Source organism: Cheilinus undulatus, linkage group 6 (assembly GCF_018320785.1).
Source record: "Cheilinus undulatus linkage group 6, ASM1832078v1, whole genome shotgun sequence".
In the NCBI taxonomy this organism is placed as follows: Eukaryota; Metazoa; Chordata; class Actinopteri; order Labriformes; family Labridae; genus Cheilinus; species Cheilinus undulatus.
The window spans coordinates 3,353,918-3,498,096 of record NC_054870.1 but is presented as its reverse complement, the minus strand read 5'-3'; the positions used below and the strand labels follow the sequence as shown (position 1 = coordinate 3,498,096).

Below are 144,179 nucleotides of genomic sequence, written 5' to 3'. Positions count from 1 at the left end.
TGTTTTTTGTAATGATTTACAAAAATCTTTTTTTGTGTTTTTTGTATGTTTTTCTTTATCAAACGAGTGACATAAATAATATCCTTGATAACAAATATACAAAATGAGCAAAAATAATTGCATCTACATATTTTTAATAGTTCTGCTGCAGCTCATTCTAATATCAATGTAGATTGGCTTTAATTCAACAGTCATACCCCCAGCCACGATCAGCTGATACCAAATTGCCTCCCAGCTCCCACAGCCAATCACAGCTCTTTCTCTCAACACAGTGGTCCATTTAAATATGACATACTTCTTACAAATCCCTGCTTACATCAGTCCTGATGCACCATGCTGCTACTGCTGGCAAAACTTTACCTCCTCCACCCCAGCCGCCTCCTATATAGCTTAAAGCTTGTTGCTCCCTCCAGTGTTAATTTCGTTGACTAAAACTATTTGTCAACAGCCTTTTTTCATGACAAAAACTAGACTAAAACTAACAAAAATAGATCTGTGATGACTAAAACTGACAAAAAGTAAGTTTAGTTTCCATCAAGATGACTAAAACTAGACTAAAATGTAATGTAGTTTTCGTCTGACTTTCAAAATCCATGATATTCTCCACTGTGGATAAATCTTAAAAAAGAATGCATCTGTAGCTATTCTGCCTCTCAGCTGTAGAAAGCAGGGACCCCAGACGTGACATTGTTAAAAAAATAATAATAATAATTAAATTGTGGCCACAATTTAGCTATAACATGCGGACGAAATACTAATTCATTGCCACAAAATACCAATTTGTGGCCACGATGTAAGAATAATGTGTGCACAAAATACTAATTAATAATATTAATATCACTCCTGGACAGCTGGGTATGAAAAATTGGGCGCACCTTCTCTAAGTCAGGAGCAGCAGAGGAGCTAAAGCTATACGATGGACAGAGATAGTTTGATTTAATTTTATTTTAGGCATTCATTCCCAGCCTAAAATAAAATTCAATCATACTTTCCTTGTTCATCGTGTAGCTTCAGCCCCTCAATTGCCTCTACCTTAGACCTTAGAGCAGTGGTTCTCAACCTTCAGGTCAGGGCCCCATTTGGGGTCGTGAGCCACTAAGAGGGGGTCACCAGATGCCTTAAAAAAACTAAGAATATTTTTAAAAACTACTCTGTTGCCCCTTTACACCAATTTTACCAAATTTTAGTACATTTTCATCACTTTTTAACACAAATTTTGTCAATTTTAGTGCATTTTTGCCACTTAAGATCTATTTGTCAATTTTATACCTTTTCCACCACATTGTTCTGCCTGTTTTTGTCACTTCTAAACCATTCTGCATATTGTTGCCTCATTATTGCCCTACTAACCACTTTTTGCACCCCTGTTTGCCCATGTTAACCACAGTTATCCCATTTTTGCCAGTTTATATCAATTTTTCATCCTAGTCCACCCACTTTTTGCCAATTTAATCCAGTTTTGGTTATTTTTTGCCATTTTCATCTAATTTTTGCCACTTTTAACCCATTTATGTTATTTAAAAATCCAATTTCAACACCTTTCCCACCTTTTTCCACCATTATTAACTAATTTAAGCAAATTTCACCTACTTTAAATATTTTTTTTAACAAAATGTATATTCATTTTAAGCAGGCTACCACACAAATAAACAGAAAGAGATATTTTTTCTTTGATAAGAGTGGTTATTATTTATGTCAAATATAAAATGTGATTTTCAGAGCTTAACTTCACACTGGCCCATGATTTTGCTGACCTCCATGGGCCCCCGGTTTGGCAGGGTCCCAGGAACCTACCCTCTTATCCTTTCCCAATGGGTGGCCTCAGGGGTCCTGGGTCTCTAGCACCTATATTTTAGGGGTCGCGGGCGGAAAAGGTTGAGAACCACTGCCTTAGAGAAGGTGCACTCGATTTGCTTACCCAGCTGTCCAGGAATGATATCAATATTATTAATTAGTATTTCCTGCGCACATTATACCTACTTCGTGGCCACAAATTAGTATTTCGTGCACCTGTTATACTTATGTCGTGGCCATAAATTTGTATTCTGTGGCCATGAATTAGTATTTCATGCGCACATTATAACTATATTGTGGACACAATTTAAATATATAAAATGAGGAACCCAAAAATAATTGCACATTAAATCGCAATTAGATTATGTTTGCAAATCGTTCAGCGCTACTTCCCTGTATAATAAAAGAGGGATTTCCCTACTTAAACATCTATAATCTGATGTTAAAACAGGGATTGTCTATAATCTGGCAGCCTATTATTAATGACTTAATTGTTGTGCATGGGTTATTATTACTACTAAAATGTAGTAGCAGCTGAGTCTAGGTAAAACTAGACTGCTGCTGTTAAACTTTATGTTCTTAGAATAAAAATGATAATCACAGCCATGGCTTATGACTTGGCCTACATTATACATGCTGCTGTTACTCCTTCCTCTCATCATCCTGCTGCTTCTGGTCACCTTGTATGGCTTCTGAGCAACAGTTTCAACCCGCGACTCCTACAGGAACCAAGGGAGCACTGAAGAGTCCACATGAATTGGAACTGGACTGTGCTTTCGTAAACATGGAGGGGATTCCTAACCGACTGTGAACAATTTGTGTTAACCTCTTTATCCACCGTCTCTGTCCGGAGGCGGCTGTCCTGACAGATGACAACGGTTTAGAGACTACAGCCTAATGTAGCTGAGGGTCTGGTCTGAATCAGAGAATCATCATACTCTACCAGTGTGCGTGCGTGTGTGGATCTTGAGGTTCTCAGAGCGAGCGAACATCTTGCCGCAGTTGGGAAATGCGCATGAAAAAGGCTTCTCCCCGGTGTGCACGCGAATGTGGTTGATTAGTTTGTATTTGGCTTTGAATGCCTTCCCGCCGCGCATACACTCATCCCACATGCAGACATGACTGAGGGTCTCGATCCCCGTCGCTACATGCTCGGTGGTGACGTGGTCCACCAGCTCGTGCATTGAGCTGAAAGTTTGGTCGCAGACGGATGTCGATGTCCGCCCAAGCCTCTGTCTCGAAGTTCGGTCAATCCATTTACATACTAGCTCTGTTTTCACGGTAGGGCCTTTTGTGAAATCCAGCAGGCCGTCCATCCCACCGCCCGGACCCATTTCAGCAGAGGCGGAGATACTGGGAGCTCTCTGCTGGGGTGGCGAGGCGATGCTGGAAGCTCCGGAGTTGTTGTTCCCCAACGGAGAGACGAGGCCATTGTGCCTAGCCACTACAGCCGTCCGCTTCATGCTCAGCACGGCGGGCTTCCCCGCTCCTGTTGCCAGCTAAGATCCTCTCTTCCACGGAAAATGAGTTAAATCCAACAGGCGAAGCGTACGCCGTTTCCGTGCTCCCTTCCTGTTTTATTTGGCGAGGGCAAGGCGCATGCGGCAGTGTCTTTACCCCCCGCTGCTCGGTGTTAGATCCCGAGAGCCTCCATGCTTTTATTTACCGTGCGACTGTGAATGGAGGTTAACAGAGTCGAAGGAATACAGCCGGCCGCGTCCCAACACTACGTAGCGGCGCCCCTGTCTCCTTGCCTCCTTGGTCCCTTTCCTCGTCCCGTTATTGTAAAACACATCCGTAAACGGACTCCTGATGAATGCTTATTAATGCTATCATGTTGAATGACCAGACTGAAAAAATAAATGCACATTATTATCATGTAAAAAAATAACACAAATAGAATTCATTAGAAACTAAGGACGATACGGAGCCCCAGACATGACATGGTCCAAAAAAAAGATTAAATTGTAGGCACAATATAGCAATAACATGCACATGAAATACTAATTCATGACCACAAAACACTAATTTGTAGCCAGGAAATACTAAATTGTGAGCCAAAAAGTACAAAATTATGGCCACAAATTACAAATTCATGGCTACGAAATACTAAATTGTGGCCACAAAGTACTAATTTGTGGCCAAGAAATACTATTTGTGGTCTCAAAATTCTAATTTATGGCCCAAAATACCATAATGTGGCCAAAACATACTAATTCATGGCCACAAAACACTAATTTGTAGCCGGGAAATACTCATTTGTGTCTAAACATACTGAATTGTGGCCACAAAATACGTATTCATGGCCACGAAATATTAAATCATGGACACAAAGTACTTATTCGTGGCCACCAAATACTATTTGTGGCCACAAAATACCAATTCATGGTGGCGAAATAAGCCGGCCTGGTTTGTTACCTGATTCAAACAGCCTATGTTTTGGAAAATATTGCAGACTCTGCCTGTCTGGTTAATAGTTGGTTTAGAGCAGAGCGGGTAGCATCTAACTGTTTACTAACAAGCTTGGATGGACAGCCCCTAAACTCCTTCTCCAACTCCTTAATTTTTCCCTCTAATTCTAATTGAGTTTTAAGGGCTTTTCTCTTTTGTGCTGATGTGTATGAAATAATAGCACCCCGAAGGTAAGCCTTTGCTGCTTCCCATAGTGTTGTAGGGCAAATTACAGGTGATTTATTCTCTGAGATAAACTGTTTCAATTCTTTACTAATGTATTCCACAAAGACAGGGCTACTTAAAAGAGAAGGGTTCAAACGCCAATATCTATGAGAAGGATCTTTATATGGAGGAGTGATAGTCACACTGATAGGGGCATGGTCAGATAGAGTCTGACTTCCTATGGTACAATCTTCAATTCTATTGAGGAACATTCTAGAGGAAAGGAAGAAATCTATTCTGGAGAAGGTCTGGTGAGGTTTAGAAAAGAAACTGTAATTGCACCCTGTTGGATTAAGAATCCTCCAAGCATCATGCAGGTCCAAATCAGAACAAAACTCAGCTAATCTGAAGCTTTTACGAGAAGGAGAAGGCCTTGATGGGGATTGGTCGACAGTAGGATCAGGGCTACAATTAAAGTCACCGCCAATTAAACAATTTGCAATTGAAAAACCGGATACATCTGCCAAAAGTTTAGGAAAAGAAAGCACTTTCGTAGATATTGGGGGCATATATACAACCCAATAAAATGTGCTCTCCATAGATATAGCCTGAAATAAGTTTGTAACGTCCTTCCTCGTCACTTATCGTCTTATCTAAAGTAAACGGAAGGCTGTGATGTATGAGAATAGCAACATCCCGACTGTTGGATTTGAAAGAGGAATAGAAAACCTGTCCCATCCAGCTCCTGCGTAACTTAGCATGCTCCTGGTCAGATAAGTGGGTCTCCTGCAGAAAGGCAATTTGGCATTTCTCTTTCTTTAAAAATGATAAAATCTTTTGACGCTTGATGACATGGTTCAAACCCTTAACGTTAAGCGAGATAATTTTGAGCTCACTCATATGATTATCCTCTTGGCAAAATAAAACTTCAAAAGTGAAATTGGCAGAGGGCAATAACAACCCTGGTTGCAAGCTGGATGAGGCATAGATTTATATGAGCGAGAGGACGATGCACCACACAAGAAAATTAATTTGATTAAAAAAAAGCAATAGAAAAAGGTAAATAAGCGGTTATCCTCAGAAAAGGAGCCTAATGATTGAAACCCACTGAGAACCATTCCCAGAACAAAGAACAAACAACAGTCCCACATAATGAATGTTTTTGGGTGAGTGACGCTAAGAAGTAACCTTCCACCACGCCAGGAGGGAGACCCAGATCCCATATCAACCTAAAAGATCCAAATCAACCTCTGTCACCCTCCCGTCAGCCCCCCAAACAAAATAACATTAAAACATACTAGTAAAAAAATCAGTTTTGCTCCCTTAGAGGGTAAGAAATATTAACCCTAAATTGAGATATAGTACCAGAGGTGTAGGTATTAGACAATATACCACTAAAAATCCAATCAAAGTGGTAATAATAATGAAAGAACACCAAAGATGGCTTTTTGTATTACTGAACAGAAATCAAACGAAACATTTTCAAGACATATAAATGCCCTTAATGACACATTCTAGTTAAAGAACATTAGTAAATTAAAAATAGCACTTGTGAAAGACACTGATCCTGATAGAAACGAAATGAATAAAGAAAAATAAGCATTCTTCTCTCCACATGGGATCATCAGTTGAATAAATCAAGGAGCTTATTAACATCATGGTATAGCAACAGTTTGTTGAAAGTAAGATTGCCTAGGCGCCTAAATTGGTTCATTTGTTTCTGTACATCCTTAACTTATGAAGACGAAAAGGAGATATAAAACAGTGGCGAGGGGGTTGTACCTTCTAGAGTTTTTCATTTGTCCCAGTCCTTCACAAACTCCCAGGCTGTACGTGGACACTTGAAGGTGTACTCCTGATTGTCATGAGTAAAGCACAGGCTGGCTGGGAAGCGCATCTGAAAGCGGACCCCACGCGCGATGAGCTGCTGGCAGACATCGTTGAACTCATGGCGGGTTTGTCGCACCTGGGCGGAGACGTCCTGGCGGATAAATATCTGGTGTCTGTTGTGTTGGATTTTGCCCTTTTCCTGCTGCCATGATCCTCTGCTTGTCTGAGAAGTTGTGCAGTTTGATTATCACTGGTCTTGAATATTTCTCTTTAAACGGGCCAAAAGACCGGTGTGCTCTGTCGATTTTAACTGTCCCATGTTTGGTTTGCAGCTCTAACAGGCTGGGAAAATACGACTCAAAGAATTTAACAGCTCGCTGTGAGAGAATGTTTACCTCTTTTTCAAGAGCGGCTATCTTGGTTGACAGCGAGGCAACGTTGTCCTCGGCATCTGAAATATGTGTTTCTGCTTCGGTTATGCACCTCGTATTATCTTCGATGCGGCTGTTCATCCCTTCCAGAGTCAGGTAGAGCTCAGTAAACTTCAGGTCCATCAGGGTGCTGATTTTCTGCGTTACGTCCTGTGCGAGGCGCGTAGCTATGTCCTCCTCCTTGCAGGTGGCAGCGTCGTGTTGGCTAGCTGTAGCCTCCATGCTAGTGGACTGGAGCTATCTCAGCTCTGAGTGAGTTCTGGTCAGAGTATCACGCTGATTCAGGGTTGACTCGGAAGCAGACATATTCACATGTGGATAGCCAGCATTAATAAGTCGAAGTTGGAGCAAAAGTTGGTTGAATAAGGTAAATTGTTCCAGGTGGCGACGGGAGATAGGCGAAAATGTGCCTCCTACGCTGACCCCCTTTTCTAAAGGTCTTGATATCACTGTAACTGAAATAATTGACTTTGCAATTTATGATCATTATTGCCTATTTTTAACCTTGCAAAGCAGATGGATACGCCAGTTTCCGTGTTTCTCACTGGCGAATCCGTCTTGCAAAGCTCCCATCTGAACCATTTGGGCCCGGTTAGAAAGTGACAGGACCAATCAGCGATGAGGGGCAGCACTCTCAGGCCACCACAGTACCCCCCTCTAAACGAACGCCTCCTGGCGTCTTGCCGGGCTTGTTTGGGTGCGCAGCATAGAAGTCCGTAATGAGGCTGTCATCCAAGTTGAGCTTCTGTGAGATCCAAGACCTCTCCTCAGGGCCATAACCTTTCTAGTCCACCAAGAAATGGAAACCTCATCCTCAGGATCGCACGTCCAAGATCTTGGAGACCGTGAAGGCAGGATTATCGTCGATGATCCAGGGGGGCAGAAGGGTGATGGCAGGAGGGCTCAGGTCGCTGGTTCTGACCGGCATCATAAGAGACACGTGTAAGGTGGGATGAATTTTCATGGAGTCCGAGAGCTTGAGTCTCACAGCAGAGGGATTAATAATTTTCGTGATTTCAAATGGACCAATGTAAAGAGGAGAAAGCTTATGTGACTCCGTTTTGAGGGGCAGGTCACATGACGACAACCACACCATCTGCCCCGGGCAGCAGTCCAGGGTTTTGAGAGCGATGAGCGTCTGCCAGCCTTTTTTTCTTTTCCGCCATAAAGGCCGCTCTGGCTGTTCTCCACACCTCCCTCATCCTCCACAACAGTTCTTGGACAGAGGGGACGGCCACAGAGTGCTCCTGCTCAGGGAACAATGGGGGTTGAAATCCGTAACAGCACATGAATGGGGACATACCCTTGGCTGAACAGGTGAGGGAGTTGTGAGCATATTCGACCCAGGGAAGATGCATGCTCCCTGTGACGGGATGATGGGCTGCCACACAGCGCAGCGCTGCCTCAAGGCTTTGATTGGCGCACTCCGTCTTGCTGTTTGTCTGTGGATGATACCCCGAGGAGAGGCTGACTGTTTCGCCCAGAGCCTTGCAGAACTCTTGCCAAACCCGAGAGGTAAAATGAGGTAAACTGTAACCCAGAAATCTTACAGAGGGGGTGTGGAAATCGCACTTTTCAGGTTTAACATATAGTCGATTTTCCAGGAGCCTTTGCAGGATGAGACGGACATGTTGCTTATGTTCCTCCATGGAACGGGAGAAGATGAGGATGTCGTCTAGATAAACAAACAAAAACCGGTTCAGCATGTTTCTGAGGACGTCGTTAATAAGGGCTTGGAAGACTGCGGGGGCCTTGGTGAGTCCAAATGGCATGATTAGATACTCAAAATGACCAAGGGGTGTGTTAAAGGCCATCTTCCACACATCCCCCTCCTTTATTCTTATGAGGTGGTAGGCGAAGGTCCAGTTTGGTTAATACCTGGGCCGAGCAGAGGGGTTCAAATGATGGGTCAATGAGAAGGAGAGAGTACTTGATTTTGATGTTTATATCATTCAGGCCTCTGAAATCAATGCAGGGTCTCAGGGAGGAGTCTTTCTTTTTGACGAAGAAGAATCCAGCACCAAGGGGGGAGGAAGAGGGACGAATGAGACCTGAAGCTAGAGAATCCTTGATATAAGATTATAGAGACGGCTACTGGGGAGAGGAGCACCAGGAAGAAGATCTATGGCGCAGTCATAGGGTCGATGAGGAGGGAGAGAGAGCGCTAGCTTTTTAATGAAGACAGGAGCGAGATCATGGTATTCAGGGGGCACAGTGGAGAGATCTGGAGGAGAAGGCGTGACCACAGGACGAAGAGAGAAGGAGTTGGCTGAGTGAAGGCAGTGGGAGTGACAGTGAATGCTCCAATTGGCTATGGAGGTGGTTTTCCAATTGATCTGTGGATTATGGAGTTGCAGCCAAGGGAGACCTAGCACTAAAGGCGAGAGAGGTGAAGGGATGACGTAGAGCTGGATGTCTTCTCTGTGATTACCAGAGATGATGAGAGTTAGGGGAGCAGTGCGCTGAGTAACTTGAGCTATTAACCTTCTAAAGAGGTGACGTCTTTGGGTGTAGGAAGAGGTTCCAGTGGCAGGTGGAGCTGTTTGACTAGCTCATCTTGAATAAAGTTATCATCAGCACCAGAGTCTATGAGTACCTTAAGGGGTAGGGAGTCCTTCTCCCAGAGAATACAGGCAGGAACTGAGATCCGTGAAGGAGGACTGGGGGATGAAGAGGTCTGGCTCACCAGTGTGCCCTCTATTTCTATAGAGAAATCTGTGACTGACTGGGAACCTCGAGAGAGGAAGAAAAGGCATTTGGCGGCTGCCTGACCCTGAAGGGGATGATCAAAAACTCTGCACAACTCGTTAGAAAACTCAGAAAAAGAAGCTAAGACTGGGGATCCCTGCTCCCACACAGCTGTCACCCATTTAGCTGCCTTACCCCCCTCAATAAATTAATAACGTAAGCTATCTTAGCTCTGTCTAAGGGATAACTAGAGGGTTGCTGGTCAAAAACTAGAGAACAATGTAACAAAAAACCACTGGCATTACCTATCTCCCTGAGAATGGTTTCGGTGGGGGGCGAAGGGTTCCCGGTGAGGGTGGGGGGTTGTGAGGGAGTTGATGGTGCAGACTGAGGTGCAGTGCTCAGGTGGGAATCTTCACCAGTTGCGCTGTTGGACGGGTTGAGGGGATAGAGCTTCTCTGAGATGTTGGAGACCTGAGTGCTGAGTGTTTGGAGAGTTTCCTTTATTCTTTGTAACATTCCTTCATGTTGTACTAACCTGATTCCTTGACGATTGATGGCTGTTTTGATGGGATCCGGATCCGCTGGGTCCATGTTGGCCAGAGAATTCTGTAGTGTGGTGGTGTGTAGGACCCAAAAGGCAGAACCAGACTTGACCAAGTTTTAACAGATTTATTTGTTGACAAAATCTTATCCACAGTGAGGGGAGGGAATCCAGTGAGGGGGGAATAGTGAAGGCTTCAGAGTGAGGGTGCTGAGGCTGGCTGTGGTGAGGCAAATGAGAGAGGCACTGGAAGAGAAGAACAAAAGGCAGGGTTAGAAGTGAGGTCACAAAACACTGGAGACAATGTTCACAAGAAATTTCACTAGAGTTTAGAGAGCCGAGGACCAGTGTTACCACAAGGAGTAGCTGGCAATTCTCTGGCCCTGAGGAGAGTCTCTGCAGGCTTCTTCAAGGGAGCTTGATTATACATCAGTGTGTGTCCAATCATCCTCAGCACCACGGGGGGAGGGGAGACGCCTCAGAGAAAACACAGTGAAGTTAGCCAGTCACATCAAACAGGAACCGGAAATGCCAAAATAAAACAAGAATCAAAGAAACCACCACACTTCATGTGTTGCCATTTTATTATCTATAGAGTAATTGACTTGTAAAGTGACTGGAGTGTCTTTGCCATTTCATCCTTTAGTGTGACAGAAACACAGGACTTTGACTTTCATTCATTACTTAATGATCTTAGAGGCATATGTTCTGTTTTATATATATATATATATATATGTATATATCAATGAGCCTTTCTTTTGTCTTAGAATCATCCTGCAGAGGTTTGTAGTCAACGCTGACCTTCACACTACTTCATAGAGATTAGGTGATAACGAGGAGACAGGGTGGGGGTACCTCTTCCAGGCTTTTACCATGGCCTTCTGGGTCTCAGGTGATCAATATAAAGCTACCTGACAGGAGCAGGGGACACAGTCAGAGAGTCACACAGGAGCAACACAGTGAACAACGTACACTCAGCTGCTGTCAGAGCTTCATTCATTCATTCATTCACTCAGCTGCAGACATGTGGAAGGACAACAGCAACGGTAAGACTTCTTTGACAAAATAAACAGAGAAAAGTTAAAAGAGCAAACTTTTTCATTCGATTTCTGCAAAAGTTTTGAAAGTATATTGCATGAAGCTGACACAAAGGTGGGCTTACAGGTATGTATTTTAGAACCAAGTTTGGTGTTGCAAAGAATGTATAAGAAAATCAGACATGACAGCTTTAAGGAAACTTTTTGCATGAATTGTTTTTCCCATGATGCCACTTGAACTTTTTGGTTCTTATAAACTAAATTGTTTTACTGTGCATGTTACTTTAAATATTACTGATCCAGAACCACACAAGCTAAAATAGGAAGAGTATTTGAATGCGTTCACTGGTATCCAGATTCAACATGCTGCAACTTTGCAATTTGTAAGTATTTCATCTGCCATATTGGATATATAACATACCTTTTATTGAGTAATAGCAACAAGAAATTTATGAGAAAACTAGAAGAAAATAGTTAAAACTATTACAGACCATATGTGATGTCTAACCTGCCCCCTTCTCCTCTCCTCCAAAGATGTCTGACCCTCTGGCAGTGGCTCCTCTCACAGCACCAGCCGCAGGAAGAGAACCAGCTTCTCCTAAGACCATGTGGAGCTGCTGCAAGCTACCTTCCAGACCGACCCGTACCCAGGCATCAGCCTGCGGGAGAATCTGTCCCAGACCCCCGGGCTACCGGTGTCACGCATACAGGTATAGCAACAGTACCTGGAGACCAGAAATGATGATATAAATAAGTCTGAGTTGCACTTCAGATAAGTCTGGTAGAATAAATTAGACTTATGTATGCTTTACTATAGGGATGTGCGGGCTAAATGACTGAGGTCAGATTCCAAAAGAGTCAGCAGCAAAATTAGTAGTTGGTTGAACTAAATATAAAAATTTGTTATCAGTTCAGGCCTGTAATACTGGTCAAATGCTCTATGGAGTCTATGGCTCCAGTCAATGGCTATTGCATGCTGCATTAAAGCTCTGCTGCCTGGATGTAAACAAGCACAGTGAACAAATAGCACCAGCAACTTCTAGTAAGAACAGCATGGTTCGTCTGTATTTTGATCTAGAAAATAGAGATAGAGTTGTATGCAAGCACAGGCATGTAACAGTAACCCAAAAGGAAAACTCAAGTCCTGTAGTAATCTAATTTCATAACTGATGCTGTGATTCCATGACCATAAATAGAGCTCAGTTTTGAATTTTCTAAGGTTTTTCTTAACATTCATATTTGGAATTAGTTGCCCAGGAACATTCCTACTTATGTACTTGTATTTGCTGCTCTATGTGCTTTAATTGCCCCCCCGGGACAAATAAATAAATAAAATTTTTTGAATTAAACTGAATTGTGTGTTTGCGTTTTTTGTTTGAGTCTTTTCTCTGTGCATGCCTTATCATTAGAGGACTATGTGTTCAACCACATCCTGCACAGACCTGCAGGTTAACTATCAGTCTATCTCTTTATTTCTCTATCTGTAAAGATGACACAGGCTGTTTTTATCAGCTGACAGATAGACAGTAAGACAGGCTCTGACAGCTGAGCCCCTCTCTGTCTGATGGCTCACAAAATGATTAACAATGAAAAAAGGTGTTTATTTTCTATATCCTGATTTTTAACCTGAGCTCTCTTCTTCTCCTGTCGTCCAGGTGTGGTTTCAGAACAGAAGAGCTCACACTCTGAAGTGTAAAGGAGCAAAGAAAGCTCAGTGGCAGTCCGACAGCCCCGTCCACAACACTCTGTCTCCTCCTCATACTAGCAGGAGCCTTCCTCAGGGGCCTCCACCTGCCTACCCTGCCCAGGTGAAGGAAGAGATGGAGGAAGCCTGCTACTACAGACAGCATCCTCCAGCCTACACCGGCATGAAGGAACACGGCCACTACAGTTATGTGTATGGACTTCATCAGCCAACAACAATCTCACATTTAGATTACTATGAGCCTGTAACTACAAAGTTAGATCATCGTGACCCAGACACAAACTGCAATAACCACATGAAAGAACCATGTAGATATTTTAACGAAAATCAGTTCAATAATCTTATGAAGAACTACCAATCGAGCAATAGCCTATTTTCTACCTTCCACCTTAACACTTGGAGTCTCCGAAAAAACTACGACAATCTCTGTCATTTCCTTTCAACTCTCAACCACAATTTCTCCATTATTGCTCTCACAGAAACATGGTTATCCAGAGACATGACACCTCAATATGAACTTCCCCAGTACAAATCTGTGCATCTCACTAGAGATAACAAAGCAGGGGGTGGGGTGGTTATATATATCCGAAAGGACTATGATTTCATACAAAGAGCAGATTTAGCACTCCACTCAGAGGGTGCTAATATTGAATCAATCTTTCTTGAAGTCACTGCTGTCATGGTTACTTTGAAAGTTCATTTTATTTTTTGTGGACTTCCGGTTTCCGGTTTCCGGGAACCGGCCTCGTTGCTGGTAACTTGTCACTGCTTTCCCTGAGGTTCACCATCCCCCCACGGCGCTGCGGAGAGTACTCACACCTGCGGTTAATCACTCATCACGACTCACCTTCAAGAGACGCCTGGAAGCTCTCTGCAGTGCCAGAGTTTCGCTCTTTACTCCCTGTGGTAAAGCTCCAGCGCTCGGCTCAGTATTCTCGTAATTCTTTGATTAATTCCAGTACTTACCTGTGGCTTCGTTACTAACGTGTCTCTCCTCTTTTCCAGTGCCTCACTCACCGCTCACCAGCAGCTCGGCTCCAGCACTCTCACCCACGAAGATTTCCCCTCACTCTCCGGACACTTGGATTCCCCCCCTTTTTTCCTGTGCATAATAAACCTCTTAAAACTGCTCCCGACTCTGCATCTGGGTTCATCCACCACGCACACACACAACAGTAAACTCTGGCCAAACCATGGACCCAGCGGATTTGGACCCCATCAAGACAGCCATCATACAACAAGGACAGCGCCTAGGACAACACGAAGGCATGCTCACCGGAATCATGAAATCCCTGCAAGGCCTCAGCACCCAAGTCTCCACCCTTTCCGACCACCTGCAGTCACTCTCTCAGCCTCCCTGCGCACCTCCTGATCCCACCTCTGTGAGTAATGCCACCGCTAATCCCTCAGCATCTGCTTCTCCTTCCCCTCCTTCCTTGAAAGAGCCTTATGTACCTCAGCCTGAGTTTTTCGCTGGTGAGATTGGGTCAGCCAGTAGTTTTTTGTTAAGATGCTCTTTAGTTTTTGACCAGCAGCCTAGCAGCTATCCCTCAGATAGAGCCAAGATAGCTTATGTCATTAGTCTCCAGCATGGTAAGGCCTCACGCTGGGCCACTAGTTTATGGGAGAAGAAGTCCCCTTTGTTAGCCTCTTTTTCTATCTTTTCCGCTAAGTTAATTTGTGTTTTTGACCACCCCCTGCAGGGACAGGAAGCAGCCAAGAGATTATTTTCCCTTTCTCAGGGTTCCCAGTCAGCCGCAGAATTCTCTGTAGATTTTCGTATTTTAGCCTCTGAGAGTGGATGGGGGGAGACAGAGCTCAAAGGCATATTTTTGAGGAGTTTATCCGATGAACTTAAGGATGAATTAGCCTCTCGGGATGAGCCAGATTCACTAGAGTCCTTGATTTCTCTAACCATTAGGATAGACAACAGGTTGAGGGAGAGACAACGAGAGAAGCGACAGTCTAAACCCCATCAGGTGGCTCCCTCTGTTGCCCAAACCCCTTCACCCATCCCTATAACTCCCAAGGCTAATGTTTCTCCGCCCAGCTCCCCTCTCTCTGAACCCATGCAGTTAGGTAGAGCCAGACTCAGTCCCGGAGAACGCCAGAGAAGGATAAATCTTAGACTGTGCATTTACTGTGGTCAATCAGGTCATTTTCTAGCTTCCTGCCCTTCTACGCCAAAAGACCAGGCTCACTAGTGACAGAGGGCGCACTAGTGAGCCACACCTCTTCCACTCCTAGCTCTCCCCCTCATATCACTGTCCCCTCCTGCCTTCTCTGGGGGCGGAACTCGCTCCCTCTTCAGGTTCTCATAGACTCCGGCACAGATGACAACTTTATTCAAGACGAATTGGCTAATCAACTTCAAATTCCCCTCGAGCCTCTAGATTCTCCCAAAACTGTTACTGCCTTAGATGGCAGAGTTCTCACGAGAGTGACTCATCGTACCGCCCCCCTCACTCTCATAATCTCGGGTAATCACCGCGAGGATATTTCCTTTTTTGTTATCCCGTCTCCTCACTCTCCCATAGTTCTCGGTCTCCCCTGGTTACAGATGCACAATCCTCAAATTAACTGTAAGACGGCCTCCATCACTAATTGGAGCGTCCACTGTCATTCACATTGTCTCCGTTCAGCCAATCCGTTCTCTTCTTGCCCTAGAGTCGCCCCCTGTCAGCCTGACCTTACTGGTGTCCCAGCTGAATACCATGATTTGGCGCCCGTTTTCAGCAAGGAGCTGGCCATATCTCTCCCCCCGCATCGACCATATGATTGCTCTATAGACTTGCTCCCTGGCGCCCCCTTGCCCAGTAGTCGGCTCTACAATCTCTCACGCCCCGAGAAGGAAGCCATGGAGACGTATATTCAGGACTCCTTGGCTTGGTTGATTCGGCCCTCTTCCTCGCCGTTAGGAGCAGGTTTCTTCTTTGTTAAAAAGAAGGATGCCTCTCTTAGGCCCTGTATCGATTTTCGGGGTCTTAACAACATCACCGTTAAGAATAAATACTCTCTTCCTCTCATTGACCCCTCGTTCGAGCCCCAGTGCTCCGCGCAGATTTTCACTAAGCTTGACCTTCGCAATGCTTACCATCTCATCCGTATTAAAGAGGGAGATGAATGGAAGACGGCATTTAACACTCCTGTCGGACACTTCGAGTATTTGGTAATGCCCTTCGGTTTAACTAACGCTCCAGCCGTCTTCCAGGCGATTATTAACGATGTGCTCCGTGACATGCTCAACAGATTTGTGTTTGTTTATCTTGACGACATTCTTATTTTCTCCCGCACCCTGCTAGAGCATCAACAGCACGTCCGGTTAGTCTTGCAGAGACTTTTAGAAAACAAACTTTATGTGAAACCTGGGAAGTGCGAGTTCCACTCCCCCTCGGTCAACTTCTTAGGTTATGTTATTGCACAAGGCCAACTTCAGCCAGACCCTGCCAAGATCCAAGCGGTCATCGAGTGGCCCACTCCCTCCTCCCGCAAAGAGTTACAGAGGTTTTTAGGGTTCGCTAACTTCTATCGCAGGTTTATTAGGGACTACAGTAAGGTGGCAGCTCCCCTCACCCGTCTTACCTCAGTTAGCGCCCCCTTTAGGTGGAATCCGGAGGCTGAGGAGGCTTTCTCCAAACTTAAGACTCTTTTCACTTCAGCTCCTGTGCTCAAGCATCCCAACCCTTCTCTCCAGTTTGTCATGGAGGTGGACGCCTCCGACACGGGGGTGGGGGCTGTCCTCTCCCAAAAGAACCCAGAGACTCAGAGACTGCATCCCTGTGCCTTTTTCTCCCGTCGTTTGTCACCTGCAGAGAGGAACTATGATGTGGGTAACCGAGAGTTGCTGGCTGTTGTGTGGGCCCTGCAAGAGTGGAGGCACTGGCTGGAGGGCACCAGCCACCCCTTTTTAATTTGGACTGATCACAAGAATTTGGCTTACCTTAGATCGGCCCGGCGGTTGAACCCACGCCAGGCTCGCTGGGCTCTCTTCCTAAGCCGTTTTAACTTCACGTTGTCCTACAGACCAGGCTCCAGAAACCTCAAGCCAGATGCGCTCTCTCGGAGGGACTCCGGTTCTGGAGACCCAGAGGAACCTGATCTCATCATTCCACCTACCTGTGTTGTTGAAGCAGCTATCTGGGAGATCCAATCCATCGTCCGTCAGGCCCAGAACCAACAACCTGACCCTGGAACTGGACCTCCAGATCGCCTGTTCGTCCCAGATTCTGCAAGATTTGACACTTGGATTCCCCCCCTTTTTTCCTGTGCATAATAAACCTCTTAAAACTACTCCTGACTCCGCATCTGGGTTCATCCGCCACGCACACACACAACAACTGCATCAGCAAATACAAAAAAAATTATAGTCGGCTGCGTTTATCGTCCACCAGATATTTCCATTGATGAATTTAATGACATTATGGCAGATACCCTAGATAAAGTGAGTAGGGAAAATAAAATATGCTACTTACTTGGTGACTTCAACATTAATCTCCTTAACACTGAAACTAACTTACAAACACAAAACTTCCTTAATAACTTATATTCCAATTATTTTATTCCTATTATAAATAATCTCACTAGAGTAGCTGATAAATCTGCAACATTAATAGATAATATAATGACAAACTCAATTAACAAAGTAATCATCTCAGGTGTACTATATACAGACATATCAGATCATTTTCCAATATTTCAACTATCAGACATGGGCAGCCAAGCCACCAAGAAACAGGTTACACATATAACCTATCGAAAATATAATGATAAAAACATCAATATCTTAAAAAATATGTTGTTACATTAACGAAAATGTCTATTCCAAAACGGATGCAAACTTGGCATATCTAGAATTCACCCAGTCCTTGAAGTCCGTTTTCAACAAATGTTTCCCATTAACCTCGAAAAAACACACCAATAACAAGGTATCGTGCAACCCCTGGTTCACCTCGGGCTCCAAAAATCATCAAAGAAAAAGAATAAATTGTATAAAAAATATCCAACCAACCCGACATGTCTGAACAAATATAAAACCTACAAAAATAAATGTAATCACATTCTTAGAACAGCCAAAAAAAAAAAGTATTATTCAGACAAATTCAAAGAGGCATCTGGTCTGAGGTGGACTCTGGTCTCTGGTCTGAGGTGGACTCTGGTCTCTGGTCTGAGGTGGACTCTGGTCTCCGGTCTGAGGTGGTCTCTGGTCTGAGGTGGACTTTTAGGACGTGTGTGTTTCTGCTGCTCATACAGAGGTTTCATTTTTGTTCTTTCATAAATGTGTCAGAGAATTCATCCAGCAGTCAGAGTCAAACAAACGGAGGACAGCACAGGTAAAGTCTCTTGAACAGACTAACACATCTGACATGCTGACACAGATCTATGCATTTATTCATGAAACTCTTAATAGCTGTGCACGGTCATGGACTTCCTGTGCTGGGCGCAGATGACCTCATTGATGTACAGAAAGTTTGTCTTTTGCTCGATGCTTTCCTGCAGCTCCAGGTGGCAGCGAATCACGGCGCTGGGCTCATCCTCTGAGCGGGCCACGGCCTCATGGAGCCTATGGGTTCAGAGACAGAGAGACGCCACGTTAACCACTCGATCTTTGAGGTTAACAGTCAACAAAACAAATCAGGCTTTATTAGAAGAAGAGGGGAATATATCACTGAAGGTCAGCTGTTTCCAGTCAGTTAATCTGGACATCACTCAAACTGATGTTTCTGCTGGTATGACCACCTTTTCATGAGGATTTCTGACCTTTTGGCCTCTGCAGACACAGGACAGTCACAAACTTGGATAAGACAGAGATACGGGGTATTGATATGGGACAGGAGCCACCGTTCTCTAGGATAACGGTCTGTGAACACGGGGGTGTGGGTTAGAACCTCCAGACTACTGAAGCCCTGTCGCTCCTATTTTAATGTTTCAGTTCCCTCCTGCTGTTGAGGAATATTCTGGAGCTCTCTGTTAACCCTCGGTTAAAAACGCAGTAATGTCAAACTTTAATCATATTTCAAACAGATGTTTCCTCATCCTTTCACATTAAAGTCTGTGTTTTCTAAACTCACTTCTTAATGTTAGCAGAGCATCAGTTTAACCTTAACCACTAAATCAGCCAATCAGAGCATCAGTTTAACCTTAACCACTAAATCAGCCAATCAGAGCAGCAGTTTATCCTTAACCTCTAAATCAGCTCTTGACCTTTGCCAGCAGATCCTCCATCTGGATTTTGGCTGATCGGAGGGCCTGGATGTTCAGCTGGAAGTCCCTGGTTGTGGCTTGGAGCTGCATCTGCATGTCCGCCGCTGTTTAAACCAGAAGTGAGTCCACCAGGGCGCGGATGGTCAGTGACTTAGTCTTATGCTGCTCTGCACTGACCATGAGGACGTTGGAAATATCCTCCCACTGCTCCGAAGTCACCAACAAACTGACACAGATATTTATAAAACCAGAAAATCTGAGCTAAACACTTCAATAATTATGGATATTTTAAAATAGATTCTAAATCAAACTCTGGCTTGAGTTAGTTTGAAACCATCTTTATCATCATCTCTTTGTCTCTTTTCTGTCACTGAGGACAGGTTTAGGGAATCTGACTAATTTAAAAATGAACTTTAGATCCCTTTCACATTTCCTGTTATGGTTTACCCTGTCATGGTGGCTGGTGTGTTTTTGGCATCCTGAGGCTGATTGGAGGAATGGGTGGTGATTTCGACACAGGACTGATCGATGGTGTGAGCAAAGAGCTTCCCCTTCAGGTCCCGCTCCAGGTAGTACTGGGCTGAGTGGTTTAATCTGGAACAGGAAGTAGCATGTTTCTGAGAGCGATCCTCCTACAGGTGTGAAGGAGGTACAGGCAGAGAAACCTCGGACGGCTTTATTCCCGGATATGCTCAGTGATCTGCTCAGACACTCACTGAAGGACAGCCTCCACTCCTTCACTGATCTCTCTCTCCTTCATCAGCTCTCGGTCCAAGTTGTCAATACAATCGTCCAATGGGACGTGCTTCAACCTAAGACACAAAGAAAAAATATTAGCTGATCAGACATCTGATCAGGATCCTTCTGTTCTCCTGTCTGTGGTGGTCTTCTCGGCATGTCTAACTGGTAGGAGCCCTCAGGGCAGACCCAGAGCTGGAGGGATTCCTAATCCACCAGGTCTGGGAACAGCTGAGGATCCTCCAAAAGGAGCTGGTCATGTTGGTCTGAGTTTGGAGCTAGGGTTAGCCTGGTACTGTCTCTGGACTGTCATAGAACCAAAGGACTAATCATGTGACCCCTTAAAGAGACCCACAGAAGGATTTCAGCCCTTGTTTCCTGGTTCTTGGTGGATTTGGTGGGGACCTTGACCCTAGAATGTGCTGTATGGCGTGGAGCCTCACCTCTCCAGCAGACACAGGATGGTGATGCTGCGCATCTCTTTGCTGGCCTGCAGGGCTTTGGCCACTCTGCTCTGCAGCTCTTGGAGGTCTTGGATCCCCACCTGGATCTCCTCCAGTCTGAGCTCCAGATCCTTCTGGACAACCTGGATGTCTCTGAGCCGCTGGTCTGAGCAGAAGCAGAATTAAACAAGAGGTTAGTCATCGTTCTTTACCCTGTACTTCTCCAAACAGGCTGCTTCCCCACTTATCCAGCTTCTTGGTGTGGTCACTCTGCAGGAGTCGAGAGACTCGGTCCTTGTCCCGGATCATCTGGGAGCACTGAGTCCTGAACCGCTCGCTGTGGTTCCTCATGGTCTCCATGGTTCTCATGGTTCGTTCCTCTTCCTGATAGATGCTGCTGTGTTGGGCTGACATGGTTCCTGCAGGTCCTGCTTCTCTGACAGGTGGACAGAAAAACAGGGATCCTACCTTTCACAATAAAAGCACAACCTCTGGTGGAGGGGTCCTATCTTTCACAATAAAAGCACAATCTCTGATGGAAAGGGTCCTACCTTTCACAATAAAAGCACAATCTCTGGTGGAGGGGTCCTACCTTTCATAATAAAAGCACAATCTCTGTCAACTCTAACAGTGATGTAAATGGACAATGCAGTAGTTGGTCTAGATAGGTCTAAGTAGGTATCTAGGTATATCTAAACTGTTTTATTTACTGTTAGTTTAGCTGAAACTCTGACAGAGATCAGTTCTGGTGTTAGACCAGACTACTGACTCTTTCCTGAGATTACCTACACTGTAAAAAATGTCCGTAGAAAATACGGCAAAAGACTGTCAAATAGCAACAGTAAAAGACCGTAAAACAAATAAACATATATTACTGTATAAAATACACAGAATTGCTGTAAATCAAGCAACAGTATGAAACATAAATTTTTACAATTAAAGTACGTAATAATTACAAAATTGTACCGTTTAAACGAAAGAAGATTGTGAAAATAAAGGAAAAATACTGTAATCTTCAAGACGGGCAATTACTCTAAAAATTACAGTAGTATTTTGTTAAAATTACAGACTTTTCTCTCATGTACATTTAAATTCACAGTAAAAATCTGTGAAAAAAATTGCAATCACATACCGTAATTTTAGCAGGGACAAGAGGTTAAAAATACTGCATGATCAGGAAAGTTCTGTAGAAAATACAGTAAAAACCTGTCAACCTGCAAAACCTGTGAACAAGCACCAATTTGTTGTTATGTTCACATTTGTTTCTCAGTGCTACACCACATGATGCTGCCTTGTGAAATAAACGGACAGTTACAGTTAATATGAAAACCTTATTGAAACCAAGAATGGTACCAAAAATCATTTTGTTTGTTCTTAATTTGATGGATGAAAGTGGTCAATTATTTTAGTTTAACTGATTTATTGGAAAAGAATGATGTTAATTGCTCTCACAAAGAATGCCATTGCATTTGTAAAGCCATTCCACTTCCTTTAATGCATCTAACACAAAATACATTGATGTACTTTAATGTTTCAGTCAATCTTTCAGAACTGAAATTGGATGACACATATTACCGATAGGAAATATAACAAGGTAATTGGAAAGAACTATTTTATATATACATAAAGAGAGAGAGAGAGAGAGAGATACATACTGTATATATAATATGTATATAACACAGTTGAATATATAGTATATACATTATATAAATACAATAGTTATTTTTACTGGTTAAATAACTTAAACATGAATGCAAATAGAATGACAAGAAACCCTCCATAATCAGTTTTAAAAATGAATGGGAACTGTACATATAGTCTATCAAATTGATTTCTAAGGGAAAAAAAATTCTTAAAAAAAAAAACAATATGAAACCATGGTTTAGTTTCTGAAATTTTAATTTACTTCTCATACCTTATGTAATTTAATCTAAACTTCTCTTTACCTGTATGTGGGGTTATTTATGTCTAGAAAATACGTTTTGTTTCATGTGCCAGTGCTGTATTAACTATTGGAATCTGTTCAATAAAGTTGTATCAATATAAAAAATAAATATATAAAAATAATTTTGAAAAACTGTTTCCCATCGCCATTCAACCCTGTCTACACAGGAACGTTTTCTATTCTGTCTGTACTAGAACAGCGATTTGGGTGTTTAAAAATGGAACAATTTGGAAACGAGCTACAGAGTGAACAGTTTTCAGTCGCTCCTCCATGTACACAAACAGTGCTGCTTTCTCGAAATGCGTTTGCGCACTGTGGTTGCAGTCAATTGCCATGCGCGAATACGGTTTCGCGCAGGCGCGGGGAAAGATGGACCTTATACGCATGCGTGTGTGGTTCGTTGGAAAATCAAACCGCCAACGGCTGCCTGGTAAACTACAGCGTTTTCGTGTCTTCTGTGGTCTCGTGTGCGGAAATATTTCATAAAGTTGCTGTCTGCTCGCAGAACGGGCTGCAAACGCGAAGATGGAATACAAAGCAGGACATTGGCGTGTATTAATTCGACGTCACCCGGAGCATCAGCCTACGAGCTATTGGTAAGGTATGTAGACCTTCTTTTGTCGTAGTGTCAAATATTTCTTGAGTTCTTTTCATTCAGTAACACCACGTGTTTATAGGTAGAAGTTAAATGGGTCAGGAGGCATTTTGTTTCAATTCTAGACCAGCCAACATTGCTGTCTGATTTGTATTTTTTGCTGTCATTTTAGCGTGGAGAACGTTTAACACTTGCTTTGTTGGGGTCCATAAGTGAACCCCAAGCTCAGAGCTAACTCCGCCCACTTCAGAATTTTGAAAAATGCACAAAAAATGGGCGGTTGGATACTGGGAACACTGGGAAGAGGGAAAGAAAAAGGACGGAGTTTTCCAGATGAGGTGGGAGTGACCGTGAGGACCGTGATGTCCCCTAGCCAAAAAGTGAGAGTCCCACCGCAGCACTGATGCTTCAGAGCGACCTAAGGTGAAGGATTTTTCCTCTTCAGAGTCATATTCATATCTGTGTTCAGAGTCACATTCATATCTGTGTTCAGAGTCATATTCATATCTGTGTTCAGAGTCACATTCATATCTGTGTTCAGAGTCACATTCATATCTGTGTTCAGAGTCATATTCATATCTGTGTTCAGAGTCACATTCATATCTGTGTTCAGAGTCACATTCATATCTGTGTTCAGAGTCACATTCATATCTGTGTTCAGAGTCACATTCATATCTGTGTTCAGAGTCATATTCATATCTGTGTTCAGAGTCCCCTGAGGCAGGCTTTCCAGCTTATTCCTACCCCTCCATGGATATGGGCGCAACTTCCGCTCCGTTCTATCTAAATGGGACTTTGCATAGAAACCAGATGCTAAACGTGACTATTAAAGCAATTTTAATACCAAACTACATAAACTAAGACTGCTTCACCTCAGACGGGATAATATTATTATTATTTCTCTAGCCTCTACTGGAGAGTTCAAATTGATGACATTACTTTAGATAACCTACAAGGGCATATTTAGCTAACTTTAGTAGCTTTATATCGGTATAAAAAGATACATTTCTAGTTTGTGGAGTTGCTGAAATTCTCATTTTACAAACTAATCCCTCTTAAATATGGGAATTATATTTATAAAATTATCCATGACTCAAGTTGCCAGCTCTTCATTTTGGTAAATGTCAAGTTTTGTATTAAGAATTAATGATAAATTAATACTAAAAGAATCACATCCCTGATGCACTTAGACAGTGGACAGCATGTTGTGAGAGACATATTTAACTTTGTCATAATATTAGTACCATGAACATAGCAACAGGTACTGAGCATTACAGAAAATATGATTAAAACATTTCAGCTCATTGATTTAACAAAAATGAAGCAGTATTTATTACAGCAAATATTTATTTATTTCAGAACAACCACTGTTGACACTAAATCACTTTAGTAAGCCTTTGGAAAAATCATGTTTTTGCTATTATTGTTACTGTACTGGAAGTTCCACTTCCATTCATAGCTACAGTAGACCCCCAGGAATAATGTGGTATCCACCTTATTTACTTATCTACAGCTTATAATACAAACAATGTGAACATGTGATAACAAAAATATAAATATTTACAAATTCCAGAAGAATTCCTATTGAAACAACTGTGGTTCTTTGTTAGCATCCATAGTTAGTTGCTGTACTAGAATACATGTATTTAATGTAGCCTACTTCCGTTTTGGCACCGGAAGTTTCGCCCATATTCACATTTACAGTAGCGGCCCCAGGAATAAGGGGATAGTGTGGTGGTGGACTGTGGTGGTCCTGGGCACTACCTGTTGGCTCCAGCACCTCCTAAATGCACAATGGGGATATGTGCACGTCAGTGTCATGGCACTAAAGATTTAATAGCTCACTTGATTTTTGCAGGATGCCACAAAGCTCAAGATTCAGAGAGGACAGTTGGAGGGCTGCTCAGAGGACATAAAGGGCTTCTCTCCTGTTTCGACAAAAAAGAAGACAACCTCTTTTGCCTTGTTGAAACATTCTTGCCAGATGGGGTACCAGTGGAAAGCCTGCCCCATGTATTGTTTTTGTAGTAAGTGGATCTCAGAAACACTTTAAAGACTCATTTGGATGGTAATGGATGATTTGCTTGTAATTCTTTTCTACTTTTATCATCCTCCCAGGAGCCTCTTGCTAGGCTTCAAGGCAGCTCATGCTATGCATTGACCAGCATTGGGATCCACTCAGGAGTTCCTACAGAGGTAATAATTTTTCCTCTTTAGAGGTAGTTATATGGTATAGTGTAATGCTGGCAAAATGTTTTATTTCCTTCCAGCCGTGTGCATCATATGATACAATATCAGTTATTTTTATAACTGTGTTATCGTCACCTGTAACAACTGCTATCCTGAGGAAGACGGTTCAGAGCAATAAGAGCCAAAACTAACAGACTGAAAAACAGCACATATCCCAGAGCAGTTGCAATAATAAACTAGAAAAGCACTCAGAGAGCGCAGACCTCCGCCATTAGCCCTATCTCCCAATAGTGAAAAGTCCTTTAAAAATTCCTAGATCCAGACGATGATCTGGATCAGTCCCAAAATCAAATCAGTTCTTCCTTTTGCCATTTCTGACATTCCCTGGAAATTTCATCAGAATCTATCCATAACTTTTTGGGTTATGTTGCCAACAAACAAACTAACAAACCCTGCGATCACATGACCTCCTTGGCAGAGGTAATAATAATTGCACTGAATGGAACTGTGCAAAATTTCGTTGTACTTGTGTACAATGACAATAAAGATTCTGGTTCAGATTTTTAGGTTTGATGGTATCCAAATTTTCAAATTTAAAAAACAAAAAAGAAATAGATGTGCAGCATTTTTTTCTAAACCAAAACTGTTGTGAGCAGAAAAAGCGCAAGGGCAAGCAAGATGACTTACAGAGCTGTGGGATCAACACACACTCTAAGTGGAGAGGGTAGCACCAGTCACAGCTTAGTGTTGATTTTAGAAGAACATATAAACACAGCAACACCCGTCTGATAACTGCTTAACAGCTGGATCACTCTACATGTATGTCTGCATTTTGTGTCTGCTGTAGCTTCTGCCACAAAACACAAGGGATGTGACAAGACATTCAGCTCACGGGACAAGAAGAGATTGGGTCCCCTCCTTTTTTGAGTGAATTCAAAAATTGGATAGTACTTTGCAATCAGTGCATACATGAGTGTTCAAAACTTCTAAGTTGACATGATTTGGTGCTTTACCTTGTCTTTCTATTTTTCCTTACTCTTTTTTAAGGTCCTGTTTCTTCTGCTAGTGGTGACTAGGACTCCATTACTTTATACTGTCTCCGGTATTCCAATATTCTAAAAAGACGCCAGTTATCAAGGAAAATAATGGTAAGCCTTGCACAGCATTTGTACATACCTCAATAAATTCTTTAGATTAATCTTTCTTTAAGCAACATGAAGCCATTTTATGTTTATTTTATGTAGTTTACACCAAGCACTGCATTAATCTGGTCATGTAGAAATACCCAGAATACTGCCATGCCACTGCTTTGTCCAGCTTGTTCTCAGTGTTCTGATGATCACACCATATGGGGGCCAATACAGTTTTCTGTGTGAGTCATATGTTTTCATTATGATTGATTTAAAATTCAGCGCCCATCATCTTTGTTACAGCAAAATCCTTTTGTAGCATTTAGGGTAAGTGTACCCATTAGGCCCACCAAAATCTAAGTTCACGTATTTTTCATAGATACTAAGATGGTTTATAAACATGATCATTTGTTAGAATGAAGGATTAATCCCTCATTTGAAGGTATATTTATTTACTTATGCATATTTTAGAGAACAAATTAAAGAAATGTTATGAATAAAGTCAAAAGTCTGGCATGGGCTTAATTGGTACCTAAGTACCATTTAAGCCCACGTGTGTTCCAAATAAGCCCACAACCACGTTTATTGACAGAAATTAAAAAAATTATTACATTTTTCAAGTAGTAAACATATATTAATTCAGTAACATGTTATACATGTTAAACACAATTTATTTTTTGAACTTGGCTTTAATGTTTGGCTTGTAACAATGGACCACCACAAACATGACTAAGTAGGCCTAAACCTAATTTTCATTGGCTTCAGTATTTAACATTTCATTGAACATTTTATTTAATATTGACAAAATTTGATTCAATATTGACAAAATAAAAAAATGTGTTTGTTTTTAAAAGTATTAAATGACATTACAGTGAATCAACAATATCTTATTGAACTTGGATTTAATGTTTGGCTGTAACAATGATGATTTTAGGACAGTTGCTGTAATTCCTCTTTTTTGTTGGCATTTTTCACTATAAACAAATGATTATGCAAAATTAACTGACATAACAATTCTTCTGGTCAGTGTGTGATCTGTGATGTACTCATGTTAATGAAGTTAGTATAACAACATCCAACACAGGATTACAGCAAAAAGCTATCAAACCTCAAAATTTCATTTTTTTCTATTGAAACACATAAGATGGGCTTAAATGGAACACACTGGGCTTAAATGGTTCTACAGTGACTACCAGGAAATGAAGATAATATGTTCTCACCAAAATGAAACAAATGTTTAAAGAAATGCCTGTAGCCTAAATATGCTGCAGAACTTGCCATCACAGTTATTCCTCTTCTGCCAAACTTTCTGAATTATCAAGGAATTCTTGTTCAAAGTTTTATGTAAGATTTATGTAAAATGAATCAGAAAACACTTAGTTTGTGTACTTATCATTTTTAATCATTAAGCAGTGTATCTATCAGTAGGGCTACATGTATTGACTAGTGATTAGCTCGCTACGCTAGCTAGCATGACTCATCTTTTCACATAAAACTAAATAGTAAGAAATTACAAAAAACTACCTGTTTATACACAAAAAAACAAATCAATAATCTCTCAAATTACATAATATGAATGTACTTAACAAGTCAGTGGCTGAAAATGGTTGAAAAGAGGTTCTTTCTGAGGGGTCCCAAAACACCAAAGTTTTGAGGCGACTTTATCTGAGCCTCCTTGAGACTGCACAAATGTAGGCGGGCCTTTTTCAATATCTACAAATGTGATTGTGTCAAACAAAAACTGACATATAATTAAGAAATTGTGTGATTGGACAAAATAATGTATAGCATAAGACATGGCCTTCTTTTTTTTTTTTTTAAATTGACTTCAAAGTCGCAAGTGGGCTTAAATGGTGCCTGGGCTTAATGGGAAGGCTTACCCTAATACAATACAATAATAACTTTATTCATCCCCGAAGGGAAATTATATAGAAATTATATATAAAACTATATATTATATTTACATGTAAAAGCAAATTCTATATTTATTTGGGTGGTCTTACAAGTAAATATATAAATAAAGAGCATAGTTTGCAAATATTTATCTTGTGGTTCAACTACCTAAAATCACAATATAACCCTTATGAATGGTTCATACCAAGGTCTTTTGCTAACACTTGTGGTTTGGGCTATGGTGTGTAGCTTTAATCCAGTGTTAATTTACGACTAAAACTATGACTAAAAATGTTCATCGACAGCTTTGTTTTCCATGACAAAAACTAGACTAAGACTAACAAAAATAGATCTGTGATGACTAAAACTGACAAAAACTAAGTTTAGTTTTTGACTAGAATGTATTGTAGTTTTCGTCGGACATTCAAAATCCATGATATCTCTCCACTGTGGGTAATTCTGTCAAAAAACAATGCAGCTGTAGCTCTTCTGTCTCTCAGCTGTAGAAAGCAGGGACCCCAGGTTTGGCAGGGTGCAGAGAACATCCCACTATGACTTGGTACCAGATTTCAGTAAGACAATAAATGCTTGGACTAAAAGTAAAACCTAAAATGTGAGGACTTTTTATGGACTAAAACTAAATGGACAGAAATTACTAAAATGTGACTGAAACTAAAATTCATTTCACTTAAAGACTAAAACTAAGACTAAAATTAAAAATATCTGCCAAAATTAAAACTGCTTTAAATAATGACATCAATTCAAATTTATGTTTAGTTTTTACAGCAATAGCTATGTCACTTTTTTGTGTGGGTCCATATCTTCTTGGATATGTGAAGGAGGGGGGAGCTCAGTGGATACAAGCCTGGGCACCACAGCTCTAAACTATAAAGGAAAAGCAAATTGCAATTAATATGTCATAACTGTCTCATTATAATCAATAACGGAAAAAGTAATTGGCTGTTGTTAGGTGATTGCTGACTTAATAGCTGGCACTTGTGGGTACATTTGCGTTTCTTCACCATATTCTATTATAGAAGCGATCTGTATGTACTGTACACACTGTTTATTTTATTCTGTTGTGCTGATTGTAAGCATGGCTTATTAGAGCCTAGTTTTTTCAAATTTACATCTGTGTAGGCATTAAACTGAAGCACTGAATCACTCTAACTTTGTTTTGTATATGTACTTCCTGCAGAGAGGATGGAGCCAGTCCAAAGTAGAACACCTGATGAACTGTGCTCGAGTCTTCAAGAAGATGAAGTTTCTTGGCCATGTGAAGCTTCCCAAGTGGAAGGCCTTCTTCAGTCAAGACTGGACTCATTACTCTTGAATCATTTAGGGGCAAGTGACTTTGTTTCATCATCATGCATTACACCAAGGACTACCTGTCATACATATGGACACAAGCTTTTTTTTCCAAGATCTAAACTGCTTTGTGAGTTTACAGACAAGTTATCAGATGTGTTGAAAGGTTTTTTATAGCAAACATATAACTGCAGAGTTTCTTATTGTTTATCAGAGAGCTTGAATCTTTTGTTAAAAGTAGGAGTATTAGGGCACTACTACAAAAATCTAGCAAATTAACTGAAATTTCACATGTTTTGTACTGTATTTTTTACAGTAAATTTCTGGCAACCACAGCTGCTGGTAATTTACCGTAAAATTTAAAGTAAGGCAGTATTAAGCTACTACTGTAAAATCTGCAAACATCAGCTGTAATTTCTCATGTTTTGTACTGTATTTTTTACAGTAAATTTCTGGTAACCACAGCTGCCAGTAATTTACTGTAAAATTTAAAGTTGGGCAGTATTTTGCTACTACCGTAAAATCTGCAAACATCAGCTGTAATTTCTCATGTTTTGTACTGTATTTTTTACGGTAAATTTCTGGTAACCACAGCTGCCAGTAATTTACTGTAAAATTTAAGTAGTTATAATAAAATACCGTTTAACATTATACGGGTCTACTGTTTTTATTACTGAGATAGATTGTATTTAGGTTTACAGGATTTCTGGTGTTTTTACAGTAATTTACCGTAAACAGGTTTGTTTCATTATCGTTATTTTTACAGCCAATCCCTGTAGAAAATGTTGTAATAGAGCTGTAACTTCTACATCAAATTACAGTAAGTTGTACAGCAAATTACCGTAAATATGGTTACAGTATAACTGTTATTTTTACAGCAAATCCTTGTATAAACGGTTACAATATTGTATTTTTTTAACAGAAATTTACAGTTAAAAAAAAACAGGTTTGAACTGTAATATTTACAGTTGTAGAATGAAAACACCGTTTTTTCTCATACATTCTCACCGTAATTTTTACAGTAAATCTCTGGTAACCACAGCTGCCAGCGTTTTACCGTAAATTTAACGGAATTTTTTTTACAGTGTATAAACTATAACCTGATACGCCGGATGGATGTGTTTCACACATCCATCTGGGAAAGCTTCAATAGGAAATGCTTGAGAAAAGGCAGAGGATTTGAAAAAAACTCGGAGTGAGATTGGATGAACGTTCTGTCTGTCATATCTCTACGGGCCAATCAGAGCAACAAAACATGTAATGTAACCGCTATTGAGCTGCGCGTGCGCAGCTACAGAGAACGTGAAACATGGCGACTATAGACATGTAAGTACTCGACTTTTGTCCTTTTTGAAAAGAAAACAACTCACTGCTGTTCTTTGTTCTTCTTTAATGAAGAAATGTCGTCAAGTTCTGATAAAACTGGCGCTCTAGCAGCATCAATGCTAACCTCTTCAGGGCTCTCAAGTTTTGATCTCAGGTCAGAGTGAGATTTATGCTGGTTCTGAGAAGGCTGGGGTGGTATTTTCAGGTTATGGCAGCACCGGAGGTTAATTTAACAATTAACTGAATTTAACTAACTACATTTTTTTTAATGAAATTTAACAATTTAAATGTTTTGAATTATACTACTATATAGGGACAACATTGTCAAGGCTATGTAATGAATTTCATTGGCCTTTAGGACTCTTTTTAACTGTTTGAGTCAAGCGTAAGCCACATAGGTGTGTGTGATAGGGTTGCCACCTTATGTGCATAAAAATAAAGGACACCACGCACTCCTCAGGGCCACAGCCATCACGGGCCAGAGAATTGGGGTGCCTGTACCATGACTACTGTATTACTACTCTTTGAGTTTTGTCATGTAGGCCATTGTTTACATTAGAGTGTTTTTAAAATTACAGATTTCAATCAGGTAACTTTTGAGGGAATTACTGTACTTTTGTCAAATTACACAGCATCTGTTACTAAGTAAAATAATAAAAACAAAATTTTATGAAATGGTGGTCCAAACTTCCCATCACTTGACAGCTATTTGACCTCTGATGCCACCAGATAGTCAGTAGCACATTGTGGCTGACCTTGAAATTTGCAGTTACGCTGCAATTTAAATTTAAAGGTGTGCTATCAACCTGGTTGGAGACTCATATTCTATGGCTGTTTAAAAGACGTTTGTTTTTAAAGATAATATTTCACATTTTAACCCCACCCCTCCAATATCAAACGTAATTATGTATTATTCCTTTAAATATGCTGTAAATGAATTATTTTTAAATTTACTGGAGTAGATTTACAGACCAGTTATTTTACCTCTGCTTGAGTAAATTTGATTTAAATACACTGCACTTTTACCTTAGTATATTCGTTCAGTCTTTCCTCCCTTTAAACCAGAAATTAAAACAGCAAAGTGAGCACAGTTCAGCTAAAACATATTTGTCATCTGTCCCTTTTATATACTAAAAAAAAGATAATAATTACATTTTTAAAAATTTTGAATGTAGAGATCCATATCTATCCTTTGAATGTATTAAACTTTTACATTATTATGGAGAACACAGAGAAATATCTACTAACACTTTTAATCTGGCCGAGGATTATTAAGTTATATTTGACCATTTGATCCATCAGAAGTCAGCTTGGCTAAACTTGTATCACACCCTCTTAACATGGGGAAGACATGGGCCTCTCCTTTCTCACTCGAAAGGAGAGTGAAGGAAGAGAGTAAAAGGAGAGCGAATGAGAGTGGTGTTTTGTTTTCAGAAAATAGTGTTAGATAGTGGCATTTGTGCGTGTCTGTCATGTGCAATAACAATATGTTACTGAGAATGGTGAGAATGCATTTTTCCACCTTTATTTGCACTAATTGTGGCCTATGTATATAGTTATCTTTTGTACTGTGTTTTGCACACCCAGAGTCCTAGACTCAAAAAATGACTGGTGATTGTTCTAAACATGTATAGGTTCACATTTCAAATGTCAAATCAAAACTTCATAACAAAATTTCTTCTCATAAAAGCCATGAAAAACAAATCAGTTTTTGTGTTTTTCTTCTTTTAAACTGCTGACAATTCCATATAATGTGCAATAATCATTAACCAGATGTTGAAAAGTCAAGTTCAAGTACTCCTGGGAAAAAGGACTGAAGCTCTCAGACTTAGGGCATTTCCTGAGTTTTTTAATAACAAAATATTTCCAAATCACCATTTTTAGACTCAATGTGGTGTTTTATGTTGTTTAGTCATCTTATTTTGGTTAACTTCCGGTTTCCGGAAGCTGTGACTGGCTGCTAACTTTCTCTGCTCTTCCTGAGGCATCCACCCCGCCCCCCTGGTGCTGTGGAGAGTTCACACCTGCAGCGAATCACTCATTGAAGATCACTATTTAAGACCTGCTGCAGCTCTCTACAGCACCTGAGTCTCGCCAACCTTACCTTACGGTAAACGTCAGCTCCCGGCTCCTTCTCTCGAGATCCACCAGAGAAGTTTTCCAGTGCTCTTTTGATGACCATTTTGAGTAACCTCCAGTGCTTGTGTTTTTTGTACTCGTTGTTAACGTGCCTCTCCTTTCTCCTTCCAGTGCCTCCTGCCCTGATCACCGCAGCCAGCTCCAGCACACTCTCACTCTCCCTTGGACTCTTGAGATCCCCCCTACCTTCTCCACTTACCTGCACAATAAAATCTGTTAAAACTGCTCCATCGTCTCCGCATCCTGGGTCCAACCATTACACACACATAACACTCAATAGGTAAAGAGTTTGAAATACCTTTATAAAGGAATAAATTCTCCGACAGTCTCCTGTTCCTCTTCGGACCTCAAAGTCTCTGCCAGTTCCTCTACAGACCTCGTACTATATTCACTCAACTGATAAGCTAAGCTAACTCTGGTACAATGCATCAAATGAAAACATTTATGTTTTAATTGTAAATGGTCCCTTTACAAATAAACAAATAATTTAAACTAAAGTAAATGAAGCCAAAACAAACGGTTTCTATGCCAACAAACAACGAAGGCGGAAGTGCGGCGTTCTCTGCGGGCAATCGGAAAGAAAGTCTGCCGTTAAAATGAGCAATGTTGAGCATCTTGTGAAGCTATACTTCAGAATCGGTTTCACAAAAAAGGAAATACTTCATCTTTTGGCACGTCAGCATTAAATTATTATCAGAATCAGGACAACACTCAGTCCTAGATCTACAGCGCCGCAGTAGACTGTCTTTCTTGTAATATTTTTTTCTCGTAATATTATGACTTTTTCTCGTAATATTACAACTTTTTTTCTCGTAATATAACTACTTTATTCTTGTAATTTTACGATTTTTTTCTGGTAATATTATGACTTTTTTTTGTAATATTATGACTTTATTCCCGTAATGTAAAAAAAAAAACATGTTTATTCTTTATTTTTTTCTCTGTGTGGCCCTAATACTCTGTCGTAGTTATATGGCTTGGGTCTTTGGCGTGAGTCTTTACCTTGAGTCTTAGTCCCGCCCACCAGAGACTCATGGAGAGACTGAGGAATGACATGGAAGACTGAAGCCATAAGACCGACGGTCCATGGGACGTCCTGCCCTCGCAGCGTCGCGTGAAACAACGTCAGTTTATGATGACGGCGCCTGCTGAGCATCAATCAGCTGTCAGGAGGCAGAAACAGCTGCGTCTGCATAATTTGTACTGTCTTATTCTAAACAAATATCCACAATGACAGTGTTTGGTCTCAGTGTGGGATCAGAAGACACCTGCATGAAGAGAAACCTGCAGTAAACATCAGAAGTTTTAAAGGCCCAATAACTGATGGGCTGGGATTTTAAAGAAGTGTTGAAATAAGCATTTATAGTGAAAGTTTGAGAATATACTTAATAAAATCCATAATAAAGAGTGAATCAGTATGGAGTTTAATATGCGATTTGTTTTCTGATCCACCCTCGAACATAAAACATGTTAAAAGCTCATAAAATCAAAAGATTCAGATATAGGGGAGACCGGGTATGGTTGTAACACTTTTTGCTTCAGCAACTTTAACTCACTGAATTTTTCTCAAACTTTAATACAAAGTACCCACGTTTGTTTACTACAAATGGCACCAATTCAAATCCCTGCAAGAATATCACAGACCCCATGAGGTGATGTCAAATACATGGTGATCCTTTGTTACAACCTCCCCCACTACCGGGGTAGGTCGTAACACATGCTGGGGTAAGTTGTAACAATCAGACAAAAAAAGCAAAAACAGAGGCCACACCAGGGCCGGTTCTGGGCAAAGGCGATATAGGCATTCGCCTAGGGCGCCACGCTGAGTGGGATGCCATTATGAGCCCAAAACATTTTGAATAGTTCCACTAATGTAACAGATCATCAATTCCTGCACTCCTGTAACCTCTGCGCCCCTCGTTCATGAAACCGTCCAGCCCAAATAAACTGGTTTATAGCCTGGTTTAAAAAACCTAACGTGTCTCATTAGCTAGTGTCTTATTGTACTCTCACTGTACGGGGGGTGATTTTTTTTTGTACCACGATCGTTTGGATTATATTTAGGATAAACCTCATTTTAAGCTGAATGGCGCGTCTCATTTGATTGACAGATAGCTCGACAGGCAGAGGCGACGTTTCTGTCAACCAGAATGCTAGCTAGCTGACAGGAAGTCACACTTAGTGGGCAGGCCGTTAGTTTGATCCAAAGTTCGGTTGAGACCGCGATTTCAATATGGAAGCCCCTGCAGACTGGCTTCAAGAGCCATTAGAGTCCACATATTGTAAGCAGACAACTGACGTCACACGGGGTTTGTCCAATTCTTTCTACAGTCTAGGGTCCAACACCCTCCGTGCCCATTCCTCCTGATTAATGATTCAGTGCAGTGATTTGCAGTATCTGCTTAGTGTCACATGGCAGATCGTGCCTTTGCGACTGATCTGACTGACTTGCCTTTCTTTGTGACCTCGTCAGATGCTTTTTTAAAAACATCTGCAGGCACACCTCTGTCAGTCTTTCTTTTCCACTGCCTGGGCGTTCTGTAACATTATTTAAATCAAAAATGTGTTCTTAGTTGTATGTAAGGGGATGGTTGTAACATCCCTGTCAGCCATTGTTTAGCTAGCTTCATGTTACAACCATACCCGGTCTCCCCTAAATCTTCCCTTTCCCACCAAACACCTGACATCATTTAGACGTTTTTTTCCTACATTCAGTCAGTCAAAGCCTTAATTTAGACAAAGATAGTTGCAGGAAATTGAGCCATTTTCTGTCCGTCTAATTTGGTCCAAATTTACCCCAATAATAGTCATTTAAAATACGACCATATTACAGCAACGTCTTTATAGAGACATCTTTTCAACCACCTTAATATAACATCTTTTAACCTTTCACTTTTCTATTAAATCTAGATGTTATTTAGACATAGTGGAGATGTTTTTTAACGTCTTTACAACTATTTTTTTGATATCAAAAAACATGCGGGCTCTTCCTACCAGCAAATGCTATATTACATAATTATTGATTATCTAATTATTCAGTGTGAAGGCTAATGATCAAACCTGACACTCACTGTCAGACTGATAGAAACTTTGTTGACCCCGCTGTGATTTAAACATGTTTCTTCCTGATAGACGGACTGCTTAACCTGACATGCCAGATAGGAAACGTCTGAGAAAAGGCAGAGGCTTTAAAAAATCCTCGGAGTATGATTGGGTAAGCGTTCTGTCTGTCAGATCTCTACGGGCCAATCAGAGCAACAAAGCACGTGATGTAGCTGCTATCAAGCTGCGCGTGTGCAGCTACTGAGGAATAATGCGAAACATGGTGACTATAGACATGTAAGTACTCGACTTTTGTCGTTTTTGAAAAGAAAACAACTCACTGCTGTTCTTTTTTCTTCTTTAAACGAAAAATGTTGTCAAGTTCTGATAAAACTGGCGCTTTAGCAGCATCCATGTTAATCTCATCCTCCATAACTGCACCAGCTCTTGCTGCTACTTGTTTACATCATGACTTTGCTAAAGTACTGCCCCTCGTAGCTGATTGGTCCTGTCACTTTCTAACCAGGCCCAAACGGTTCAGATGGGAGCTTTGCAAGATGGATTCGCCAGTGAGAAACAAGGAAACGGGCGTACTGCTGTCTGACTTTAAATCTCTTCATGATCTAATAAACAGAAAGAACTACTAAATAGACTACTATACCACCTAGCAAAAAATAGTTGTAAAGACTTTTTTTTCCATGTGTAACTCATTTTGTCACTTCTCACCCATTTTTGCTACTTTCTGACCATTTTTTCACCTTTCCTCCCTATTTTTTACCCCTTTCATGCATTTTTACTGCTTTTGACCATTTTTTGCCAACTTTAACTTATTTTATTGCTACTTCAAGCTGTTTTTTTTTTTTTTTTGCCAATTTTCACCTCTTAGATTGTGGCTCTTGCAAAGGTATTTTTCAACAATTTGGCTCTTCGGTTGAGCAGGGTTGAGTAACACTGTTATATACTATATCATGATATATATAATATTAATATATTACAATATATTCTGAGAAACCTTAAGAGTTTTATTTTGAAGGTTGTACTTGTGCTGCTTGACATGCTTCCTGTATTCAAGATGTTCTTCAGCTGATCGTTCGCAACGCTGAAGAAGACCCAGAGTCTTCCTCAGTTGTGCCCTCCTACAGAAAACTGCTTAAAAGAACATTTTTTGTGCTGACTTCTCAGTTTCAGTCTTTTTGTTTGGCGTGTGCTCCTTTTCACTTTCCTTTAGATCAGGGGTGTCAAACTCAAGGCCCCCGGGGCCAAATCCGGCCCGTGGTGCAGTTATACTCAGCCCACCAGATCATATGATATTTTTATTAGAACTGGCCCACCAGTATGAGGTCTGCAGATTTCCTCCAGTATAAAAATGTAAACTTAACCTTGATAATTTAAGATATCCTTGTTGAGTCATAAAAAGAGAAAAAGTAAACAGTAAAGATAATTTGATAAAGAGTCAGGGACGTGGGAAAGAAATTAGTCTATGTACTTTTAAATTTGCATCTCACGGTGATTACTAAAAGTTATGGTTTTGACTCTTTATTTCATATTTTAACCTTTAGATCTCATAACTTTGACTTTTTATCTCATATTTTTACCTTTTAGATTAATATTTTTAAATCCTATTTTGACCTTTTAAAATCATGATTTCTCATGTTTTGAACTTTTTCAACTCTAACTTTATCTTTTATCTAATTTTTTTTACCCTAAAAACTCATGATTTTTAATTTTTTCATATTTTGACATTTTAAACTCCTGATTTTGATGTTCTCCTCAAATTTTGACTGTTAAAATCTAATTTTGAATTTTATCTGTTTTTGACTTTTAAAATTCATGGTTTCAGTAATCTCTTATTTTTTGCCTTTTAAAAACATTATTTTGACTTTAAATGTGATTTTACCTCTTAAACTTCAAAGTTTGACCTTTTATCTCAGATTTTGAGTTTTTAACTATCATGTTCACCTTTTAATCACAAAATTATTCATCATCAGTGCTATTTTTTAACCCCATGATTCATTTGTGGTGGAAACAAGGTTGACATTTTATGGTTAAATATGGACCCTGTTAGGCCCTCAGGTTAGACCCAAATTCAGAATCCGGCCCCTGCTGTGATTGAGTTTGACACCCCTGCTTTAGATATTGGATCGCTAAAGTCTGGGGGCTTCCTACTGAGCATCTCTCCTGGTTAAATACAATTTAAGTTGACTTGACTGTAAAGTTAAGAAAGTGCACACAACACTGAAGATTTTAATGTAATAAAGAGACTGAAATAGGACATTAGTATACGATGAAGTTCAAGTACCTTTTATGAATCACTTTAACAATTTGAACATTTCAATGCCAGAATGGATGTAAAGCTAGACAGCTTAGAAACAAAAGATAAACAACTCACTTAGAAAATGACTGTTTATTAAAAAGGCACGGACAGAAGACTGGGAAAAATAGACTGAAAGGGAGTAGTTGAGACGTGCTTCCAGATTTATAATCTTGCTGTAAATAGCAATAAACATAAACATCACAAAAGCTTTTTTTCCCAAACTTTCAGAATAGGATAGTACAGGAATCATGAGGCAGTTTTTATACACACACACATTCTTATCAGTATAAATCATAGTACACTTAAGGACTACCAAGAGTACATCAGATGTGACATTTTCCATACTGTGACCTTAGATTGCATTCTTTTTTATTGTTTGTTGTGATATTATCACAAGGTGAAGCATCTAAGAATATAACATTTCCTCTGAAGGATATTTTAAAGTAATTATAAAACAAAATAAAGAACTGAAAAAAGGATTAAAATAAATTCTCTCTTGTCTGCAGTGTTGGATCCCAAATAAAGAAAAAGAACAAAATGTTAAATTCAGTCAAGAAAAGTAACCTGTCAGTTTGACATTCCTAGGACTGCAGGTTGATTTATTAATTTGGTAAATAATTCATCATTAAGCTTTGACTTTTTCCATTTATTATAATTAATGTCCAGAAGAAACTGACCTTTTTTCACACAAACATCAACTGGAAGTTACAAGCAAAGTGGTTCAGTTACCATGATGTCATATACATACAATGCAAATCAAGCTAAAGTGAATGCCACTAGTTTTACTCAGTGTTATCATTGCTGTTCCAAAGATACCGAGTGTAAAGGTTTAAGACATGCAGTTTCATTCTGCACACATTTTATAGCGTTATAACATCAGGCATGATTGTTTTGTTTCATGCCTGAGAGTAAATGCTGCCCCCTCCCCACTGGACAGCTGTCACATTTGAAATGAATTTCTGTCCCCGAGCACACATTTATATGTACACAGTCCAGTACAGCAGGTGGCGCTATGCACATAGTTGGTTTGCAAATCCACCAAGAATCCGCCCTGCAGGTAACGATGGGTGTTTCTGTTTTTTAGATCCTAAGAGCGACCCTCTTCCTGCTTCCACATCTAGTGCACAGCTCAGAGGATGGGATCGGCCTGTGCTGCACATGAGCAATGGTTTTTGAAGTTGACAGGAGATGTTTACATGCCTGATGAGTTCCCTGTACCTGGGCATGGTTGCAGTGACATTTCTTCCGTAGGTGTCCAAATTCACATGACTTGTGCCCAAGACCCAAGTAGGTACCTCTGTGTTCAAACTGATCAAAGGAACCAGACTAGTGGGATCTGGGCCCAGGTTCCAAGTGTAAAACCACCCAAAAGGACCCTTAAATTTTACTCTTCCAACAGAGGTGGAGGAGAGAGCTTCAGTTGGAAATTTTCAGTTCCCAGTTGGCCTGGGGTCAGGAGCCCCGTCTTCTCATTGCTTCGGCAGTAGGAGAGTTCTGAAAGGATGGACAACTGGGAAAAGAGAGAAAATAAAAAAAAAACAAGTCATTAAAAACATGTACAATGTTCTGAATCAGAGTTTTTGATTTAAAAACCAGTGCCCAGTATTCACAAACATTCTAAGAATCCCCGTAGAGCACTTCCAGTTTAGCTTAAAATATTAAGGAGTGAAATATTGCGAACCTTTATTTCTTGAAATGTTGATGATTATGGCTTACAGATAATGAAAACCCAAGATTCAGTGTCTCAGAAAATTAGAATATTACATAAAATTAATAAAAAAAGGATATTTTAAACAGAAATGTCAGGCTTCTAGAAAGTATGTTCATTTTCTATGCCTTCAATACTTGGTTGGGCCTCCTTTTGCATGAATTACTGCATCAATGCAGCGTGGCATGGAGGTGATCAGTCTGTGGCACTGCTCAGGTGTAATGGAAGCCCAGGTTGCTTTGATAGCGGCCTTCAGGTCATCTGCATCGTTGGGTCTGGTGTCTCTCATCTTTCATAGATTCTCTATGGGGTTCAGGGCAGAATCAAGCACAGTAACACCATGGTCATTGAACCAGCTTTTGGTACCTTCGGCAGTGTGGGTAGGTGCCAAGTCCTGCTGGAAAAATGAAATCAGCATCTCCATAAAGCTTGTCAGCAGAAGGAATCATGAAGGTCTCTAAAATGTCCTGGTAGATGGCTGCGTTGACTGTGGACTTCCGAAAACACAGTGGACCAACACCAGCAGATGCCATGGCAGCCCGAATCACCACTGACTATGGAAACTTTACACTGGACTACAAGCAACATGGATTCTGTGCCTCTCCACTCTTCCTCCAGACTCTGGGACCTTGATTTCCAAATGACATGCAAAATGTACTTTCATCTGAAAAGAGGACTCTGGACCCCTTACAGCAGTCCAGTTCTTTTTCTCCACAGCCCAGGTAAGACGCTTCTGATGTTGTCTCTGGTTCAGGAGTGGCTCGTCAAGAGGAATGCCACATTTGTAGTCCATGTCTGGGACTAACCTTGCAAAGCAGATGGAAACGCCTGTATCCTTGATATGTCTACAGTCACCATGGTTATTCCTCAGTAGCTGCGCACGTGCACCTTGGTCACGGCTACGTCACGTTTTGTTGCTCTGATTGGCCCGTTAAGACGTGACAGACAGAACGTTCATCCAATCATACTTCAAGTTTTTTTCAAATCCTCTGCCTAGATGGGTGTCGGGTTACTTGGATACAGCACTCTGTGAACAAGCAGCTTCTTTAGCAATGACCTTTTGTGTCTTACCCTCCTTTTGGAGGGTGTCAATGACTATCCTCTGGACATCTGTCAAGTCTGCAGGAGGGATGGTCCGATACCATTTTTTCCTTCACGATATGATTCTGGTACCAAGGTGATGGGTATCGGCCTATACCGTTCCGATACCAGTCTTAACTTCTGAAATGACTGTGCAGACTAGCAAATTATTTTAGACCTATATTTGACTCAACAAATAGAATCATAAAATTCAGCATCTCTGTGAGCCTAAAGTTGTTTTTCTGCTGATTATTGAGTTTTACTGCTAAATATTAAAATAATAATACAGGGGGCTGCAACATGTACTTACAGTTGTATAAATCATCAAGTGCATTGAAATCTATCACTCCTTTCTGCTATTTTGGGCAGCATCACGTGATCACGGAAAAGCCCTGCTATTGGCTGACAGACAATCACAGAAAGAAACAATATGAAGGTTAGCATTAGAGCTAGCAGTAATAAATGATCGTTATTCGATTAAAATGGATAAAAAGACGTTTAATATCGGGTTTACTGGTGTGGATTTAATCATTAAACTCCCCAAAAGTCACACGAGTTCCAGGCTCGCTGAAAATGCTGCCACAAAGATTCAAAGGCATCAATAGAGTCGATGGTAAAACACAACGGCTAGCTTCAAGAGGAAAACAAGTAAGGTGGAACGGTTTATTGTTCAAAAGTTGTTTAACTTTTGATAAACGGTGTCACTTCTTGTCTTGCACAACAGTGCAGGTCTGGAAGGCATTTCAACGATCACATTCAGAGGAAAACTGTCACACAGACAACAGTCTTTGAAGCTGCAGCGGCTCCTTTGGTTGTTCTTCGCTGCCGCTGCGCTAAAAATGGAAGCCTGTTCATACAGTGGCAGCGAAGAAGGATTGATTTCCGGTTTATAGCACTAACAGTTAGCATGGCTACACAACGCAAAATATAAAGTTAAACCAAATGGTATTGGATCGGTGCACAAACTTGTGTACTCTCTGATACCGATACCTGCATTTTAAACAGTATAAGACGTATTTCCAATACTGGTATCGGGATCGGAACAACCCCTGTCTGCAGTCTTCCCCATGATTGTGTAGCCATCTAGAGACCCATAAGTCAATCACTACAAGACTGTTCTTTAACTTCTATACAGGAAATTTCTCTCTTTTTGATGATAAGCCTGAATTATTGCTTGCTTATTGATCACAGAGAGAGGAAGGAGAGAGAGAGCAGTAAAAGAGTGGCGCTGTCAGTCTATAGTTTGAGTTAAACCAGCGCACACTGATTTGTTTCTGTAGTTCACATAGAGGCATCAGTATATGTTTCATAACCAGCACAAGTCTCCTTCAGAGTAACAACGCTTTGCTCCAGATGTGTTTACATACAGGACCCCTGCTTTCTAACAAATTTGGCATCCTTGATAATAAAAAAAGTTTCATTTTCTACATGAGGAATAAACTCTTTAAATGGAGAATAAAAAGAGATCATACCCTTGATGGTCCTCTGTATAAGCAGCGTAACCGATCCCAGGACTGTTCCTGCTGAAGGTTCAACACTGTGTCAACAAACACCTGGGGCACAAGACAAACAGGAAAAGATCATGTAAAGAAAAAGAAACGCAAATGTTGGGCTGATGTTGATGTACATAAAACTGCCCTAAAAAGCAAATTTACTGCACCTACTGCAGTTTGATTTGGTTCATGGTCAGCTATGCAGGTCTCATCATTTTCATTATCATAAACTGAATCTTATTTTGAATGAGTTGCAGTAAAGTTGAACAATCCTAAAAGTTTCTGGAGAAGAAGCCAGAAAGACTGAACACATTTAAGGGGAAATGTGGTTTCTGGGATCTGACAAAACCGTACCTTTTTCCTGTGAGCCGCTGCTTCTGCACCCTGATAGGCCGATGTAATACAAGTCTGAGACAGAGAGAGGGAGAGGCCTTTGTTAGCATTGTACACAACTGGATGATATTATATATGCTTATATAAACAGTGTTACACGGACAAATTCACACTAGCCAAAAAATAACTTTATATCACGTATAATGTAAAAGGCCCTTAACTGACATGTGCAACTTATTGTAAAGCTGAAAAACAACCTTTATAACTAAGGCTGCATACATGATTTAAACTTTATGCCAATTTCTGTTTTTTTCTTTTTACAATGTTCAGATTTTTTGTTTGATTGGTTTGAAAAGATCAGATTCTACTTCACTTCAGCTGTTTAAAACATTATAAAAAGGGTCAGAGTCACACAGAATTTAAAAAATCAGATTCAGGACTGCTCTGGCCTCTCTGTTATACTTCACTGGTTTCATATAGGGCTGGATGATTTTGAAAAATAATCTAATAGCGATTTTTTCCCTTCAATATTGCAATTGCAATTTGATATGTGATTTTTCCTTAACTTTCTTTTATTCCTAAACTAGGGCTGAACAATTCTTTAAAAATATCACATTCTGATGATTTTGACTCGTATTGCCTGTTTGATATGAATTGTTGCATCGAAGGGGTTTTGTCATTTTCATATTTCATAAGAAAAAAAAATAAAAAATAAAAAAAAAAATAGTCACTTGAACGATTGCATATGTCAGGCATAACAATGCTGCTGCTGCTTCAAAAAGTTTTAAACTTGTATTTTAACTCTAATTTCAGGTCAAAGAAAAATTGCATCCTTTGCGATTAGAAAACTGCAGCAGGTCATAACGCGATATAATCTAATTTTCCATTAATTGCCCAGCCCTAGTTTCGTAACTATGAAAAAAAAACAGTGTTTTAATAAAATCTCACCTAACCTTTATACATTAGAGTTATATATATATTTTAAACACTTTTTAAAAAGCAAATACTGTTCACCTGTGCCAGCGATGTACTGCGAAGTCGTTTAGGTTCAATTGCAGGCCCACTCCTTCCTCCTTGGCTGGAGGTACATTTGTAGCAGCTCCATCTATTTTGCAGCTCAGCCACTAAACCCCCATCAAAGTTTTTCTGCTGAAGGCACTGGAAGTGGTACAGGTGACCACAGCTGACAAGGCAAACATATAAAAATGTCAGAATCAGTATGTACTCTGTTATAGCAATACATCCATACATTACAATACATTTTTTTTAAATTAGAGATAAATATTGCCCACAGCCAAGTAAAAGTCAGGCAGTAAACTGTCTCTAACAGCGTCAGAACCAATAAAGGCATGCAGCTCCCTCCAGCAAGATCAATAGGAACCATGGAGCCACCGCACTACATGCAAATGTCTCATCACTCATGGTTGGTGTTTATTTTTAACTGTGTATTTATCTTGTAATTTTTCTTACAAACTCTGCTTATAATGTATGAACTATGACCATTTAAATAAAGGTTGCCAAAGAATTAACATTATGTATCGCGATTAACCTCTAGATTTCTGTAGTTAACTGTGGTTATTCTCCCCATTTTGGAATTCAAATATTTTACCACTATTTACACCACCTCTACCATTCTGGATCACAGGGGGCTGATACAGATCTAAGCTATCTAAGAGTGAAAACCAGGGAACAACCCGGACTGGTAGCCAGACAATCACAGGGGAAATATGGTACCAGTTAAAAGGTAAATGATTCAGATTTTGGACTTTAAAAAGTTTTCTCTGAAGAAGAAAAATTTCCGACGTTTCTCAAAAAAAGTGCCCGGAAGGAAGATCTGAATTTGTGTAGTCTGAGCCGGCCTTCAGACTAGACCAGTTTAGCCAGGTTTTGGCCTGACTGCAACGTCACAGCTAATCGACACACATCAGGCTGGTTTTGAGTGTTGGGAATGACCAATGGTCTTGTTGTACGGCATGATTAATGCGTCCAAGACGCCCTGTAACCATGACTCCACATGACCAGCCTGTCAGAATTTTTCTTACACCATCGGCTAGTTTGACACCCTGACCCAATGTCAACGCTGTAAATCCTAACACCTGCCAACAAGACAGCATTATCTTTGCATCTAAAATAAAATAATAATAATTAAGATATTAAGAAGCAGTGGTTTCTATTTTACATCACCATGGCAGTAGTGTGATAAAGCAGTGGCTCAACAAAACTCTGTTCAGAGGGCAAAAAAAAGCAAGTGATTAATCATGATGGAAAAATCAATGCCCCAATTATGCTGCTTCATTAAGTGCAATTAATGCTTTAATGCTGAGGGTCCTAATTTAAATATTTTACTGTTGTTCTGATGTGGTCTCTGTAATCTCTTTCTCACCTGATTTACAAATAGTTTGTTTTACCTTTGTTAAAATAATATTATCTAATGGAAAATGTGTTTGGATTACTCCTTTATTACCATTCTTTTATATGAACAGATAATTCAGCTAGATAGACAGGTATTTTGATTTTTTTACTCTTAAGGAAGCTTACATATAGTTCTCTTAAATTTATTTTTAGGGGGGTCATATTGGGAGTGACAGTTGCGTTTACTGCTAAAAAATTGCTGTAGAAAATAAACTATGTAGGCCGAATCGATGCACTGTGATGCCAAATAAAATCAAATCATTTTAATAACATTAAGAAAACACTAATCATGTCTGTGGAGACGTTCATGATATTTTTTTTTTTAATTCAGGTCAATATGATTAAAGCCCTTTGGAACCGTATCCATGGAAACAGACATTTTTATTTACACATTTACATACTCAATCAGAAGTGAGTGTATAAATCTGGAAAAAAACAGTCCTTACTTTTCTGTATTACACCATAAATACACTTCTGTTTTTAACACAATATAACCCTAACCGCATTACTGTAGTTAACGTTACAGCAAACCTGTCGCAATTATTTCAAAGACATTTAACACAGCTGCATCGTAGTGTATTCAGACTGTTAAACACACAGAGAGTCAATAAGTTGGATGGAAAAAGCCCGTGGACGACATATTTTCAATCAGAACAGGAGCTGTTTGCCCCTTAACTCCTAACATTTTACTTCCTCCATACCTGAATATAATGATCTTCTCTGCTGAGTCATGTCTTCTCTTATATTGCTGAAGGCAGATGTAGCAGTAATCCTGTCGAGGGTGGAGTCCTTTTGTGACTGAAGCATGCAGGTGAGCCAGGGACCAATGGAGGTCTTGGTTCAACAGACTGGTGGTTGTTTCAAGTAGAGTCTAAAAAACAGAGAAAAAAAAAAACCTCAGGATCTTTCAATATAATCTCGGTACTTTGCCCATAAGATACCGGCCCAATTCCATTCTGGGTGAAAAAAATTAGTCAGAATGAACGCAAGAAAATGGAAAAGATGAGCTCCATGTGGTTCAAAGATTTAAAGTCTAAAATATGAATTTTTACTAAGAGCCTGAATCCAATAATTATTAAGTTAAACATACAAACATAATATTGATGACTTTTTGGAGCAATGATTGGCATTGTAACATTATGAAATATTGTTTATTAAAATATTGTTTATTGAATATTTAAAGGGTATAAATGTTTAATAATCACCATAAACTGACACCACATACCTTATGTGTGTATTTCATCCATGTAAAATAATTGGGATGCAAACTTTCCAAACACTGTTAGTTAATTAGTGAATGTGTTCACAGGAACAGCTCCTGCTGTCCCAGAAAGATACTGGCTTTTGTGCCCAAAGCACATGCCATTATTTAAGAATGGAGAACTAATCCTACTTATGTTTTTTCAATTTTGAGAGGCACAAATCGAACACAACAACATCCAATCTTTGTTTCCATATAATCCCTATGCCCTGTCTGTTTCCTAATTTACAACCACTCAGTCACAGAGCTGGATTTCACCCACCAGAGGGCGTGGCTGCTCTGGAGATTGGGAAATGACATTGGATTATCCATCTGAAAAACGCACACGCACAGTTCTTTACCTGTTCGTAGTTGAAAGTGTCCATCATACTCAGAATGAGACCCTGGATTTCAGCCAGTTTTCCTGTCCCATATACAGGGTCCTAGCAGACACAGATGTAGACCATTTCACATTTCATTCATATACTTCACACAGCACACAGATTTGTATTTTGCCCACTGTTAAAGTGTTGTTACCAACAAGAATATAGTATGCAATGACCTTGGGTTCTTTTTGAAGCAATGACAGGCCAGAGAAATGACTGATACTAAAAAGTATGCATAAAAGACAAAGTTTGTCGAGAATAGAACTTAAGATCCAAACAGGTACACAACTCCCTGTAGTCTGCTTCAGAGGCTTCTTGCTGTGGCGTTATACACATTCTGCAGGCATGAGAGGGAGGGCTACCTGACCCTTAGGGTGTGGCGCCGTTTCAGACTGGCCATGAGTTTTGCTGATGCGTGTCCTTCTCAACATGCACAGCCACAATTTTCATACCAGGTGCATGTATGCTGTGTCTCCCAGCTGTCAGAGCCCTGTCATCCTCTATAAGTTTTACCTAACCTGATAGGCCAGATGGATGTGTTTCACACATCCATCTGGAAAACCTCTCATAGACAGTGTTTGGGAAAGGACAGAGCCTTTGACAAAAAAACTCAGAGGGTGATTGGATGAACGTTCTGTCTGTCACATATTTATGGGTCAATCAGAGCAACAAAAGACGTGATGTTGTAGCCTCTACTACGGAGTAAAACGGCTCTGGTAAACTCGATAGAGAACTGAATAACGCAAACCATGGTGACTGTAGACATGTCAGTACACGACTTTTGTCGTTTTTGAAAAGAAAACAACTCACTGCTGTTCTTTGTCCTTATTTTAATAAAGAAATGTCATCAAGTTCTGATAAAACTTGCGCTTTAGCAGCATCCACGCTAATCTCTTCTGCCATAATTGCACCAGCCTCTTGTTGCTGCTTGCTTATGTCACGACTCCGCTGCACCCCAAAGTACTGCCCCTCGTCGCTGATTGGTCCTGTCACTTTCTAACCGGGCCCAAATGGTGCAGATGCGAGCTTTGCAAGATAGATTTGCCAGTGAGTTAAGTTTTAGCTTAATAAATCTACAAACAAGTGACTTTATTCATTGATCTTGTCTGTGATATTCTCTCTGGATCTCACTGCAAGCGTCACTAAAAGTTTAAGAATTTAAGCTTTACTTTTAAGTTTAAGCTTTTAAGCTTTGTTTCTTTTCTTCATTTATTCAGAAAATTTGATTGGTGCCCAGAGGAGTTTTGCAATGAAAATGAGCTTTATTCAACATATTAATGCTAAACCAGTGTTTCATCCATTCAGTCCCATGACCCCTCCAGAGAGCTGAACAGTGCTAGCTCTCATCAGCCTCAATGCCAACTTGGAGACGACTCTGTACATGCTAGCAAGCTCCAGGTAGTAATAACACTGATACTGAACCAAAACAATCCTGAGAAAACCCATCTCACCTGGAGTATTCGTTGGATGATGGCAGGAAGGGAAATGAAACTGCTCATACAGTTAAGAACCTTCATCGTCAGCTCCCTCAGCACTGAAACATACAGATACATACTGTCAATAGACTGCATCGATATCTATAGATCCATAGGTATATAAAGTTATAACACAATAAACTAGCAGCAAGCAAAAACAACAACTCAAATCCTACTGTCGGTTCCTACGTTAATGTTATACCAGAGTCCTCTTCATGTCATTATGACAAAAAAAAAAAACAAAACAAAAAAAACAGAACAAAAACTTCACACTCTAACCCTTTACTAGTTTTTGTGCATGTTTATACACGTACAGGTGCATCTCAGAAAGTTAGTAGAATAGCAGTCTTTAAGGCAGGGGTCAGCAACTAAGTTTAGCCTCTGGCCAGATTTTTTTCTGACCAACTCAAAGGCGGGCCAAAATTACATCTTCATCAGGCAAAACCTGTCTTTCCTACTCAAAAAATACTTTTTTTCTCATCTATACTATTATATCTTGTACAAAAATACACACAAAAAATCTTGTAAATAGTAATTTAATAAATTTATTTATTTAAAATCAATGAATTTGCTACAGGCTGTTATTATTTATTAATTTGATCTTTGAGCCAAGCTTGTTATTTATTTTAATTCAATGAAACAGATTTTGCACTTTGTCTGTTACAGTGGCACACAGAGGGTGGTTTTTCTTTTTTCTCCTTTTTCTCAGAGCGCACATGTGCAAATTAAGTTCCTACCTCAAGACAGTGAAGTGAAGCATATGCTGCTTTATTTTATTGTAGCATATTTTGTCACAACTTTTGAATAAATGTTCTGAAATTTGTGTGGAATTGTCATTCAGACTCATATTGAGTCCGGGGCCAGATTTGCTCTGATGAGACGTCCTGAGGGCCGGACTATTTAAGCCAGGATTGTGAAAGTCAATCACGGATTCTGAATTTAGGCCTAACCTAAGAGCCTAACAAGATCAACATTTCAACATAAACTGTCAACCTAATTTTCACCATCAGTAAAATATGAGAAAATATAAATAACACTGATAATAAATCATTCTGAGATGAAAAAAGTAAAAATTATACATTTAAAGGTTCAAAGTCTAGTTCAAAAGGTCAAAACATGGAATTAAAAGGCACAATAATGTTTTAAAAGGTAAAAAAATGAGATAGAAACAAAGAATCACACATTTAAAAGGTAAAAATATAACTTAGAATTTTTGAATTGTGAATCTTGAAGGTCAAAACATAAAAAAGTCGAAATCATAAGTTTAAGTCTGAACTGTACGATGCAAAATCAAGAATATGAAATAAGGTTAATTTCTTTTCCCACCTTCCTGACTTTTTATCTAACTTGTTTTACTCTTTACTTTTTCAAATTTTTATAATTTAACAAGGATATTTTAAATCATCAAGGAAAAGTTTAAACGTTTACTGGAGGAAATCTGCAGACCTCATACTGGTGGGCCAGTTATAATAGAAAGATAGTATGATCTTGCGGGCCGGATTTGGCCCCCGAGCCTTGAGTTTGACACCTGTGGTTCTGAGCTACCAAACAATCTCTTTCTGGTATCATTAAGCTGTTCTTATATCTCTGAAAAATAAAAAAAATGGAAAAAAGGAAGAAACAAGAGACAAGTAGTGTGTTTGTTTTACCTTCAAATGTGTGTACATAGCCCAGCCCCTTCACTTCTTTCTGAGAAAACATCATCGTCTCCAGAAGTGGGAACCACAGAACCTGTAAGATAAAAACCCCCGAATGAATGAGCTGACTGTAACTAACCCTCCTCTCCCACACAGATGTGCAGCTGTAATACCTCTCTCTGTTGTTGGTAGAGGTTCTCAGAGCTGTGGTGACACAGGTCAATGATGTTGTTCAGAGAATCCTTTACTTTTATCAGCGCAGATTTACCGGCTCCCTCCTCTTCAGCCGCATTTTCATCTTCTCCTCCTCGGTCAGTCTTAGTAGTGAGCAGACTCAGCTTCTCCTTCAGGGTCTGAACAGAGATACAAAAAAAACCAGACTCAGTTTATTGATGTTTACAGATAAGGCAATATAAACAAAAAAAACATTCATACGTTCAGGTCCACAAAAAGCGTAGTAATTTTCTTTTGAATTGGGATTTATGAAACCCTTTATTGTCCAGAATTTACAAAATTTGAAAGCCAAGCGAGAGGAGAAGCCTCCGCCTGGCCTCTCTGCTATAAAGCCCAGATCAATGGAGGGCTGCAGTGATGGTTGTCCTTCTAGATCTTTGTCCCATCTCCACACAGGATCCCTGGAGCTCAGTCAGAGAGACCATCAGATTCTTGGTCACTTCTCTTACAAAGGCCCTTCTCCCCCAGTTACTCAGTCTGACCATGCAACCAGCTCTTGGAACAGCTCTGGTGTGCCAAACGTCTTCTATTTGAGAATTATGAGGACCACTGTGCTCTTGCAAACCTTCAGTGCAGCAAAAATGTTTTTGTAGCCTTCTCCAGATCTGTGCCAGTCAACAATCCTGTCTCTGAGCTCTGCAGCTCCTTTGACCACATGGCTTGGTTTTGCTCTGAAATCATTATCAGCAGAGAGGTGTGAACCTTTCCAAATCCTGTCCAATCAGTTTAATTTACCACAGGTGGACTCCAATCAAGGTGTAGAAACACCTCAGCAAGTCAGTTTAACAAAAAAATCTTAAATTCTGTCATTATGGGGTACTGAGTATAGATTAATGACAATAAAATGATTTTTGGACTGGAGCGTCAGGCTGCAACACAACAAAACTGAAAAGTCTGAATACTTTATGAATGCGCAGTTTATGAAGAGAGAGTGTGTGTTTATAAAATGTGAACATACAAAAACACAAAATGAGATTTTTACCTCCAACAACACTGTGAAAGCTCCTTGATAATCTCCCTTCCTCTCCAGCAGAAAAGCTAAAGCCTCATTCTCGTGGTGCCTTTCTGTTATCTAAAAAAAGGAAAGAAAAAAAAGAGACAGAAATACAAACTTTAGGTTGCAGGTAAGGAAATAGGAGAGGAATTTCACTGTGGCAGGAAAAAAGAACACCTCAGAACTTTTCAGTTTATTCCCTTATTATAAATGAATCAACGTTTTATCATTTTGCTCTCTAGCTTTATAACTACAGTTCTATGTTTGCTTTTCTTATTGTTATCAGCTGAATATGTTTTCCAGTCATTCCTGCTTCTATACAGACTCACTGGCTGTGTAGCAGCTCATATTTGATTTTACAGGCTCTGCAGCCAGATAATCCATGGCATTAATGCCTCTCTACATACAGGTTATAAAAACAGCAGCAGAGTAATAACTGCTTTACTATCTGAGTCAACAGAACTCCTCAACACAAAATAGCTTTTAATGCAGAATTCTCAAAATGGTGGAGGAGGACAATGAGAAAACATTCAGTGAATAAAAAATAAGTTTTACCAGTCCTGATATTAACTAAGACCTTTACAGTGGATCTAAAACTGGCACGTATTGTTCAGCTCCTGAATTTGTACAGAAGAGGATTAGGGACACTGGAAAAAAAAATTAAGACGCAATTTTTTTTAACTTGTGAAAGAATTCTGAGATTAAAGTCAGAATTCTGACTTTTTTCTCAGAATTAGGGTTAGGGTTACATTTTTATACTGGAGGAAATCTGCAGACCCTATATTTTAGGGCCAGTTATAATAAGAATAGGATATGATCTTGCTGGCCGGGTGTAACTGTACCATGGGCCAGATTTGGCCCCCTGGCCTTGAGTTTGACACCCCTGCTATACATTAACAGTTTAAATAGTGCTGATAAGAATCTTAAAGGCTCTATTAGAGAATTGTTGACAGTTTCTTTAAATGTAATAAAGATAAATACGAAGTTTAATAACAGTATTAATATGTATTTACACTTTAACAAAGCTGGCCCATTGAAATGTGCTGGATTTTCAGTATTTCCTGAATCAGTTTGCAGCCATGCCCTGTATAAAGGCTGGGGTCATAGGCAGCTGGCCTGCACGGTTTGTCATTTCTCCCTAAAATGTTTAAATAGGTAGAATAGTAGGAAGTACTTGTATGGCCTCCTCCAGTCTGTAGTGCTGGGAAGTGTGAAGGAAGGTCAGGATCTGCTGAGGGGAAATGCGGCAGAACAAGTCTAGCAGAAGCTCGTGAAGCTCAGGATCCACTGGCGGGATGATCTCTGAAAACTGGCCTTCCCTGGAACATAGACAGATGAAAACTGAGTAGACAGCATGGGAGATATGACAGGAAGAACTTCTATTAGAAAATTATCCACACCATACCTCGGCTCCAGGAGACAGCTGAGGAACTTCATGAGAAAATGGTCATCCTACAGAAGGAGAGAGAGAGAGAGAGAGAGAGAGAGAGAGACAGACAGAGAGAGACAGAGAGACAGACAGAAAATAAAATTACTGATAATGATAGCGTCAGTTCAGTCGGTTACAGTCCAGGGATATTCTGCCCATTTAGCAAACAAGTGACAGATCTATTTCACCTGCTTATGAATTAAGGCCTTGGCACACTGGGTCTGTTGTTTTTTTGGTCCAAATTTTTCACACATTAAAAAAGTAATGTTGGTCTTGTTATTTCTGCACACTGACATCAAATTTTCACAGTTCTTTTTTTTATTGGAACAGGTTCAGTTTTTTGCAAATTTTTGCATCTGTATAAGTCATTCAGATGGTAGCTGATGACTCAGATCAGCGCCTGCTTCATCCCCTCTTGTTCGCTCACTCACCCCTCCCCAAGTCTTCCTCTCTCTCTCTGTCTTGCACCAAAACTTCACTTTAAACCAGAGGTGTCAAACTCAAGGCCCGGGGGCCAAATCTGGCCTGTGGAACAATTATATCTGGCCTGCCAATCGTATCATATTTGTATTATAACCGGCCCACCAGTGTGAGGTCTGCAGATTTCCTCCAGTACAGTAATGTAAACTTCAACATGATAATTTAAAACATCATTGTTTGTCCATAAAAATCTGAAAAAGTAAAGAGTAAGAAAGATTTCATAAAGAGTCATCTCAAGATTACGACTCAAACTTATTTTGATGATTTTTACTTTTCATTCATGCTTTGACCTTTGACCTTATATGTCACATTTCTAACTTTTAGATAACCAATTTTAAATTTTAGGTCATATTGACCTTTTCTACTCCTTACTTTGGCTTTTTAATCCCATATTTTGACTTTTGATCGCATGATTTCAAATTTTTTCTCAATTATGACATTTTAAATTAATAATTTTTACTTTCTATATCATATTTTGACCTTTTAGACTCCCAATTTTAAATTTAAGTCATATTTTTAACTTTTTAAGTCATCATTTTGAATTGTAGCTCATATTTTGACATTTTCAACTCCTAATTTTGGCTTTTGAATTCCATATTTTGACCTATCAGACTCACAATTTAAAATTTTAAGTCATATTTTGACTTTTAAACTTATGATTTTAAATTTGATCTCATATTTGACCTTTCAAACGTATGATTTCAACTTTCTCCTCATATATCTGCTCTTTAAAAACATTATTTGTTGTCTTTAATATCATGTTCTGATCTTCTGAACTATTAAGTTGGAACGTTTATCTCAGATTAGAGCCATTAAACATATAACATTTTTTACTTTTTTGAATTTCCGAATGATTTATTATCTGTGCTGGGTTTTCATATTTTATTACTGGTGAAAATGAGGTTGACAGTCATGGTTGAACGTGGACCCAGTTAGGCCCTCAGGTTAGACCTAAATCCAGAATCCGGCCCCTGCTGTGATTGAGTTTGACACCCCTGCTTTAAACACTCTAGTTTGCTTGTGTGTTATGTGGATGTCAAACATGGAAATATAACAGATAAAGGCAGTTTGTAGCCTACTCACAGGTCATAACAGAGACTGAATTAAAAAGGTGCTCTCCATCTCTCCAGCTTGGCTCAGCGTTATGACACATGAGCGTGTGCTGCATGAAGCTCTCTGTCAGGATGGATCCAGAGGGATTTTAAAAAAGTGACAGAGCCACAGGCTCGCAGTACAAAACAATTTGCCACATTCTATGAATTTTCACAGTGAGGGCAAATAAAAATACAACAGACTCAGTGTGGAAGATTCGAGTGTGTGACCAAAAAAACATTCTTAAATAACGGACCCAGAGTGTAAAGACCTTAAGAGTGACAAGCTCAAGCCATAATTCAATATGACCCTCTCATTATTGCCCTCTTGTGTTTTTCCCCTCTCCCATAAAAACTGTCTTAGCCCAACAGTCAAGCTGAGTTGGTGCTTGCTTATTCAGTGGACTGGAAACATGGCTGAGGAGGATGTGTATGTGAGAGACAACCTTTAAGCAGAAAAGGAAGGTAGCTCATTTATTAAGCTGTGATTTACAAAAGTGTTAAAGAAAAGCAGGTTCAAAGCCTTTACAGACATGAGGTCACTAAAAGAGTCACTGACATTTTCTCTCTGAAAAACTTAACAGTTGGAAATTCAAATTCACAAAATAGCACTAAGCAGACCAGTAGAAGAGTGAAAACATCTTTTCTGTCATGAAAACCTTTCAGTGTTGCTCTCTGTCCTTGTTTTTAATAAAGACATGTTGTCCAGTTAGGATAATACTGGTGCTGTGGCTAAGTCCGAGCTAATTACTCCACTAGCAGCCACTGTATACAGCCACTCCCACAACAGCTAACCCTAGGCCCCATAAATATCACACAGTCATGCTGAAGCAGGTCAGCAGAAAAGCAAAAACATCTTTTAGTCTAGTTTTTATTCTTTACTTCAGACAGAAACATGGTCCAGTTCTAGCAAAACTAATGCTACGCTAAAGATACATCCAAGGTCATCACCACAGTGGAGGCAGCCATTACTGGCAGCTTTCAGTACAACTAAACCCCGCCCACAGTGCAGCTCTGTCTGTACTGCTCTGAAAGAGTCACGCACTCAGTCAGACAGTCACATACAGACCCGTGTGTAGGGCCGATCTCAGCCATAAAAGCTAGTTAGATTTTTAGCTCCAAAACAAAGGAGATATACGCTATCTTTTTTTTTTCTTTTAAAGATTTATTTTTGGCCTTTATTAGATAGGACAGTGGATAGAGTTGGAAACAGGGAGGAGAGCAGGGAGAGACATGCAGGAAATAGTGCCACGGGCCGGATTTGAACCTGGGTCGAACCTGGGTCGCCTGCGTATATGGCATGCGACTTAACCACTCGACTACCGGCGCACCACAATTCTTATTTATTTTTATTCTGACCTTACCTGAAGCCCAGAGACAATTTGCTGCACATCTTCAGAGAAATGGAACAACACAAGTTCAGCCGAGCTGCTGGCATCAATGGCTATTAACTCCTGCAAAGAATTGGAAGGTTAGTCTTTATACTATTTAAAGGTTCCATATTTTACCCTTTTCAGACAAGTTTCTATTGTTATCAGAGGTCCCCAAAACATGCCTGTGAAGTTTGTTGCTGAAAAAAAACTCCAGTATTGGTTTTTTTTGCATTTTTTCTGTGGCTTTAAATGTTAATGAGCTGTCTGACTCCGCCCCTAACCACACCCCTCTCAGTAAATGGATGTGGCACTCCTGACGTTACAATGTAACAGACACTTTTACACCAAAGTCTGGGACCTGACTGGGATTTGAACCATCAATCTCTCAGTCCAAAGTCAGCAGGGTAACCCACTGAGCTATCCAGCATCTCAGCTGGCAGCTGAGAGGAGGATCAGGAGAGGAGGGTGGAGCTTTCTTCCAAGCAGAGAGGGCCAACCAAACCTGGGGGCGGTGCTAACTCCCCACATGACATCATGAGGGTAAAAATCTGAGAACGGCTTGTTTTAGCTCACATTTTCTGAAAGGTGGAGAAAGAGAGGGAGGAAAAAATTGATTTTTCTGGTACTTGAAGGCATTGTGGACAGGCCTTTGTTAGAAAAGCCTGAAAAAGTGATTTTGCATAGTATGTCCCCTTTAAGGTAAATGAGTACACACATGCTCTCTTTTTTTTTCTTTTCTTGAATTTATAAAATACACCAGGAACAATTAACTTTCAAAAAGGGTCACTGCAATCAAAAGTTAAGTTCACTTCATAAACAAAGCGCTGTTATTCTCTCTTCTTCAGTCTACTCAGACTTTGGGCGGTGTTCCAGCACAGAGCTGGCTGGATGAAATGTTCATTATAAAACTTACTGAATGAAAACAGACAGGAAGTTTATACTCGTGTTACAGTGTGGGATAATGATTCAGAGGAATATTAAAAGATTATAACCTGAAATACCAGATGGATTTGTTTCACACATCCATCTGGGAAACCTTCAATAGTAAGCATTTGGGAAAGGGCAGAGACTTTGAAAAAAACTTGGAATGTGATTGGATGAATGTTCTGTCTGTTACATCTTTACGGGCCAATCAGAGCAACAAAACATGTGACGGTGTAGCCGCTAACGAGGAATAAACTCCATAGAGAACTGTGTAACGCAAACCATGGCGACTGTAGACATGTCAGTACACGACTTTTGTCGTTTTTAAAAAGAAAACAACTCACTGCTGTTCTTTGTTCTTCTTTTAACAAAGAAATGTCATCAAGTTATAATTAAACTGGCACTTTAGCAGCATCCTTGCTTATCTCTTCTGCCATAACTGCACTGGCCTCTTGTTGCTTCTTGCTTACGTCCGACTCCGCGCGCCTGAAAGTACTGCCCCTCATCACCGAGTGGTCCTGTCACTTTCTAACCAGGCCCAAACGGCTCAGACAGGGGCTTTGCAAGATGGATTTGCCAGTGGGAAATATGGAAACGGGATCCATTTGCTTTGCAAGGTTAAAAAGAATAGGGTTTTAGCACCAGGCTTCTGATATGGATGCCTTGTGAATCCAGAACCAGATTTAAGTTTCAAGATCAATTCATCACATAAAAGTTCTGCTGATGCCTCCTCTGATATAGCTCATCATAAAAACAATGGCTAGATAGATGTGTAAGTCAACTAAATACTCAATTTCCTATCCTAACTAGCTTTGGAATTCCTGGCAACCCTCATGAAAAAGCTCAATTATATTATTGAAAAGTAAGAGTTTTCTCCACCATGCTTACCCCTTGAGTGGTCAAGAAATCAGGGGGAGGTGTATCCAAACTAACCTGTGTGTGCTGCAACACTTTGTCCTTGACGGTTTGTTTCTCCTCAGGGCTGTAGTCTGGTCCACACAGCAGATTCCTGATGTAGCTAAAGATCTCCCCCTAAGATGCACAAAACCCTTCAGTCACATTACAGCTGCCAAAAGGACCATGGATCTTTATTTTACACAAACTTTGCATACAAAACTGGGCCTTGAGTGTGTGCCATTCTCCGTGTGACACTGTTGATCTACAAAACAAACTTAACCAGAGAATATCTACACCTGCAAGAACCTCTAACCCACTGAATACATTTTTGAAGCATAGAAAATTAAAAACAATGTCTGACATTTCCTTCTGATTTATGTTACAGCTATCCATATGTGGAACTGGGGTCTGGTAAGGGGCCGTGACCACCATGGATGTAAGCCTGGCCAGCCACCCCAGTAATGAATGATTTTAGGGTTTGTTTTTTTTTCTTGGACAAAAAAGCTTGTGAGTAAAGCCTTTTTGATACTAAGAGTTCTTAATTGAAATTGCTAAAAACAATAAAAGGGTCTACTTTAATCATCATAATAGTGTGGCTGAATTAAGCATTTATACAGTAATTAAGAGGAGATTTAAAAATAGTGTGATATGTATCCTTTACCACTATATAGTAAATTATTGTGATATATAATTTTTGGCCATACTGCCCAGCTCTACATGCATATAAGAAAAAGAAAGGTGGATGTGGGAACAGGAACTGGTCATACTGACTGGTATTTCACTGATCCTAAACAGTGGCGTATATACATTTAGTTGTTGTCACCTTTAAAAGGTGATCGACACTCATTTATCACATCTACCTTCATGATCTGCATCAGTCAGAAGAGCACAGGAACCTATAATCTTTGTTCCCAGGTTCTGTACCAAAGGTCAGAACTGAACTGGGAAAAAAGACATTTAAATTTGCTGCTCCTCCTTTTACCTGGAATGATTTACAAAACGAGTTGAGACTCAATGGACTGATCTCTTTGGACACTTTTAGGAGGAAGTTGAAAGACCTGGAGGCAGACACATCTGATGGCAGATGCTTTGATTAATTCACAAATGTGGTTGATTCTGGTAAATATTTGCTGCTTAAACTGTAATCGTGTGCCTTTGATGCGTTTAGACTAAATGTCTTGTGTGATGTTTTCTGTGGATGACTGCTTTTTGTTTGTCTGAAACTGTTTGCTGCCGCTGTCTCGGCCAGGACACTTCTGAAAAAAAAAAGATTTTTTTTCTCAGTGAGGTTTTTCTGGTTGAATAAATGTTGTATAAATGGAGGACCTACATGGATGGATAAAAGCGTTATGAAAATGCAATTTTCCAGTTGGACTGAGATTATTTTAAATATATATATTTTTTACTTTTTCTGGCTTTATTGATAGAGGAGGACAGTGGGTAGAATCAGAAACAGGGATGAGAGAGAGGGGTGCACCTTAAACCAAGAGGCTATCTGTACCCACTGACTGAGATTTACATAAAAAAATGCCTGCAGCTGTTTGAATATCTTTTGGATAAAGATATGCACAAACACACAAAGATGCACATACAGGGTATAGATTGATCCTTTAAAGTCTTTAAAGGATTCTAATAAACGTTACAAATTACAAAATCAAATTTCAAATGTCCTCCATCCACCCAACCACATCCAAACTTACATACAAACACAAAAATACACAACGTTGTGTTTTAAATGTGATCAAATCTGAATACGTTACCTTTCTCAGGGGGTCTCTCAGGTAGCAGTCAATGATTTTGTCATACAGGTTGTTCTTCTCATAGAGAAATTCACAGATTTGGTAGCTGGAGGACAGAGTAAGAAGATTAAAAAAAACATGAAACTGAGGTTGTAAGAAAGATTTCTGAATTTGATTGAGAGCCCATGAGAGAAATGTGGAAAACTAAGAAGACAAAGTTCCATATCAACTTAAGTAGAAATTACTTATTAATAAAAAACTGTCATAAGCAGTCACAAAACTGAACTACACATTTTAAGCATCTCTATCATGATATTCTTTTTAAGTGAAGAAAGAAAGAAAGAAAGAAAGAACAAAAAAACAAAAGAATAAAAGAATTTAAAAAAGATAGAAAAAAAGAAAAAATGAAAGAAAGAAAGCAAGAAAAAACAAAAGAAATAAAGAAAAATAGGAACAAAGAAGGAAAAGAAAGAAGAAAAAAAGTAAAACAAAGGAATAAAAAAGAAAGAAAGAAAAAACAAAAGAAAGAAAGCAAGAAGAAACAAAGAAAAACAGAAACAAACAAACAAAGAAGGAAAATAAAGAAAGAAAAAAACAAAAGAATGAAAAAGAAAGAAAGAAAGAAAGAAAGAAAGAAAGAAAGAAAGAAAGAAAGAAAGAAAGAGTCCACAGCAGCATTCCTTCTAGCAGTCTCATTTGGTCATTATCTAGTACTCTGTTGAACACACTTACAGGTGTCGGTTCAGTAACTTTCTCAACTGAACTACACCAGCCAACTTTGTCATAAAGAATACTAAAGTCAGCGATCACATTTATATTAATCCAACTAGTAAATACACGGTAATCACTGTGCTTAATACTTGACATATTCATTTGCACATGTGTTCATTTTCAGTCTGTGGTAAATTACTCACAACTTGGCCTTCTCTGCTAAAACCAGCAGTCTCTGCTCATTATACTGGACAACACCCCCAACCTGCAGCAACTCCAACAGAACCTACAGGACCAGAGACACAACATGATAAAATCATCTTTCAAATGAGACTGTAGAAATCCAAGGACTTAGTGCAGAGAATATCATTCAAATTCAACCTGCTGCCTCTCAGTATGTCGGGAATCATCTTCTGGGCAACACAGGAAGTCTAGAACCTGAAAAGAAAGGGGACAAAAGATGTTAATCAGATCCAGATCAGTTTTGACTGCAGTGTGAACACAACCTCTGACATGGAGATTTCAGGACCTAGGGACTTCTTAACCTCTCACCTCTGAGCCAAAGCGCATTGTAGTACATGTTAGAGAGAACAGTAAGCTTTCAGTTTGTGCAGAAAGGCTGATACAGTCATGGACGAAAGTATTGGCACCCCTGGAAATTTTCCAGAAAATACACAATTTCTCCCAGAAATAGTTGCAATTACAAATGTTTTTGGTAAACACAGGTTTATTTCCTTTATGTGCATTGGAACTACAAAAATACACACAAAAAAAATAATTCTGACATAATTTTACACAAAACTCAAAAACACACAAAAATGGGCCGGACAAAATAACTGGCACCCTTCTAAAACTGTGGGTAAATCATTTATTTGAAGCATGTGATGCTCATTTAAACTCACCTGTGGCAGTAACAGGTGCTGACAATCTAGAAATCACACCTGAAGCCAGTTAGAATGTCTAAAAGTTGACTCAACCTTTGTGTTGTGTGCCTGTGTGTGTCACACCAAGCATGGAGAAGAGAAAGAAGAGCCCAGAATTGTCTGAGGACTTAAGAAGCAAAATTGTGGAAAAATATGAACAATCTCAAGGTTACAAGACCATCTCAAGAGATCTTAAAATTCCTTTGTTCACTGTGTGTAATATAATCAAGAAGTTTATAACCCATGGAACCGTGGCTAATCACACTGGACGTGGATGGAAGAGAAAAATTTACAAAAGAATGCAACACAGGGGGAGCAGGTGGCCTAGTGATTAAAGGCGCTCCCCATGTAAGCGGGCGGCCGGGGTTCGAATCCAGCCTGAGGCCCCCTTACTGCATGTCTCTCCCCCACTCTTGACCCTGTTTCTGACTCCATCCACTGTCCTCCTCTATCTAATAAATGTCCAAAAATAAATCTTAAAAAAAAAAAAAAAAAAGAAAAAAAAAAAGAATGCAACACAGGATAGTTGGAATGGTGGATAAACATCCTCAGTCAACTTCCACACAAATTCAGGATGTCCTGCAGACTCAGGGTGCAAAAGTGTCAGCTCGGACCATACGTGGTCATCTGAATGAGATGAAGCGCTATGGCAGGAGACCGAGGAGAACCCCACTGCTGACAAAGAGACATAAAAAAGGCCAGACTGGAGTTTGCAAAAATGTACCTGAGTAAGCCTCAATCCTTCTGGGAGAACATTTTATGGACAGATGAGACTAAGGTCGAGCTTTTTGGAAAAGCACGTCATTCTACTGTTTACAGAATACGGAATGAGGCCTACAAAGAAAAGAACACAGTACCTACAGTCAAACATGGTGGAGGTTCAAGGATGTTTTGGGGTTGTTTTGCTGCCTCTGGCATTGGGTGCCTTGACTGTGTGCAAGGAATCATGAAATCTGGAGACTATCAAAAGATTTTAGGCCGCAACGTAGGGCCTAGTGTCAGAAAGCTGGGTCTGGGTCAGAGGTCATGGGTGTTCCAGCAGGACAATGACCCCAAACATACCTCAAAAAGCCTCAAGAATTGGTTGGAGACAAAGTGCTTGAGAGTTCTGAGGTGGCCAGCAATGAGTCTGGATCTAAATCCAATTTAACACCTATGAAGAGATCTCAAAATTGCTGTTGCAAGAAGCACCCTTCAAATCTGAGAGACCTGGAGCAGTTTGCAAAAGAAGAGTGGTCCAAAATTCCAGTAGAGAGGTGTAAGAAGCTTGTCGATGGTTATAGGAAGTGATTGGTTTCAGTTATTTTTTCCCAAGGGTGGGCAAGCAAATATTAAGTTGAGGGTGCCAACAAATTTTTTTTTGGCCCATTTTTTTAGTTTATGTAAATTTATTTCAATTTTGGCTTTTTTCTTCTTCTTTTTGTGTTGTTCCAATGCACATAAAGGAAATAAACGTGTTTACCAAAAACATGTGTAATTGCAACAATGGTGTATTAGCTGGAAAATTTCCAGGGGTGCCAATACTTTCGCCCATGACTGTAATACTTCTGATCCAGCAGTGTTTAAAGCACTGATACGGCAACAGGCTTCAGCAGTCATTTATCAAATGTCTAAACTGAAGCAATGAGTGTTCCTTTGGTGTGCTTTAAGCCATAAATCTAAAACCTGAAACAACACATGGGGGCTTCATGTAAGTGAAACATTATTTGGCTCTTATTGGCTAGTAACTAACGAGACACAAAACATTCATCCAATCACCCTCCAAGATTTATTAACGGTCCTTCTCTTCCAAAGCATTTCTAACGGGCTCTTTGCCAAATGGATGTGAGACATACGTAAGGGGAAGTTTATACTGGCTAGTGCATCTATGCACTGCTTTAGACACATTTCATTCATAACAATTTTGCTTTCAGGAGTTTAAATCTGGCTCTTACATTATGCAGAACAGTTGTGTGGCCACCGCGACCTAAACTATCAGGATCCTAGGGTCTTTGGATTTACCTGATCAAAGAGGTTCCTGTTCACAAAAAGGGTGTTGTCAGGCTTGGCCAGCTGGCGAGCCAAAAAGGTAAAAAGCCCTCCCACCTGGGAGGGAGTGAAGTCTGGGTTGTCCACCATCACCTATGTAACCAGAAAGACATGAACAATCAGAGAAAAGCAATCAATGCCAACATTGCACCTTTATGAAACACTTCTGTCCAGAATCAGACTCTGAGGACAGCCAAGCAGGCGTGAGCATGATTGTGACATGGAACAGAACAGCCAATCAGGAAGCAACAAAGGAGGCAGCAAAACAAACACAGCTGTGGCAATGGTCTTACACTAGATGGATGCTAAAAATGTTTATCAAGCTTATGAGTGGCAAAAGCACTTTTTTTTTTTTAAATAATAATCATAATGAAAAATGGACATATGGACAACATCAAAGATGTAACTTTGATGGCCTCAGAATAAAATAAGTGATCAGACTTTAAGTCTGTGTCAAAAATCAAAGTTACCTGTGAAAGTGTAATTTCCCTGTCCTGCTAAATAACTACAATTCTAATTCTTCTGCTTAATTCTCCCACGATGCACATGGGAATATTTATAATTACTGAAGCTGCCTCTCTTATCTCTAGAGCTATTAAGAGACAACACTCATTCATGAAATATAATATACAGCATGAAACACCTGAAAGCTGCTAAACATTATTTAAAAAGCAGCCTGCAGGGCTTTGTAGAGGTGGAGTGTGATTTAAAACACATTTTATTGGTCATACCCAGTTTAACAGCTGACTATAGATCTGTGGACATGTCTGTCACTGCACCAATAGGACTCAAAAATTCTTTGACAGATCTAGATTTACTACGCTGTGCTGCAGTCCACTCTTACTTGAGACCAAGCAAACACAATCTGAGACCAGACAGAGGATTTGAGTCTCTCCTCTGTGCATGTCCAGCTTTACGTGGAAAAGATTATTCACCAAGGTTTCCATTGTACAAATGTTTGAAAAATGATAGCAATTGAGATTTTACCTGAAGTAGAATGTCCACTATCCTCTGCTGGTATTCTAGGGCCTGCTTGTCATTCTTAAAGTCTTCAAATGTCTGGAACAAAGAAAGATTGACATAAAACCGCTGAAAGCAATCAATTCAATTCAATTCAATTCAAAGGCTTTATTGACATGGAAATGGTAACTTGTATTTCCAAAGCATTTTAAAAAATGAAAAAGAATCGGAGCAATCTCTCCATTCAAGTGCTACATTTACATCTCCCTAGTATGTCTCTATAAAAGAATAATTTCAAAACCCTCTGTTTAATGCAGTGGTTCCTAACCTTTTTTCCATTAAGCCTCCCTTCACATATCTAAGAAGAGCTGTGGCCCCCCACAACCCCCACGAAAGAATAAAGAGACTTAATGCTGTCAAAAATACACACCAATTTAAATTGTTTTCATCATTTACAGCCAAACAAAATAGCCAAAAAAACAAGTGTTATTACTAAAAGACGTCTGTATGAACCATTTATGTGTTTAATCATGATTTGAGATGGTTTGAATGACCCTAATTTTAACAACCTCAGAGCAGACATCCCCTTGGGCCCCCCCTGAAATCTCCAGTGCCCCCTAAAGGGGGTCCCAGACCCCAGGTTGGGAACCAAGGGTTTAGTGTATACAGTCTTAATGAAGCCTTAACAGTACACCCTCTAGACATTGTAGGACAAACCACTTAACAAAGGTAAGAGTTGCTATGAAGTTCTGATCAGCATTTCCAGCAGGTATTTCTCTTTACATTGTAAATTTGTGTCTGTAGATTTTTTTTTATTTTTTATTTGTATGTGTCAATAGCTTTTTATAAATTCAGCAATATAAAAAAAGATAAATCTTCATTGTCCCCGAGAAGCAATTCAGTTTGCAACAGAAATTTACAAAATCCATACACATCATAAAAATACATAAACACATCCATCCAACCATTTTCTATATCGCTTATCCCATTGGGGGCTGCAGGGGGGCGGAGCCTATCCCAGCTGTCATGGGGTGAGAGGCAGGGTACACCCTGGACTGGTCGCCAGTCAATCACTGGGCTGACATATAGAGACGGACAACCAGGCATGCTCAAACCTACAGCCAATTGGCCTAACGAGCATGTTTTTGGTGGTGGGAGGAAGCCGGAGTACCTGGAGCGAACCCATGCGTACACAGGGAGAACATGCAAACTCCACACAGAAAGGCCCTGACCAGGAAGCGAACCAGGGACCTTCTTGCTGTGAGGCAACAGCGCTAACCCCTGCAGCCATAATTACTATACAAAACTTTAATGGATTTCATCATAGCAGAGAGGCAGTGAGCTCGACATGATATGAAACAGTCCAACATTCCATGTGAACGTGCAGAGGCACCAGTGTCTACAGCTTATTCAAACACCTAACAGCTGATGGAATAACAAACCTCAGGTATCTGTTAGATTTGGCTCTCCTGGCATAAGTAAATCTCCTCCCGTTTGGCAAAGTCTAAACTCTGCATGCATAGGGTGCTGAGGGTCTCCCATTATGGCTTTTACCTTTGAGTAACCCTTACATGAATATTGGCTGAGATCATTTAAGTCGGCGCCAAGGATGCCAGAAAAGTAGGACGGTATGGGTCGGTTTTTTGGTACCTTTTAAACCTCTGATAATGGGAAAAAAAACAAAACATAACAAAAAAAACCCTGCCATACCAAACTGAACAAGACCGCTGGGTGGAAACGACCTATTTAGGGTGTGGTGGAATGGGATTTTTGCATCATGAATGTGAAGCTGATAATGACTGATTTAGAATGACGTGGTCACTAAAAGTTCAAAATTGGAGTCTAATCTTAAAACAATGCATGCATTAAGACTTTTGGTGTTGAGAAATCTTACCATGGCGAGGACATTAAGGAACTCTCGCGTATCAAAGTGGAGGAGTGAACGGATAAATGGGAAAACCTTCTCCTCCTCGGATGAGTCGGCTGAATGGAGACGGATAAGGAACTCAAAAACCTGTCAAAAGAAAAAAAAATTACACATTAAGAGGAACCATTCTCTTGTGAGAAGTACTGCTGTCTGTAAAAGACACTGTACCAAATATTTTTATCACAAAATTATAGGTACTTAAATCAGGGTACTGATGGATCTAAATATAGTACAATCTGGGCAGTTAATCGCAAATTAGATTAAATCCCAATTTGTCATGCTGCCATTTTCAAATTGCAGACAGTGCAATACTTCTTTAGCCTGAAAAGTGTCAAAACACCAGTTTGATACAAACCTATTTTTTTATGCTATACACATTAGGCAAACATTCAAATGTCTTTTTATATTTGTAATCTTCTTACAACAATCCTACTTTTCTTGTCCGTGTATATTTTCCTCATCAAAACAAGATAAATATGACCAATGATCATCCTCTTCAAGATGGGAAATTGATATCAAATTTCTTAAATGTGCAAAAATCGCGATCATTTTTTTCGAAATCACTTATCCCTTATCTAATATTGTTTTTGTCTTAATACAGAATGATGTCTTGCCTTTGTTTGTTAAACAACACATAGGATGAGGAACCTAAAAATAACTGTATATTAAATTGAAATATTTGTACAAACACAAGAATAAAGTTCTTCAGTTACCTGTTTCTCATAAATGAGGACTACAATAATAAATAAATGTCTGATGATATTAAATTTGGATTAATAAGGATTACATTAAGAGAGGACAAAATGGTTAAATCCAAATTTAAAAAAAAATTGGGGGATGGAAACTGCAAAAACTAGAACAAGTACATTAATGAAAAATTTGACACTGCAAGAGAACAACAAACAAAAGTACAAACAAACCTGGTTCTTGACTTGAATCACAAGATCTTCAGGGATGTCTCCTCGTGGGTATGCTCTCCCTGCAAGACAGCAGCTGTACACAGAAAGACACATGCAAACTACATTATATTACAGTTTTATCCTTAAAAAACTCTGGATGCTTACAAAAACCACTAAAAAGAAAAAACAGCAGGCTAAAGTCTACACATAACGTTCTCTATTTGCACAAACACAATAGCAGCACTCTGACACTAAGCACTGCCAACATAACTTCACACTCTGGGCAATGTTTGGAAAACTAAAAAAAATATTCCAGACCAGTTGCACATGCTGAATGAATTTCTATTAAACAACAAAATAACTTAAAATACAACTAGTTTGTGATGATTATATTTTTCTTCTCTATATCTTCATAGTGATATTAGGCTGTAATTGATAAAGAAAACTTAGAATTTAAATTATGTTGTAAAAATCTGAATGATATTTATGTCCCCTAATTAAGGTTCCTTTATCAGTAACTGCGGGGAGTTATCAAAGACCTTAATCTAACAGGGGCTGCATAGCGGCACAGAGGTTAACACTGTTGCCTCAGGTTCCTGGTTCACTTCCCGGTCAGGGCCTTTCTGTGTGGAGTCTGTATGTTCTCCCCATGCACGCATGGGTTCTCTCCAGGTCCTCCGGCTTCCTCCCACCACCAAAGATATTCTCATTAGGAACCCAATTAGGGTTAATTGGTGATTCTAAATTGGTGGTAGGTGTGAGTGTGCCTGCTTGTCTGTCTCTATATATCAGCCCTGCGACTGATGACTGATGGACTACCAGATATTGTCTGTAGGGAGATAACTCTAACTTCAAATATACGGCAGCTGCAGCCCTAAGAAGTTAACTAGTTTTCTTGTAACTTGCCTTATGTACACCAGAAGTTTGTTCCCCATCACCACTTCCTCATCTGTCCATGAGGAGAAAAGAGAAGAATTAAAGATTGAATATACTTTTGATACTCCACACTAAAAATAGTCTGATGTTCTCCAGGCTTACCAGTGAGGCTCCTTCCGTACCTCAGTGGTGGGCCAATCACTGCAAACAGTTTCTAAAATGAACATGGAGAAGGCAACATATAGTGAAACTGTAGCATTGTTCAAATGAAAAACAATACCAGTGAGATAATTCTGAGACCAACAATGACAACGTCAACTGTCTGCACCATGAACATTTTATTGCTAGAATTTGCTGAGGGCCAATAAAAAATTACCCATGGGCTGAATTTGGCCCCTGGGCCATAGTTTGGACACCTCTGCCTATAAACTGTAAAGTTTGGGAACCTCTGATTAAGAGCAAGTCCACCAAGTTAAAAGTGACTGAACACGTTTGTTGGTGATGACTTACCTCCATCGGTGCGATAAAGTCATTCATGCCACTGTTGAACACGTAGATCATTGCATCAAGGAGCTGGTTCTCCCAGCAAACTTGAACCACCTTCAAACACACACACACACACACACACACACACAGAAACACCCCCACACGCGCACACACATACATACACACACACACAAACGCAAGGCATGTAGATGGACGTAAGACCTTTGGAGACACTGATTCTGATGAAATGACTCTGATTATGCTGTTTTTCAGCTGAAAGGGCTTTCATGTTCAATGACACAGACGTACCTGCTGGATATCCAGGTTGGTAACATCCAGGTGGACGATGCATCTCTCCAGGCTGTCCATTTTGCCAGTGCTTTGGTAATGGGCCAGCAGGTCCTTCATTATGGGGGTGGTGAGGTGACCAAGGCGGTCTGCAACGATGTACGACTCCAGAGACTCCAGAAAGACGCCTTTGGCTACCATGTTCTCTGCCAGCTGAGCATACAGCTGGTTAAACAGCAGGTCACTGAACGTAAGTGTGTGGAAAACACACAAAACAAGAAAAAAAACAACATTACTTACATGAGGAGTTTTATCTCAATTTGGTTCCTTTTATTTAAAGTTGTTCAACCAGTTATAGCTTGTTAAACAGAACTTTAAGTTTAAAGATTTGTTAGGTTGCACTAACTATACAGATCACTGAGCCGTGGTTTTACTTATTTTCTCCTTCCTGATCTAAACAGGAAATCTATGCAGTCAGTACCGAGAAGCACAACGATACCATGTTACCAGATGCTAAATACAATGCCCTCTTCATTGTCAGTGTACAGATTCAACAGGGTTTGCTGGTCATGTTGGTTAAGAGTTTCTATCCCAGAAAGTGGCTTAGATTTTTATAGTTCCTTAAAACAAAAAAGCCACAATAAAGCTAACTTGAAAGTTCATTAATTTTACTTGGGTTAGTGCAGACTTCACAAATTAGAGTGAATCAGATCAATCATTATTTGGTTGGTTTATTCCACTCCAAATGTTAGATATGATTAATGATATGATATTGCAGTAAGGTGTTTATTTATGGTCATTTCATTTCACTGTTTCATTTCACAAACAGGATAAATAAAAAAAATCTGAACATTGGACCTGGCTGAATGCATGTTGTAGGACGGAAAATAAAACATTAAAACCAAAATAAAGCCTTACTTATGTAATTAAATAATCAACTTTCAACGTAAAATCATTTGAAGTAAAACTGGCTCAAAACAGACATATAAATCCCTAACTACATCCCTGCTCACTGGCTCAGCTGCTTTAAAAATTAACATTTTTATGGGTAAAACAATAATCAAGCTTTATTCAAAGACAACAATCTAATGTGTACAAAGGAGAACTGAAGAGGAGGTGCAAGGCAAGACATTTATATTTTATGTATGAATTATTCTAATTATCCACATGCCAGGGCAGCCTGCTATGGAGGGACAGCAAGAGGGTTTGGACAGACATCTGTTTGTTTTTTTTCCTGAAGTCACGCTATCACGCAAGGTCATCAGCAGGTCAGCAGGTGTGTGATCTCCAGTGAACTGACAGTCCAGCTCAGTTGTGTTCAGAGGATTAAAGATGATGTTAGCCATGAACAATTTTACTCAATTTAAGCAGCTAAAGAGACATAGCTAATCAGTTTTGCTCATATTTCGCTTCATCTGAACGTTACAGTTAGCCTGTTGTTTAACCTACTGTTTGCTCCAAAAACTGGACAGTGTGCATCTGTTGTTTCCCCTCTAGTCTTCTATTATCTGTCTTTTGATACCTCTACTCAGTGGTGTGTTTTCATTTAGGTACCATAAATGCCTTTATACTCACGCTCTCTTGAGCAGAAGGCAGTAATCCACCAGGACTGGGACCACATCCTACGAAAACCATAAAGAGACAGAGATGGACACGGTGACTTCTACTGTTCTTCAATAAATCATGCTGACCAATAAAGGAAGAATAACAAACATCAAAATCAAAACTGTTACACAGACTAAAAATCCATCAGACTGTCAGTGACAAATATTTACTTTGATAAAGAGTGAGCATGGTGCTGCCAACCCCTGTTTCACCGTGGTGCTGATCTGCAGTGCTTGGTGTCCTCCAAAAACAGCATCTTGTCTGATGGCACAAAAGCTCCATTTTTGTCTCATCAGCCCAAAGAACTTTAGTTCAAGGAATGAACCCTGATTCTCTGAAATATGAGTGAGGTATCTCACTATGGGACACGCTCCCTGCATGTTCCAGCAGAACCAATATGACATCACGTCAATCTTGACTGGCAGACAGACTCTGCCTCTAGAGGAGGGACTTCCTCCCTCTCTTCAGTCTTGATAAGCACACCTCAAAGACTGGCACAATCCCTTGATGTTATTTTTCTGTATATTTTAACTTTTAAGCAGAAAGAAGGAAAGAAATCTCAACTGCTTCAAATTAATAAGGCACCATATACCAATAAAAGCAGCACAGCTGTTTATGCATGCAATGATTTTTTTCACACGTCTCATTGTGTCACAGTGTGGAGCCAAGCCTCCTTGACCTAACCTGATACGACAGATGGGTTTGTTTCACACATCCATCTGGGAAAGCTTCAATAGGAAACGTTTGAGGAAAGGCAGAGGCTCTTAAAAAAAACTCAAAGTGTCAAATTGGATGAACATTCTGCCTGTCACATCTCTACGGGCCAATCAGAGCAACAAAACATGTGACGTAGCCGCTATCGAGCTGCGCGTGCGCAGCTACTGAGGAATAACGCGAAACATGGCAACTATAGATATGTAAATACTCGACTTCTGTTGTTTTTGAAAAGAAAACAACTCACTGCTAAATCCAGCAAGTTCATTTTGTCTCCTTATACTGAATAAAATACTTGGGTTTCTTTTTTTCAGACAGTTTATTGTAGGAGATGTTATTTTACCCAACGGGTAAAATAACATCTCCTACAATAAATTGTCTGAAAAAAAAGACACCCAAGTATACAACTCACTGCTGTTCTCTGTTCTTCTTTTAACAAAGAAATGTTGTCAGGTTCTGATAAAACTGGCGCTTTAGCAGCATCCACGCTAATGTCATCCTCCATAACTGCACCAGCTCTTGCTGCTGCTTGTTTACGTCACGACTCTGCTGTGCCTGAAAGAACTGCCCCTTGTTGCTGATTGGTCCTGTCACTTTCTAACCGGGCCCAAACGGTTCAGATGGGGGCTACAGGCGAAACGCGTTGTTCGCTCTCAATAAAAAGTAAAGTCTATCTCAGTGTGTGGCGGATCATTTCTTTTTGGTTCAGATGGGAGCTTTGCAAGATGGATTCACCAGTGAGAAACAAGGAAACAGCATACCCATCTGCTTGGCAAGGTTATCCTTGACCGTGATTAAGCCTGTTTCATCCTCGTATAACCAAACATTACAAATAATGGATAAAAAACTCAGGTGGTGGTACCATTGTCACCTACTGAAGCAGTATAATTTACTCAGCTTTGACAATTTTATAAAATTCTCCTGTTTGAAACTGGTTTTTAAATGTTTACAAAATTCAGCACCAGAAATGTTATGCAAACTTTTTAAAAGGCAAACTGGTGATAGAACCACCAGGGGCTCAGCCAGTGGTAACTGTCAAACTGCCCACTGTAAGACCTCCCTGGGGCTGTCAGCTTTTCTATATGAGGCTCTCAACTGTGGAATGCACTACCAGCTGATATGAAATTAACTCAAGACACAAAGACTGTTAACAAAAATGTTAAAGAGTGGCTCAAGCAAAATCAGAGATGTGAGCACTTTTAACAACTTCATGTTTTGCTGTAATTTTATGTAACTATGATGTAAAATTTTACTATTTTGTCTTTTAATTTTGCTTTTTTAATCAATTGTAACTGTCTTTACGCAATTTCTAAGTAAATATGATATCTTTACTTTTACCTTCTTTTATTTTAATTTTCTAAAAGCCTAACTAGGGACAGGAGATGGAAACTAGCAAAAGCTATACTCTCTATATGTGAAACATCAGTTACTTTTAGCTAGTTTGTAACAGGCTGAGGTTTTACTATGTAATTTGCATTGTCCCTATCAAATAAACTCAATAAATAATAAATAAATAAAAATAAAACAACAGATATTTTCAGGACTTTGTCAGCTTCTGGATCAGTGTCTCTCAAACTTGAGAGTAAAGGACTCCCATTATCATGATCCTCTTGTTGCAGAAACCATTATTTCATATTACAGTAAAGAATAGAAAAAAATCAACCTATTTCCAACTACAACTTTCCTGATTTTGATTAATGAGTAACAATATTTTTGTTATTTTATTAAGTGATTTTCTAATCAGTCTCATGGTTTCTGTCATGACAATAATCCACATCAATAGAAAATATAATTGTTTTCTTGTTCCCTCATTGTTCCTACATTACATGGAATGTTCTCTTCTTTAAACCACAATATTAGCACAGAAAAAAGGTAAAAATGATTTAAATACTTATTGATAAATTAAATCAAAAGGATATATATATATATGGGGTTTTATTCACACAAAGTTTAATTCAGTCATATTTACCATTGTTCCACTTTTCTCCATTTTCCCTCCAAGTGTTTTAGACCTCTCTAGCATCGCCATGGTCCATTTGAAAAACACTGCAGAGTTGCTGAATGAATGAAACTTTTGTTTTCAAAAAGATTTCCAATGCATCCATTCTTTGAAATTCTGTTACATTCCTTAGATTTTCTCACTTGGATAGACTGAAGACTGTGTTCACTAACTTTTCTGTATATATTAAAATCTCTTGTTGCTAATATAATTAGTATTACAAAGTATCTTACACAATTTCACTTCAAAAACATTGAAACAGGGCGTGTAGATGGCGTAGTGGTTTAAGGTGTGACCCATATACACGGGCGGCCCGGGTTCTGGCCTGTGGCCCTTTGGCACATGTCTCTCCCCACTCTCTTCCCCATTTATGACTCTATCCACTGTCCTCCTCTGTCCAATAAAGGCAGAAAAATGCCCAAAAATAAATCTTAAAAAAATTAAAAAAAAAACCCACTGAAATATCCCTTTAGTTTTCTACCACTATTCTCGCTCTCGGGCAGACTGAGCTGTCTAGTGCTCTTTAGGTTGTGTTTGCTTACCTGGAAATGTTCCTCCATTACTTGGATCTTTCCTTGTTCTGGACATTTTTTTAAAGCAAATTCAGCAAAGTGGAAAAAGACCTCGATCATCTGCAGACAAGAAAGCAGCATATTAAAAAAAGATATTTGAAATCCTGTGAAAGGTAAGTGGATGTAATGCAGAAGGAAGACTTTAATTTACTCTTACCTTATCAGCGACCACTGCCTTCCTTTTCACTGGATCTCCAAAGAGGCCTTGAGTAAAAACACAAACATGACATTTCAGGCTTTGCTTCAGGGTTTACTTTTTCTTTAGTACTTAAAGATTATTCTAACAATAAAAACAAAGTTTTAGTACCAACAGCTGTATCAGTCAGAAGTGGAAGCTAACACTTGCTGGAAAACTCCTGCTGTAAGACTGCGACAGAGACGAACAGACATCTAATGTTTATCGTACTCACCAACGACAGCCTTAGCCGTTCCCTCGTGAAAGGACCAGGCCAGAGAGAGAGCCTCTATGAAATGCTCCTGCTTTAACAGACAGTCGATGCGCTGGAAAGAAACACACATGGGAACAAAGAAAGATTGTAACCTGGTTTGTCTACTGGTATTACTGGTACTGGTACTATTCTGTTTATTGGCATAAGCCTGTATGTGTGCCAATATAACAAGAGCACACCAACATCAAATACTCAGAATGCTTAAATTTTTGAGCTCAGAACATATTGAGTTCTTGGTATACCTCATATATTTAAGAAAAAAAGGAGGGAAATCTCAAGCAGCAAACAAGAAGTTTGCCTTCATTATCCTCGATTAACTGGCAGCTATACATCCCTACTCTGTAATATAGTATTTAGTCTACTGTGGATTAGGGCACTTCAATGAGATCAGAATTCCCTGTAACCACAATTTAACACAGTTTCTTACTTAAAGCTTTTTACTGTAAGTAATTTTTACAGACAAACTGTATTCTAATGCACATACCTCTCTCCAGTTCCTCAGAGCCATAATGTGAGCTGACTGGAACACAAAGACAGTGTTAAATACAAAACATTTTTGGTTCCAAAACACTGCTAATCTCTATTTCTAGTGTTTTTTTTTTTTTTTAAAGAAAGAATGCAGAATTTTGTACTTTAAACAGGGAACAGAGAAATTCAGGAGAATGATGATTTGTCCTGTTTGCACAAAGGAATGGTTGATTTAGGTACAGCTATAAAACCCTGAGCACACTAGAGTGGGTCTTTACTGGTTACCAAAAGTCACAATGAAGTATTCCCAGAGGTAAAGTGTTCAAAACCTTTAATTTTAAGACACTAAAACATGAGAATGGCAGTCTATATTTACAGTGTGTACATAAATTGAACCAATTAACATCTAGAACAATTTACCTTGGTGCCCAAATAGAATATCTGCCCTCCGTAGCTTGAGACAGACTGGTAGCAGGCCTTTTCTCCAACTAAAGCCTGGAACAAAAAGTGGACTGTTAGAAGTACAGAAGTCATAAAGTCATAAAAACATTCTTATACTTCATACCTAGTGGACTGAAAGTGTCATCCTTCAAATGACGGCTAATGATTAAACCGTTTTTTTCTCACCAAAACTATTTTCACTGTACAGAATCAACCTACTGTTAACAAAATTAACATTCTACATTTTCAGTGCAGTTGACAACATCTTTGAAATTTGCAGACATATAAATTCAAAACCATCCTGAGCCTTGAAAACAGTCTTAAAATGCCAGTCTGTTTGCATGTCTTCTTCTCTGAACCCTGACTGTAGTATTATGAATATCAGTCAGTCTATAGGTGCATCTCAAAAAATTTGATATCAAAGTTTTCCATTGAGTTACTTCACACTGTCAAATTTCCATATATTCTAGATTCATCTTATACAAAGTGAAACATTTCAAAACTTGTTTTGTTTAAATCTGGATGATTACAACTCACAGCTCACAAAAAAATAAAAAATCCACTACCCTTAAAAATCTTTGAATATTATTTGGCTGCGGTTCAGCACACAGAGATTTTGGCTTGGCCTCAGGTGTGTCTCGAGCTAAAAACATTTAAAAACCGCTGGTCTAGAATATATGGGAGTTTCACTTCTTCAATAAAGTCACTGGAGAAATCACTTTTCATGATGTTCTTGAGTTGCACTTGTATGTAGCAGCAAAGAGCAAAGAACAGGTTCTGCTGATAGTGGGTCTACACTTGAATCAAATATATGAGAGCATCTGCCTTGAGTGTCACATTGGCATATCTGTGACGTCAGTAGGGCAGAACGATTTGCAAAAATAATCTAATTGTGATTTTTTTCCCAAATATTGCAATTGCGATTTAATATGTGATCATTCTTGGGTTAATCTTGTGTATTTTTTGACAAATTCAAGCAATGAATAATACTATATATAAGACCATTTGTATTAAAAACAATGAAATTATTTCTGAAGCAATCCATCCATAGTAGCATGAATCGGAATATGAGGGTGCAACAAGCTTTAAGCTATACAGAAGGAGGCTGGGGTGGGGGAGGTGAGGCTGGCTACCAGCTGATCACAGCTGGGGTATGACTTTCATAAAGTAATGCTAGGCTTCATCAGTTTTAGATAGAATGAGCTAACTATTTTTGCTCTTATTGCAAATGTGATGTCATTTGCTTTGTTTAAGGGAATTATCATTTTTATGTCATTCGTTTTGATTAAGAAAAACATACATAAAACACAAAAAGAGGATTTTTGTAAACATTATAAAAAAATTGACACTTGATTGTTTGCATAATGTTCATAAAATCTCTACCACTGCAAAAATTTGATTTATTAAACTGGTATTCTGACACATTTCAACTCAAAGAAATATTGCAACTTCTTTGATTTGAAAATTGCAGCAGGTCATATTGTGATTTAATCTAATTTGCAATTAACTGCCCAGCCCTAGATGTCAGCAGCATTGCTTGTAGCCTGTAGGTGAACTTTTTCACAGAGGGAATACATGCAGTCTGCAGTTCTCTGGTTGGGACTTCAGACAGAGTTTGATTGTAGACTTGCCAAAGAAATACTTGAAGATTTGTTTTGCTTTTATAACTGGCAGTATGCTATGCTTCAGGCTGCATGACTGACAAGAATACATTTTCATATTCAAACTGGCAGCTCTGAGGTAGCTTCTAGCATCTTCTGAGTTTAAATTCCATTGCTGCATATTTTGGTGTGATTTTGTCCCCCACTAGTGGTCCTGGTTTTCAGGGTGTTTTGGGAAACCCTCTGCTTTTGTAAGCCTTTAAACAGATCGGGCATATTTTATGTACATGATTTGCCAATTTACCTCTAGATCCATGACACCAGAGCATCAGCCTGCTCGAAGTTCAGGACTCACAGAGTCAGAGGTTTTATTTTAAGGTTTTGCAATAATTATGGGCTTTAGGTGACTGTTTCTATTCTCAAAGCATTTCTTCTTGAGGGAATTTTATTAATGCAAAAAGAAAACTCAGTTTAAAGGCAGCTGAGGTTAAGGGAATTAAAGGTTGTTGGCAGATTAACAATTTAATTGCTGACTCCTGTGGTCAACTCATCAAATGTCCTTAGATGTTCTCTCCATGTGTTTGTGAGTAAATGTGATCAGAGCGGGAAAATCAACTTGACACTTTTTATTGCACTCCCAATGGCAATTAGTGCATAAATATCAGTGCAAAAGAGTGAATATTGCAAACTACTATCAGCAGCACCAACAACTGTTCAGTGCTCACATTACTCTAAATGCTTTGATGATTAATGATTTTTAACCTCCCAGTTGAAAATTAAAAAGAGTTCTTTACTGTGGATCATTCGTCTTCAACTAGGTCTGTGAAATCTGAACTCAGGTAATGTCACCCATCAGCTGATTCCTCACCAAAGCCTGGGAGACGTTCCCTCCAGTGGCCAGGGACTTAAAATGCCGGCTGTTGTAGACCAGCTGCACCTGCTCTATATCCAGAGTCTCCAAAACTTCCTGACTGGGCCGGTCAACAACCTGCAGCTTCTCTTGGCTGTCCACCAGGACCAGTGTGCGATTGTTGATCCACTGCAAAAACACAAAACCAGGACAACAAATAAACACTGTGCACAACAGAAAGTCAGTCTTCAATCACACATACGTAGCTAGATTTTCTTAGTCCAATGATTTTTAAAAAAATGCATGTGACAAGTTCGACTGACTGAAGTTAAACTAAATATAACTTCTCAAAGTCAGACTAACAATCCTAGATAACACAGCTGGGATTGATCTCCTGCATCCATACACCCCTATATGAGTGCCGTCTCCACGGTTTCTGTGGTGGGCATCTCCTTTGCACCTAAAATAAGGAATAAAGTTATATACAACATGCACTGCCATCGCCGTTGTCAGGTACTTACACTCAAGCTGATGATGTCACAGGTGAGGTGGAGCTGTCTCTGTTTGATGACATGGATGGTGCCCGTCTCTTCCTTCTTAACCTTTATTTAAAAGAATAAAAATAAAATCAGTGGTGGAGGGAAAATCACATTACACACAGCAGACATCTGGGCTCAGCACTGTGGCAGTTTGGATATATGGCAAATAAATTCAATTCTGAGGTATCTGAGTTCACATACAGTTAAACCTCTATTCACAAAATCAGCACTAGCTTAAGAACAAGCCAGCTATTTAAGGGTAAAAATGGGGTCGTGCATATACCTGGAGAAAGTGGACAGTGTCTCCTTTGCAGAAAGCCAGTATGGGGTTGACGGTCTTCTGAGCAGAAACAAACTGCCAGGCCAGCTGAGGAACACTGGATGGATCAGACTGGTAAAAGAGAAGTCACTGTGTTACATCAGTAATCAACATCAAACTGATCTTACAAATACCTGTAAATATTTCAAAAGAATGCTGAAAATACTACTTCTTTCTGACACGCATTTGGCTGTGTATCTCACATCCTAGTGTTTAAGAGCAACCGGAGCACTAAGGGGAACAAACAGGCTATCAAAGTGTGTACATATAACTGACAAGGTAGTTACATTTGGAGCAAAGTCAAAACATTTAGGTTCTTTTGAATTTGAAAACAGCCAAAACAGTACTCCCCTTTCCAGAGTTATTATCACTTACTGGTTCTATTTATTTAACCTTTATTTAATTCTTGAAAATCATTGAGGTTTCCCTCATTTTCAATGGTGTCGAGATATAACGGAGACAGAAAAAATGCTGAACACAGATGTATCCAATTCAGGGCAAATCCTCGGGATTGGTAACATTAGATGGTCAGTAGAGCAAGTTTGATAATGTCCAGTGGTCCCGAGTTTAGTTTAGATCACAGGTGTCAAACACAAGGCCCGGGTGCCAAATTTGGCCTGTGGAACAGTTAAATCCGGCCTGCAAGATGATCTCATATTGCTGTTATACAGTCTACAGTATACAGTATACTTTAATTTCATACTTTGAGCATTTCAGTTCATAATTTTGAATTCTTATATAATATTTTGAGCTTTAAGATTCATCATTCTAATTCTTAAGTGATATTTTGACATTTTTAACCAATTATTTTGTATTTTACCTCATATTTTCAACTCAAAACGTTGACTTCATAATCCCGTAGTTTGACCTTTTAGACCAGGGATGTCAAACTCAATCACAGCAGGGGCCAGATTCTGGATTCAGGACTAACATGAGGGCCTAACAGGCTCACCTTTTTAACCAGAAACTATCAACCTTGTTTCACCAGTAATAAAATATGAAAAAAAAATATAGCACTAATGATAAATGATTGTGATATTTAAAAAGTTAAAAGATCAGTTTAAGGGCTCACAATCTGAGAAAAGTGAATTTATTAGTTCAAAAAGGTCAAAACATGAAATAAAAATTGAAAAATAATGTAAAGGCAAATATATTAGAAAGAAAGTCAAAATTATGAGTTTAAAAGGTCAAAATATAAAATAAAATTTGTAATGGTGAAATTAAAAGTCAAAATATGAATCAAAATTTAAATTGTGAGTCTAAAACACAGGTGTCAAACTCAAGGCCTGGGGGACAAATCCGGCCTGTGGAACAGTTAAATCCGGCCCGCAAGATGATCTCATATTTCTGTTATAACTGGCCCATCAGTCTGAGGTCTGTAAATTTCCTCAATTATATAGGTTTTTGTTTTCATATTTTATTATTATATTTATATTATAATAATTATATTTTATTACACACGTGTTTAACACACATGTGCATGCACACACCTGCACTCATGCAGCCACAATACTTCTTTCATAGTAAAGGGAGAGCAAAACACACATATGTAAATCTGATTTCTTATTTTCATCGTTATAAAACAGTGATTTACATGTAAGATATTGCGGACAAGACTGATTAAAATCCTTCAAATCCACTTTTTCACTTCTGGAGAAAATGTGGAAGTCTATGCAAATTTTCAGAGTGGCTGGAAGATTATACCATGCTTTGATAGCTTTAGAAGAAAAAACAGACTGGTCAAAGGCAGAGCCACGCTCGGGGATTCTACAGTCCCCACTGGAGGTAGACCTTGAAGATCTGCTAATGTGCTCAGAATGAAGTTTAACAAAGCTCTTCAGTGGTGGAGGAGCAGCATTATGGATTATTTCATTCACTAAACAAAAATCTGAATAAGGATTAAGTTATCAGAGCTGAGCATTTTAAATTTATCGAGTACGTCACAGGGCTTGTTTGCGAAGTGTCCTAATCAGTTTTAAGACAGTCTTGTTTGCCTGAGGCTAACACAGTATACAGTCGCTAGAACAAGTGTGTGAACCCTTTGGGATTTCTTGGATTTCTGCATAAATTGGTCATCAAATGTGCTCCGATCTTCATCTAATTCACAACAATAGACAAACACAGTCTGCCTAAACTAATACCGTGCAAAAAATGATATGTTTTCATGTTTTTATTGAACAAAACATGTAAACATTCACAGTGCAGGGTGGAAAAAGTATGTGAACTCCTAGGCTAATGACTTCTCCAAGAGCTAATTGGAGCCAGGAGTCAGCAAACCTGGAGTCCAATCAATGTGATGAGATGGGATGTGTTGGTTAAAGCTGCCCTGCCCTATAAAAAACACACACCAGCTTTAAGTTTGCTGTTCTCAAGAAGCATTGCCTGATGTTAACCATGCCTGCCACAAAAAGGGTCTCAGAAGACCTATGATCAAGAATTCTTGACTTGCATGAAGCTGGAAAGGGTTACAAAAGTATCTCTAAAAGTCTTCATGTTCATGTGTCCACGGTAAGACAGTCTACAAATGGAGAAGGTTCAGCACTGTTGCTACTCCCCCTAGGTGTGGTCGTCCTGTAAAGATGGCTGCAAGAACACAGCACAGAATGCTCAGTGAGGTGAAGAAGAATCCTAGAGTGTCAGCTAAAGACTTACAGAAGTCTCTGGCACATGCTAACACTTGTGTTGACAAATCTACAATAAGTAAAACATTAAACAAGAATGGAGTTCATGGGAAGACACCACGGAGGAAGCCACTGCTGTCCAAAAAAAACATTTCTGCACGTTTGAAGTTTACAAAAGAGCACCTGGATGTTCCACAGCACTACTGGCAAAATATTCTGTGGACAGATGAAACCAAAATTGAGTTGTTTGGAAGGAACATACAACACTATGTGTGGAGGAAAAAAGGCACAGCACACCAACATCAAAACCTCATCCCAACTATGAAATATGGTGGAGGGGCCATCATGGTTTGGGGCTGCTTTGCTGCCTCATGGCCTGGATGGATTGCTGTCATTGACGGAAAAATGAATTCCCAAGTTTATCAAGACATTTTGCAGGAAAACTTAAGACCATCTGTCTGCCAACTGAAGCTCAACAGAGGATGGGTGATGCAACAGGACAACCACCCAAAGCATAGAAGTAAATCAACAACAGAATGGCCTCAACAGAAGAAAATACGCCTTCTGGAGTGGCCCAGTCAGAGTCCTGACCTCAAAAGATTGAGATGCTGTAGCATGACCTCAAGAGAGCAATGCACACCAGACATCCCAAGAATATTGCTGAACTGAAACAGTTTTGTAAAGAGGAATGGTCCAAAATTCCTCCTGACCGTTGTGCAGGTCTGATCTGCAACTACAGGAAACGTTTGGTTGAGGTTATTGCTGCCAAAGGAGGGTCAACCAGTCATTAGCCTAGGGGTTCACATGCTTTTTTCACCCTGCACTGTGAATGTTTACATGTTTTGTTCAACAAAAACATGAAAACATATCATTTTTTGTGCAGATTAGTTTAAGCAGACTGTGTTTGTCTATTGTTGTGAATTAGATGAAGATCAGAGCACATTTGATGACCAATTTATGCAGAAATCCAAGAAATCTAAAAGGGCTAAAAAGCCAAACTGGGGGACAGCAAAATCCAGGTCCCTTGTAAAGTTAAGCTATGGTATTTTATAATTAACCTGAATAACAACCACTCTTATCAAAGAAACAAATTTTAATTCATTTATGTAGTAAGTAGCCCTCTTAAAAATGTAAATCCTTTTGTTAAAACAGAATTAAAAAACATTGAAAGTAGCTAAAACGGGTTAATAGTGGCAAAAAAGGTGGGAAAGATAGTGAAATTAGATTTTAAAAGTAGCAGAAATTGGTTAGAAAAGCCAAAAATTAGATAAAAGTGGCAAAAAATAACCAAAAAATGGCAAACATGGGTTTAAGTGGATAAAATGGGCATATTAAGTGGTAAAAGGGGATTTAAAAGTTGCTGAAATGGTGTTAAAGTGGCAAAAATAGGTGGAAATTTGGGAAGATGGGATGAAAATTGACATAAACTGGCAAAAAAGGGTTAGCAGAGGCAGAAGTAGTCAGGAATTGGCAAAAATGGCCTTTTCAAGCTGTGAAATGTGGCTTAAAAAGTGGTAAAAGGGATTAATAGTGGCAATAATGTGTCCACAGAGCCAACAATAGGCAGAGAGTTGCAAGATTTGGTTTAAAAGTGGCAAAAACAGACAGAGAAAACTGGTGGAAAGGGTTTGAAATTGACAAAAATTGGTTTTAAGTTGCAAAAATATGTTAAAATTGGAAAAATTGGTGGGGAAATTGATAATTGATAGAGTAATTCAAAAATGTTCTTAGTTCTGTTCAGGCACCTGGAGACCCCCTCTCAGTGACTCGCGACCCCCAATGGGGTCCTGACCCCCGCGTTGAGAACCCCTGCTCTAGACTATTGTTCCTTTGGCCTGCTTTCTCTTTCTTCACCTGACTGATGCTGTTAAGCATTAACTTGTCTTAGTTTTTCATGCTGTTAATGTCATCATCACTATTCTAAGCTGACACCAGTTTAATCCGATGGTACTCCGGTTTAATATGAAACTTCTCAAAGTTGATCATCTTTTCACAATTCCTCAGTCCCTCTTGCTGTGCTAAACCAGACTGCAGATATCAAAAACTCACGTGATGTGCACAAAACTCCCGTTTCATGTGTGTTTCCAAGACAGGAAATCGGCAATATGTGCTGTGCCGTGGAATTATGACATGATGCACATTTCAGTTGATAAAGTCTGAAGTTTCAAAAAGTTAAAAGAGAATGAAAAAACTGTACGTTTTTACGGATCAATATGCAAAACTATCTCAATATAGCATTAGAAATTTTTTTTTCAAGTTAAATCAAAGTTTCCGTAACTTTATTTTTCTGGCACAGCGGCAGAGAGACACATAGGAGGACAAATGAGCCGCATGCATGCATGCAGCCCTCATGTTATGACTGTACGAGAGATTGGGTGAGCCCAAGGCTATTTAGATCTCAAATTGAGCCAATGCATGGTGAAGTTCCCAAACTTCAGCATGCAACAATCCTTGTGCCACCTGGTCCTTAGGTCCTAAGAAGCAAACAGAAACACTCACCTTGCTGTATGGGAAAGTCATCCAGACTTTAAGTGAAGGCTTGAGGCCGATAACCAAAATCTGGTGGGGGAAAACCACAAGGCAAAATAATAAGAATGCATACCTTACTACAGTTTAGTGAATAAATAAGATAATGGAGCATTGTTATCTTACCTTGGTGAGAGATGCCATCGCCAACAGAGAGTAGTGTGTAATGGGATGGTCTCTGAAGTCTGGGGGAGTACGCAATGGTTCAATACAGCAGACCTCTCCTTTAGAACCACTGAAGAGACATCGAGAGTCACAGGAACGCATTCCCATCACCCTCCTGTACACAAATAGAAACAGATATTCTTATTTATTCATTTTTTTTTACCTAGGTATATTTTATAATGTAGCCAATCTTAATGGACGGTAGTCGCTCTTCCACCAAGTCACCCTCAGTCAGACTGGGCTGTCATACAGCATGTGGCATAACTGCCTTTAGTGGGATGTTTGGACTCAAAAGATCTAAAACTCTGCAAAGATACAGCCGTCTTGGGACACAATGAACTGATACTTGATTGATACTGCTTGTGTGCACACTCCAACAAGTGCTTATATGATGGGTTTTTTTTTTAGTCCTGGCGGTAATACTGTATTCCACAGTAAAATCTGGGGAGGGTATGACAGTATTAAAAAATGGATACCGCCCCATTCCAGAAAAATACATATATCTGGCCATTTACCTGAAAACCAGCTCAAAAACTGATCCTCCACTGTCATTGCAAACTGCAAGAGTTGGATCATCTGTGAACTGTGGACAAAAATAGACAAAGAAATCAGATTTAAAGATGATCAGTTATTCAGTTCATGGAACCTCAAACCCAATCTCTGAGTTTGCTACTATTAAGTGGTTTGTTCTTTTTAATACACTGCCCTAAAGGCAACAGGGCTCAAACATGGTGTAATATGTGTGCTTGTACATGCCTCCATACACGTGTTTGTGTGTCTACCTTCACATGAAGAATAGCCGTTCCTGGGGGGTGGGCATCATGGATAGTTCTCAGTAGTTTTCCATTGGCTAGATCCCACATCATAATCTAATTCAGCAGACACAGAAAAGAATGCAAAAAAGAGAGGAAAACAACTTCATATAAAACATTAAATATCTAACTACAAATAATCTACAACTGCTACAACATTCAGTTTCTTATCCGATATGCTTGGACATTAAATCAACAGAACGTTTAATGATCCATATCAGGATAAACAATTTTATTAAGAGTACTTTTTGGGCTTCCGCCTTATTAGGACAGCTTGAGATAATAAAATAAAAATGATCAAATACAATTTAAAACAGAGCAGGTTAAAGATTACAAAAATGAGGTTAATATCATGCTGTGTTCCTGTCCTTTTACATTAAGTGAAATCTGGTATACTCTGTTAGTTTTTGTCAGTTTTAATCATCAAAGATCTATGTTAGTCTTAGTCAAGTTTTATCGTGTAAAAAAAGGCTGTCAATGAACATTTTTAATCAGAGTTTTAGTCCATGACATTAACACTGGTTGAGTCCCTCAGTTTCCTGCTGACAGTGAAAGTGAAGGAGAGTCACCACAGCCGTGCACAAGCTACCAGTGGGCAGGTAGGTTTCAGTATGTATTTAAAACTATATTTATATTTATATTTATATAGAGTACAGTCTGAACCTGCACTTTATGAAAACTGCCCACTTAAAAAAAATCTGAAAACTATCTGAAATTACATCTGATATATTTTTTTTTGTAAAAGAGAAATGTAGAGGGTATCACAAAAAAGGCTTAAACTTCTTTATTTTTAGTACATACATTTTTGTCCTGTCTGTTATCGCCACGAAATGATGAAAAAAAAAAATTAGGATAAGAAAAGTAACAGTGAAAAGATTCTGTTCGAATGTTTTTGTAAGCTGCAAGTATCTATTCTGCTGGAGAGAGTGCAGCGGCAAGGAAGCTTGAGAGTAAAAATGTAAGAAAGCACTGGAACAAATCTGCAGAATATGAGTGTGTGTGTTTGTGTGTGTGTGGGTGTGTGTTTGTGTGTGTGTATCGTTAGACAGACCTGTCCTTTGGCAAACCCACAGAGAAGTCGTGAGCAGTCATGGTTGATGCTGAGAGCAGAAACCGCTCCAAACTCTGCTCCAGTCGTCTTGGTACCCAGACACAGCCGCAGAGCCTGGTTGTTGTCTGAAGAGAAAAACAACGAATACAATGAACCGCTGATCAGAAAGACAGATGTAGGTTAAAAGGTAAAACTGTTTAAATAAACTTAAAAGAAAAACGCAAGATTTTCCTGATTATGGACTTATCAGGAAACAAAAACTGATCAAACAGCACACTGGCACCAAATGAAGCGTAGGAAAACCAGTCATACTGCCGCCAAACTGTTTACTGCAAATAACAAGCAACAAAGCATGCACTGAAATAAAAAATCCAAAAACAGGATATGATGGCTGACAGAGCCAGTTCGGTTAACAGAATGAAAAATAGTTGGCACTGGTGACCAGCTTTTATGAGGGTTGTTCATACCTTTTCCTGCAAAGGCATCATTATGTCAGCAAAACAAAAGAGATAACGGTCAGCCCTGCAAAATCCCCCAAATAGACAGACGAATCAATGCAAACATCTCAGTTAAACTTGATCCTGATTCATTTTTCACCTGGGTAACAAGACTGATCAAGATTAGCCTTTAACCATAGAATCTAGGCGCTGGTTTGACTCTGTGGTAGAGCAGAATACAGCAAAATACAGAGACTGTAGTCCTAGACAAACATTTCCCGTCTCTCTGCAGCTGTCACGTGCAATACAGGCAAAGAAGCTAAAAAAAACTTTTAAAAATTCCCTTAAAGTTGTAATTTATTAAGTTCTCTCAGAACAGATAGTTAACCAATGCTGAAAGGCAGGGTTCTTATTTTAATATTTTTCTTCTTATCACAGAGTATAATTTTTATTTTTTATATTTTTTTACTTTGCTGTCAAACAACCCTTTCATTCACAAGCGCCACAGTTTCAGTGTCACAAAATTTATTTCCTTCGACTTCCTTACTCTTGCTGTTGTGGCGTACTCCTGAAAACGTTTATCTACCTGTTCATTTTTCTGATTTTTATTCATAGGGAGCTTTGCATTGAACATTTCAGGTTAAATTTAGCCTGTAAAGGGTGAAACAAGAGGCAGATCTATGGGCACACATTTCGGGTGGATTGGAATTATGAAGAGAACATTGAGAAAGGATGTGCATATGCAACGTTTTATAGAGCTGAATTTTGGCTCACACCAATTTTGGGTTTTTGGCCAAGAGCAATTGTTGTGGCTAGTTTGCACTGTTTAATGAATGAGACTCTGATCAGTAAAATTCTAACATATCAGTTGATATTAAACAATTTTAATGGGTTTACTAAAGTTCTGCTGCTTGTTGCTCTATCAAACCCAGAGGAAAACAGTCTAAAAGAGCACATGTAAAATGAGATTTACATCTAACTGTATCATTATCATAAGGTTAGAAAACTGGCTGGTGGTTTGGCTCTGGAGCTGGAAGAAACACAGAATCTCACATTTTTGCCAGCTGTATTAACAGTTATTCACAGAACATGTGATATAAATCAGAGACAGCAGGAAATTAAAAATGTTAAAATACCAAAAAAAAAAAAAGAAAAAAAAAAGCATTTTTGTCATACTTACGTTTGGAAAGCAACAAACTCTGTTTGGTTAAATTTGCAAAAACGAATTAAGTTCAGGACGTACACCTTTGTTCAAGTTTGCTCAAGTAGTGAAATCAAACCCTTTTTAAAGAGAAAGTGATTGTAAACACTTCTTCAAAAACACATTCAGATCACAACCAACAAAAATGAATAATCATTAGCAAATTAAGGTAAACTCACAGCTCACAATTATTCAAAAATGTGAACACATTTAACTTCATTTCTCTTCTAACAGATTTGTTTTTAACTGCAGAAAAATAATTAAACTAAAAAAAAATAATGAGCAGTTATATATCTGTCCTGTTAATGTGTGAGTGTTTAAGCCAACAACAAACAAGGAATCTTGACTGTCTCTACAAAATGCCTGATATCTTTAAACACGTGAAACTACAATTCAGAATTGGATTTAAAAACGAAGAGATTCTTTCTGTTTTAGCTCATAAACAGTGTCTAAGATCCACTGTAACAGCAAGTTTCAACTTTATTATTGAAATTTCAACTCTAATCTTGACATTCTGACTTTAATCTCAGAGTGCCCAGCATTATTCATCCCTTCACATGTGTCCCTAATCAGCTTCTGTATTTTTCCCATGTTTACTCAGCAGCTGTTATTGAGGTAATACGCCTCAAAAAAATCTTAATTCAAGCAATATTTCTGTCTTGGCTTCAGTCATAACCAGTGACAATGTAGTTCAGATGGTTTTCTATGTGTTAATCTGATAATGTTATTGTCCTCAGATAAATACATTAAAGTTAAATGTACATTGAAATTAAATATTAACATGATAAGAATGTGCTCTATCGTCTACTGTAGGTGTAGAAGAAGAAAAAGAAAAGAGTGAAAAGACCCAATGTTTTGGGTGAAATGTTGGTGAGTGGCCTAAATTGTAAATCACTGCCTAGCTCTAACTTTAAACCGTTAAGATAAATGACAAAAAACTATTTCTAAAAGAGAGACGTCTTAACGCGCCTTCTCTTCAAGCGCCACAATAAGCAAGGTACACTTTACAAAACTTTAATCTGAATAAGAGAGCATAGATCTGTCTGTGACCCCCCGAGTGGTGAAGTGTGTCACACACATTCATAAATACACACACTCACTGTTTGACGGAGGGTGGAGAGACAGCGGATGATAGCTGAGAGGATCAGCAGGGCGAATGTTATGATTAAGCTGTGAGTGCCAAAATAAATGTTCCAACTCAGACTCCAGCGGGGATCCTGTGTGTGTCTGTTCACTGCTAACGGGTTAGACCAGCGGGGTTAGACCAGCGAGGTCAGACCAGCGAGGTCAGACCAGCGAGGTTAGACCAGCGGGGTCAGACCAGCGAGGTCAGACCGGCGAGGTCAGACCGGCGAGGTCAGACCAGCGAGGTTAGACCAGCGGGGTCAGACCAGCGAGGTCAGACCAGCGAGGTCAGACCAGCGAGGTCAGACCAGCGAGGTCAGACCAGCGAGGTCAGACCAGCGAGGTCAGACCAGCGAGGTCAGACCAGCGAGGTCAGACCAGCGAGGTCAGACTAGGGAGGTCAGACCAGCGGGGTTAGACCAGCGGGGTTAGACCAGCGAGGTTAGACCAGCGAGGTTAGACCAGCGAGATCAGATCAGCGAGGTTAGACCAGCGAGGTTAGACCAGCGAGGTTAGACCAGCGGGGTTAGACCAGTGGGGTAGCCCGGTATGTTGCTTTAGCGCATACAGGTGGACTTACTACAGGTGCCGCAGGTTTAACACTTTTATCTGCAGCTTTGAGGGTGAATGCTCATGAGTTTATCTATCTTTGGATGTTTTTGCCGTTATGTGATTTTGTTCCTGTGTCTGGTCATGGCCACTATATTACAACTCTGAACAAAGATTTTAAGGAAGTGAGATCACTCCTATCCCCATCAGTCTCCACATTGGAAAATTCAGCTCTATGATTCAGCATGAAAACACACAGGCAACAAATCATTGACATTTAAATCCATCAGCAACAAATTTAGTCACTGAATTTTGTCAACCATGTCAAAGATCATTTGCATCCCTACTTTCCAACCCTGCGTGCCAGCAAAATATAATACACTTTTGACTTATCAAAACTCTTTAAAAGTCCACCGTATGACCAAAAAAAAGCAATCTGGTAGAGAAAGCTAGCCCCCTACTTAGTGTTTCTGCAATAAAAGCATTATGAGTCAGGGGATAAATCAGCAAACCCTTAGCTCTTAGCCGAGCTTATGTGTTTGTATGTTAGCATTAGCATTAGCAGGCTTCAACAAGGACGGTTCTTGTGTGAAAGGAAGGAGGGTAATGAAGTTTAGACTCACCAAAGACCAACGCCAGACCATGGGACGTTCCCACAGCAATCACACCTGACACTGTCTAAACACAAACACACCAAAGACAGCTCAGAAGTGAAGGAATAAAGCAATGGAAGAATTTAGTTTTAACACAGAAAAAAAGAATAGCATGCTGCCTTATCCTGCCTAAACACAGCAAATATTCAAAACCAAACAAACTTCCTCCTGGTGTGTTTTATAAAAGTTACTGACTGTAGGTCTCTGTGCTGTTATTTTCAATACTTTGATAACACTGTACACCACTGTGGAATTTATTTTTCTCATGTTGTTTACAATTTTATTTAAACAACAACAAACAGATCTTTGTGTAAATGCTGGGATTTCACTGAAATTTATCTCTAACCTCATGTTAGATGTTATTTAGACAGATACTTTATTAATCCTGAGGGAAATTCAATATTTCTGTTTAAACCCAGTAAAAAAGCCTGGTGCTGTGAGCAGTTGACAGATTTTGCAGAGCTTTAAAGTTCTGAAACTGTTTAAATGTATTATGAAGGCTGATCTGTTATCAGATGTAACAGAAAGAATGATGCGTAGCGCTTCTTTATTTAACTTTAAACTACTATAATCTCTCTTTGCTCTGCTAAAATCTTCCTTAAATACTCACTATAGCAGTTGGTAGTCCAGCATCCACCTTGTCCTGGAAAAGAAAAATTGGAAGAAATTTGTTGGGAAATCAAATTTAAAAGCAGCTTTATACAATAAACAACAGGATTTAGTCCAAGATGAACCCTCAAATATGGCAGAAAATCTAAGACATCTGTTGGATAAGATGTCTTAGGAGCCGAGAATATAATATAATATAATATAATATAAGATAATATAATATAACAAATATAATATAATTTAATATAATATAATATAATATAACAAATATAATATAATATAATATAAGATTCTTACATGCAGCTGAAAATTCCTTTATTTAGTCCTTTTATGCTTTTATGGAATACTTTATACTTTTATGACTATATATGCTATCACAATCACTGCTCTATTTTATTTTATTTCTTATTTTAATCACATTTTAAATTTTAATTTAGGGTTGAAGGCTTTTTTGAAGATCTTCCCAAGCTGCATCTGCACATAACTGTTAGGGGGCGCTATTGAGGCAATTCTGAATGGCTGCATAATAGACCAAGCTGCAACCTCCAGTCCTGAAAAATGAAGCCAATAAGAAAGTGCAAAAAAAATTGCAGCACAGTGAGTGCCCACTTGAGGCTGGCTGCAGGAACACCAGAGGTCCCGTCTGAACACCTGTTAATGTGCCGGTTTTTACACAAGAAATCAACTGGTTTACATCCTGGTTCAAAAAACCAAACGTCTCATAAGCTAATGTCTTCATGTCTTCTCACTGTACAGGGGGTGAATCTTTTTGTACCACAATGGTTTAGATTATATTTGGGAAAAACCTCACTGTGCACTGATTGGCACGTCTCATTTGATTGATGGATAGCTACGGGTCTGTTCAAATAGTCCAATCGTTTTTTTTGTTTTTTTTCAAAGATTTATTTTTGTGCCTTTATTAGATAGCGGAGGACCGCGGATAGAGCCAGAAACAGGGTCAAGAATGGGGGAGAGACATGCGGTAAAGGGCCTCAGGCCGGATTCGAACCCGGGCCGCCCACGTACATGGGGAGTGCCTTTAACCACTAGGCCACCTGCTCCCCGGAAGGTTCCTCACTAAGTGAAACGATCTGGAAGTATTTTAATGTCGGCCGTTCTAATTCTCCAACTGAAAAGGAAAGGAGCTTCATTATTTTCTTTATTATCTCCTTTAGCCTAGGAAACACTGGACCAGAGATGAAAAGACGACCCACAATTCTTTGCGTAAACTTCATTTAAAGATGACCTGTTAATCACTCACAAAACAAGTGATCAACTTGACTGTAACTTTACTAGCCCTGATTTAAACTGTAAAATTTATCGTCAAATTTATGATTCATGTGATAAACGGAAGGCAGTCGGGATGAACTGTGGATTACAGACATGAAAACTATCATTCAATTTATCATAACAATTTCATTTCTTCTCATTTCCATTTTTATCCGAACAGTAAACTGATCTGTGAGTATTTCTACCTGCATTTGTTTCACTATTTCAAAATATTAAAGTAAATGCGATAAAAAATTGTAAATTACAACCAATTCAAGCGATAAAGTTGGCATGCTACCATATTGTGAATATTATATTTATCATCATAATTATGTAAGACACAGCTTTTAGAGTTTTCACATAACGAGCTGAAAGAAAGACAGAACCAGAGTAGACTAATAAAATTAACAGAGATGAGAGAATTAAAGAAAATGTATGTGAAGGGAATAAAACAAAACTATTTAATATTGTTGTGAAATAAAAGGACTAGAATATTATTCATCTAGTCATACTGACTTTGCAGAAAGTTCAGATAGATTAAAGTTTCTGCAGTTCTAGATGTTCACAGTCACAGTTCCTCGTCCTGAAAAGACTTTAGGATATAAAAATCTTTATGAGCTCATATTTTTCATGTTTTATTTGCTGCACATAAAAACACAGAGAACGCACTGAGTGGTGGATGTGAATTTTGTTGTCCATCAACATTAAATTTTTACACAAATAACACACGTCACATCCGCCTATTAAGGATTCCTTAATCACCGCTGTTCTCCTTTCCTATCCTCTTACTCCCACCTTTCCTTGACCCTGCGACGTGTTTCACCAGGGTTAAGGGAAAGTGAGTAGGAAAGGACTTAGGAGGAAATTTTTTGGACTTTTCGAACAGACCCTACGTTTCTGTCAACCAGAATGCTAGCTAGCTAGCTGACAGGAAGTCCAGCTCAGTGGGTTTAGGTTGATCCAAAGTTTGGTTGAGACCACGACTTCAATATGGAAGCTGCCAGCTGCAGACGGCTGACGTCACACAGGGTTTGTCCAATTTTTTTTACGTTCTATGTGAAAGACCCGGGCCATAATCATTCATTTAATCCACTTGTTATTCCAGTGCCAACTACAGAGATCCAAATTTAAACATTTACCCTACTGGTCACACACATCCCTAGTTATCAAGTCTGTTATTCTGTTATCAGGCTGCAGAGATTAGTTAATGGGCAGCAAACCTGACGACAACATGAGACTTTATTGATTCCACATTGAGAGAAATTTGGTTCCTACAACAGCCCAACAGGAGAGGGACAGGTAATTCTCAATATAGAACAAAAGTAAGACGGAAAATGTGCAAACAACACTTAAATACAATGTAAAAATAAGCAATAATAATAACAACAACAGTATTATTTACAAATTTACATGTGTGCACCTTCACTTGTGAGGAGAGAAGGAAAATTGTACACCGTGGTAAGATGGTAGTGGACGATAAATCACAGTAGGCTACATGTCATTTTTACTGCATTTGGAACGAGTAGTTTAAGGGTTTTAGTTGGTGGTCACACAACAGTGCTCTAACATTCTTTTCTCAGCAGGTAGCACAGTAATATCACAGTTACATTTCTCAGTATAAACCGTAGTAAACTACAAGTTACCCTTAAAGCAGTGGTTCTCAACTGGCTGCGTCACGGCACCCACTATCAGCTCCTCAAGGGGAACTGCGACCCAAATTTGGGGGATTTTTTTTTCCACTCAGATGTAGGGATGGGGATCGTTAATTTTTATCGATACTACCCTTATTGAGACTGCTTATTGATCAGAGTCCTTATCGATACCACTATTGATACTTTTCTATAGTTTGGTGGAAAAACAAAATAGAGACGGATATTTACACTTGAGTGGTTTTAGCTGAGTAGTGTTTGAGTTAAAAAGCTATAATTCAGTCTGTCACGTCTATTTTACATTTCTCAAATATAAACATTCTTCATATTCACAACTGTATTTATTAAGGTTTCTCATCCAAAACTAAATTTTCCCAATTTTATGTGGCATTTGAACACATCATAACATTTCGACTACAGTTGTCTAATTTACTGAGGTTACCTGAACGCATTATATTTTCTATCTTAAGCTCGTAAAGTTCACTAATTAACTTCAATTCTGACGATTCCAGCGTGGATTTCTACACTGGATTAATATTGTTAACCAGCAGGACTGTGTCAAAGTTTTGGAGCACTTTTCAGCATTTATCTGAGCAGCTGAAGAAGAAAACGGTCCTGAAGCAGCTGAAGTGAGGGATATGAGAGCCTGTTACTCCCAGCGCTGGCAAAGATGAGTGCATGCGTCTCACAAGCGGCATCTTTTTTCCTCAAGCTGACAGTTGAAGGTACATTTTGGTCTAATGTGATGCATAATACTTCTAGTTTATGTTCCCCTTGAAAGAACTGGTGTATGTTTTTACAACAGTTACAGCCTAAAATGACGTTACGTCACAGAGCCTGGGAGGCTCGATAGCAGTATCAATAAGCTAAAATGTTATTGATTTTGGGTATTTCAAAAACACAGAACAGGGTCCTTATGGACCTGGGTTTCGATCCCCATACCTACTTAGATGTATTTAATAAAAAAAAAATAGTAGAGCTTCAGCCTAAGACAGTACAAAAGGTATAACAAAAACAATGAAATAGGAAAAAATATGCATGTTTTACAGAGTCTCATAGACAATTTGGTGCATTTGTTTTCCCAAGGAACACTTTCGCGACCCACTCAAAAGGGCTTCGTGACTCACTTTTGGGCCCCGACCCACCAGTCGAGAAACACTGCCTTAAAGGACGCACTACTTCAAACACTGCACGTGGGATTTTAAATAAATAATCCCCCAAAAAACCCTCTTCTGAGATTTTCAGTGTTTGTGAGTCTATGCTCAAACATGGGTGTGTGTGTAGGTGTGTGTGTGTGTGTGTGTGTGTGTGCCGGTCTTACCGCAGCAGAGACGATCTGTGCAGAGATGCCCTTCAGCAGGCTTTGGCGTATGACAGACCCATGGACTGTGGCATTCAGATCCACCGCCCTCCTCTTTCTTCACATATTCACACATCCACACACAAACATGAGTAAATAGACACGTTTCAGTGTTAAAACCTCGTACATGCTAAATTTGTCTCATTATCTAAAAGACAAAGGGGCCAAATCAGTGCCGGAGCTGTTTGAGAGATAATGAAACCTGCTCTTATCACCGTTTTGAACCCAAACGTCTTGAATTTCCATCACTGGCTGGAAAAATATTTATTATTTGGCAAGCTGCCGATGCTCTGTGCTCTATGTGTGTGGGTGCATTTTAGTGTGTGTGCATATAGATGTGTGTCTGCTTGTTCATACCGTTTCAGGTGTGCTGGGTCTCCACTATCCGAGCTGGCGAGAGAGGAGGTGTCACAGGAGTACGCATCGATGTTGTCGGTGTTAAGGACACAGGTGTCCTCCAACATAAACGGCTCCTCCTCATCCTCTAGCTAAAGACAACCAAAAAAAACAACCAAACTTTAGTTACAGTGCAGGAGTCATCAAGTAAAATTCTCTAAGGTTTCGTTCAATGAAATTTCCCACAGCCGAAATTTCATCCAACCTGTAAAACAATTCAGTCCAGTTAAAAAAAACGCTGAAAACAATATTTTCATGAACTGCGAGAACAATACAATCATAATAAAAAATACTTACAATGTATCCATGCTGCAAGTTATTTTATATAAAATATTAGAATTTAAATATAAAATAGGCTAACAGCTCTTAAAAATGGCCTAATAGATTTATAGATTTAATTCTATAAAAAATAAAATAAAGGTCAGGTATAGGTTTTTCCCTTTCTTGTTTAACATTTGTTACTAATCTTACAACTTTTTTTTATTAAAAGCATCTAAATTTCATGTAAATGTGTTTCCTATTTTCATTCTGTAATACAGTGATACAATATTGTTACCACGAAGAAAAATACCGTGATATGATAATTAGGCCCAGGCCTGGTGAAATCTTTCTTTTAGGAGCCTCGAATTATAATATTTAAGTTCATAGTAATTGAAGAATTTCACATCCATGTTTCGTGAAGTAACTGCAGCCTTCTGTGTTTATGTAAACAACTCTCCTTGCAGTAAACTAAGTGCACTTTTTGAGACCAAATACCGGCTTGCTCTCTTACCCAAGAGGAAAATTATGTTTATATCTGGGCTGGGAGATTATGGCAAAAATAAAAATCCTGATTAATTGGGCTTTTTACCTCGATTGTGATTAATGAATGATTATTCCACCTCCAACCCCTGACTTTGTTTGTTCTGTAAATATTTGTAGAATTTTAAAACAAATAACTGTGAGGAACAAGTTATGGTTATTTATTGAGACAACTGAAATCAAAATACACAGCTGAAATGAAACTACCTGGCTGACTACACAGTTAGTAGTTTGTTTTCACGGGGGTGGTGCATTAGTAGAGAGAGATATTACAAGGGAAAAATGGCAGGTTTCTGTCTTTTCTTCTTGGTCGCTGTTTGTTTGTGACGACAGCGCCCCTAACGGGCAGAGGGTGTAGGTGTTCAGACGGTTTGGTCCGTTTGAACAAGAGCAGTGTGAATGTGAACCACACCAAAGGAAAGTGCAACAATGCTGCAATTTCTGTTCCAAAACGGACCGAGTCCCCTGGACTATCAGGTGTAAAAACAACCTTAGAAAAAAGACAGCTCTCTCCATCTCTCTTAAAAGTTCTGCCGTCTCCATCAGCCTCCTTTGCTGGATCGTGTGTTTGCTGTGCAGGCAGCAGCTGCCTGGTGTGAACTGTGCGCTCTGAATCACGTCCATTTGACGATGTTACCGTTTGCTATAAAGATTGTTTAAATCCTTTATTACATCATTACCTTCTACTTTACCCCTTTTTTCAAAATCTCTCACGTATCAGCTCCCCCTCACGTTCCGTAACATCCCCACACTGGTGCTCCTTCTTTTGCGTTTAGCCCACCTTGTCCTCTCATGTCAGGGCCAGGGAAGTGTGCTACAGCCAAGCGCGGAATAATGCACTTACCCTGTTCAAACGCACCGCGCTCTAGGCTCAGACACGCTCTACAACGGTACAGACTGCCTAGTGTTAGTGTGCCCTAAGGTTTGAGTTCATGTGACTTTATCTGTGTCCATGAGTAAATCTGATCTGAGGCTGGAAAAGATGACGATATGATGAGTTATGACACCAAACATAACAAAACTGATTAAAGAAATAAAGACTTCATAAAAAGACAGAAAAAAGGAACAGAAAAAAGGGACTCATTTAAATCAATTTAAAAACCCCTTAATTAAATGATCTCTTTAACTTTAACATAAGAAATCAAATAAGTTTGATATAGTCATAACTGATGTTAAATGAGGTCAATGACGGGCGTGTGTAGCATCATGTACTGACTAATGGTGGTAGTTTACCTCATTGAGGATGCTTTCCAGTGTAGGAGGTGTGTCCACTTGGGGAATGTCAAACTCCTTATCATCAATCTTAGAAAGGAAATAGAAAAAAAAAACTGTCAGGCAGAGAGTGATGTCTCATAGTATGTGAAAAAGATATCAAGGATACAGCCTGTTTGCAAATAATAAACTGTGGTGAATGTAGAGTCCAGATGTTGCTGTGGAAAGTGGAATAAAGTATGCAGTTTTATTTTTAAACACTCGCGCCACAGTCTAGGAATACTCTACCTTAGCTTATAAACCTTCAGCTGAAAGTCTGAATATTTCAATAGCAGACACAGAGCAGCTAGGAGCTGAAGGACAGAAACCTGCATCTCAGTGGGTGACACCATTACTACGTGTTAGAGGTCGACTGATAATCAGTGTGGTCGATTATCAGTCAACCCCTACTATGCAGAAAATAAATACATGAATAAATAAATAAAAATCTTGAATACTAGTATTATAATACTAATATAATACTCTCTCAGTGATACTGGGGTGCAAGGAAAGTGAAATCAATCAGCCTAATCATAGAATCTGTTTCACTGATGTATTAGATCTCAGATTTTGTATTTCTGTTTGAGGGATTAAACTATGAAGCAAGGAGGTGGAGTCCAAACATAAACCTGTAAAAAAAAAAAAAAAAAAAAAGAGGTTTACAGATACAATTTTCACATGGTATAGAAATGAAGGTGTCGGCTTTTTTATGCATCTTTATTAGGGGATTGACGAGATCAAAACGTCACAAAATGTCTCATCGAGGTGAAAATCATATCACGAGATCAATATTGCCCAGACACCAGGAGCAGCAGCTCTTCTGACAGAAAACGATACCTAACTGGAAGTTATAAGAGATCACAAAGATGCCTTGGACACTTTAAAATTGTTGGTTTGCCAGAGAATGAAGAAACAGAGCTGATCCGTGACCCATAAACATGACAGCTCCAACCCCCACCCCGTCCTCTGCATGCGCTACTTGGAGCAGCGCATGATCCACCAATAACAAGTTTATCATTACAGTGTGAAATGATTAAACGCTGCTGCTGGAAACCTGTGCAGTCTCTGTGAGTCTGTATATGCGCGCAGACTTGGTTCATAGTGCCGGTATCTGTGACTTTTAACTCTGATTCAGAGTCAATCTCTACAGACCTCTAAAATTCACGTGGCCTTCAGATTAGCTCAAGAACAGAGAGCCTCATGGAATGGGTTTCCATGGCCGAGCTGCTGCATCCAAGTCATACATCACCAAGTGCAATGCAAAGCGTCGGATGCAGTGGTGTAAAGCACGCCGCCACTGGACTCTAGAGCAGTGGAGACGCGTTCTCTGGAGTGATGAATCACGCTTCTCCATCTGGAAACTGACTGCGTTGTGCCAAGTGTAAAGTTTGGTGGAGGGAGGATTATGGTGTGGGCTTGTTTTTCAGGAGCTGGGCTTGGCCCCTTAGTTCCAGTCAAAGGAACTCTGAACGCTTCAGCATACCAAGAGATTTTGAACAATTCCATGCTCCCAACTTTGTGGGAACAGTTTGGGGATGGCCCCTTCCTGTTCCAACATGACTGTGCACCAGTGCACAAAGCAAGGTCCATAAAGACATGGATGAGAGAGTTTGGTGTGGATCAACTTGACTGGCCTGCACAGAGTCCTGACCTCAACCCCATAGAACACCTTTGGGATGAATTAGAGCGGAGACTGAGAGCCAGGCCTTCTCGTCCAACATCAGTGTGTGACCTCACAAATGCGCCTCTGGAAGAATGGTCAAAAATTCCCATAAACACACTCCTAAACCTTGTGGAAAGCCTTCCCAGAAGAGTTGAAGCTGTTATAGCTGCAAAGGGTGGACCGACGTCATATTAAACCCTCTGGATTAAGAATGGGATGTCACATAAGTTCATATGCGGGCAGGTGAGCAAATACTTCTGGCAATATAGTGTATATAATAATTATTATTCCCTTTAATACAACAGTTCAAATCAACTTTGCAAAATGAGTTAAAAATAATTACAATTAAATATTCTACATGTTTATGTGTGGTTGTGTTAGTTCTGTGTGTTTTAGTGTTTCTGACCCGCTTACAGTGTGTAGGGGTATTTTTAATGGACATGCAGTCACTCTGCATTCACTACAGTTTAAGTGCACTGTTTTTAATGGGGTGTGTTTGTCCTATTCCCTTGCAGTATTTGAAGTTACAGTCATAGTTTTAACACATTTACACTGGCATTAAGGACTGTGTTTTATGTACCATTAACTGAAGGTGGTGTGAATTGTTGCTGCTGACACCAGGCCAGGTTCACAAATGAGGGTGCAAATTCACTACACTGATTTAACGCGGAAGTAAAAGCAAACATTAAAAATCACTACCGTGTATTCATGCAAGGCAAATATTTCTTGTATTTAACAGAATAACATTATTGTTTGCAAGTTATTTACAGGGGTTTTCAACCTGTTTACATATTGAAGGGACGCACGGTTAATCACGTGATTATCTTACGCCACTGTGATAGATAAATCTGAATAATTACGGTTATACAGATTAAAGAAAGTGAGAACAAACACAGCTCATTCTAGATCTGAATAGTCTAACACACATTTGAAGGTACAGATACAAACATTTGTCCCTATAATGACCAGTTTCAGGAACACAACAAGCTCAGCCCCGAGGAAACAGCTGACCAGTCCAGAGCAGAGTAACTTCATATCCTGGTTTAAACTCAGACTACAGAGAAATAACTGCAGATTCTCACCGCGTCCACCTCCATTAGGTTGAGCTGAGAAGAGGCAGAGACCAGGCTGTGGGTGTCTGGAGACTCCGACATCTCTGGTTAGCATGATCCGACTAGCTCGAAGATGTCATTCTGAGCTTCTTCCTCTTGGTGTTGTGAATTTTAACAGCGGCTGACAAATGGGATTTAGGCACACTACCGCCCCCCTGTGGCGTGGAGTGACGAAGCTTCATATCCATGCGCCATGCCCAACCATTCTTCATGAATGGATTTTTTTTTTCTCAACGGTTTTCTTCTCATGTCATTCCTTGTACGACGGAGTATTAGGGCCACACGAAGAGTTAAAAAAGGAACTTTTTTTAACGTTACGAGACTAAAGTCATAATATTAGGAGAAAAAAACTCCGCAGACCGTCTTTCTTGTGATATTTTATTCTCGTAATATTACGGCTTTACTCTCGTAATATAAATATATATATATAATTCTTTCATTTTTTTTCTCTTGTATGGCCCTAACTCCGTCGTATTCCTTGCCAGGGGTGAAGTTCCTAATAACGTTTACTTACATTACTGTATTTGAGTCGCTTTATTGAGGATGCTGCTTGTTTAATGATTACTCAGTAATCAGTAATTTTACTTTCACTGAAGTATGCTTTGGGGCAGGGCTGTCAAACTCAAGGCCCGGGGGCCAAATCTGGCCCATGGTACAGTTACACACGCCCGCAAGATCATATCCTATTCTTATTATAACTGGCCCTTAAATATGAGGTCTGCAGATTTCCTCCAGTGTAAAAATGTAAACTTAACCTTGATGATATCAAATATCCTTCAGTCATAAATATGTGAAAAATAAGGAATAAAAATAATTAGAGAAAAAGAAATGTGAGCAAATGAATACATTTGTGTTTCTTTTCATATTTTCAATTTTGTCTGGCACAGTTATGACTTCAATCTGTTATTTGGACTTTAATTTCATATTTTAACCTTTTACATGTAGTATTTGGACTTTTTGTCTCTTATTTTAACCATAATCGATTTATTATTTGGACTTTTGTCTCATATTTTGACTTTGTCAGTTTATGATTTTCACTTTTTATCTCATATTTTGAGCTTTTCAATTTACAATTTTGACTTTTTATGTAATTGCACCATTTTAAATTTTAAGTCATAAATTGCCTTAAAAACATGACTGTGAATTTCTTTTTAATATATTTGCCTTTTTAAAGCATTATTTTAACATCCAGTTTTGTGTTTTGACCTTTTGAACTAATAAGTTTGACTTTTTCTCTCAGATTATGAGCCTTCTAACTAATCATTTTGACTTTTTAAATCTCTAAATCATTTATCATCAGTGCTAGTTTTTCCCCATCATTTATTACTGGTGAAAATGAGGTTAACAGTTTAGTTAAATGTGGACTCTGTTAGGCCCTCAGGTTAGACCTTAATTCAGAATCCGCCCCCTTCTGTGATTGAGTTTGACAGCCCTGCTCTAGATGCTTCTGCTGAAGCCAGGTAAGTAATCAGGCTTTGCTAAATCTATATTTCCTCGTTCATATCTTCTTCGAGAATGTTTTAGTTTTGTTGTTGTACTAAAGTGCTGAACAGGGTGTCATCTCTGCAGGCCCCGTGGAGCCGCTGTGCTGCAGGATCTGTCCCTTGAGGAGGGCTTTGTGAACGTGTGGGGGACAACCGTCACTGAAAAAGATCAGCGTTTCCTCGAGAGGATCCGGAAAAAGAAGAAGGGTGGGGGGTGGGGTCAACGTGGGGTCAGGTGAACGGGGCAGTGCAGTGATGGAGCAGATTTTGAGGCAGCTATGGCTGCTTTGAGATTTTCTTCTGTCTGTGAGGAGTTGATTCTCCTGTGACTGTGTCACGGTAAAGTTCACATTTGTCAGAAACATGTATTTGTGGTGTGTGGGTTGCTCCAATGACACTTTTGGCAAATCTCTGCTAAACGCCCACCAGCTTATTCTGCCTGGACTCTTGCTTGGTGTTGTTTGGTGGATTGGATGATTGAAGTCTGAAGAAACAAGACCAATTGGTAATTTAACAATTGATTCATTGAACAAACAGGAGCCTCAGTAGCTAGAGAACCATGAACAGTCAAAACAACCAGGCGTAGCCTCATGCTGGTCAACATCCTGGTCACAGGGTTTGTCAGAGACGACCTCCAGATTTGGGAGTGGAGAGGATGGGATGGCATCCTAAGCTGATCCCACAAGTGCTCAAGGTCGGGACCTCAGGGTTGAGGTCAGGACTACCGGCAGGCCAGTCCATCCTCTCCACTCCTGAGTCCTGGAGGTCTCTGATGAATCGCTGTGGCTGTGTTGGTTCCTCCACACGCTGCTATGTCTATTTTCTTCAGACTTCAATCATCAAAACCACCCAACCACACCAAACAAGAGTCAACGGCAGAATCAGCTGTTCAGCACTGGCAGAGAAGATGCAGCAAATATTTCATAGGTTCAGAAATAAAGATGGAAAAACGTAACCAAGACAATATGGATGTTTTTGATTCTGCTTGCAAATGTCCCACTGTATTGTGTCATACATAAACACAAACACTCGTGTACATATACACACAAACACAAACAATGAAGAAGAAAAAGGAATGACATCTCAGACATCGGTGTATGATCCTGTAAGTGTCTATGTTGTCAAAAATACTTCCTAGATTTAAAAGCTCCTTGGTGCTGAATATACACATGAATGAAAACATACAAATGAAGCAGAACTATTAAAATGGGAGCTCAAATATGGGCAATATTGATCAAAAGGACCCGTGCATCCTCATGCATGTCCATCCACTTGCTATGAAGTGAGGGCAAAGTTGAAATTGTCCAAATGCCCTCCTTTCTTAGTCCCAGACTGCAGAACCTGGAAGTAAGATTTTTGACTGTAAACACTCCACTTACGGCATGTCCAACTGTAAATATAGATGCAGATTCTCACCCGAGCACACACGTAGGAGCACACAAACTTTTCCTTACACATGTAGTCCACTCTCAGACATCGATATCTAGTGGCATGAATCGGTTCATTTAATTCTGATGCTGTTTAGTAGGTGAAATAGCACTTCACACACTCTGAGTCCATGGAAGGAATCCTGCATGCTGAAGGGGTTAAAATGGTGCACTGACACTATCTGCTGGATCACTGTGGAATGGTGAAATTTAGAGCCCTGGTGATCGACTGACTGCTTAGAAAAGGTTGCTATATGTTGTTTTGGTGCCATAGACACACAGTCAAAAACCATGTTTTTAATGGAAGTCTATTGTCCAGATTTTAGACAGACAAGGTTGGATGAAGCTATATGGCGTCAGTAGAGTTCTATGGGCAACATGTTTTTTTTTATTTTTAATATGAAGAAAAATAATAACTTTGGCTAAATTTGATGCTTCAATCTATAAAAATGTGACTATCAACTCAAAATAATGATGATTAAAAATGATGAATGTCCTAAAAATGGACATAGTAGTTAGCCGAGGGTTGTGCTTTCTGCCTGTGGTTCCCTTTTTGGAGCACAATAACTATGTTTAACAAAAAACTACATATCGAGCAATACCTAAAGAACACATAAAATGGATTACACTTCCTTGACAGAATGAACTGCACTGTTTAACAGTAATAATAATAATGTGTAAAGGGGGTGCCTTCTTATGAGCTTATAAACTTCTTATCCTCACATACATAACATGGGTAGGGTCAGAGTTTTAAGTAAACTTTGATTAGATCAGTGGAGAGCATTATTTGTCAAGGGCAGTGCTTAAGTGAACGCATTATTATAACTTGTTAAACTGAATGCAGCGTCTTTTATTTGGTGCTTTACGCGGATGGTCAGACTTTAGGAGGGACTGGATGCGCGTGTTACAGGTGCAGGTGGGAGGTGAGCAGGTGTTAATTGCTAGAAATTCAGGAGGAATGAGCAGGTAGCAGTCCCACGCAGGGATCTATCTCAACGTCCGTTCAGCGCCGTGTGAACGAGGAAGAAGAAAACGTTTTTCTATCAACGCCTTGCCCATGGGCCCCTGGGCCTTTACCCATAATGCTCATTGGATAATCCAGCCCAGTTTAAACCAACACGGGTCATTTCTGTAGCATCGGCTCTTTGTGTGTTTGGTGTTCCCATACTTAAAATAGCTGTACAGTTCACTTTAAGTTGCATCTAATTTTGCTCCAGTCTCTCTCCTGTTTTTTAGAGCCTATATATGAAACACTGATTCTTCTTCACAGCAGTACAAACACAAAGATCCAGTTGGGTGTTTGTCTATAATTTCATACTTTGGAGAATTTCTGCAATTTCAGGATGAATTGAGATAAAGATATAAGGAAAAACACGTCAAAAAGATTTTTAAAAATAACATTTATGTCCAGTGACAAGCCCTTTGCAGGGACATCAGGATGTTTTGAGTCATTATTTGACTGCATTATTATTATTATTATTATTAATTATTTGACATTATTTCTCATATTTCTTGTCCTTTTCTGCATCAGACCAAAATCCCTTCATGTCGTCATTCTTCTTCTTTCTTTACCTTGAAGATGGTTTAAGTACAAATGGGCTCGTCTTACCCCACTCTCCCTACTGAGAAGGCATTATGTTTACTTCCTCTCCTCTAATTGGCTGAATCTCATCAGTCTTAACCCCAGGGCTCTGATTGGTGTACATTGGAGCTGGTCGCCAGTTTGAGCATTCACCACTCAGACCAGTCAATAAAAGGTCAGAAGTAAATATTTAGCTGGAGTTAAACTGTTCTTTATGCTTCACATTATCATCCCTTTGAAAATACAGGTTTTCCTCAGATATCTTTAGTTTTTAAAGGAGCTGGACCTTCTGTAGGTCAATGAAATCTTACACTGCTCTACTTCAGCTCAGATCTGACGTACTCTGAGTCAGCTAATTAAAAAAGAAATGCCACAGTTACATCAGAACTTTTCTGAATATTTTATATGTACAACATTTAACTGAGTACCTGAAGTATGAAGAATAAAAGAAGGAGCAGCGGTTCAGCTCAGTTATAAGCATGAATTAAAACAATATCTTTAATATATTAAAACAATTGAAGAGCATTTACAGATATGTTCATACTGAGCTTAAACATGTGGAGAAGAACCCTATTGGGGTTATTTTGGTCTCTGTGACTGTAACATACTGAATCCACCATGATTCTGATTTCTATCAGCCTCAGCCTCTTAGTCAAACTTTATTTGAGTCTCTGTTTAGAAACTATAAATACATCTGAACATAGAAAACAATAAAAACCATAAACCAACATCATAGAGGAAAAAAAAAAAGGAAAATAACAATAAAACTGACATTAAGACAAAGCTTCAGACAGGAAGAGATGTTTCTGTGTTGTGGGTGTAGTCGTGGGGCTGAGTGGGCTCAGTGGGCCTTCACCAGGCTCCCCAGGGTCTTCATTGTGGCGTTTAGTGTCAGCTGTGGCACGTCTCTGGCAACCCGCTGCATAGGAATTATGTTGGGTCCTTCCAGGGAGTCCAGGAGCCCTGAAACCACAAGAGGGGGTCAGACACAGGAAGTCTCACTCTGACTGATCTTCATTTTCTCTAAGGTAAGTCTTCTGGTCTCTGTGCTAAATTTGGAGTCTCAGCTATACTAGGCTGGGTTGGTTTATTCTACATTTTGTGGATTGGTAGATACTTCAGATACACAGATTTATGTGTAGAAATATTAAAGGCTTTTTTCATGATATGTCACCTTTAAAAAAAGAGTGGAACAGCATCAGCCAGTGATGTGCTCCTATAGAGTTCAAAAAGTAAGCTATGAGTTTCTGTTAATGGCCGTGGTGTTGGTTGGTTTCCTCTGGAGAGAGAGTCAGTTTGATCAGAACTGATGTCTGGCTGTATATTTAATCTCCTGTTAGTTATTGAAGTCTAGTTTTTGATAAACACACTGGATTTGGCCTATGCTGTAAACCAGTGATTTTCAAACATTTTTGCCCAAGGCACACCTAAGACCAACCAAATTCTCAAGGCACACCATGATTCTATCCATGCAAAATGACCTCTTCAACATGTTGTCTTTAGCTGATGTTTATCTGCAGTAATAATGCATGGTTGTTCAAATTCACCATGCTCACCTAGATATTCCCCGCTACACCATTTAGGAACAAACAAGTTATGCAAATAAATACCGATTTTTTTCTGCATACATTTCAGCCTTATTTGCAGCTGTTATTTAAAATAATCTGAATTCAAAACTTTTTGCACGTGTATTTGACATTTTTAACTCAAATCATCCAAAATACGTACTTATGGAAGAAAAGAACAGTCAGAAAAAACAGAAATCCAGCAGAATAAATTGAGTTTTCTAAGAGGCTGTCAATTTTTTTTATATTATGTGATATTGCAAGTTTTAAATCGATAAAATAGTTTAAAAAATGATCAAAAACCCATATTGAATTATCTTAAGTTTTTGTATTATTGTAGTAATCTAGTATGGTTATACAAATTCCTACGGCACACCAAGACGCTCCCCAAGGCACACCAGTGTGCTCTGCCACACCGTTTGAGAAGATCAGAACATCTTCATGTCTTCATTTTCCTCCAGCAGGAACTCTCCACTCATCATGCTAACTTTGGCTTCTCTACTACATCCCAAAACAAAGGGGAATGCTTTAAAAACAGGTGTTCTGCTAGTTTCTTTGATTCTACTTTTGTGCCGTTAAGATATGATTCATTTCTATGCCACCAATTTGTTTTCACATTTTACTGCTACAATATTGGATTAATTTGAATAGGAAATTCTTTCTGTGGTTTATTTTTTGTCACCAAGTTCCTTTTTCTGGCCTGAAACTCTGCTAATGCAAGACATCAACACTCCATATTTGCCCCAGGTAAATGTCAAGTTGCCAAGTTCACTCAGCACCTCGAAAGTAATATTAGCGCTTGTGTGGTTTGCAGCAAATGCAAAACTTTCTGCATGTGTTATTTGACACTTTTAAGCCCGATCATTCAAAATACGTACTTATGGAAGAAAAGAGCAGTCAGAAAAAACAGAAATCCAGTAGAAACAAAAAGAGTTTTCTAAGCGGCTGTCAATTTTTTGATATTATGTGATATTGGGAATTTTAAATTGATGCAATAGTTTCAAAAGTTATCAAAAACCCATGTTGAACTATCTTTAGTCTTTGCATTATTGTAGTAATCAAGCATGTTTCCACAAAATGGTTCCTACCGTACACCAAGACAGGCCTCAAGGCACACCAACAGTGTTAATTTTGGCAGCTATTTTGAATTTTAGTTTTCAGTTTCAGTCTTTAAAATAAATGTATTTTAGTTTTAGTCACATTTTAGTTTTTTCTATCCTTTTAAGTTTTAGTCTAGTTTTAGTCCATAAAAAGTCCTCATATTTTAGCCTTTACTTTTAGTCCAAGCATTTATTTTCTTGCCTAAATCTGGTACCAAATCATGGTAGTGTGTTTTCTGCAGCCTGCTAAACCTGGGGTCCCTGCTTTCTACAGCTGAGAGGCAGAATAGCTACAGCTGCATTGTTTTTGACAGATTTACCCACAGTGGAGAAATATCACTGATTTTAAATGTCCGACGAAAACTACATTACATTTTAGTCTAGTTTTAGTCATCTTGACGAAAATTAAACTTAGTCCATTTTAGTCATCACAGATCTATTTTGTTAGTCTTAGTCTAGTTTTGTCATGGAAAAAAAGGCCGTCGACGAACATTTTTAGTCATGGTTTTAGTTGACAAAATCAGCACTGACTGCACCCTATTGTGCTTTGCCACACTGTCTGAGAACCACTGCTGTAAAGAAACACGCCATCGCTGCACGTCTCCTCCACTTGTCCCTGCTCTATGTGACAGATTTCGTTCTCCTCTTCTCCCCCATATGTGACTCAGGGGGTCTGAATTTTTTTCCTTATGTCAAATTAAACCTACATCATGTACTGCAAGTGATCTCTTCTCTGCTGCTCTCCTTAAAGAAAGCTGACTGGTACTCCAGTTATCCTGCAATAAACTGGATCACAGCACAGGTCTGCAGGAGGATTTTCAGACACACAGACGAAAAAGATGTACAAGAGCATCACAGGTACAGTTGCACCGATGGAGCATTTCACTCTGACCACCTCCACTGCTTATTAGCTTTTAAGAATTCAGAAGCCTTCAAAACAAAACCTGAACCCCAGCCTGGAGGTTTGTTTACTGAACAGTACACCAAGACTCCTGTTTCATGGATGAATTTCACATATCGAGAAATGAAGAGTTTAAAAGCAGCAATGCCACAGGGACTTAACACTGCTGCATGAATCCAAAATATCTGGAGTGAATCTGGTCATGTAGCGGGATGGCATCGCCTCCTTTAAACATCTTTTCTCCATCAATGTGTGAAACTCATCCATGGAATGTTAATAGAGTTTTACTTAGTAGAAACTCTAGGGCTGTCAGAGATTTAAACTTTTAATAGCGATTAATCACATCCTATCTAGTATTTGTATTTGAAACAGTTTTTGGAGTTTTCTACCGTCTTACTCTAAGGCTAACTGACTTCCTGTTTGGTTACAGACCTGCTTCCATGGGTAGATTCAGGATCATAACATGGATTTAGCCAGGAAAAGGAACTTGTTATGGGTTGAAAAGGAAATAAGTGAACAGTCAAAGATAAACGTTTGATAAAAAAGGTACAGATGACCTTTGGCTCGTCCTCTGAGCTGTCTGTGAGTTTTTAAAGTGAAATGAGATGTTAAGGAGCAGTGGTGGACTTATTTCACATGACTGTAGATGCAGGGAAACACTGCAGTGGAGTAACCAAAGTCTGCTGAAAGGGACAATAAAGAATGAGATTAATCGTGATTAAAAAATTAGGGCACTACTTGCAGACCTTCATAAATCTAAATTATTGCAATTAATCTTGACAGCCTTAGTAAGAACACATTATCAAGAGCCATTTCATAAAAACAGAAAGTAAGCAATGGAGGTAGGCGGAGCTGAATGCTTTCAGGGGGGTCAAACTGTTTTACCCTGACCAGGGTATGACACGATCGGGACAGTGTGGACATGGATACTGGTCAGAACAACCGACAATATAAACCATCCCTATCATTTAGTATGACATTTCTTTCCATGTGGACTGGATTTGATCAGAATCTTCTGACATTTTTACCTGAATGAATTTTATTCTGATTAGGCTTCTAATAGTTTGTTTCCATGGTAACACACTTTCTTTGTTTGCTTTTTGTGAGTCATGAGTCTGACAGATGTTATCTCTTTAGATGGTCTTTCATGCACCACACAACAAAGCATCGATGTAAACTTGTAGTTTCATAAATCACTCTTACATCCCATGAATGTGGTTTTGAAAGGCTCTTAACAATGGGGGTGTATAATATGAGCATGAACACTGAGTGTCTGGAGGAGGATGAAGAGGCCGTTCTTATATAACATAGGTTCTCAAAGTGTGGCCCATGAGCCACTGGCGGCCCGCAATTGTTAAGACAGGAAGCAAGGCACACTGAGTCTGACTGTTTGTTCTAAATAAGTTTTTACATATATTCTGAAATGGACTGCAAACAGGACTGTTATATCCCAAATTTGACCATAGAGGGCAGAAAACCCCAGGGATTTTGTGTGCATTACAATGTTTCTCAAGGTTTTCTCAAGTTTTGCCAGGTTTAGCCTCATTTATTAATTAAAATGTGTTTATTGCACATGACTGGATGCAGACCAATAAATGTAAACTGTAGAGATGCAACCTGGTCATTAAAATGATTACAAATGGGGGTTTTTTTCTGATTTTTTTTCCATTTTTTTTCCCTTCGGCGGCCCTCAGTCCAATGTTGGGTTCCTAAATTTGCCCTCAGCGATCAAAACTTCAAGAACCCCCGTTATATAATGTCTAGACCTGAACCCCAGCATTATCAGGTGAGCTGTTTATGGTTAGATGATCTCAGTAAATAAAGCCTCATAATGTGATGTTCTAGTTTCTAACCTTCTACGATCTTGTGGTAGGCGAAGTGAAGATAGAGCAGGAAGAGCATGTGGAGGACGGACAGAGTCCCGCAGAGGAGGAGACGAGGAGTCTGACCCACCGTTCGAGAGAGCAGAGCAGCAACCTGATGGAAACAAGGCAGAGAAACCAGGTGAGCTCACAGATAAAGGGTTAAAGAAGGAATTATGGGGGATGCAGTTCTCACCATGCGCAGAGTGGACAGTCCTCCAATCAGTAGCCAGAGGATGTAGAACAGGAAGTGGAAGTGGATGTTGTAGGTGATGAGCAGAACGATGCAGTGACCAAACAGACCATAACCCTAAAGACAGGAGAGAGAAAGTGAAGTCACAAAAAGCCTCTTTATCCAACAATTCAGAGAATAATTATCCTTGAAATTAAACAGGGAAAAAACTCCAATAACCATACTAATACAATTATAATCATAATAATAACATTATGAAGAAGAAGACAATGAAAAGTCAACATAAAACCATCAAACATCTCTGAACCACTCGCTGAGCTTCATGCTGTTGACACTCAAAATGCTCTGATCATGATCAGACAATCTCATCAAAAATCATCAAAAATATGTGGTTAGTGGATCAGAATTCATCGCTGCAGATCCAGTCACGCAATTTCATAACTGAACTATCAGCCAATGGGTAGTAACATTGGAAAGTAGACGGACTGGCCAATTTCCATGTCTGTTTTCAAATGGATCCATCTGGCAAAGCTCCAGGTATCATTTAAAGGTCATACATTTTACCCTTTGAAGACAAGTTTATATCAGTCTCAGAGGCCCCTAAAACATGCCTGTGAAGTTTGTTGCTGAAAAAACACTTCAGTGTTTGATTTCTGCATGTCTAAAAACCCCTCTGTATGTTACTGAGCTGTCTGACTCCACCCCTCTCAGGAAAAGGATGCTGCTGATAGGATGTGGCTCTCAGGGTGCAACTTTCTTCCAAGCAGGGAGGTCCAACTGAACCTGGGGACGTGGCTAACTCCCCACATGACTTCATGAGGAGAAAATCTGAGAATGGCTTGTTTCAGCACAAATTTTCTGAAAGGTTGAGAAGGAGGGGGGATTGTGGACAGACCAGGGGCACATATTTTTGTAAGAAAAGCCTGAAAAAATGTTTTTTGCATAATATGTGACCTTTAAGAAGAAAGAGGCAGCAGCTACAGGTGTGGTGTACTTTCACTGTAAGCTGGTAAAAAGTGATTACCAGTTTAGCATGAACTTGGATGCAGTTATAGTACAGTGGTAGTTTTTATTTCTTTATTTAACAAAGAGCATTGAATTGCACTGAAATCCTTCTTGGCAGAAATGATGGCTGCACCAATAGTTAGCAATGGTAGCAGCTTCTTTGTTGAGGACACTCCAGAGCTGTGCAGGCCTACAGGGTCATGTTTTTTAATTGCTCTGACTGACCTGTAAAGAATGAGGCAGTCGGAACATTCATCCATTCATCCTCCAAGATTTGTTTTCAAAAGTTCTGCCCTACCCAAACAGACCATGGGCAGCTGTGAGACACATCCCATGCAATAGATATGGGAAAAAATCTATCTGACTTGATAGGTTAATCTGCAGGAGATCCCACTACACTAGAGACTGAGCAACCACTAAACCTAAAACAGCTGTAAAACAAGATTATGATTGGTGTGGTTATCAGCTGATCACAGATGACCATCATCTGTATTGGCAGCAACTGATCAGCACATCTCTAGTCAGTGCTACTCTGTGTTTCATGTACAGGGTGTGTTGTGTGTACGGTTAACTGCTGACCAGTAAGGAGAGCATCTGCAGCATGGTGATCTGAGCGTTGACCAAGTATGCCAGGAAGTAGATGAAGGAGGACACGCCAAGCCAGTAACCAAAACATGTTCCTATAGCCGTTCCCATCAGGGTTCCCTCTCTCTGAAACACACAGACACATCATTTATTAGTAATGTGGTACAGAGCTGATGTTCACAGGTGTGTCAGCGTGTGTGTTCTTACAATGACAGTTCCTGATGTCTTCATGCCATGCAGCAGGATAGCAACCAGTGTGAAGACCAGCATCAGAGGACCGTACAGCTCACCTGCAATCTTCTACACAAAGGAAATAAAAACTATCAGAGGACTGAGCCTGGACCTCATCCTGAACCTGAAGCTCAAATACAAATTCAGGCTGCATGTCTCACTTTAGACCAGAATCAGAAACTGAACCTGGAAGATGATTCTCAACCAGAGGCTCTGTTTACATTTTCGTATTAAAATCGTGCCAGGTTGACTGCCCTTTCATTTGCCATCCACAGTTTGGATTTATAACACATTTCTAGTGATAACAGTCAATCAGAACTCACTTTCTGCACACACTTTATTGAATTATTTTCTTACACAGTCTAAAAATTGCAGGACACTCAGTGTAACAGGGACACTTGAAGAGAGTAACAGTTTACATTAGGACAAGTGATCAAATGAGGTTTCACCACATGTCCTTAATGTGGCAAAAGTGAAACTGTGTTTTAAAAATTAAGGAAAATTAACAATTTAACTCTTGCTCCACTGTAACTTTTGGTCATGCTGAGCAAAACAAGGTGAACTGATTTACTTTTGCATCACCAGTTTGGCCGTGCCAAGCTGTGCTGACAATGGTCCTGCTCTAACATTAGAATTATGAATCTTAAAGTTTAAAATATTATATGAGAAGTAAAATTATGAGTTGAAATGTTCAAAGTATGAAACTAAAAGTCAAAATCCTAAGTTTGAGTCCTACTTGTGAGATGCTAAATTGAAAATATAAAATTAAAACACAAATTCATTCCTTTTCCCACATTCCTGACTTATTATCTAATTATTTTTACTGCTTACTTTTTCAGATTTTGTGACTTAACAAGGATATCTTAAATCATTAAGGATAAGTTCACATTTTTGTACTTGAGGAAATCTGCAGACCACATACTGATAGGCCCGTTAGAACAGAAATATGAGATCATCTTGCAGGCCGGATTTAACTGTTCCACGGGCCGGATTTGGCCCCCAGGCCTTGAGTTTGACACCTGTGCTTTAGACGAATGAAAACTAAGCCAGAATGAAGACAGACCTTGCAGTGGAGCCAAAGCAGCACACATTTAAAACAATCAGTTTTTGCCAATTATTGGTTAAATTAAATACCAATACTGATAATCCTCCCTATGCAGTCTGAGCTATGAGCTATTAAAACTACTGACAGCATGGATAGCGGTTTGGTTACACTGAGGATTACTACTCGTTACCTAAATGCCCCAAACAAATGTTGATGCAAGTTGTAAACAGAGCCTGAGGCAGAGTACTGGAGCAATGTTTCACATTGATGTCCTAGAAAACCAAAACTTTCATTGTGAAAAGTCCCTCTTGAATAACCTTCAGACACAAATCCAATGATCCATCTGAGATCAGCTCTTAAATCTGTTTCATTCAGGATTCTTGAGGAGTCTCAAGAACATGGAGGACTGTACCTGGGGGAAGTTGATCATGCGGACTGGTATCATGGACTCGATCAGCCTGAAAGAAGACAAGTTAGCAGGAGTCAGTAATGAAAAACAGAAAACAGCTGACAGAGAAAGACGAGGTAAAAGGCCCTACCTGCTGCGGACCTGCACCGGCTCCACATCAAAGTACGGCCTGAGGATGTCGATGTTGGCGTACAGGTTGAAAGCTCTGGAGGCCTGACGCTTCCCGGCCTGCCACACCTGTACATATCACCCAGATTAAAACTGATCCACCATGACAAGAGTAACACCTCTGAACTCAGACCTTCACTCACCTCATCAGCCACCTGTCGGCCCAGCTGACCTTTTAACCCCTTCATACCCAGAAACTCTCCATCTTCAGGAGTGTCATCCTCAGTGGCAGCAGCCTCAGCCGCTACCTCTTCCTCCTCCTTCATTCTCTGATGCATCTCCCCCATATCTTCAAAGCTGGAGCCTGACGTGTCATCCATGTTCTCCATGTCGACAACAGCCGAGCTGCTGCCCTGAATAGACAGCAGCAGGAAGAAGCAGGCATGAGATTATAACATAAGTAAATGAATCTGTGTTGTCAGAATCCACAAGAGTATGGGAATAAATCATCTACTACACAAAGGAATAATGTAAACTGATACTAGTATGGAGGTAATCATCTACCAGTCTGGGTTCAAGAAGACACCCTTTCTGCCTCTCAGGGTAGGCTTAAAACTTCCCTGATAGTGAGGACTAGTTCAGGCTTGGACCAGCTCCTAGTTATACTACTATGGGCTTGGACTACAGGAGGACCTGGCACACTGGGTTCCTCTTACTCACTCTTTCTCTCTCTGCATTCATGTCATATTACTGCATGTCACTAATCAGTTCCTAAACTCCCTCATCTCACAGGAAACATCTGGATCACCTCTGATCGTGGACAGCCTTCTCCTTTGGAGCCACCTGACTCCAACTATTAAATCTATCATTACTAGCCTATTATCACTGTTATAAATGTTAAAGTTAATCTAAGAACTAGTTCAAGACATATAGGTGCTATGCTAATATTAGAATGATCAGTTTACTATCATTCATTGAAGTTTAGGCTAATACTAGACTTGTATTTGCTATATTTTTCATTGTTGCTGCTGTCTACCAATCTCTATCTCTTTCTGTGTCACCCTATATCCATTTACAGTCCTTGCATAATCTCAGCAGAAGGCTGGCTAACATGAGTCTGGTTCTGCCCCTGGTTTACTCCTGTTAAAAGGAAGCTTTTCTTCACCACTGTAACATTGATGTTGGGTGGGTCTTTGTAAATAGTATATCTAAGAGTATGGTCTAGATCTCTTCTTTGTGCAAAGTTTTGAGGATACATGGTATCTCTATTGCTAATAAATGAGGATACAGATGTACTTATACCATGGCACTTAAACTATATGAGCAATGCAGCATTTTTCATAGGGATGTACAATATCAAATTCATGTAATATGTCAATATTGCCAAACTACCACATCCTGTGTCTTTTGAGCAAACAGAGCAGGGGTGTCAAACTCAATCACAGCAGGGGCCGGATTCTGGATTCAGGACTAACCTGAGGGCCTAACCACCTATACGTAATGGGACAGTTGTGCATTTTGTTGATATTTAAGGCCAGTATATAATTCATGGATGTTGACACTGATGTGTGAAAAAATATAAGTTCTCTGCACATAACTAAATTGCAAATTGTGATTTGTGTGCTCCAGTTTCATCTTTGGTTTTGCCTGTGAGACAGAACCCATTGAAACACCTTCTTGTACATTACTGGTCCTTTTCTAAGAGCACTGACCTCCAAATGTGGAGGGCTGAAGAGCAAGAGAAAGCAGTGCATACCATTACCAAAATTGAGTTTGCTCTCTCTCCATTATTCTTATCACTAAAGCTGGTACGTTGAATGCCAGTATATGTGCAGGAAGTTTCATACCTGCACATACCATCATTTAACTCTTTAAGCTCATATCTACCTACAATGATATCATTACAATAACACTGTGCATCCTTAACTCCATATATTGTTTGATTTTAAGTGTCTGACTTTTGCATGTTGCTAGTCCTGCACAATTCAGAATTAAAGTGGGATTGTATTGGACAATACTGCGTTTACAATATAATACAGAAATGGTATCATAATGCAGAAATGGTATCATGAGTCTACGTGCTTGGTTATCAAGACAAATAAAGAGAATAATGATAGTTTTGAAGTATACATTTCTCAATTCAAACCATACGAATATCAAGTAGCATATAAACATAAAAATCCAAAGGTTTTGCAGCACTGCTTTCAGAATAACTTAAGATTTTCCAAAGACAAAAAGTGTTCCCTCTGGGGTGATAAATGCACTTCAGTAAGGAGCAAAAATGGCACCACTGTAAACCTAAAGGCCTTCCTACTGGCATTCTTTAACCTTTACAGTTCTGCTTAATATAAAAATAATTGCAGCCTTTCATGAGATAGTGACTGAGTTTAGTTTATTTATGCAGCAATAATTTACACCTTTGATTGGCCGGATCTGAGCATTTCTACGACACCAACGTCAGTGAAGGGCGAAGGTTTCTTACTTTATATCGACAGCTCATCTGATGTGTTTTACAGGTGTGTCAGTCAGCTGTGTGGAGACTTTCAGAGTGTGTGTTAACTTCCAGATTAGCATGGGCTGGTTAGCCTCGTAGTTAATGGGCAGGTTTGGTGGGTTAGCTTGGCTAGGCTGTTTTACAGGTCTACAGTCTGCTATTAGCTTAGCTGCAAAGTTATTTCAACTTTAAGCCTTTCATAGCTAAAGGTGTTTGTCAGAGTACTAGTTGGTCAGCTGGTTAGTTATTTGGTGTCGTTAGGTCAGGTGTTATCTTACCTGGATGAGGTTATCATCGAAGCTTCCCCACGGTTCCGTGTTCGTGTGTCTGTTACCGGAGCCTGAAGACATTCCTCCGCTGTGGCAGTTCTCCTGCTGATAAACCGAGAAAGTGTCGAGTCGTTGTCGTTTTTAGTGTTGACTCAGAACACTAGCTGGGTTTGAGCCCCACAAATACAAATAGTTAAAGATTGTTTTGGTTCCTGATCTCTACATCACAGACGGTGGACTGGCAGCTCTGTCTCCGCCTCCACGCAGACGGAAGGGACGTGTTGACGTCATCTTCCTCTGGTTTGATTAGCAGTCAGCACAATGTCTTGAAGATGTATTACTGCCACCTAGCGGACTGGAATAGTAAACAACCAAACATGAATAGTAAACAACCAAACATGAATAGTAAACAACCAAACATGAATAGTAAACAACCAAACATGAATATAAAGGGATGACACTCAACGTGTGGCTCTGGAGCCACATGTGGCTCTTTTGAGATTATTTGTGGCTCTTTTTTGTCTTAAATATTCGCCAAGAAAACCTTTAAAAAGGGAAACTTTTTGGCCCCTTTTCACCATTTGGCCCCTTTTCACCCATCAAAGCTACCTTGCCATTAAATACCCCTTGTTCATATTTTTACCCATTTTGCCTTTTTTTTGCCACTTTTATACCATTTTAGCCCTTTGTCACACCCTTTAATTTGCCAGTTTCTCCCATTTAGGCTACCTTTTTGCCATTAATTACCCCTTTTTTCCTATTGTTTGCCTATTTTTGCTACTTTTTTGGCATTTTTATACCATTTTACCCTTTTTCACCATGTTTTGCCCAATTAAGCCACCTTTTGCCATTGAATACTACTTGTTTCCTTTTTTTTTTTGCCCATTTTTGCCTCTCTTTACTGCTTTTTGCCTATTTTGGTCACTTCAAAATCATTTTTTGCCACGTTTTTGCCCCTTTTGGACCATTTTTGCCACCTGTTATTAATTTTTTTGGTCACTTCTCAAGCATTTTTGTTTCTTTCTGACCCTTTTTCTGATTTTTCTGTCCATTTTTGCTGCTTTTTGATCACTTTTTCTACCTTTAACCTGTTCTTATTGCAAGCTGCCTTTTGCCATTGAATGCCACTTTTTCCCCCATTTTTGCCACTCTTACTGCTTTTGCCCATTTAGGTCATTTTTCACTACTTTTTGCTACGTTTTTAAGCGTTTTGACCATTCTTGTCTTCTTGGAACAATGAAGAGGAAATCCTCTGTGTGATGACGTATTGTTTGAGCCTAAAAATGTGTTTGAATTATGTGTTTAAATGTGCAGGTCCATGGCACAAATGGAAAATTAAGATTTTTCAGGTTTTTAATTGTTGTGACAAGTCTAGAAAAGGGGTTGCCACACCCTGGTGCTACTGTGATAACAATGTTAAAGAAATATTGTAAAGATGTGCAAGCATAGCATGATATTAGGCTGATTCATCAGGATTATTCTAACAAGCAAGTCCCCAGGATAAGATGATACTGAGGGTCCAGTTGGAAGTTTTCAGGCACTTATAATCCATGGATCATGGATTCAGTTATGTATGAACACAAATTTCATAAAAACATAGGGGAAAAATGAATGTGTCTACCATAAAACAAACATAAAGTGAAATCAATACCGCTAATGTTGATAAAAATATTGTTGGAATGAAGTCTGATGAAAAAGCTGAAAAGGAATATACACAAATAAACTCACATGCACTGGATGGTCTGGCTGGAGTCAGCACAAACCCGACATGAACATCTGTAGATATCAAATAAGTAAGCACAGCACAACATAAAACCTTAGTGGGCAATAACTGCCTGAAATATAAATCTGAAACACTCACTTAAATAAAAACATTACAAAATACATGGTGCTGGGGTCCCTGCAGACCCCGGGTGCAATGATTTGATTTTGAACATACCAAATTGCCAAATGCTGTGATTTGATTGCTTTATGTACCCGTAATTCTGAAGGTTCTCTTAAATATTAACGATGAAATTTGACAAGTAGTGCAATAAAAAAGGGTTATATTCAGAAATATATTAAAAAATATATGTGTACATCCAGGAAAGGGGCATAGAGAGACAGGACAAGAAAATCATCAACTACAGAAAAAGGATAGAAATGCTGCTCTGTTTAAAAAAAAAAAAAAAAAGTTATACAAAGTTATACACAGCATTCATAGTAAGGCTCATAAAATACTTAACGGGTTAGGTTCGAATTTAATACCTTAAAACACCTCACTTCTCTGTTGAATATATATATTACGTTCGTGTTTAATGGTATTTTTACGGAAGAGTATTAGGGCCACTGAAAAAAAAATTGATACTAATTTTTTTTTTTTCACTTGTGAGAAAAAAGTCAGAATTCTGAGATTAAACTCAGAATTCTGAAATTAAAGTCAGAAAAAAAAATTGAGACTTTTTTTTTCATTTGAAGAATAAAGTCAGAATTCTGACTTTAATCTCAGAATTCTGACTTTTTTCTCAGAATTCTGACTTTAATCTCAGAATTCTGACTTTTTTTCTCACAAGTAAAAAAAAAATTTTCGTCTCAAAAAATTTTTTTCAGTGGCCCCAATGCTCTTCCGTATATTTTTACAGTTACTAGACCCATCTTTTCATTGGCAGTGCAGTTCTACAGAGTCCAAAAATCAGAGTTTTTACCAGCAGGGGGCAGTGCAGCTCCCTGTGTGATGTAGCTGTATGAGCTGTATGACGGTATACTCCCTGTTCTCGCGAGACTTCTCCGCCCCGCATGTAATTTCTTTCCTCTGCGTTATCGTGACATTGGGTGCCAGCTGATGGAAACACCGGCGTAACGGAACTCTTCTAGTTTAACGTTTACCCGACTAATTCGGATCATTTATGACATCGAAGTCGAGAGTTCACAGCAAAGGCTCACGGTAAGTTAAATCGTTTTTGACCCTCAGTGGCGATCGTGTGAAATATAACCGCTAGTCTGCGGAGCTAGCTCGGCTGACCTAAAAGCTTACGGGTAGCCACGTAGGCTAACGGCTAACTGCTAGACAGCCATCTGTTCAGATTAAAGGATTTTTTAAGGTCAGTCTTAGAAATTTATCACCCCATTAATGTTGGCTAAATTAAAAAAATCTGCCCCGTCAGCAGCAGATATCGTTAACCCTTTACGCCGAACCAACTGTTAGCCACCTTGGCTGAAAAATACAAAATGACCTCCAGATGTTTTAACAGCTACAGATAAGTTTAGATATTATTGACATGTACGCGTTATGGGTTCTTCTAAATAGGTTTACATCAACACATTCTACGTGTTTTAAGTTGTACGTTTAATATTTAATGTAAAGTAGAAATTACTGTATTTGAATCCAAATCCCCCTTAAAACTCCTGCTGTCACTTTCCCTCGCTTAGTAATAACACCTAAATAATGACGCATTCACATTATTCAGCACATTAGGTGTTATTATTTTACACAGCTCTGGATATTTCTGTTATTGACTTTGAAAAATACCGACCAGTGTCACCTGAGACCATAATTAGACACCATGGCTGTTATTCCCACAGGTTATTTTAGGTCTCCTTCCTATAAACAACACTGAGCACGGCCATAGATCACGTCTTTAAGAAATGTTAATGTATTTTCAAGCAAGATAATTTAGTATAATTTACATCATATAGTTAGAAAATATACCAGATAGTAGAAACAAACCCTTTAACAATACTGAATGTGTATTAATAAAAACACAGTCATCTGAAATGTTTAGTCTAAATACAGAATAAACTTTTTTTTTTTCATTTTATATGGAGAGTAAACAACAAATTTGATTGATTCCTGATAGATATCAAATCAAGAAAATAAAGTTCCTTGGTTACTTATATGGGTTATTTATTGTTTTTAAGGATCGAATATGATTGGCAAACTGATGCTGTTTACATTTTCAAATATTGCCAACTTATCTGTTGATCGATTAGCCTTTGTATGAAATTATTTGGTTTTGAGTGTAACCTTGAGTGTAACCTAACCCGCTTTTGTTCTTTTGGTTTTTTTGTTGTTTGTCACAATGCCACTATTATTACTAGCTTGTTATTTCACCAATAATTGCGCAAATCAGTTGGCAACTCACTCCCCACCAGTTCTAACATTGTTTTTACTAATGTTACCAACTTGTTTGTGCAGTTGCATTGTCTCTATCTCCCTGTTGGTTTAAACAGGGCTGACTCTTTAAGTATTTGAACTTTTCAGTGCCTTTAAACACTACAATAATGTATATTTAGCCATTTAGAAATACACTGTGTCTAAAATCTTAGGACAATTTTGATGATCCCAGATGGGTAAAGTATTCGCCTGCTGTTTTTGATTTTGAACAACTGAAATATTGGGTGTTTGGGACTAGGGCTGGGCAATTAATCGCAAATTAGATTAAATCGCAGTATTGCCTGCTGCAATGTTTAAATTGCAGCAGGTGCAATATTTCTTTTACCTGAGATTTGTGTACAAATACCAGTTTAAAACTTTTTTTGCAGCAGAGACAGTATTCATTACATATCATGCAGTCATTCTAGTGCCATATTTTGAGAATAGTGTACCAAAAATAAACTGTTTTCTTCATTGTTGTGTATTTATCTCATTAAATATTAAATTATATGAGAATTATTAGTCCCCCTAATACAACAGTTCATATCCAATTTGCAAAATGAGTCAAAATCATCACCGTTAGATATTTTTTTAAATTGTTCAGTCCTAGTTTAATCTAATATTGGGTTGACTATAGTGTAGAATGAATTATTGCCTATTTTTGTTGGAAAATACATAACATGAGAAACTTAAGAAATAATTGCATATTGAATCGCAATCGCAATATTTGGTAAAAACATCGCAATTAGATTATTTTCCCAAATCGTTCAGCCCTATCTAGGACTTTTATTTTGTTGCTGTGGTATCAAACGGATGCTATCGTTTGAATTCTAATGATATTAATTCAAATGTCATAATTCTTGTGTCATACATTTGTTATTTTATTTTTGGTCCATATCGCCCAGTCCTATATTTTTTTACAAGTTTAAGTTTAGTAAATCCATATGCTGTGTGTATTTTCCTTCACTGGGTTTACGATGTGACCTTTGAGATGGAGGGAAAGTGTTGTAGTGATAAAAAAACAAACATGCAGTGTTTTTATTTGGAGGTCCACCAGCTGAACTCAGCTGCCTATCACGTTTACTCTTAGTTAATATGAAACCGACTTATCATTGGTGTATACTGGCCTCTTCCTCTGTGGGGTTAATATCTTATAGCTATAAATATGTGGCATTTTTACAAGGTTAGGGTCATATAGCAGCAGCAGAGAGCGGTTCTCGGCTCTCCCCTGTGTAGGCCTCTCTGCGGCTCCCCTCCCCTCCCCAGCCTGAGTGAGTACGTGCGGAGAGACGGGCAGTGATGGCGGAGCAGAGAGCGGTTTCCTCATTCCTCTGAGCTCCGATAACAACATACAGGAGCTAAACAATAACCAGTTTCTCCTTCTGACTTTACTGTCACCGGTTGAAGTCGAGGAAGCGGCGGGTTGGTGTTAATCTGTCTGCTGGTTTATAAGAACTGAGGCCGCGACATGAGGTACGATAATGGAGTTTGCCCACTTTGTTAGCCCTGTTAGCTGTGGGGTTGGCTTTCTTTAGACTGGGGAAAATACCTAAGAATTACCATGGAAAAGCTTGGACTTATCAGGAGATAGAACACCAAGTTTAATGCCTAGCACTGTTATAACATATGCATGATAAATTAAAGTGCCACGATGCATTTCACCATTAAGAACACGGAGCTTATGTCAAAGTTTAATGTTAAGATAAAGAATAAAGGAATAGAGGAGGCTAACAACATTAGATAGACAGCTCGCATATGGAAAACCACTGAAACTGTTAAAAACGGCTTTATTTTAGATGTAGAGACAATAATGTAAACAGTGCACAGGGTTAGAAAAACAGAAGAATGTGTTAGATCAGATGCTCTTCAAGGAGGAGAGAACTGGGCTCATTTGCAGATAAATAATGGTTGTGAAGGTTATTATTGGTTTTAAAGTCCATAATAGAAGTGGGAATATGAACTGAAAATTTATGCCAACACAAGCAGTCTGGGTGTTCATGTATTCCTCAGGTTGTGTGCAAGTATGAGCTCAAGCTTCACCCTCTAGAGTCAGAAAACTTCAATCATTTTACAGCCAGGTCCTGAAAACAATGGGCCATTAATAGGAATGCATCTGAGCACTGGTACTGGCAGATAATAGCTCAACTTTCTATGGCTCTATTAGCCGGGCATATCACCACCATATTTACCAGAGTTCATCACCATATGAGGTGTTTTTTAATCAGAAGGGATAACAGGTCAGCTGTGACTTGTTTTTAGCATCCACAAACTTGCAGTGGCATCTTCACAGTAATTTCCCTCTTACCATACTCCATGTGTGGCTGCTGCTCTGTCCATGTACTGATGTAGGGAGACAGTTTTTACTGTCATGGTTGTCACATTTCTTTTGTCTATTCACTGCTTAAAAGACTATTCAGTTTATTTGTACTAAGTCTGTTTTTTGTTTTGCGGATGGCATGGCTCTATATATTTACATTAACAAAACCATATTTACAGGAGCAAATTGTTGTTTTTAGTACAGTGACACATCTTTGTTTGTGGTAAAATTAACTAAAGTAAAATATCTGCACAGTATTTTTTGCTGATATCTAGTATGTTGATATTTACAAACTAATTTCAGCCGGTACCTACATCGATACCAATGTTGATGTAAAGCTTCAGTCCTTGAAGTGTAAGGAATGAGGGTGAACAAAGAAAAATGACTAGCTGACATTGGTCTGTTGTTCCTGCCTTAAACTCCACCTACTTATACACAAATACAGATGATAGGGATGTATGATATCAGCATGGTATAGGTATTGGCAGATAATAGCTTAAAAAAGTCAGTCATTGCTATTGGCACATATTAAAATTACTGCCGACATTTACAACTGATGTTTTGGGGGGAAAAAAAATCTGGACAGACAGACCAAAATCAGCCGAAGACTTTTTCTTTATTCATCCTCATTCCAAAAACTTTAAAGTTTGTTTTATGGAGTGAAATTTGTTAATTTGTTCATTCTCAAACTTTAAATTGTGTGTTTTCAGGGGTGAAGTTTTAGGTCTAAATTACATTTAAATATCAGATAAATATCTGTGTTGGCCATGAATAATCTGTAGGCTAAACATCAGCAAACATCCAATATTGTGCATCCTAATGGATGACATTCACAGCTGATGTTTACTACTAATTTATCTGTTGTGGTTATTGGCTGAACCAAATCTGCTGATACCTATAATTCACTTTTTAATCTAATATTTGCTGAAAGTCGTGCAGTGTAAAAGCCTGGAGCATCACATACTGATCAGAAAACACCTTATTCATATTTGTGCTACATTGCATAAATGTTAAATGTTAAAATTTTCTTTGAATATATTTGTTTATTTAAACATGAGACTTTCAATGAAGCTGGTAAAATCCCCTTTCATTTAAATGGAAAGTATTCAGTTTCATTTCTCACTTCTTCCTGTTCAACATGTGGACAGAGAGTGACAGAGTGATTTAGAATAATGCGATCAGAGCGCACATTTCTGACTAATGTACTCATTCAAGACAAAAATAACTCCTGTGGGTGTTGTCAAACATCGACCCCTTTGGAGATCTGGATCGAGCCTTGACCTGGGGGTTTACTAGTGTCTGCAGTAAAAGCAGAGAAAGTTTCACTCAGTAAGTTAGGGCTGTAAACTCTGAGGTGTGATGACCTGTGTTATTTCAGTGACAGAGAGGGAAGTGTGTTGTCATTATCAGCAGTGGCCTGGCTGTTTGCAGCTGATACTGCAGAAACGCCGCGCCCTTGCTCACCCCTGTTCACACGAGGTTCAGAGGACACCGCATATCATTTACCATTCCCTTGACAGTACAAACAAGTTACAGTGACTATTCCTGGATGTTAATATTAGCCAGAATACATTTAAAAACTCAAGGTCATGGGGAGAAATGAAGTTTGGTAGGGATGTACATCTCCATCTGCATGATATTTATATCTGCAGATAATAGATGAAAAAGTTGTTTTGTGCTCTGCAGAACTCACTGTCTGTCTGCCGGTTGTTGTTCAGCTGTTTGCATCTCTCAACAAAGACAAAAGAAGATTTTCACAGTAAAAACACATTTAGAATATGAGGTAAATATGCACTCTAAAGAAATCCCCTTGTTTTTGTTTTCGTTCCTGAATGTCTGTGTATGACAGAGAGTTCATTTAATGTAGCACCCGTTTGTCTTCTTTTATATCTGTTTCTAAAGTGTCGTTTTTTTTTAATGAAGCCGATTATTTAACTAACAGCTGCATAAGAAACAGAAATGCTGATGAAAGCCTTTAGCTGCTTCCACATGCTGCTGTTAAGTAATGTTCTTCATTACAAAGTGTTTGACTTTGCCAAGGAGGCTAAAAAGAGACTGAAGTGTTAGTACTGGACCTTCAAAATCCATGAAATTTCTCCACTGCATATAATCTGTTTAAACACAAGTAGAGGTTGGGTAGGCTTATATATTATGGTAAGTTTATATTTTCATCAGTACATTTTAGTAGAGTAGTTTATCAGTTTAGTTTATAAAGTAAGTTCTAAGATTTTTTTAAACTATAAACTTAAATGGAAGGATTTTTTATTGACTAAAACTGGACTAAGATATTTGAGTTTTTAAAGGTTAGATCTAGAGTAAGACTCTCAAGAATAAAAATGACTAAATATGACTACAACTAATGAACATTTTAATCTAAAGACTGAAACTTGATTTGAAATAGCTGTTAAAAAGAAAACACGGTTCACAATAGGGCTGAACGATTTGAGAAAATAATCTAATTGGGATTTTTTCCCCCTGATGTTGCGATTGCAATTTAATATGCGATTACTTTAAGGATCCTCATCTTATGTAATATTCAACAAACATAAGCAATAAATCTGATGCAATACTAGATAAATTAAACTAGGGATTAAAGCTTTGGAAAAAATCTAATTGTGATTTTGGCTCATATCACAAATTTGACATTGATTGCTATACTGAATGGAAGGATGATTTTTTTATATTATTCTCATTTTGGTTAAGAAAATCATATACACGAACTGGAAAACTAGGATTTTACTAAATTATTTTGGAAAAAAGACAATTGCATATATGCACATTGTGTAGGGAATGAAATTTCTGATGCAAAAATTCTGTCAAATCAGTATTTTGAAGCATTTCAGGGTAAAAAAAAATACTGCACTATCTGCGATTTGAAAAATACAGCAGGCCAAATTGCAATTTAATCTGATTTGCGATTAATTGCCCAGCCCTAGTTCACAATAAAAAGTGGTTTGTTTTAGGTTTCCTTGATTTTGTCCAAAATAACCATGAACCTTTTAATCAACATTGAGAAGGTCCTGATTATTATTCCCAATTATTCATCAGTTTGATGGATTTTTTTTTTTAAAATTAAGGTTATTTTTTGAAAAATGTCAACTAAAAATGTCTTATCTGTCTTCAGGGATGGACAGGGACAGAAGGATCTACGTTGGTATTTTTGTCTATCATCATCAATGTCTTGCTTTTATTTTGAAAGAGAAAAACAAACTTCTGGTTCGTCTTATGACAATAACATCTGTAAGAAAAAAGAAACAAAATGTTTGATTCCACGCAGATTAACTTTGTCAAACTGGAAATGAAAATATTAATACTTAGTCGTGTTATTTGGATAACTTTTTACTGATGATGAATTCTGTCTGCAGAGCAGTATACAAGCAAAGAGAGGCGGGGAATTTTTAGAAAAGAACTAACAGGAGGACATTATAAAACACTAATTTCTTTCAAGCAGGTTTCTTGAGGATGGGAAGGCTAGAATTGTGATCAGGACTTGAATTCAGGTAATCATGCAGCCCTGTGATATAACGCTATCAGTATCTGTATTGGCTAAAACTAATTTGGAGTCATCAGCGTTAACGAATGTTGGTAAAAGTCCAGTAGTGCTGCATAATAAATTCTAGTCATAACCGCAATCAGGATGTCCGGCTGTGCAATTACATAATCACAAAAGCCTGCAATCATTTTTTTATTGAGTAACATTTGAAAGGTTGACAAAAATGCCTGCAGAAAGGCCTTTAAGTTTTCAACAGTGCCACTATTGCACTTATCTGATGCATTGAAAGTGCTGTAAAAAAAGTTTTATATTTTCTGTGCTACTTAAATTTGTATGTTTGAAGTGAGAACGACACACTTTTAAACTGTCATTACTCTGCATTTTACTGGATAACCAAGCAAATAGACTCATGATACCGTCTATGTATTATACTGTAAAGGCATCATTGTCCAGTAAATCACAATTGCATGTTATTACCAAATCATGCACCACTGAAATCCAGTACAGTGCACCCCTGCCTGATAATCAGACTCCTGTGACAATTCTGGAAGTATCTTGAGACTGGATGTACCATCCTTGGTTTGGAAGTATCTTGTCATGTGTTGTAGAAGTCCCCAGCACCACCCTACCCCTACCTCCATGCCTCAAAATACCCCCTTACTTAGTATATTTTTGGATTTTGATGACTGAAAATAGATTAGTGGTGAGACTGGTTATATCCCAGTAGATCCAAGTGAGTAAGCAACATGCTGACCAGTCTCAGAGAACAATGCAGCTGTATAAAAACACCATGAAGTTGAGCTGAGGCTTTCACCACAACATGACAGCCTGAATGGACTGCTGATCTGCCCTCAGCTGAGTCAAACACAGAACAGACGCTGCAATTAAACTTCAACTGTTGAAAGAGTGACTCACCTGTGAGCTCAGTCTCTCTGGCCTGGAAACTCAGAGCATCCATGTTATAAATATAGAGTCTATACATGTTTAGTGTTTTGAATTAAAAAGCTTTCATGTACAGTGCTGAACAAATGTATTAGACCACCTGTCATATTTGTCTCAGAGACCATCCAGCATCATGAAGTGCTTTAATGCGGACTCTTTCATTTTCAGTCAGCTCTCCACGTTTTACCATTTTGAACAGGAATGAGGGATTTCAAACTGAATTCACCCAAATTTGAGCCGGCTCACTGGGCTTCTCTGAGAAGTCAGAAATTAATCAAGCATAACATTCAACCACTAAAACTCATTTTTCTGTTCAGAAATGCAAGTAAATAACTATAATATGGCATATTAATCACAAAATAATAATGTGCTTTACAATTTTTCATTTTTTTTAATCAGTAAATTTGAAAATTCATGGATAACAATAATAATTATATTTCAGCTTTAAAAATATCATTTGGGATTAAAGAGCTTCTACATATTGGTGTATTAACCATTGCAGAAATATAAAAAATGATTTTGGTAATTACCAATGCTGTTAATTTAGGGCAGCTGTGGCATAAACCTTACTTTGGTTAGGGTCAGGTTGGTCTAATATATTTGTTAAGCACTGTATATTCTTAAACAAAATGTGGTGAAAATATTCTACATCAAGTTCCTTCAGAAAATCACTGAAAATTAAAGTGTAGCATGCACACAAAAATAGCAGATTTCCTCTGACTATAAAAACAGAAAGCCCCTGTTTATTTTAGAAAGTAATCAGAAGAGGGATTGAAAGTGAAATCAGAAGACTTGCTGAAGAAGTGATGAAAAAAGCAGAAGTGAAGGATGAGGAACAAGTCTAGTGTTTGTGGAGAAAAGTGAAGTGAAAGAAAGGTCTCATCATTATTTAGCAGTGAAACAAGGACTTGTGGAAACTTTTGGACATCCTTACTCAATGAAAAATGAAAATAATACACTAAGACCCAGGATGATAATTCTTATTTTTGTAACAACGCGATGAAGGATAGTCTAATAACACAACAGTGATCTGAAGCTGCTAGTTTCTCTGGAGCAATTCTCCTCATTGGCCAGTCTTGTCTTGACACGTTTTCCTTCCTGTTTTCCGTCCAGAATGCCGACAGCTGAGGCGGCAGTGAGCGGGCTAAAACAATGCAGACAGGCCCAGGATCAGCTGGAGGATGCCATCAGAGGGGTGATGAAGGCTGAGCAGCAGCTGAGAGAGAACAGCAGAAAGGTGAGTTCTCCTCCTCTCTCCATCTGTCTGTCCTAGTAGACTTAGCAATTAAGAAAGGTGCAATACTTCTTGTACTTGAAATGCTGTTGAAAACACCAGTTTAATGCAGTTTTTCTGCAGCAGAGACTTTATGATCTGCACGTCATGCAAACATCAAAGCGTCATTTTTCTAGAATAGTTTAATTTCTCAGCCTTAATAAACAGTCATAATGTTGATATCTGAGGAATGATAAAATAAGATTATTATAGTTTCTACTGTGTAGTGTCACTAGTTTAATGAGAGGGCATATAGCAGAGGGGTTAGCATTTTTAACCCTGGTGCTAAAAAGGAAAATAAAAGTTAAAACACAGAGAGGAGCTGCAGTAAAGTTAGTCATCAACTCGTCTGAAAATGAGACAATGTGCAGGAGAAACACGTTAACTGTAGCCATCAGAGGTCGATGGGTTGTCCAGGATGGGACCATGGACTGTCAGGTGACTGTCACCCGACGGTCAGTTAAAGTTTATCGCTGTTGTAGGTTGTGTTTGTGTGGTTAGTGGTCTGTTTTTGATGTCTAAGGGAGGAAAAGGTTCCTTTATATTTTCTTGACTTCAAAAGGAACAAGACTGGTGTATGAAGGTTGCTGTCCTCCATCACTGCATTTACAACCTCAGACCCATCTTTGATTAGTTTAATCCTTTGTCTAATGACAAATAAATGCCTCTGGGATGGATGTGAATTTTTAAGTAGTTCCAGTGGAGCCAGAAGTCAGTGTAAAGTAACTTCCAGGCAAGACTTTCTTTTCTGCATGGCGTTTTCGTCTGCAACATAAACAGTCATTTCTTTTTCCGTGACATCACAGAGAAGTGGCTGCTCGCCTTTGGAGTCTCAGTTCAGCAGTAGAATGTGAGTTATGTGGCCTCTAAGCAGTTATACCTGAAAAAGGATCAAATTTCATTTAAATTACTTACAACTGAGGAGAAAACAACAACATGATACAGATTTGTAAAAAGATGTCAGGTCTGTGCTCAAGACTAGAAGAAAATAACTTTTAAAATGTTAAACAGAAGTTGCATATATCATTATTGGACTTTTCATGTAGTGAGGGAATATAAGTTTTGATGCACTGATGTGAAAATCAGATACAGATGTTTAAAGAGCGTCTAGTGTTTGGGTGTTTATTTTCATTACTTTTGGATGGATAAAATCTGGTACCAACATATCCATACCCGTTGTAGCAAACACAGATTTTGGTGCTTTATTTTGACAACTCGCCAGCCTGACGCAATCCCCCATCACTCCAAAAGAAGGGCGCGAAATATGTTGTGTGATTCATGTGCACTTCTAGTTTAAAATAAATGTTTTTCATTTTGCTGTCTCCGTCTTTGTCTCTGCTGTTCCCATGGGGGACACAGTCACACTCACTAACACATCTACTGCTGTTTGTTTTTGTTATGATGCCATTCTGTTCCTTTATTAGAGCCTCTTCCATGAAGAAGTTACATCCCTTTCCTTTACTTATCTTCTAGATGTTTATGAATCATTTACAGTAGCTAGACAGCTTTTATTCAGATGTTTTCTTCTCTTAAAAGAACAGATTTAGGCACTGGCACCATTACAACAGTGTTAATTTTAGCAGCTTTTCAAATTTTAGTCTTAGTCTTTAGATGAAATGTATTTTAGTTTAAGTCTTTTTAGTTTTAGTCTAGTTTTAGTCCATAAAAAGTCCTCACATTTTAGTTCTTAACTTTAGTCCAAACATTTGTTTTCTTGCATAAATCTGGTATCAATCTTGGTAGTATGTCCTCTGCACTGCCAAACCTGGGGTCCCTGCTTTCTACTGATGAGGGGCAAAACAGCTATAGATGCATTATATTTTGACAGATTTACCCACAGTGGAGAAATATCATGGATTTTGAATGTCCGACGAAAACTAAATTACATTTTAGTCTAGTTTTAGTCATCTTGATGAAAACTAAACTTACTTCTTGTCAGTTTCAGTCATCACAGATCTATTTTTGTTGGTCTTAGTCTAGTTCTTGTCATGGAAAAAAAGGCTGTCGACGAACATTTTAAGTCAGGGGTGTCTAACTCAAGGCCCGGGGGCCAAATCCGGCCCGTGGTGCAGTTTTACCCAGCCTGCAGGATCACATTATATTTTAGTTAGAACTGGCCTACAGGTCTGAGGTCTGCAGATTTCCTCCAGTATAGAAATGTAAATTTAACCGGGAAGATTTAAAATAGCCTTTGTGTCATAAAAACTTGAAAAAGTAAAGAGTAAAAACAATGAGACAGAAAGTAAGGAATGAGGGAGATAGATTAATTTGTGTTTTTATTTAATATTTTAAATCTGAAAATTCTGATTTAAACTTAGCATTTTGACTTTTTATCTCATATTGTGAGCTTTTAGATTCCAATTTAGAATTTCAAATCATATCCTGAAATTTCAAGATCATAATTTCAAATTTAATCTCATATTTTGCCCTTTTAAAGTCCTGACTTTGACTTTTAATGCCATATTTTGACTTTTTAAACTCACAGTTTAGAATTTCATCTCATATTTTGACCTTTTAGATTCACAATCTTAATTCTTTAATTTGTCTCAGCCTTTTAAACTCAAAAGTTTGTTTAATCTCACATTGTGACCTTTTTAAATCCTGATTTTGATTTGTAATCCCATATTTTGACCTTTTAACCTCATGATTTTTACTCTCTATCTCATATATTTGCCTTTTGAAAACATTATTTTGACTTTAGATTTTGTGTTCTGGCCTCTTTAACTAATATTTTGACTTTTTTCTCAGATTTTGAGCTTTTAAGTATATCACTTTAAACCTCAAAATCATTTATCAGCAGCCCCCCCCCGGTAAATGAATTACCTGTGGGAATAAGGTTGACAGTTTGTGGTTAAATGTTGACCCTGCTTGGCCCTCAGGTAATACCTAAATTCAGATTTCGGCCCCTGCTGTGGTTGAGTTTGACACCCCTCTTTTAGGGTAGGGAAAACAAACCCAAACGATCCCAAACACTTCTTTTGCTGTAAGACTCTAACCTTGCAAAGCAGATGGATACGCCCATTTCCTTGTTTTTCACTGGCGAATCCATCTTGCAAAGCTCCCGTCTGAACTGTTTGGGCCTGGTTAGAAAGTGACAGGACCAATCAGCGATGAGGGGCAGTACTTTCAGGCACGGTAGAGTCGTGACGTAAACAAGCAGCAGCAAGAGGGGGCATAATTATGGCGGAAGAGCTTAGCGTGGACGCTGGTAAAGCGTAAGTTTTATCAGAGCTTGACACCATTTCTTCGTTAAAAGAAGAACAAAGAACAGCAGTGAGTTGTTTTCTTTTCAAAAACGACAAAAGTCGAGTACTGACATGTCTTCTCTGAATTTGTAGTTAGATATGCTTGATGCTAGCATCTTCTATCTGTTGATGCCACATTATTCGGCGAACCTCATATTACTGTAAACAGGGACCATCTCACCAATACTGATGTTGAATTGATGCATTTTTTTTAAATTTCTCCTTTTATTGAGGTAAGTTTCATTACATATATCATTCAGACTTTGTACATATTTCCATTGTAATCTTCTTTAAACTATGGCGAACATTTTTTTAAACAAAACAAAACAACAATACAAGATACAAGTCGATAGCTGAAAACATGATGTTACAACATCCTATCTTGAGTCCTCAAAATACACGTTTCAGTGTTCTTCCTCTAACCAGCCCGTATGAGGACTATCTACTGCTCTAGACCCCTGGCCAGTCCTTGAGAATTGGCATTTTACATTTTAAATGCAGAATCGATGCATTTTTACATCCTGACTGATGATTTGAATTTATAATGGATCTTTAGCTTTACTTTGACACAGATACCTGTTTACAGAGACTAATCATTATAATACTACTGTTGATGGGAGCTGGCATGTCATTACCACAGATAATTTCCCCTCGTCTACCCTTTAGAGTGCTATTCCTGTATTCCTGTTGGCTAGTGATGCAGCGAACATGCTGACAATCATGACCCATATTTACAGACTTTAAATCCCCTTTGTAGAATCTGTAACTAGAGATTATAGCATTTATGACCTTATGTAATCTGCCAGGCCTGTCCATAAAATAATCAACAACAAATACTCAGTGGTACAAAACAGCAGTAATGCAGATCTATGATAGAATAAGACACCAAAATAAACTACGGCCTTTACATGGCCAAACCTGTTCAAAAATGTCAGAGTGTTCCTGTCAGAATCTAGCTGGAGTTCTGCAGGGAAAGTATTATTTCACATATTGATCCTCTGAGCAGGAAAAGCTGTTTGTCCTGGACAGGAGGTACAAAAATTCACACTAGAATTATTGTTGCTGAGCCCGTTACTCAAAGTGGAAGCACAACGTCACAGAGCAGCGAGAAGCCCGATTATGTCTGCATTTATAGATCAGTGTAAGATTAGCAGACTTAATGGACTGATGATGAAAACACTTCATACTGTGTCTGTGTGTGACCATTAAAGTCCTGTCTTTGTTTAGTCCGGCACCTGTGGTTACCCTGTTAGCTCAGCTTGCTCAACTACCTGCTGTCATTTTAGGTCATGCTAGCTGTGAGGGTTTGTTTGTGTGGAGGTGGAGCTGATTGAGTCAGCATAATAAAGAGAAAAGTGGGTGTGGTAAAGTGAGTATATAATTCAGTGCAGGGAGAGAGGAGCTCAGTGATATCAGTGAAGAACTGAGAGTGGCTTCAACGACTGTGATTCACCGCGCTCTGCTGCATTCAGGTAAAGCTGGGAGTTTTTTGGCTGAATCATGCTGCTGTTTTGAGGCGAGATATTTACGCCCTTGGGATGTTTTACCTGTAACATGGCGGTCACAGAGGCATAGATAGAGATATGATGGTGGTAACGGAGGTATTACAGAGATGAGGTGGATCAGCAGGGACTACGATGCTGTGTGGATGTCTGACTGTTTTACTGTGCCTTTCTCTCTTGAACTTCTCAACACCATAATTCAGTGTGATTAAATGATGGGATCACCAAATGTAGCACCATGGTGGAATCAATACGAATGTTTGAATCTCTGATAAAGCAGAGACCATGGAAATTGTTCTGGTGCTGTTCTGAAAAACAAAGTGATAAACTCTGTGTGTGTGGCCACATTAAAGTGTGTGCTAACTGACCTGTTGGATCTGTATCACCATTGCATTGTGACACCATAGCTGCAGCTAACAGGTGCTTTATATGCCATTCAGTTTCTGTGTTCATCAGTAAGACGGTGAAAGTCCCAAATCAATAGACTCACTCACTGGAGTTGCTCACCTGTCCCTCTCCCTTCCTGTCCACCTCTCAGGTTCGTTCCGATCTGCAGAGCTGTGTGAGCCGTCAGCAGGAGGCGCTTCGCTGCAGGGAGGTGTGGCTGCTCGGGCAGATTGAGCTGCTGGAACAACTCAAGACTGAAACGCTGCAGCAGCAGCTGCACCAGCTGCACTGGGTAACTGCTTACGTTTACTGGGTTAACTGGTCTCTAAATGGTAAATGTCTTAACTCCTAGCCCGCAAGATCATATGATCTTTCGAGCCCACCAGTATGAGGTCTGCACATTTCCTCCAATAAACGTTTAAACTTAACCTTGATGATTTAAAATATCCTTTTCAAATTATAAAAATCAGAAAAAGTAAAGAGTCAAAGAAGTTAGATAAAAAATCGGGAAGGTGGGAAAAGAAATTAGTGTTGTCATTTCATTTTTCAATTTTGCATCTCACAATTCTGACTTAGAATTATGATTTTGACTATTTTCATGTTTCGACCTTCAAGATTCACAATTCAAAAATTCTAAGTCATATTTTTACCTTTTAAACTTATGATTTTGGCTTTCTATCTAATTTATTTGCCCTTTGAAAACATTATTGTGCCTTTAAAGTCCATGTTTTAACCTTTTGAACTAATAAGTTTGACTTTATCTCAGACTTTGAACCTTTAAACTTATGTTTTTTTCATCTCAGAATGATTAATTATCAGTGTTATTTATATTTTTCATATTTTACTGATGGTGAAAATGAGGTTGACAGTTTATGTTTAAATGTTGACCTTGTTAGGCTCTTAGGTAAGGCCTAAATTCAGGATCTGGGTTTGACTTTCACACTCCTGGCCTGAAAAGTCTGGCCCTCAAGACGTTTCATTGGAGCAAATCTGGCCCTGGACTAAATATGAGTTTGACACCTCCGTCCTGTGTGTTTGTTGCTCCATAGAAAACCTACTACTCTGTAACATAAGATGCTCACAGTCTGAAACAGCTGGTCCAGTTAGAGTTCAGTTAGTCCATTTGCATCAGGGCTGCTCAGTTATGACTAAAGTCATAATCACAGTTATTTTGATTTATGTGGTGATGGCGTGTATTAAACACAGTTTCTTATTGATTAGACAATATCTGCATTACATGCATTTATCAAACTTAAACACTCTCAACACTTTGAAAAGAAGGACCTGTGGTGGAGTGTAACAGTATGTGGCAAAGTAACCATTAAATCATGATTGTCATTGTTTTATGACTGAAGGAAGCCACATTTGTAATTGAAATTGAAACTAAATTAATTGCTCAGTACTGATTTGCATGTTCAGTTAAACTGAACTAAGGTTATTGCTTGTGTAGGAGTTTTAACTTGGACTTCTGTCCTTGTATACAAACACCAGGGAAGAATTGTTTTTTGACCAAAGTCTGTGTGACTGTGCTGCCTGAGCTCTGCAATATCCCCACTCAGCTGGTCTGTACTGTTGGACCCTCTCTGATGACCTTGTAAACAGTTAGCAAGCAGCTAAGTGGTTGTATATGTGATGGCTTTACATGCATTCTATAATGCACACGAGCATGAACGTGTCACTCTAGTTTATGCCGATATCCAAAGACAAACACAGCAGGACTTCAGCTTTGCTTGGCATTTATGCTCTATGACCTCCGGGTCAAAGCCTGGTGGTGCAGAACCTGTGGATCATGGGCAGAATGTTCAGTTCAGTTCAGTTTACAGTAAATCTATCTCCAACTACATTCTCTGATTGTTTGTGATCATAATGCAAGATTCAACTCAACCAGACTTCCTGTTACACAGAAATGCACACATACGCCATCATATGCTCAACTCAGTTTATTGTCTTCCAGCTCCGTGGTCAGTTTGACGTGATCACCCATCAGCTGCAAAACTCCAGCAACAGCAACGACCTGAGCAACCAGCTGACTAGCTGCATGGAGAGGTAAACACACACACCAAAGACTGACTTAATCAGTGTTTTTGGTTTCTACTTAATGACAGTGTTTCTCAGTCTGGTGTTTATGTGTCTGAAGAGTCTGCAGAGACTCTGTTCTAACATGTCCACCTCCACAGCAGTCAGGTTACTTACGATAGTACCAAGAGGGAGCTGAAACAAGTTCCAGGAGAACTGAACAGAGTGGTCAAACAGTGTGTTACAATGCTATCACATACACTTATTTTCAAGAGGATCTGGCTTAGACCAGACCTCTACATTGGGGGATGACGTAGGCTATATTACCCAAGCCAAAACTGCAAGACTTGGTTGGTTTTCTTTTCTTTTTTTTTTTTTTCATAAAACTGTGCAGTTGTGTTTAACAGCCACTTACTGGCTCTGTCCGAAACCACACACTCATAGTGGACTCAACTGCACAAAACAAAAATGATTTCAGACATTACTCTGGCCGCAGGAAATGACGTCATCGCTGGCTTTCACTGAAAACTAATACTGAACATAATGTATTTTCTCAAAAAATAAAGTTAATAATGGATAAAAGAGTTTTGTGTCTTTAGTGGTAAAATAGTAGACATGTTTGTGTGTATTATCACTTATTTTTGCATAAAGATGATGGTCTCATGTCTTGTAATCCTCGTAGGGGGAAAAAGTTACTGAATTTTGAATCCTTAACATTTTCTCACACATTAAAAACTTAGGTCAAAACCAACAAAAAAGGCTTTAAAAAAGTTTTGATACGTGTTCCTGTGCTCCTCTCGTTTGCTCGTCGTGTTTGAGAGCAGCACCCGTCATCGCCCCAGTGTAGAGCTCTGCTGCTGAACGCCCCACTGGAGAGGGCTGCTGCCTGATGCCTCTCTTTATTTTGGCAATTTTTTTCTTCAAAACACAAATAATTATATTATGCATTAAGTCTTAAGGTTGTTTGATTCATGCAGGGCACCAAAACAGGAGTCTATCACACTCAGCCCCTCCACAAGTGGAGGTCGGTGCTCTTATAAAGGACCAGAGACATTTAAAAGATGTGTCAAAATCATCTTCTGATAAAGATGCAGTGCGTGCCCTAATGTTAATTTGTTTTGCACCGAATCAGAAAAAAATAGTCAATCATGTGCTTTAGTTTCTGCCTCAGATTTGCCTATTGGGTTTTCTTTCTCAGTTTTCTGTCAAACAGCCAATCCAGCTGATCTCAGCTCAGAAATCATCTAATGATGTAAAGATGGGAAATATTAGACGGATTGATCAGTTTTGTTTTTGCTCAGTAAGGTTGTAAATTATTTACTCTTTTTCAGTCTGTCAAACTAATGTTGAATATGAGGACAGAGAACAGAGCTGCTCTGCTGTTTGGTTGATGAAGGGAATGATAATAATGGTTAAATTAAAGTGATGTACGCTAGGTTGTAATCATGATAAAGATGGTGGTTATGATGAGATATATGATGGTGATAATGCTGTACATGACTGTTTCCCCTTCTGTTGTTTTCAGGCTTTCCTCTCTCAGTCTGACCCCAGAGGAAACACCTGAGCTCAGTTTTCAAGCCGACACCCGCTCTCTGAGACAGGCCATCACTTCGTTTGGCAGTATCACAGCTCAGGTAAAACACAGCGACTCTACCTAACACTATAAACAAACAAAGGCAGTACATAACTGGATGTTTTTTTTTGTGCTTCTTGCTCCACAGCCTGCAGAAGGAGTATTTGCTCAGAGCCCTGTTCACAACAGTCGCGAGGTGCAGAGCTGTCCAGTTGCTGCAAAGAAACAGGTAAACAACCCACATCAAATAAACATGGACAACCTTACGCAGATATGTGGATCAGTGTTATGAAACAGACTGTGTCTTTGCAGAAGATGGAGTCTGCAGCTCTGGGAGAATGGCTGCTGGGAACTCAACCAGCAAGCAGAGCTCTGATTGGTTACCAGTCTAGCAAGAAACCCGAAGACTGGCTTGTGGCACGCAAAGAGAGCAAGGTGAGAGGGATACTTTCACTCTGAAGCTGACAAAACACTTGAGTTCTGTGCTACAGAGAGAGTCTTTGGGCTAACTAGCTTCACCAGCCTTACAGGGACATGTCCCCCTTCCCCTTAACAGATCATCTGTGCTTATTGGTCTCTGTGCTGTCCAGCTAGTCTAAAATATTGTTGTGGTAGACGAGTTCAAGGCGGGAATCCTTGAGCTGAAAGTCCTCTTTTTACTTGGCTCTAATTACCAAAAAGCATCTTCAGAGAACAGGAGCTCCTCTTTGTCTCTGTTGATCTGTCATTGTACTAACCTCCTGTATGTTTTTTCAGACCACATGTCCTGTTCTGGCCTCCATGGACTTCCTGAAGGCCTGGGGTCAGCTCAGGGACCTGGAGGCTTGGCTCTTCCAGGACCAGCAGACCCCCATCAGCAGGGAGAGAACCAGCAGCAGCTGCAGCTCTTCTTCCTTCTCCATTGAGAAGATAGATGAATCAGATTTCCCCGCCTCTCCTGAGGAGATGGAGGAGGAGGAGCTCAGTGATTGGCTTATCACACCCTCTCCTGTGGCCATGGATGCCGTGTCTGATGCAGAGAGGTGGCGAAGGGTGCTGAAGCCGTTTGAGGACAAGTGGTCCTCCAGTGATTGGCTGGTGGGGTCGACCACTCCCAGCGCTGACTGCTCCTCCTGCTGTCAGACCACTAAAGCCGTGGAGATAGAGAACCTGGGCCAGCTCAAGTGCCTGAAGACCCCGCCCACCTCCAGCCCTGCCTCCCCGAGCTCCACAGCCCCCCCAGCAGCCCTGGAAGCATGGCTGCAGCAGGTGGTGCCACTGCAGCAGACCTGCAAGGCCAACGAGGTTTGTTCCACCTACTCCGCCTGCGTCTGTGACGAGAACTGTGGGAAAGAAGCTCTTAACCTGTGGCTGCTCAAGCAAGATGGACGAGACAAGAATGGAGTCCCTGTGGTCAAGAGCGCCCCGACTACAGCCAAGAACGCCCCGACCACAGCCAAGAACGTTCAACCTAACCTTAACCTGAGGGAGCAAGAACAGAAGGTACCTGATCCTTCATGTTACATGTAGATTTTTCTCATCTTTGTTCATACTAAAGCTGCAGTTTAAGATTCTGTTTACCTTAAACTACAACAGCCTGCAGACCATTAGCAAGCAGCTAAAAACATGAACATTTTTACATTTCTGTACATTTGATATATGCTCTACACTTTACTTTTATTGCAAATGCAAGCTGTCCCTCTAGCTCAGTGGTTCTCAACCTGGGGTCCAGACACCCCTAGGGAGGGCACCAAAGATCTCAGGGTCTGCCGTCTGCTCTGACACTGTCAGAATTAGATGTGCATATATTTTTTTGATACCATAATTTTTAGAGCTCATCTTAATCTCATTTTCTTCAAGTCATAGTTAACAAAATTAACTCTGCATTAATGCCATTTATGCACAGAATGCCTAGCCCTGCTCAGGCACAGCACAGGGGAATACATGTCGGAGTTTATTGATCTTATTATCTAGTTGTGTTAGTCCAGCTTCAAGAACTTGATATTGTGGGATTTCAGTTGGGCTAACTTGTTTTTAGGAGAGACCAGTTTTAGTCGTAGTAACACTATATTCTGTCTTTGTCCAGCTGCATGTAAACATACCTGTTATTGTCTTTCCTCAGGTCCAAGCCATCCTGGAAGCCTGGCTCCATCCCACAAACTCCTCCTCCACCTGCAAGATCCCCCTTCAAGCTCTTACCTCCTCCCTCTCAGGCTGGGTGGTTCCTGAGGAGGAGAAGGCCAGCAGAGAGGAACACAGCTCCCAGTTCAAGTCCTCCTCCTCTTCTTCCTCACCATTCCAGCACCCCCTGGATCCAGACCGCTGGGTTCTTCCAGGACAGTCGTTTCCTCCTGCCAAAGGGTCAGAAAGTCAGCCCCACTCGACAGCAGAAGAAGACAAATGGCTGCTGAAGAAGAGGAGTCAGGCTCAGGTAACAGGACATATGAGACCAGATTAGAAATGCTGTTTGGGAGCTGACAGTCAGTCATTCAGAAGATCTAAATCTGTCTCTACTTATTGGTTCTCTGTGCCTTCATGTTGACTTCCTGTTTCCTGTCAGGAGCGGCTGGTTCTGCCCACTGTCTGTGACCTGTTCTCGTGTATGAAAGTAAGCGGGGACAAAGAGAAGTGGCTGCACAAAGCTGCTGAACAGGTTAGTCTGGAAACATCTGCATGAAATCTCAGGGCATGTTACGTAACTGTGGATATGTACACGTAGATACTGCTTCAGCATGCATCAGTGCAGGCGCCATCATGGAGAGGAGGAGCAGCAGCTCAAGATAACAGCAGGCGGCCCAGCCTTAGTTCAAATGTTCATAACTCAATGAAATATGCTTAGGATTTTGGGCTTTTAACTCAGATGTCAGACATGTTTATGATCCAGGATACCTAATCAGGGCTCCTACAGGGTTCCTGCAGGTCTTAAAAAGTCTTAGATTGGACTTAAAAAATGTAAGGCTATGAAAGGCCTTTGACTAAGATATGTCTTTATGCAATTTGTGTATTTTTTAACCAAAATAACTTGATTTTAATTATTCTTTTTTGCTACTTATGCTATTTATCCAAAAAAAATAAGAGAAAATAGGAATATCAAGTTGGCAAATAAAATTTTAGCATGCTATCTCAAAGCTCCAGTGTCCCACCAGACACGTCAATGTCTGCTTTACAGACAGTATACAGTATTTAACAATTGATGATTTCTATGTAGAATCAACTCTGCTCCCCCTCCCTTCCTGTTTTTCTCCGTGTTTGAGCTCTGTAGCTCCGCCCCCCTTCTCACATACCTCCTTGCGGATGTGCATGTCCGCTGAATCGAATTTGAAGGTGGCAAAGCTGTCGTGGAGTGATTTTTCTCCACTTTTCCACTGAAATCAACAGCCGAATCACAGGCGAGAAAACACTCTGTCTCAGCAGGAACAAGTACTACATAGGACCGAACACCACCAGTAACACTGCCATTGTATCAACTTCTCACTGAGCTGAGAGCCGGAAGCGCATCTGCTACAGTGGCCAATAGGAATGCTCCCTCTGACCTGAGCCTTGATTGGTTGGGGGTACTAGCCTCCTCATTGGCTGGAGCATCAAGCCTTGCTGGTTTCTCTCAAGTGAGAGTGCAGCGCGAGGAGGCGCTGCAGAAGTGTGTTATTCTGTTAGATGGCTTCAATAACAAAACCCTGACGGGTTGTGTTGTTTTTGTGGGCATTTTTGAAAAGCAGTGCATTAAATCAGAAAATTTAGAAAAGTGCAAAAATGTCTTAAAGTCTTAAATTAGATTTTTAAAAGTGTGCTGGAACCCTGTGTTAAATGTTGATAAATGCAGGCATACATTCATGAATGTTTCATCTTTGATAAGATTAGAGTGATTCATAAATGTTTAGATCATACGGTGCACTACATTAAAAACACTTTTAAGACCCTGGATTTTACAGTAACTATCAAATGTTAGCCGCGCTGCAGCTTGCCTCTTTAAGTGCACTAAAACGGAGCTGTGTTGTGTTCAAATCTGCTCTAAAAACAAGAGAGAGACTTAAATCAGGGGTGGGCAACTGGCAGTCCGGGGGCCATATGTGGCCCTCCACCTCACAAAGTGTGGCCCCCAAGTGAATTTGAAGTTCACGTGACTTACAAACTTAAAGAAAACATGACCAAAGCTACCATAAAGACATGAAAACAGACATGTTTCTCTGGTTTATGTTTGCTTCTTTGAAAGAAATGAGAAGAAATGATTGGCTGCAAGTGTTTATGTCAAGCATTTTTAATTGAATCACTAAATGCACTTAATGTAAAACCATAGATGTTGTTAAAACAAATGATCATATTCTTCTCTTCAATTAATTTTTTAGTAATCACAGTGGTTAAACTGAAATTATTCAACAATTTCGAGCAGTTTGGCCCTTTGGCGTTTACAAAATAGATGTGGCCCTCTAGGAGTTCCCTATTTCTGACTTAAATGTTGGATGCATATTTTTCTTGAGGTTTTAAAAACCATTAAGTTTGTGCACAGGTGCTTGTTTATTAGACTGTCATCAGCTTATTTAGTGTTAATTTTGGTAGCTATTTCAAATTTGTCTTGACTAAAGCACCGTTTAATTTTTGCCACGATTAAGTCCATTTCAGTGCTGAAAGTTTGTCTTGTTTTAAGGTGTTAGTCTATGAAACCCTTACATTTTAGTCTTCAAATCTTATTTTTACTCAGTCTTATTTTATTTTCCTTGACTAAAACTAAACTTACTTTAAGTCAGAGTTTTTATCATCAAAGATCTGTTTTAAACTAGTATTCATCTCATTTTCTTTATGGAAAAAAGGGAAGTCAAATAACTGAATTACTCTGAATCAATCTCTGAATCTCCCTTTCTCTCTGTCTCCAGATGTGACGATGATAACAAAGCTGGTGGATGTTTCTTCTTCTCTCCTGTGGGAGACACTATCGCTGATCTGCGCACATGATCACAACAATCTAACCAACGCCGCCGCCACTTTCTGCCTGTGCCACCACCACACTGCGCATCTGCCCGCCACTCTCTTCCAATCAGGACCAATGACTCATCCATGAGTTTATTACCTGGACCTTCATTCTTGAGATTTAATCTAGAAACCTGAAAGGTTTGAGCTTCTCATCTGAGCTTTAAGCCAGTGTCTGAGGGCGTTTTCACACCTGAAAGTGGTTTGGTTTGGTTTGTCAGGACAGTTTATTTGTGCAAGTGCAAGTAGTGAGTCGAACCCTGGTGTATCTAGACCTCTAGAGTTCGGTCTTGGGCTGTTGGACTCTGGTGCTGTTCTTTTTTTTGTAAGAACCTGATCTTGAGCTGGCCTAACTTCAGGAAGCACTGCACTTTTTGCTACGGCAGATTTTACGAGCTGATATTTATTTTAGAAAACGGCGGCTCTCTGTTCGTTGATGCTGAACATGTGTTAGCATCGACACAGACCACAGGCATACCTGCCAAATTTTCAGAGAGATTTCCCTTCTCTCCTCATAAATGCTTTTTGACTCCTGTTATTATTTTCCAGCTGCAGCTGCACCCCCTTTTGAAACTATACTGTTAACCTGCATTTATAAATGCAAACAGTACTAAACTGATGACCAGAGTAAACATCCATCCATGTGTTTGTCCGTCCATTTTGACCTTGGAAAGATGCTTTGGAGCTGCCACATTCAGGAACAAGTCTTTATTAGCTTCTAATGATAGTGAACACAGACCAAACCTAAGCTAATCCTGCGATGGTGGAACAAATGTGTCCATGATCCAGACCAGAGCAAACAAACTACAGGTGTGAAAGCTGCCCTTAGTCTTCATCAGAGGAAGCACCAGCTCATCTCTGCAGACTTTTCATAATGACAACAATAGGCTGCTGGCCTGCTTCCAGAGAGAAACCTCTCCCAGAATGCATCTCTTAATCTGATCTGGACACTATAAGAAGGGGCGGAGTCTGAGGCGATGGGGTACAGGCAGACCCCCAGGGACTAAAGCTATGAGGGCGGAGTGAAATTGAGATCTAAAGTAGCCTTATATTGAATGCAGTTTATTTTAACACACATGCTTTCTTTATTGATTTTACTTTTTAACAGAATCTCGCCTGTTTAGGTGGAATCTTCCTTCTCTTCTTCTGTGAAGCTGCTCAACTATAGAGATCTACTTCCTGTTCAGACTGCAGGCTGTTTCCATCACTTCCTGTGTCAGGTGTTATTTTTCTACAGGGATGTAGTTTTTCAGTTTATCCGATCACATGCTCAATGGTCTTATACCGTTTTTATTATGTGAATTCACGCACTTTGAACCTGTTTTTAACTCTGTGAGAGTTTTACCATATATATATGTTTAAAATATCCTGCTTGGACATAAAATAATTTCAGTTTTCTTTTCTCCCTGAGTGTTGCCTCTCAGGCGCTCTTTAATGTCATGCTGTTGATTGATGAAACCAACCATGTGCCATCAAACACCTGAAAGACAAAGTTAGAGGCAGGTCTAGTTTACTAGAAACTACAGATATGAAAAAATGCATTCCTTTTCCCAGAATGCATTGGATAGAAGCAACCTGCAGTCTGTCTGAAGGTCAGGTGATTTTGCAGTCAGCAGTGATTGGTGCATTGTTTTAAGATCTGGTAAATTTTCTGGGTGTTTTATTGGGGTGGGTGGGGGGTCTGCTCATAAAGACTTGTGATGTCTTCAGTATTCTCTCTGCTGTGATTCTCTACTGAATAAAACATGCTGACATCAACCATGTTTGTTCTTTACAAGCCTGCTGTTTGTGCTTCCAGTTCTCTAAATAAGCTGGTTTAACTGGGTACCAGTTCCTCAACTGGATTTAGATCTAGACCAGTTTAGGCTTTAAAATAAGCTGATATTTAAAATGAGCTCATATAGAAATAAACTGATATTAAAAATAAGCTGATATCAAAAATGAACTTATACAAACATAAGCTGTTATTTAAAATGGGCAGGAAGAAAGTAGAATGGTCAAAAATTTGAAACATGGGAAAGTTGACATGTCCAGAATGAGGTCAAAATGTTGATATGAAAGTCAAAACATCAAGAACAACAACAAAAAAAAAAAAATAAAGTACAGATAAAGTCTAAACCAAGAGGAAAATGTTAAGAAAAGGTGAAGTGTCTAAAAAAAACTATACAGAAGAAAGTCAAAACGTAGAATCAAAGTTAGAAACCTAGAATAAAGTTAATGAGAAGAAAGACATGGCATTTAATTTTTATTTTATTTCTCCTTAAGTCAACTAGGAACTCTTTGAGATTAACATCTTTATCCCTGACCGAGAACAGCACAGAGAGCAAAGTTACAGCCAGAGCAGCCACACAGACTTAGAATGGCTCGCTCTCAGGAGCTCAGTGAATTCCAGCGTGGTACTGTGATAGGATGCCACCTGTGCAACAAGTCCAGTGGTGAAATTTCCTCACTCCTAAATATTCCACAGTCAACTGTCAGTGGTATTATAACAAAGTGGAAGCCATTGGGAACGACAGCAACTCAGCCACAAAGTGGTAGGCCACGTAAAATGAGGGAGCGGGGTCAGTGGATGCTGAGGTGCATAGTGTGCAGAGGTCACCAACTTTCTGCAGAGTCAATGGCTACAGACCTCCAAACTTCATGTGGCCTTCAGATTAGCTCAAGAACAGTGGAAGAGAGCTTCATGGAATGGGTTTCCATGGCTGAGCAGCTGCATCCAAGCCATACATCACCAAGTGCAATGCAAAGCGTCACATACAGTGGTATGAAGCACGCCGCCACTGGACTCTAGAGCAGTGGAAAAACGTTCTCTAGAGTGACCAATCACGCTTCTTGTGGTTTGGTGGTTGCCAGGAGAACGGTACTTGTCTGACTGCATTGTGCCAAGTGTAAAGTTTGGTGGAGGGGGGATTATGGTGTGGGCTTGTTTTTCAGGAGCTGGGCTTAGCCCCTTAGTTCCAGTCAAAGGAACTCTGAATGCTTCAGCATACCAAGAGATTTTGGACAATTCCATGCTCCCAACTTTGTGGGAACAGTTTGGGGATGGCCCCTTCCTGTTCCAACATGACTGTGCACCAGTGCACAAAGCAAGGTCCATAAAGACATGGATGGTTAAAAATGGGATGTCACTAAAGTTCATATGCGAGTCACGGCAGGTGAGAGAAGACTTCTGACCATAAACACACAACGTGGTTAAAAACGAAAGCTCACTAAATGATGTCATTAAAAACTGTGCTGTATTGAAATATTTTCTTGCATGGATTTATGGAGGAAAGACACTAAAGTTGTGTTCAGTGTGTAAAGTCAGTTTAAAATAATAAAAACCTGTAGTGTGCTTAGAGCAGTTATTGGGTGATGTT

The 144,179-nt window shown here is 39.4% G+C and overlaps 4 protein-coding genes and 1 pseudogene across 7 annotated transcripts in view; 1 reads left to right on the top strand and 4 right to left on the bottom strand.

The window, feature by feature from the left end:
* The window catches only part of LOC121510596 (zinc finger protein ZIC 4-like), a 12,999-nt gene extending 9,526 nt beyond the window's left edge, over positions 1 to 3,473 (bottom strand). Inside the window, exon 1 of the mRNA XM_041788687.1 lies at positions 2,738 to 3,473. Within this exon, the coding sequence (XP_041644621.1) occupies positions 2,738 to 3,257 (520 nt within the window). The 5' untranslated portion in view covers positions 3,258 to 3,473. The remainder of the gene's footprint in view (positions 1 to 2,737) is intronic.
* Positions 3,474 to 18,045: 14,572 nt separating this feature from the next.
* On the bottom strand, positions 18,046 to 20,441 carry LOC121511174 (annotated as a pseudogene).
* Positions 20,442 to 37,966: 17,525 nt separating this feature from the next.
* On the bottom strand, positions 37,967 to 98,839 carry vps8 (VPS8 subunit of CORVET complex). The gene is made up of 45 exons (XM_041789478.1): positions 98,710 to 98,839; positions 95,947 to 96,015; positions 93,874 to 94,004; positions 93,478 to 93,574; positions 89,240 to 89,272; positions 88,600 to 88,654; positions 84,665 to 84,789; positions 83,584 to 83,670; positions 83,317 to 83,384; positions 82,763 to 82,916; positions 82,610 to 82,669; positions 77,454 to 77,561; positions 77,153 to 77,233; positions 76,650 to 76,820; positions 74,160 to 74,234; positions 73,756 to 73,791; positions 73,233 to 73,323; positions 72,980 to 73,026; positions 72,793 to 72,882; positions 69,508 to 69,554; positions 67,954 to 68,176; positions 67,669 to 67,758; positions 67,321 to 67,372; positions 67,189 to 67,231; positions 66,304 to 66,376; positions 65,351 to 65,470; positions 63,484 to 63,555; positions 62,470 to 62,589; positions 59,927 to 59,983; positions 59,749 to 59,831; positions 58,856 to 58,940; positions 57,132 to 57,230; positions 55,266 to 55,355; positions 52,307 to 52,353; positions 52,076 to 52,220; positions 50,890 to 50,979; positions 49,847 to 50,026; positions 49,686 to 49,767; positions 48,013 to 48,095; positions 46,538 to 46,618; positions 45,637 to 45,806; positions 43,538 to 43,706; positions 42,545 to 42,598; positions 42,170 to 42,250; positions 37,967 to 39,419 (listed from the first exon to the last, which is right to left on the bottom strand). The coding sequence occupies exons 1-45, from the start codon at positions 98,779 to 98,781 to the stop codon at positions 39,294 to 39,296; spliced, it is 4,212 nt and encodes a 1,403-aa protein (XP_041645412.1). The 5' UTR covers positions 98,782 to 98,839; the 3' UTR covers positions 37,967 to 39,293.
* Positions 98,840 to 103,706: 4,867 nt separating this feature from the next.
* yipf3 (Yip1 domain family, member 3) lies at positions 103,707 to 115,278 on the bottom strand. Its single transcript, XM_041789709.1, has 9 exons — positions 115,009 to 115,278; positions 112,440 to 112,649; positions 112,259 to 112,365; positions 112,132 to 112,177; positions 110,651 to 110,743; positions 110,438 to 110,569; positions 108,857 to 108,970; positions 108,652 to 108,775; positions 103,707 to 104,195 (listed from the first exon to the last, which is right to left on the bottom strand). The coding sequence occupies exons 1-9, from the start codon at positions 115,078 to 115,080 to the stop codon at positions 104,074 to 104,076; spliced, it is 1,020 nt and encodes a 339-aa protein (XP_041645643.1). The 5' UTR covers positions 115,081 to 115,278; the 3' UTR covers positions 103,707 to 104,073.
* A 2,506-nt stretch (positions 115,279 to 117,784) lies between these two features.
* On the top strand, positions 117,785 to 142,578 carry ncoa4 (nuclear receptor coactivator 4). Of its 4 annotated transcripts, none has more exons than XM_041788827.1 (12): positions 117,800 to 117,922; positions 124,900 to 124,948; positions 126,997 to 127,120; positions 132,442 to 132,582; positions 134,245 to 134,336; positions 135,832 to 135,940; positions 136,028 to 136,108; positions 136,192 to 136,314; positions 136,636 to 137,361; positions 137,981 to 138,289; positions 138,419 to 138,511; positions 140,727 to 142,578. In XM_041788827.1, exons 3-12 carry the CDS (start codon positions 126,998 to 127,000, stop codon positions 140,730 to 140,732), a joined length of 1,803 nt encoding a protein of 600 aa, XP_041644761.1. In that variant the 5' UTR covers positions 117,800 to 117,922; positions 124,900 to 124,948; position 126,997; the 3' UTR covers positions 140,733 to 142,578. The 4 variants fall into 4 exon arrangements, with proteins under 4 accessions (XP_041644759.1, XP_041644761.1, XP_041644762.1 ...); XM_041788828.1 differs by having other exon boundaries at positions 117,818 to 117,922; positions 124,897 to 124,948; XM_041788825.1 differs by lacking the exon at positions 124,900 to 124,948 and having other exon boundaries at positions 117,785 to 117,922.
* Positions 142,579 to 144,179: the final 1,601 nt, after the last annotated feature.

Coding starts and splice junctions, on each gene's coding strand:
- vps8 (XM_041789478.1), bottom strand. CDS start 98,781: ATGTCGGAGTCTCCAGACACCCACAGCCTGGTCTCTGCCTCTTCTCAG. Junction 68,177..69,507: donor TGCCTTCTGCTCAAGAGAGC/GTGAGTATAAAG, acceptor ACTTACGTTCAG/TGACCTGCTGTTTAACCAGC. Junction 46,619..48,012: donor TCATCCAACGAATACTCCAG/GTGAGATGGGTT, acceptor TGTGTCTGCTAG/GACCCTGTATATGGGACAGG.
- yipf3 (XM_041789709.1), bottom strand. CDS start 115,080: ATGTCTTCAGGCTCCGGTAACAGACACACGAACACGGAACCGTGGGGA. Junction 112,366..112,439: donor GCCGACAGGTGGCTGATGAG/GTGAGTGAAGGT, acceptor TGATATGTACAG/GTGTGGCAGGCCGGGAAGCG. Junction 110,570..110,650: donor AGACATCAGGAACTGTCATT/GTAAGAACACAC, acceptor TGTGTGTTTCAG/AGAGAGGGAACCCTGATGGG.
- ncoa4 (XM_041788825.1), top strand. CDS start 117,885: ATGACATCGAAGTCGAGAGTTCACAGCAAAGGCTCACG. Junction 127,121..132,441: donor TGAGAGAGAACAGCAGAAAG/GTGAGTTCTCCT, acceptor TCCACCTCTCAG/GTTCGTTCCGATCTGCAGAG. Junction 136,315..136,635: donor TGGCACGCAAAGAGAGCAAG/GTGAGAGGGATA, acceptor ATGTTTTTTCAG/ACCACATGTCCTGTTCTGGC.